The sequence below is a fragment of the Haliotis rufescens genome, unplaced genomic scaffold, assembly GCF_023055435.1.
Source record: "Haliotis rufescens isolate VD_foot unplaced genomic scaffold, xgHalRufe1.0.p SCAF_3, whole genome shotgun sequence".
Taxonomy (NCBI): domain Eukaryota; kingdom Metazoa; phylum Mollusca; class Gastropoda; order Lepetellida; family Haliotidae; genus Haliotis; species Haliotis rufescens.
In genome coordinates this window covers 44,158,903-44,296,000 of record NW_025964001.1, presented here as the reverse complement: position 1 = coordinate 44,296,000, position 137,098 = coordinate 44,158,903, and the positions used below count along the sequence as shown (strand labels likewise).

General features: G+C 39.4%; 1 protein-coding gene across 3 annotated transcripts; it reads right to left on the bottom strand.

The window, feature by feature from the left end:
* Positions 1–51,594: 51,594 nt before the first annotated feature.
* LOC124124098 (muscarinic acetylcholine receptor M1-like) lies at positions 51,595–135,873 on the bottom strand. 3 transcript variants are annotated; one of them, XM_048402992.1, is made up of 4 exons: positions 135,814–135,873; positions 135,336–135,543; positions 67,515–69,797; positions 51,595–53,842 (listed from the first exon to the last, which is right to left on the bottom strand). In XM_048402992.1, exons 3-4 carry the CDS (start codon positions 69,553–69,555, stop codon positions 53,667–53,669), a joined length of 2,217 nt encoding a protein of 738 aa, XP_048258949.1. In that variant the 5' UTR covers positions 69,556–69,797; positions 135,336–135,543; positions 135,814–135,873; the 3' UTR covers positions 51,595–53,666. The 3 variants fall into 3 exon arrangements, with proteins under 3 accessions (XP_048258949.1, XP_048258948.1, XP_046343176.1); XM_048402991.1 differs by having other exon boundaries at positions 135,709–135,822; XM_046487220.2 differs by lacking the exon at positions 135,814–135,873 and having other exon boundaries at positions 135,336–135,695.
* Between the last annotated feature and the right edge of the window lie 1,225 nt (positions 135,874–137,098).

The following is a 137,098-nucleotide window of genomic DNA, read 5'->3' as shown; positions in this document are numbered from 1 at the left end:
TCCTATTGGCCGGTTTCCCATTTCTTATGTGGGTTTTTGCATACCCTATTTGCCGGTTTCCCATTTGTAATGTGGGTCGGTGCATACCCTAATGGGCTGCTTTTAATGTGGAATGCGGGTCGTTGCATACCCTTTGGGTCTGCGTCCCATTTGTTATGTGGGTCGTTGCATACCCTATTGGACTGCGTCCCATTTGGTATGTGGGCCGGTACATACCCTATTGGCCTACTTCCCATTTGGTATGTGGATCGGTGCATACCCTATTGGCCTGAGTCCCATGCCTCTTCTGCCAACTTCTGATGTGCAAGATGTGGTGATGGAAGCTTTTTATGCTGTTGAAATTGAAAGTTCCGCCATTGAACTTTTCAATGAGTGTGTTGTGCAGACATGCGAAGGGAATGATGCCACGTGTCCAAGGACCAATAATGTGGATAGGGAATACCTAATCCGTTATACTTTATTGACTCCTTTGATGTTATTGACAACGATTGTTCTTATAATTACCTTGGATTAGCTATTAATGAGGACCTTGATATGTACAAAGCAGTGAAAGCGTTCTGTACATCTTCAAGGTAGAGCTCTATCTGCACTTTACACTAAGTTTATTCGTATGACATACGATGTTTGTCATACGTTCTGTTATGAACCAGCTGCGGGCTATTTGGGTTTAAATAACTGCAAAGATGTGGAACATCGTGAGCTTAGTCATCGATGTAACAAGGTTTGTGCTACTAACTCGTACAACGCCCATACAACATCCTACTCGGAATGTGTTGTTGGAGAAACTTAAGTATAGGAAGAAGGGAAGTGTGCGTCAAACGTGTGAAGGTTATTTCAGTTTGTACATATGATATATCCGTCTTGTATATTTATTTAAATCGATACATTTCTTCATGTGATAGCTTTAAATATGTCTTTGTGATAACTGCAAAGACCGCCGTGTTTTATTTCTGAAGGCTCACAATGATTACCTGCTATACGGCAGATACTTACAAGTATTTTAGTGTTATTTTTTAGTGTAATCTTAACGTTTTTGGAGGAAGTGGTTGTAAAAATTGATGTGTGTGTGTGCGTGCGAACGTGCGTGCGTGCATGCGTGCATGGGTACTTTATAGTGCTAAGCCCACTGAGATACCATGCTGCAGTTTTATGTGAATACCTCTCTCAAGCACTGTATACTGACTCGCACCGAGCCGAGCGCAGGGCATGGTATAAAAAGTAGTATCTTTCATGATATGTTGATCTTCGATCTCCGGGCAGAAACCCTCTATCCCTGAAACCATGGCGGCGGTCGCCACTGTACAAAGGTACAGTGTTTGGTGTTTGGTAAAGATGTGTAACAAGTATCTCAACCACGTATAAAGCATTCATAAAGTGTTCATAAACGAAACCACGGCCTGGATAAATTATCCTCCTGGCTGTTCTTTGAAAAGAATCTCCCAAGTGAACCAGGGACTTACAATATTGTTGTACACACACCCTCGGGGCGTGATAGTGCACAGCCAGCTAAATCACTGAACCTTAGTTTGGTACTTCATTCAGCGTTTGTTACCACGTGGGTGACAACACACAGCGGCGGAGGGTGTGCCTCCTTCCTGGTACAAACCTGTTAAGTAGTATTCAGGCGTAGTTGCTAAGTCATGTGTGATACCCTGTCCTATTTGGCATTTGAATGTTCTATGTCTGTTGCAGTGTTCAGTGACACATTCAAGCGTACGTAATCGGCAAGGTCGGATCCCGCATTTTTGAAAGGGAGGGGTCCAAAATATCAAAATCCTCAATCAGTCAATTTTACTGTCTTCAACATACTACATTTGGTTTTCCTCTGTGTGCTTTCAACTGCATTCTCAACAGTGGATTTACCCCTCTACGTTGAATTTGATGATAAACTAGAATGTGTATGGGATTCTTGTTTGAAAAAAACCCTCCCCGTTTTTACATACAAAATACCGCTGTTTATATTTGTCAGTGGACCGAGCCTGCAACATTCTATCTGTGACCTATTGAGTGTACCACTGGGCTGATAATCCGCAATTGAAGAATTTCTTTCCAAGTGCCTGTTCGCCAGCATGTACGTTTTACTAAGCCTAATGGAAAGTGTATTTTGAAGATGAAATTGTTGACAAACACTGTTTCAGGTATTTCGTTCAGTTTATAATGTACCCCCTTCGGAGTTTTATTAGGTTTAAATTCGAAATGCTGCACGAAGGGACATGTAAAAATACATGTAATATTTTCCTGACACCCCTCTCCCACTATAATAACTTAGCAGTCCCATGGTAAATATTGTTCATTTTAAAAAACAATATCTGAAGAATTTGAACTGTGTCATTTAGTGTGTGAGTGAGTGAGTGAGTGAGTGAGTGAGTGAGCGAGTGAACGAGTGAGTGAGTGAGTGAGTGAGTGAGTGAGTGAGTGAGTGAGTGAGTGAGTGAGAGTGAGTGTGTCTGTGTGTATGTTTGAACTCTGTTTCTCTGCTTCAACTAGTCCAAACTAATGTCGGTATCATAGTGCTTGTCCATTTAGAAGCCATGCTGCATGTGCAGTTGTACCATGGATACCGAACTCAGATATACTATCATTTCTTGTTTCATCTCTTAATGATGCAGTCATTAACAGAAATGGGATGAATGAGATGATGTGACAGACTGAAACAGGATGTGTTGTCATTTACTTTGTACTCTTTTTTAAACAACCCCATATAAGATCGCGTATCAATCATTATTGATCTAGGCTGAGGCCCTGAGGCCCTACTCTGAGCCGGAATCCCTACTCGATGACATTTTATAAACCTCCAGTGGCGGCATCCCATTATCCTGTGGTTGTCTTTATATCTCATACAATTCCCAACTTGCGCAATCGTATGTGTTTCATACATAAAATCCGGGGTATTTTATCAATACAAAACCCGAATTTAACACACACAATACTTCCTATTTCACTGACAGTGAATCACACAGTGAATCGAACTTGTAACATTCGTATCTGTGGCTACTGATGAACTGCAACACTTTGAAGAATCTTTTTTTCAAGTGTATGTACGCCAGCAAGATATATTTTATGCCCGTTTCCTAAAGTGCACAGAAAGTGTGATAAATGTTGTTGGCCATATGGAGCGACAGTTGTACAGCTACATTACCATCTTATCTTATACCATCGTTATTCACTGCTGGGGGAACATGTATATATCGACCATAGTGTCTTGCCTCAGGAGACTCCACATTGTACATGTCTTGCGGGGCACGGTCATCCGTTCATCTCCGCCACCAACGTTGCTCAACGTCACCTGTTATGTACCGTACACGGAACCACGTGCAATTTTAGTCACCTGGCAATGACGTTCAACAAACTACCATTCTAATTAAACACTTGTATGTGTTGCGGGTCGACGATGTTATTAAATGGGCTGAGACGGTGATGATGGTGTTAAAAAGGATTTATTATCTGTAAAAGATATATGAGTTATCAATGTTAACTGATTTCCGAACGGGGGAGGAAGAACGTCTCTCCTCTAATGTGGTGTGACAGAAAGTCGTAAAAGTCGTAAAATAATAATAATAATAATAATAATAATAATAATAATAACAATAACCAATATTTGGCATGACATATGAATATATTGTCTAAATATTGTAACATTGTTACAATATAATGACTGAATACACAATCGTAACGCTGTTACGTCACATAGATTAGTTTAGCAACGAGTGCTTTTGGTCCCCAAAAATGAGTGTGACGTCATAACATAAAAAAGTAACATTGTTATGCTATTTTATATAATTCTAAAATATATAAATGATATACATGGAACTTAAACACACCTTTCACTCACAATCTTACTGACGGGATGGTGCTTTAACGTTGTGTTTCCATTAGAAGTCTCGTGAAACGTGATGCCTTTTGATAGCATAGAGTATTCACAATAGATTATAATGTATTATTTGATTCTACGATCGCGTTATCTATTCTAATGATTAGATTATCATAAAGAAAGCGGATAGATAAGGGTACATACCTGAACCTGAAACAGTTATAGGAGGCATCAATGTTAAACGATATCCAGACGAGGGAGCAAGAACGTCTCTCCTCTCATGTAGTGTGACATGAAGTGATATGTGACAGTGTCTACGTTACACCCCAGGTATTGCACGAGATATGACGGATAAGAACATGGAGTACGAGTGAGAGAAGAAGCGTACGTAAAAGGAAATAGGGCGACGTCGTGGAAAATTAAATATACTGGTGGTAAATATATCCGCGACACATCCGGCAGATGTTAACAAGGAACCATGCTTCACGTTCCGATACACATATCTCTGATCAGTCCCGACATTAATATTGTAGCAAGTGCTTTGCTTGAAACTGAAACATAAGGGTTATCATTTACCGTTAGAGTGACATAAGGGAAACCATTAACTGTAAGCATGTCATACTAATGGAGTTTGATACACTTCCTAGGACTGCCAGATGAATAGACTTAGCTCACCTTTACCTCAAAACTGGTTGCGATCTTAAGCCAGTAGAAATGTGAAAGCTTTATAGATATCCTTAGGTTTGTGTTGACTCTGTTAGATAGTTTATAAATGCGTATATTTTGTTATCAAAGCGCTTTAAATTTACTGTTTCAATAAAACAAGTGTAGCCTGTGCATCCCAGTGTAACTTAATTACGATCAATCCACAAACGTACTTAAATATATAGAGGTACATATACATGTATACTATATAATTGATCACTACATGCATGCATAGAACACATACATGAACAGAAGTAGTACAAGTTATTACAAGTTGAAGACAATGTACGCAAAACCACTACCCACTAAGATGACTTAACTGAAATATTATTCAAAGCAGTGTCAAACCTCACTTCATTCACACCATCATTCATAATTGTGCCGTCATACGACCCGTGAAGATCCGGGGTTGAATAGGTCTTCAGCAACCCATGCTTGCGGTAAAAGGCGACTATGTAAGAAGCGACTAACTTGGTTGGTGCATATCATCGTATTCCAATTGTGTGGATCGAGGCTCATGATGTCAGTCACTGGATTGTCTGGTCCAGGCTTGAGTATTTACAGACCGCAGTCATATAGCTGGAATATTGCTGAGTTCGGCGTTTAACAAAAAACCGACAGCTCAGTCGTCGTGAGCAGCACCCCTGTGTATCATAAACTGCGAATTAATTTCCGTGTTTGATATTAAACTCTGCATGATCGGATGTGTGATCCTTAGTCCACGTGGCTTGGCCTAGCGCTTACAGGTGATTGTGCTTCACAGTTTGATGGCAATTCCATGTCTGTCGGATGTAGACGTTGTAATTAATGCATGAGCGAAACTGGACATTGTCTCTGTGAAATTAAGGTCATCATTAATATCAAGGCTGATCTGCAGCCCATCTTTGAGATAGCCCATATGATGGACTATTTCTGATCGCGACGTGAAACAACAACCAAGTTAATTTACCTCAGGCATTATTTCTGGTACGAGGGTTGGTCAAATAGTTCTAAGCCTTACAAACAAAATCAACAATTGTGGAAGTGTTTTTCATTTTATTTTTCAACATAATCTCCGTGCTTTTCAATCCACTTCTCATAACAAAAGTAAAGCTTTCAATTCCAGTTAGGAATAAGGTTTCTGAGGCCATCTTGAAAAAACCATGCACGGTAGCGCTTTTTACGAAAGTGTTCCTTCAGTTTATGAAACAGGTGGAAATCACTTGGTGCCAGGTCTGGCGAGTATGGGGGTTAGGGAAGCTCTTCGAACCCCATTGCAAGTCGAAAAGTGTGAGAAGAGGCATTGTAATGATCGTGAAGGCGTAGAACTCCGGCAGTCAGCATTCCTCGCCGCTTTTCTTGGACAGAATCTCTCAGGCGATGCGGAAACTCAGCAAAGTAGGAACCGGTAATCGTCTTTTGACTTTCTACGTAATATCCCAGAATACAGTGGCCATGATATTCTTCACTGATCTTGAAGACTTGAATTTCTTTGGTGCCGGAGAAGTGGAATGGTGCCATCCCATGGTTTGACGTTTTGACTCGGGATTATAGTGGTAGACCCATGTTTCATACCCATTACTAATCCCTTTTTGAATTTGACGAAATCCTCATCAATTTTATTCATCTGGAAATGTTCATGAATGATAATTTAAATGGATATATGGCTTAGACCTGTGACCTAATAGGTCAATCTGACAGTATAAGTTTGTCTGTCTCCTGGATTGAATCTTCATTAATGGAAGTTGACGGATGTCCAGACCCAGGGTCATCATCAAGGCTTGTTCTCCCAGTCTTAAAATAGCTGCCAAGAGTTTAACAGTGGAATGGCTAGGGCACTTATCCCTATACACTTGTTACATGAGGTCATACATTTCTTGGAGAGTACTTTTCTCTAAAGTAAAAAAACTTGATGACTGCTCGGTACACAGTCTTTTCCATTTCTGTGTCCATTTGGACCCCTATCTAACTTCTAACTGGCTGTCACAAAAATACATGCGGCCTCAACAGACCAAATACATTGCAATGAACTACTCAAGGCTCCGGCTTAGAACTCTTTGTCCAACCCTCGTATGTGTTCTTAACCAAGTACATATGTACTTTTCCAGTAACCTATTTATGTCTTACATAAAAGTGTACATAAGTAAAATATTGAAAGTAACGTAAACATATGAACATAAAATAGCTCATTTATGAATGAACAGTGAAAATAGCGAAATTCCTGGACTGGTGTAGGAATGGCTAAAAGAACATAACCATTAAATGTACGCACCACTCATTGTCTGATCAAATATCTTTGGGTAAGTGACCACCGACTTTTGGGGTGACTCAGAAACCTGAAGACCTGAAACCTGAAGACATGTCCTTTTCTCTTTCCAAGGGATCAGGTTAATTTGTTAATAATGACCGCATATGTTATCCGAAGTTTACTCAGAAAGCGTATGTGTCATGGTTGGCGTCCTCGAAGATAACATCATGTGGAATTTGGCTTCAGGTATTATCAATGATCCAACATCATTCAATAATGGTCAAATGACCAATTCCCTTCCACTGATTTACCCACTAGAAATAAAAGAGACCCGTGGAACAAGAGGGATTATTTAAGCTTTCCAGTTATGAACTTTACCTTATTGTCGAGAAATAGTCTTACATTTCAAAGACCGTCATGCGAATCTTGCTTAAAAGTTGCTCGACCAGGATTAAAACATTTTACGCTGGACATACGGAGAACATTTCCAAATTTGACGCATTGGTGATTTTGACTTACACATATGCCCCCATGTCTTTTCAGGTGTATACCTGACTTCGCTTTGCGTGTGTTCGTGGCGAATGTAACCTAAGGATCAGAATACGCTCACCTTTTCGCTAACACCCGGTATCTTCACTATTAATTTTGATAGTTATTTATTCACACATGATTATGATATATTCGGAATCGTACAATTGATTCTGCTTTCAGCAGAGATTTTTTATGATTATGGAAAGAAATTAGTCGCGCAATATCTTTACCTCCGTCGGGAACAATAAACACACGTGCAGGAACCTGAATATTTGGTGCTGCACCATATCCTATAAAACACAAATGAAATGGTTGTTTCTTTGCTTACCCGATCTGCAACAAGTGGTTGTCTTCCCATAAACATGCAAGCCTTCGCCTTTCATCATCTCGTACATCAGGCTCAACTGAATCTTTAATTCATGGGAAAATATCTTCTGTAAAATAGCTGGTCGATAATGACTTAGTGTTGGTGCACGTATGTAAAGCGTGCTGATACAAAGATCGATAGCCATAAACAATCGAATATGCTTTCCAGTGACACAGATCCTATCTTATCTAAAAAACATTCAATTTGTTGCTGCTTGGGCGTTTTAAAGGCTACAAAATCCAGAGTAGGAATAAGATAAGAAATAGCCGCTACTTCCGTCAAATCCACAATTTTTCATGAAGACATACGGAAAGTTGAAAAATTTACAACGTATTAATGACCTGGTGTCCGTGATTTGTGGGTTTTCCGGCACAACTTGTTCGGCGCTAACATTATGGTGTAAAACTGCAATCGTAAATTACGGTCTGCGATTGGCATAAATTCCCCAATTCTCCTAAATTCCGATGTCAGTTTTCGCGAAGCAGCTAGTGGTGTTGAATCGTGTCTGCGCTTCACATGTCACACTGTCAGTGCCGTTACACATTTAAATCAAAAAGTTGGTCTAGGGCATCACGTCTCTACATCTAGTACTCATGGGTCATGACAATGATTTGTAGCCAGCTATTGCCCCCTTCCGTCCGTTTCCGTAAGGTAAAATGACCGATGTCAATGTCCGAGTGCGACTATGAATATACTAATACATAAAATGATGTTCAAGGGTGTACATTCAGGAGTGAATAGAGTTGTACATGTAGATGATAGCATGATTCTGAAACGTACGTTGAACTCGGTAATTCACAAGGAAATTAACGCCTTTCCAAGCACCTATAACACCCTCTATCCACGCCTCATATTTAGAGACCCGTAGACCTGTTGGGACATTTGTAGGGGTATTTCAAAGAGAAACATGCTACATGGTATGTGAGTTTTATAGAGGTCATAGAAGACATAATTGCATTCACTCAAAGAGTAAAAAGTAATATATTTATATATATATATGAAAAAGAAGAAATGTGTCTTGATTTGGTGATCTAATGATGCGGGCATGGAAACTCCGTGAGAAGTGTTCCACAATTGGATGCAAGAGCCAGCTATCTTCTCGAGAAATTGATGTCTGATTTGATGACAAAATTACACCCTGTTGACGACCCTGATTTTCTCGAAGGCGTAACATGCGCGAAATATAGCACCTAGCCAGGAATAAACGAATTCACTCTATAGATTTTTCTTGAAAGTATCAACTAAACGAAGCGTTGATATCCAGTAAAGTCAATGAATGGCTTCCTGTGCTGTTAATGAATTACGTTTTAGCACAATGACTGCGTGAGGAGCGATTTATTTATATCAAATGACAGGTTTCATCCGTTATGGTATCATGCATCCTTAATCATTTTTATGTATTGGTGCCGCATTGATCAAAGGAAATCAATCATGGATTGACTTGCACCAATCAGATCTGTATTATACACTTCTGACTCCACATGCTCTTTCTGGCTATAGGCTTCGTATGATTGCATGGGCGCCATGGGTGATGGCTGAAAGAAGGGGGATCTGGGTACTAGACAGAGGGAGAGACATGATTATTCTTGGTCCCAAGAAATCAAGAGGGACCTAAATGCATCACAGATTCAGGCATGTGAAATTTAATTACTCTTGGTTACTTCAAAAGTGTAATCTGTAAAGCTTATGAAAAGCTCTAACGAAGCATCGATGTCATAACATTGGATGTTGTTGGAAAGAAGGGTCGACGTTTTTACATGCTCTGGATCGGCTTCATATGCCAAATGTAGAGATTGAATAATACTGGTCATGAATGGTCATGTTCGATAGTGTTCACGAAATAGTGATGCAAATATGATATTGCCAACTGAAACGCTCAGTTAAGTATCATATGCTAGCAACGTGGGATTGTTTAGGAGTTAAACATTATGTGTTATCATATCTAAGCTATGTTACTGTAGAAATTGAAAATGAAACTGAATTCGCAGCAGGAAATCAAATGTCAAAATAGCTGTTGGGTATGTTCCAAAGATATGATAGAATTTCTGTAGTATAACATTGAAATGGAAATACATAACGGATATTAAGGCATAAAAGGTTTTACGTCAATGTTACAATGACGACATCAAAATATTGTTGACGTGATATACTTTCTGCTGAAAACGTATCCGGGAAATAAAGTTAAGTGTGTTTTCGGATTGTACATAAATCTTTCTTAAATTGAACGAATTATAATCTAATACAGTTGTTATTAAATCGTAACGCAAATTATTTCCTTCTCTATTTTCAACCTCGCAACTGTATTTTCTTCGGGAGAACAGCTTTAATCGATAGAACAAATTTATAACAACACTTCCCATGACACTATACCGTTATGCAGGTTGGATGGGAAGCCAAGAAACTCTGACGTCAGTAGAAACCCTAACGATCGTATAAATTCTCTTTTTGAAATGTAAGAGCCGTAGTCACTTGATCTTAAGGCCTTACTCTTCATTGACATGACCAGATCACGTGGCCAAGGTTCTCTTTCTATCTTATTTCGTCTGCAAACAACTGTATCCGGTTTCGCTCTTTTCCATGTCAATATTTCTATTTCCGCTGCCTCTTACCGCAATTTTCCGATATATCAGTTCTTTTTCATGCAACATAATCCCTCGCCACCTAGTACCAAAGAGCCGACTTATTTTAGGTTTAACAGCTCCTGATTCCAAGACCAGACTTCAGCTGACCCAGCAGAAACAACACGACACAGGACGAAATAAGAAATCTCAAAGAGCATTTGGACCTAACAAAAACAGTAGTTTGACAGAAAAGAGGACGACTTGGTTGAGATATGAAGCGGACATTTGGCGTAATTAGTTGGAGTCCTGTACACACTGAGTCTTTCATAGGATTGAACAGGTCCAATGTTGGCAAGGGTTCAATATTCAACCAAACCAAATTGTGAATGACTTAGCTCCAATAGCGGCTTATTTCGTTTGATGTGTAATATTTGATATCTGAACTCCACGGGGGCAGAGGTGTGTGTGTGTGTGTGTGTGTGTGTGTGTGTGTGTGTGTGTGTGTGTGTGTGTGTGTGTGTGTGTGTGTGTGTGTGTGTGTGTGTGTGTGTGTGTGTGTGTGTGTGTGTGTGTGTGTGTGTGTGTGTGTGTGTGTGTGTGTGTGTGTGTGTGTGTTTGTTTGTTTGTTTGTTTGTTTGTGTGTGTCCGTGCTGTAAGCTCACGGCAAGATGCTCAACATCTATCTCATCCTCACGTTGGACATTCACAACATCAACATACCCTAATAAAACATAACTACATGTACAGGTAATATAAGTGGGGTTGAACTGGATGCTCATTCACTTCTAAGTCCGCGTTGATGATGTATATAGTTACATATTAATTATACAAAACATGCCTTAAAAAGAATGGATTACGAGTTTCATCAAAACGTTTTGTAATGATAACTCTCATAACTAATTTGTTAACATCGTACATGTAGAACCTGTCTCTTTTATCATTTATTAGCAAAACTACTGTTTTCTATTGTGTGTTTACATCGTGACAGCAAGGGATACAACTCCTGCTAAATTCTCACTAATCCGGATCGCTGTCTGAAATGGAGTAACACAGTCGGTGCGACAAAAGCCCATGTGAGACGGTGACCTGATTATTGTGTCCGCTTCAGAGATATTATTTAACGGGAATTGAGTTGGTCATTTCTTATCATCATTCCAGCCGCTGTGAGGGTGTTAAATGGTGAGTGTGAGTATAGGACGAATATAGGACTACGACAATAGCCAAACCCTTACTTTTAAATTTGCACATTAAATGAGTATAATAAACATTTATAAAAAAAACGCTTAATGTAGAAAGAAGGTAGACATCCGTCAAAAAACCTGATTTAGAGGTTTTGAGGACGCGTTTATCTCATAAAATGTCGGTCAAAACAATTATGATACAACACCAATAATAATAATACTGATACTAATACTTATACTAATACTGATACTGATACTAATACTACTAATAATAAGCATTTTGGGGGTTGTTTCATTTTAGCCACCACCAAACATGGGTGCATACATTTCCCGGCGATATATTTGAAATGAGTCTTTGATCCAAACAGATTGCCTTTGATGAGGTTGGCAGGAAAGGCAGAATAGATGCGTTCATCATTATTAGCAAGAACTTCATCAACCTTTTTCAGCCTGGTCAGCTATACATCAGTACACGATCAAGTTCGGAACTTGTCAGTTATATATCAGTACACTATCAAGTTCGGAACTTGTCAGTTATATATCAGTACGCGATCAAGTCCAGACTTGTCAGTTATATATCAGTACACTATCAGGTCCAGACTTGTCAGTTATATATCAGTACGCGATCAAGTTCGGAACTTGTCAGTTATATATCAGTACGCGATCAAGTCCGGACTTGTCAGTTATATATCAGTACACTATCAAGTCCGGAACTTGTTAGTTATATATCAGTACGCGATCAAGTCCAGACTTGTCAGTTATATATCAGTACACTATCAAGTCCAGACTTGTCAGTTATATATCAGTACACGATCAAGTCCAGACTTGTCAGTTATATATCAGTACACTATCAAGTCCAGACTTGTCAGCTATATATCAGTACACTATCAAGTCCAGACTTGTCAGTTATATATCAGTACGCGATCAAGTTCGGAACTTGTCAGTTATATATCAGTACGCGATCAAGTCCGGACTTGTCAGTTATATATCAGTACACTATCAAGTCCAGACTTGTCAGTTATATATCAGTACACTATCAAGTCCAGACTTGTCAGTTATATATCATTACACGATCAAGTCCAGACTTGTCAGTTATATATCAGTGCACTATCAAGTCCAGACTTGTCAGTTATATATCAGTACGCGATCAAGTTCGGAACTTGTCAGTTATATATCAGTACACTATCAAGTCCGGACTTGTCAGTTATATATCAGTACACTATCAAGTCCAGATTTGTCAGTTATATATCAGTACACGATCAAGTCCGGAACTTGTCAGTTATATATCAGTACACTATCAAGTCCGGAACTTGTCAGTTATATGTCAACAAGCCCTTTTAACAACTTAGTTTCATAACAATTAATGTTGAAATTTTCATAACTTGTCACCTTGTCATTTCAAGATCCACTGTTGGACGACGTTCTACAATACGTCACACTCATGTACACTCACGTAACGCAATTAGTTGCAATCTGAGCCAACAATACAGAGTATTCTCCAGTTATTGTGATTCCCTCATATCGTAATAAATATACATATGCCATCAATGGTGTAACAAAATCTTGACTGATACCATTTTTCTTGAATCAAATTTATGTTTATATCCTTTGGTTTTTGCAGTAGTATCGATGTTTTTCATACAGCTTCAGATTCAACTATCCATATTTGATTGGAGACGTTTACCAACGAGAACGGGTGCAGACAAACCAAGATTGATAATCAGGCGTATCTAAAATTTGAACACGCGCTCGCAGATCCTGGTACGACACATTGACTTAAGACACCGTAAACCAACGGCCCAACCCCATATATACCTGCGAGTGTATTCCAAAAGGTATATCACTGGTTTGGTTATAATTACTAATCATTTCTTTGGAACCATAGTAAAAACATCAAGCTCACTGGTACAGACAGCGACCACGCCAGCCTCGGGTTTTACAAAGATCAACCAACTTTTTGAAGACGGTAAAACTGTTTTCCCTTCACATACATATGTTGCCTGAACGACCAATGGTGACTGAGCGAGTTTAGTTTGACGTCGTTTCAACATAGGTCAGCCATATCAAGGCGTGTCCGTGGGACTAAAGTCCTAAGCGATGATGACTGAAACCAGCGGGCAATGGTATGTTGCTGACAAACCTAGAAATATAGCCAAGGCGGATCTGGGATTCCAAGTCACTATCATAGGTTTCTAGCACACCTGAGGTAAACTATCCGTGCTTCCTGACATGACCAGAAAGTCAGAGCGCTGGAAAGGGAATGTGCGTCTCTTATATACCAAGCCACAGTATAGGCACCGGCATCAATGACGATCATTTATTCCACTGCCATTCTGGTGTTCGTTTTACGGAGTGTAAATGAATTTCTCATACAAATATACTCTACATACATTATCACAAGGAACATGTTATGAATGAATACACGTTAGGAAACAAACATGTTGGATAATTTTTTTAAATCGATCTTTTTCCCTGTCATATGCTTTTTAATTTTGTTCTTAACTGTTTTACAAACGTAATACACTTTATTTCGCATTCTGTCAAAAGAGTTAGTGTAGTATTATTGGTGAAATACATTTGTGTTGTCCTTTCTTACTTCCACTGACGAAAAGATGGTCACTTGTAAAACGTCCGTTGATAAATGTTAGAAATAAATTAGATTTCATTCAATCAATTATCAATTTCTTAACTGGTTTTAACACAGCCAGTCGTGATCTCCACAGAAACACAAAACAGTTGCAACTATTGTACGTGGAGGTACGTTTTATGGTTTCCTGTTTTCTCCCTAATTGAAACATTGTCATTTGTTCAAATAGATATACATGTCTGGCTCTTATAAGATCAGTGACGTTGCACAATGTAGTGTCAAAGCAACATATTGTCGAAAACCATGTTTCATTTTTAAAATGATATAATTTCTACTTTGGAGACATTCATCTCGTGCAAGGTACATGTATACTACGTGAGGTTAGGTGAAAATGAGTTTAACTTTGCATGGTTCAAGATGTGTGTGTGGCTGCTTGTTCTTGTCCGGTTGTATAGTGCTAGTCCATAACCATTCCACGGTTTCACATGAATACCCCACTCTGACACAGTATACTGATTATTAGGCGACCAGTCCTAAAATACTGAGCGTGTCTTTTGATAAAATGAATCTTGGATCTTCTTCTCTCCGGGCCCAATTCCAAATCGATAAGAATATCCGGATCTTATTAGATTAGTGACGTTAGCCGATCTATTATCAGCATAAAAGAGTTCACCACGTCGTCGCAAACCATGTTTTATTGTTGATAGTTACCAGTGTGGGCACATCTGTGGACACAAGGTACATTCGGACCATGTGATGTAATATCTTTCTTGAAACTATAGGGACAGACAATATGAGAATAGATTTGTCAACAATTTCGATTCAGGGAGGTGTCTTACAGATGAAGATGAATATATCCCCTCTTCTCAAGTAAAGGGGATCTCCAGCCTCGCCCATTGCAGATTTAGAGTCATATGATTCGTCACGCTTCCATACTCCGCAGAATCGGAGGTCCTCGCGAGATTTCAATCAGGAAACTTGAACTAATATGTCTCCTAACTGCATTACAGCTGCCGGACAAGCAAGCGTTTGCCAAGGTATCGACTTCCATGTAAATGTAATAATGGGAGAAGAAAAGACACAGTTCGAGGATCCGGCCAGCAAATATTTGTTCAGGATATACCTTTTGTTCGTGTGTATGCCACAAAGTGTCACAAGAAGGCTGGAAACTAGATTAGTATGTTGGAGCTTTTGTCTGGGTTGCCGAGGCCAGTCTACAAACACACCAATAATCAAATAGCGACTTAAGAAAGCTCAGGTCCGTCGAGAGGTGATCATGTCCAACCATTGCAAAGCTAATGGTGGCCGTATCAGATGAAGATCAGCGCTGAAGTTGAATTGCCTGCAAGTAAGAAGCTTTAGGCAACATGTTTCATGTTGTGTCGGCTGTTATGAGCCGGGTCATGGCGTCAGGTCATGTATGATTGATAGATACAGCCTTCATGGTTATGAATCTGTACTTGGACGGAGCAATGATAACAAAACGTGAAAGAACAAAATGATATTTCTCACCTTGAACTTGCATAAACATCAATGTTGTAAATTAGTGATTTGTCACACTCAGTCAAAACTGGGTTTGAAATTAAATGAGAATAGTTAAAATGTGGTTTGCAAATTCGCATCACCGAACCTCAAGCGGCTGTTTGACAGATGTTATTGTGCAACGTGTCTGTCATGTGTCCGTATATATATATGGGTCAGTCGGAACAGAGCAGCCCTTCAGTATCTGTCATCTGGACACTGCCATCTGGAGGCATCCTTCGGAGAGACGCCAGCCGTCAAGCTGATTTACACCAGGACCAGTTCCCATTCTTTAATTGAATCTTTCAACTTACGCGCACAACAACACCTACATCACGAATCACAGTGAAAATTGGGCTGAAACCCGGTTTTCGATAAATGAGAACTAAATGGGATACATTATTTATACCATAGTAGTCCTCTATGTAAGACTCTTAATTAGAAATGTGCTGGCTTATATGGCAACCCTTTCAAATGATGCTTGGAAATTATCTAATTTTATTACGCTCCACTTTAGTCATGCCCAGAACGGGTCATGTCCTGTAAAGATCGTCCTTACATAAAATCCCTAGGACATTATGTCAGACCCTTGGGATTATATACAACATCCTGGAAATGTTATGTTCATCCTATTCTCCGCATCCCCCCGCAGGTTAAGGAAGTCTTGGATAGCGCCCGTACACTCGCCTATGTTGCTCACGTAGTCTATATACACTCGCCTATGTTGCTCACGTAGTCTATATGTACCTCACGTCCAACATGCTATGGTCGTATGCTTTTGCTATTTGGCTTTGTGATTGTGTTACAAGTACTATATCATCCCACCCTGTTATGAATGACTGGGGTGTTCTTCTTCCCTTGGAGAGGGGAATCCTCACCCCTTCCATTCGTCTTGGTGCCTGTCAACTTGCTGTCTGTGCTCCGAAAGAAAGAGCAGCGCTCCGCCAAACTAGATGATCGGCCATACCTCCCCGTCATCGGTTAGGTCTGCTATGGTCCATAAGTGTTGCCTCCCACACATGACGAAGTGAAGGATGGTACTCAGGGAAGTGGCGAATGAGGTGCGGCCGGCAGATGCTTTGGTCACCCACCTGTCTCGACTACAAGGCTCCGAACCTCTTGACAATCTGTCGCACGGACTGTTGATAGTGTAGAAGTGTCCTTCCAGAGCGTATCCCAGGGAGAACTATCTTGTCGGTCCTCTGCCGGGGAAAATGGATCCAGTTCCACAGACTTCAATCCGTTGCTCAACTGTCCTCCGCATCTGATGTATTGCAGACCCCCGAAACAGATTCGCATGATAATGATTGTAGATGGTGTTTGTGACTTCATAGAGAAAGGGGCGGTTGACATCCTGGCCAAAGGGTTCCATCTCTACTCGGCTCCATTGCATAGCCCCTACAGCACAGATCGTCTACAGTTAAGCTGTGAACTTTGCCTGCACAATTAACAATGCACCCTTACATTAATTGTGGACTAGTCCAAAGTATTTTGTATGTTATTATTACCATTTTACTCGCTGTTAAATAATCTGTGAGTTGCTTTGAAACATGTTACTACATTTCCTGTCAGCACCCAGTAGATGAATGGTGATCTAATCCTTTGAAAAATATATTTGTGTTCATTGTCAATCTATTGTTATCTAAACCCCATGAACAGCTAGTGAGCAAGCCAGTTATGGAAAAGATTGAACAAGAAAAAAAGAAACTCCAAAATTAGCATGATGTTCAATTTTTTAGTGAGTATTGTGTTTTGATAAGTAAAGCGTTTCGACAAAGAAAACTAGGGGTGTTCATATTCAAGTTATTGCTATCTAAATCCCAGGAGCAGCTTGTGAGCAAGCCATGGCCAGTTGTGGAAAAAATGGAACGAACAACAAATTTTCAAATGAAAGACAATAAGAGAAACTTACTTAACAATATCAACTATTCCACACCCGTAACAGAATTTATGAATATGGAAAGTAAATGAAAGGTTATGTAGTCTGATGATGGCTAACCCACAGCGTGTCGAGTTCGTTGAGTCACTGCGTGGATTGAGACAGGCCTTTCTTGATAGATTCAGGTATAGGAAGAACAGCAGACGACCTACATGCATTCACTGGAAGATGTTACTGCTGGCTGTCCTGGCAAATGTACCAATGTCGTGAAGATCCTGCTGTTCTCCAGTCATATAAGACCCTGCGCCCTGGCTTGTACATGAGACGAAACAAGAACATCCCAATCCTGCCCGGTTCCCTTGCAGATATTGAGCTTCCCATTTGAAAGTTACTACAAACAAGAGCAACCTCTGTCTCAACTATGGTAGTGATGACCGTGTTTTCAGCTTTGCCTTAAATGACCAACTTCAACTTCTTCAGCAGCTGGATCAGATATACAGTGATGGGACATATTACTCTTGCCCTTTACTCTGGGATCAGCTTTATGTCACTCATAGCCTTGTTGGTTCCAAGATGACACAACTTCTGTTTTGTTTACTTCTTGAAAGCAGACAGCTACATATGTGCGCCTATTCCAGAAACTGAAGGAAGCTGTCATGATCAATAGTGGATTTAATCCCGAAATAATCCAGACAAACTTGGAAGTTGCGGCCACCAATGCTGTCCAAGGGATACTTCTTCCACTATACCCAGGCCACATGGAAGAATGTCCCAGGTCTAGGCATGACAAATACCTACCAGGAGGATCCACAAGTGAACGTTTGGTGAAACGCCAAATCTTCTACCAAGCCATCCCCTCCCGTGATTATGTAGTGCCCAATTGGGTGGATGATGCAGCACGATTCCCCTTTGGCACATGGAATCGCCATGACAACGTCGGACACTAACAACCACCTGGAAGGATGGCATGCTCACCTCAACAGAACTGTCCAAAATGTGCATCCCAAAATATGTGCCTGTGTGTGCACTTGTACATATTAATTGTATGTAGATAGAGCCCTCTTTATACTGTGTTGTAAAGTGGAAATGTTCGCGAGCTATAAATCTGGAAATATCACCCCGAGGATGTTTCCCCAATGCGGTACAAATCTCATGCTAACCTCGAATGTGTTTAATCCTTCACATACTGGCCCCTCGTTGATGAACCGTTTGTGTGGTATATGATGTGCATGACTTACTCTCGTGTCATCAGGATGTTTTATATTTAAATTGTTGTTAGGTTTAAATGGCCGCAAAGCTTTATTTTTACAGATAAAGGAGTCTTTTCACAACTGTGTTTCAGCTGACAAAAGCTTAACATGTAGCTTTACATTACAACTGGGTCTCAATTAATAGAGAAGCCTGCATGTATGATGTGCCACACATGTAGCACGTACATCAGTTTGATTAATGTAGCAGTGGTGACTCCTTGCAATCGCATGCCAATGTACGTGCCAATTGCAAAGTTGAAACTGAAACGGCCAAATTCATTAGTCATTCCACTTAAAACTTGGCCTCAAGTGGTTTTATTTTTAATTTTGTATTTAAACAGTGTACCATCACCACACTAAAGTTAGCAATGTGGAAGGGTTGTCAAGAGTAGACAGAATATGGTTTTGCATTGCTGTATTATGATAAACATTAGCTGTGCAATTATAATACATATAAGCTTACTCAAAATCATTTAGCCTGATTTGGCAATTAAAAGAACATGTTGGATAATCGTTCAGTACGCAATTCACAATTAGGCTCTCGAAGTAATAAATGGACAGCAATGCGTGTTTCCACACCCGTCTATTTATCTATTTTGTAATAGGATTGGACAGCAGGGTCCGTTGTGTACTTAAATCATGCTAATATTGCATCTGAACTAGTAACATTAAGATCTATAACCAGTACCTAAAGCAATTATCACACTACACCCGTGAAGATCCGGATTAGAATAGGTCTTTAGCAACGTATGGTCGCCGTAAAAGGCGTCTATGCTGACTTGGTTGATGCATGTCATCGAATCCCAATTGCGTGGGTCGATGCTCATGATGTCAATCACTGAATTGTCTATGTTCGAGACTCGATTATTTACAGACCGCTGCCAAAAAAACTGGAATGTTGCTAAATGTGGCTTTGAACAACAAACAAACAAAACAAACAAATATTGTCACACTACTGTCAACTATTGTTGGTTTAAGAGTTCAAGATTACTTTTGCAACAACAATTATTAATACGGACACGCCAGCCTACTTACACTATAGCGCTTTCAATTATTGCAGTTACATTGTCAGATATTATCTGCATATACCATACAGCATGTTTCAAAATTTCTTATCGAAATAAACAAATATTGCACTTTCAGTTTTAGCATCTTTATTATCTCAAAGTACTCCAGGTCGATCTGCTCTGGTATTTTCTATTACGGTGTATCTCAGTATAACTGCCCTCATTTGACACAGAAAATCCTTTTTCTCTATTTCCGTACACTACTTTTATAGTTTCAAAGGTCTGATAAAGGGACGCTGGTGGCCCAGGGTGGCACTACAGTATGTTGTGAATGGTTGCGTCAATCAGGCATGACCGGTTGACTGACGCGGGCTCGAGTCCCAGTCATGATCGTCGGTTTTTGCAGAACCCAAGTCGTCATCTCTATTTTCGACAAAGTAAATTTCGAGATTTTGTGTCACTTTGTGTGACATCACTTTTCAAAGCAGCGTTAAATCCGATTCACTCACCCATTAATGTCTCGAAGAACACGTGTGTGTATTTCATTACGTGAGGACGTTGTTTCAACTTGTAGTTACAGTGGCTTAAAGACATTTGCATGTAATCAGATAGGTTCGTTTATCGTCTTGAACAGTCTAACTCTCCTCACCAGTTTTGGTTCAAGGAATACTTGTATCTCACGGCAGATTCCAATTAATACTACCAGTACACATAGTGGCATCAACGACGATCTGACCAGGAGCGACAGTTGCATGCTCGTCAGGCACTCCGGTGACCCAGTCACATGGGACTGTAGTGTTTGCTGGCAAGCGATTACATTAAAAGCTACTTGACGCCCTTCTAGGCTGATTTATTTACAAGTCATTTGAATTACAGTCCAGTGCGAATCGGGTACAGTACCACATGCATATGTTGTTGAGCCAAGCTTTGACTTGGTTTCAGAGCCCCTCTCGCATGTTGAAGAACGCTTTGAGTCAGTCGGACGGTCAAGCTGATCTTAAACTGTCAAACGAGTTTGCATGACGTTTTGAGACGTATGTTCTCACAGTGTGGAAAATAATTGTTAAATGAACAATCATGACTAAACATGTGTCATTTACTACAGTTCCAGTCGAGATAATGTGAGGTTATGTCTCATAGAAGTATATTTCTAACTAAAAGTATATAACTAACATCTAATGAGTGTAGAAGATGAAGTTCACTTTATGGTCATGTGTAACACATATTGTGAATTATATTACATTTCTATTGTCATAGCTATAGAGGGAATAAAGTACATGACGGGGCTGTTAGTGTCCATCGTTTTCCTTCCATGAAGTTCAGGAGTATTTCATGATGTGGAATCACTAAAAAAGATTCACAGTGAGATCTTAGACAAAGGGTGCTTGCCATCATTTCCCGGTTCCTGTGCAAAGCAGAAACCTTAATGCAACATATGGGTTTGCCTGTCCATTTTAACATCTCACGTTCACTCCGTGATTGTGTTGCAGGGTGTGTACTCCACTTTTAATGGGTGTTTACGTAGCCCTACCATTCAAAATTTGTCAAAGTATCTAATATGTATAAAGTCTTTATAATTGCAAAAGTGACTTTGCGGCAATACTTAATATGCTACTAAATTGATATCAGTTACTTCATTCATCTTGTTTATGCCACCATTCGCTATCCTTCTTCCCATGCTTAATAACATTAATAACAATTGATGTTCTCTATGCATGGTTTATCCTACGTTAGATATGCATCTGTATTAATATATTTTGGCAGTCAATGGAAATTATATGTTACCACATACTACTTTGTTCTCTCCCACTAAACAGAGAAGTGATGGTAAATTGGCTCCGTTCGCAAAAGCATGTAGTTGGATAAATCGAAGGAAGAGGGTACTGTCTCCAATATGGGCACAGGATATCATATTAAGTGCGAGACAAAGTACACCTGCACAGCCCAGGCAACCACACCGCATCCACAAACACAAGGAACACGCTTTCCGTGTCATGTCAACGTGTCCTGGCTCAAACAACTTTGTAAGGTCCCATACATGCGTACCCTGACGTATTTCAGATAAACTAGCTGTAGAACATCAAGAGGTACAACAGCTGTGTCACGATGATTTTTGCTGCTATGACAACGTTAACCTAAAGAGCCCTATGTGCAGGGACATAGTCTAAGTCTCAGTCATTTACTGCTTTACATTGGGAATGCATTAAGATATCTGATGCTACTCGTCGTCAGGGTTTCAATTAAGCGTTGATGTTTGCCAAAAATGGATGTTTGACAGCATCTTGTTTTGAAATTACTGGCAGAAGGAAATCTGCATCTTATGACAATTTGCTCAGTATACTCCTTAAGTACAATGAACCATATCAAGGAACTACTACGCAACATGAGCAGATATCAAGTGACAATTACCTTCTCTAGATGAAAGAACAGCATCCAACATGGCAAGCCATTGACAATGGCCTTTGTGTTAACCCTAAAACTTCCACCTTGGTGCAAGCCCTGGTAGTTTATGTTCTTGTGAACATTGTGAAAGGGAAAGGGTCAGAGGCAATAATATAAAGTCCCCTTATCACTTCAGGCATAGACATCCTGTCTAGATTGCAAAAGTTACAAACTCAAACTTTTGCTGTGAATTAACCCTAATGGAGAAATATGCTTTACTATTACCAGATTCAATGACATTCAATGGTACGCGAGACTTAGTAATCTGGATTTTCAAAGGAATTACAATTGCACGACTTAGCTGATCGATTTCCGTGCGAATGTACTATACTCAGCATATTTCAAACGAGGACACAAGGTATATTTTCTTCTCATTGCGCTATTCACATAAGCTAAAATATATAAATTGTTTTGACATCTTCATCTATCTAGTCGCGTAGCATAGTTAGAATTTACCTAGTCGCGTAGCATAGTTAGAATACACACGTGTTCTACGGATTTAAATGAAGATTAACTACACTCAGCATGTGTCTTTGTAAAAGTTCACACAACTATTACTATTTATTTTAGCTAAAATGTATGACTTGTTCTGTCTTGTGTATCTAAACAAGTCAGCCGGTAAAACACAACAAATTCATTTATCAAAAATTATAAGGGGTTATCGTATTCTTCAACATATTCATATTACAAATTTTGTGCACACAATATTTTCTCTGAAACGCAGCACCGTGAGTATTGTTATCGACTCTTTCGCAGATCATTAATCATGCCGACTGAAGCTCAAGATTCAGTCTTGTTTATCCCGTCAGCTGCTATAAAGTTTTGATATATTCATTTATGAAAACTAGTATAGGAAAATGAAAGACAAAGCATGCTTCGTTGAAACGTTACCAGTCATGATAAGAAGATAACACACAAAGGATCAAGTCACATAGATTATGAATTTCATGGAAATATTATTTCCCTTCCCGATGTTGCAATAATATCCAATATCATTTGAGTTTCAGTTTATGTTATACCCAGGGGAATCCTGTGCTTCAGTCATTTGTTATTGCCAATTATAAAACATTTTTTTTCAAATTGCCCGCGTCATATGTTGCGTACTCTGTTGTCCATATGAAACGAAAGGCTTCACAAATGACATTTGCTTGACCGTTTGCAATGCCAGAATAGAACCAAGTTCAATTCTGTCAAACCATCCCACATGAAAAACGTAAGTAATAACTTCATTCCTTTTTGTTTTGCTTTTGTTACAAAACGTGGTGACCATATTTGTTTTATTGTCCCCTCTTTTGTTCTAACCCAAGCCTTGTTTTCATTGGCTTGTTCAAACAAGACAAAACACCACAGGCACAACAGGCAACATTGTTGACTCGGACCGATCTTTGGAAAAATAATTCGATTGTTAAGTTTAGTAATCTATAAAATTGCTAGCTAATATCTATGTATGTACATGTACAATTGTATAATAATATAACTTATGTTTTTTAAGTTATGTGGAATGTTATTTCAGTATCATTAACATGCTTATTTCTGGTATATTGATTGCGTCACCATATTGCTAAGTTATTAATTCAATAAGGCTAAGTAAACACTATAAATGCTTCTCATTATTCTTCAATATATCTATGTATGAATGTTTGAGTAAATGCGTTGATTTTTGTAATTGTGTAAATACTATATTTGTGCGAAATGTCAATCATTGTATGATAGTGTGTAGTTATTTACATTTCCTACAATTCTTCAATTGTATTGTATATCTTATATTTCTCAAAGTTGATCCTGTAAATAGGATTGTGCTGATAGTTCCATGTCTATCACGCAAGGCGGCTGCCTGGAGACGCCAAACACCCCAGTGTCACCCACAGGGTACGGATAATTCACATGTTTGTCGTGTCTCGAAATATATTTTGTAAATAGTGTATCATGCCAAATGTATGATCAGCTAATGAATTAATATAGTAGTTTCAAGAATATGGTAATTATATGTGTTATGTTCATTATATTTTACAACCATGGACCATGTTTATATTGTATCTTAAAAGTAATGTCGGGATCGAGCTATCGCCCTTGATGAATTGTTTGTTTACCTTAAGGTTAAGATAATGATTTTATATATCATTGATTATTAAGTTTATGTTCATGTACAGAATATCGACGTATATTTATATGAAATGAATGGTCGTTTTGTGTTGTATTAATATATATGTGTATGGAACCTGTGTACTACTGTTTTTATAATGTTATTGTTTTGTACCCTACGGGGTGTCATTATCTACGATGGCAATAAAGACTCACACCCGTAGCCTGTGTTGGACTTTGTATTTGCCAGCACAAGGCCCGGTTACATAAACATAAAGGCATACAGTGTATTATTGAACTACTGACAAAAAGTAGCTAATGTTTTGAATGACGCTATGGTTGAGGCATAAATTTACAATACGGTGTGTGGCATCTGCACGCAACATCTAATCGCAATGAAATTTCACATCATGCATGAACAGCACATGGTGCACGTGCACACGTGTGTGGGCACATAGGGTAACTTACACTCAGTAATGCAGTTGAGCTGAGCACACGCTTAAAATGCCTAAGAGACAGTATCTCCATGAACAGACAAAATGGCAGACAGAGGAGGTAGGGACGATAATATTCCAAGTTGCTCGAATGTTTGGAAAATCAAAAGTGTCATTTCTCGTCTGAGGGACAAGTACTGTTAAACGGGTGGGGTTGCAATCAGACCTGGGTGTGGCAGGCCTTAACAGGACACCTATACAATATTGTCTCTTGAATGAATTGCATTTCGCAATAGATTCAAATCCTGTTGGCAATAGAGAATTCCGTGCAATAACAAGAAGTCAAATTTCAACATCTCCCGTACAAACGCGGCTCATGCGAAAGGTGTCACCCAAACAACTTGCAAATTGGGGTGTGTAGGACAACACCAGGGACGGGCTGTGCGCTCGTGACGTGACACCATGTTTACAGACGAATCAAGGCTTTGCCTACGATTCACAGATGGCAGGATACGTTGTTGGCGACGTAGACGCGAGTGGTATGCCAGGGCAACAATCTAGACCATGATGGGTCTGATCGCGGTAGTGTCTTGGAATGGTGCGGTATCACACATGACAGGCAAACATGTTTGGTTATTATGAATGAACATTTGACTGGCCAGAGATATGTTTACGAAAGTTTGCATCCTGTCGTTGTTCCATTCGCTAGAATTATCGCCAGACATTTTAAACTGCACGCATGGCAATGTCATACTACATCGTGCCCAGGTTGTCACCGACGAGGACGCACACGCACATTCGACTGGCCAGCCAAGTCCCCTGCTGACATGTTCCCACTAGAGCAACTGTAGGATGTTTTCTGTCGTAGAGAGTATCCCAGAGACCCAACGTGGCTCTTCAGGCTGAAAGCGGGCAGCACCAAGGTCAGCCACACGAAGTTATTCAAAAGTATAACATCAAAGTGTTGGTGCATGTATTGTCCAACATGGTGGACACACTACATATTGAACTACACGCCAAAAGGTCTTACAGACATTTTTCGTCATTACACCATTTATTAGTTCGACTCGTTTTATGAAAAAGACATTTGTCTGAAGTAAAATAAATGTTAGTCGGCACTTACGCTTGTCTGGTTTCGAGACGCACAGATTGAAACTGACAGATTGAGAACATGATTCATTTAATACAGAAGACGAAATAACTTTTGGAGGGTTTACATGTTTTGAAGGGAAAATAAGTATTGATTTCCGTAGGGATTTAAAGTACAAAATCCTTCACTTCAATCTTAAAGCATTGCGTCAAAATTAAATGTAATCAAGGTTAATTAATTCAGACAGAAATTTTATCCCTTCTTTTGGTAAAAACAATGAAAGCACATTTCAGATAACTCGGTCTGCTGTTCCCTACGTGTGCAAGACAGTTATTACACCTTAATTCTGACTGATGCTTTGGGATGTTCATCGAGAGGACGGGCCTGATGGGCAGGATGATTGAAATAACTTTAATAAAGAAGTATTGCAGTCTTTGTACAAATAATCAATGCCGATTCTTTTCGGACGAGAAATTAAGAGAATTGTAGAATCGATTAAAGAGAAGAACCACCCGGCACAATAGGGAGTCCCGTTGATTAGAAGGAACTGTGTATACGGGTTTTGTTTTTATCAAAGGGATTACAGCTTGGTTTAGTTTCAGTTTAGTTTTTCCAATACCGTGCAGATATATGAAGGTATACCGCATGTTCTTAATGAATGCAGCGAATTTGAAGAAGTACTGGTGTTAAAGAAACGTTTGTGCTTTTAGAATGAAATGGGTTACTGCTGAGGGGTTTACATAGTTTTGTGCGGAGATTGCATATGTCCTTGTTGCACTAACTGGATTAAAGCATTAAACTAAACAATTGACATTGAGATACTTTACAGTCGATACAGTTGCACGCGTTTCCGCACGCACCGATAGCTGATTACGTGCACGGCTATTCAAACACAAGGAAGGGTTATTAATCTCAGCGTGGATTTGCACGGAGCTTTGTATCATCCCGGTAATAACTGAGAATGACTTTATTGAAAACATATCACAAAATGACTGGTAGTGTTTTTATACGTTAACCTATTAAACATTTACATGAATGATTGCCGTAAAAGGCGACTATGCTTGTCGTAAGAGGCGACCAACGGGATCTGGTGGTCAGGCTTGCTGACTTGGTTGAAGCATATCATCGATCCCAATTGTGTTTATCGATGCTCATGATATCAATCACTGGATTTTCTGGTCCAGACTCGATTATTTACAGACCGCCGTCATATAGCTGGAATATTAATATTGTTGAATGCGGTGTTAAACAACAAAACAAACAAACAAAATCACATGTAAAAACTTACAATGAATGAACTCTATCCCCCCCCCCCCCCCCCCCACACACACACAAACACAAACACACACGCGCGCGTAAGGACGCACGCACACACGCACGCACACACACACGCACGCACACACACACGCACACACCACGCACGCACGCACGCACACACACACACACACACACACACACACACACACACACACACCACATCTCTGTATATTCGTATGACAGGTACAGTGAACCGAGGCATGAGTGAATAGGTGAACATTTTTTATCTCAGATTATTAGTTTTATGACAACAGCCTGAAAAATACGTGATGACCCCTTGAAGTAGACTTCAGAGAGAGAGATAACCCATGTCTAAGGTTAAAACATTTCGTATCAAACAAACTATTGCTATATAATTATGTCTCCGGATGTTGACTTTTAGGCATCGATCTTAGCCGACGCTATTTGTCGAACAGAGTTGCTTCCCTTTGCCGTGCCAGAAACCATAGATTGTTATTCCAAATTCGCCCTGGTTAAGCTTGTCAGCACCCGTGCTCGACCTCCATCACTTCGCGCATTCCGCCAATATTTAGCTGAATGAGTGAGTCTGATTTTACGCACCCTTTAGCAATATGCCAGCAATATCACGGATTGGGACACCAGAAATGGGCTTCACACATTGTACCCATGCCGGGAATCGAGCCCGGGTCTTCGGCGTGACGAGCGAACGCTTTAACCACTTAGCTACGCGACCGCCCCATATATTAAGCTGACACACCGTCATATACATATTGTTCAAAGCACACTCCCTCACACATCAAATGAGTGGAATCCCCGGGGACTATTTTACCGTGAATGAGTAAGTAAAGTTTTACTCGTAGTTAGCAACAGTAATGTTAACAAGACGGCGTGCATATATTCATTGATAACACATGTAACGATCCACGTCGTCGGGGTACGATGTCACACAATCAGCCAGCCGCTCTTCAAGTCGGCACGTACGGCAAACCCTGGGTATTAGTGGAATATTCTGTCTCCGGAGCCTTACCCTTTGGGACAATAATACAGAGAATACACCTAAGCTGGAATATATTCTAACGGTTTCACTGTACGGGTGATGCATGTTATAACGAAAGGTTACGATTATGTCCACAAAGTTAACTGTACGTGGACATTTGGCTGATGAAGTTGGCCAGAGCGCCACAATTCTAACAGAGACGTGTCCTTAACATCTTGGATCTGGATCATGGGTTGGAATCAAAGATTCGCAAACATTATGATTCTGGGTTTTTCACCACCATTTTAAACCAGTAGGTTTTGAAATGAATTTGCTAAACACTACGTCTTAGGCCTGCTTCGGCTTAGATCATTTGTCCTAAATTTACAACATGCCGTGAAGTAGCTGAAATACAAGGCGCAACAGTCAGTAAGGAGATTCAGTGGTTTGTTTGGCTCAAATGTACCTGAGGACCATGTATCAATATGTCAGTAGCTCAGTGTACGGGATTGTAAGGGCTGAATTTTTCTTGTGCTCTGTGAGGCCAAAGGTCGAGGTTGTACACTGACGTTGAGCTCGTAACATCACGTACGCATTAAATATGGGAGTGAGTGGGTGAGTATGGTTTTATGCCGCTTTTAGCAATATTCCAGCAATAGCACGGCGGGGGACACCAGAAATAGGCTTCACACATTGTACCCATGTCGGGAATCGAACCTGGGTTTTCGGCGTGACGAGCGAACGGTTTAACCACTAGGCTACCCGACCGCCTCCATTAAATATGGAGCAAATTAGGGACCGACAATTTTATATTCTGTGGGCCTGGAATTTTATCGAAAAAATATTGTCGCAGAAAATAGATGAAAAGAAAAATATGCTTCGGACTGTTGAAAATAAAGGGATTGCCTGGCATTAAGGCACAAAGGCACAAAGGCACACAATTCATTGCTGCAAGATGTTTTTGAAAAAAAAAATTAGACTCATAGTTTGAATAAAGAAATATCTGGTCTTGCAGCTGTAGGGAAAATATCTGGTCTCACTCCACATGGTCGGTGCCTTATCACGGGTTCACAAGTAATGAAGACTTACGTTAGATGTAGACGCTTACGTGACCTTTATATCTACCCTGTGCCCTCCGTCAGAATCTCTTTGCCGTAGCAAAAAACCTTACTTGTGACGTGACACTCAAGTGACGTCACATCAAACATTATGACGTCATGATGACCGAACAGCCTGGCCAGCAGACTTATAAGTGATTTTCACAAGACGTGATTAATTTTGCCACTCAGATATATAGGTAGATTTACGAGTAATAATAATATTGCTTACAATTCAGCGCGAATGATGAGACGTTTGGCGCAGTCATATATTAACGGCTCTACCGGGAATGCACGACTCACACTCCAATCAAGGACAAGCATCCAGTCATGAAGCAGTGGTAGTTTCAATATCAGCTGGACAAGACATCAATACACGCAATCAGCGCTAGCAACACTGAAGTGATGCAGAAGTTGTTGTGGCTAGGTTTTCGGTTTCAGAATGCTGTTTGTTATTTGGAGCGTTGTGAGAGAAACCCAGCTATAAAACAATAGCTGTATTTGTTTTTGTCGTTACCCATTTGTATCACACGAGCTAACAGGTTGTATGAAATAGGAATCTGCCAATTTCTCATATCGCGTAACAAGTATCCTCCCAAGGAAGCAATATTTATCCATGCTGTGTCCATAAAATGTATAAATAACCTGTTAATTCCATTGTTGAGTCAACCGTAAAGAAATAAATGCATACGCGATACCCCGAGATATAAACATATTATCTTGCCATCGACATGTCCTCGCCGCAGACATCGACAATCGTGTCAATATCCTGATGTGAACAGTAAATAACGCTGACTCAGCGCCTAATTCATTTACAGGGATGAATGGGACCATTATAAGATCCACCTCCCTAAACTTATTAAAGGCAATCCCTCCGACCACGGACTAGCTTCATTACCATAGTCCCTGCTATTGATCTGTTATGAGTGATGTCGAATTCATTCTCCTCCCCATAGTTCCTTGTTCCTTTCTTGACCACAGCTCTCTCGCAGGCAACCAGAGTCTTGTGTCACAGGGTTCCTTGCCCCATTGTGTCTGTGTACCGCTGTACAATAGAACTTCGTTAAACTTACTTTCATGTATATAACGCAATTATCAAGGGTACAGGACTTAAATACAACATAGATAAGAAATTACATGATTAAATTCCGATTGTGATGGACTAGAGTGTGCTCAAGCTGGAGTGATACAGTGGTCAGCTGGAACTGCTTCCTTACTGAACTATTGTTAGGTCAGACGTGTTTATTTCTTGGTGGGACAGTGGGATAGTCTTCGCGCCAGACGGCCTTGGTTCGATTCCCCATTGGTATAAGATATGTGAAGCCCATATCTGGTGTTCCCCGTTGTGATATTGCTGTTATATTGCTAAAAGGCGTAAAACCACACTCCCCTCCCTTATTTCGTTGGTGTTGTTTTAAACTTTTAGTGTTCCTATTCCACGTTTCAGTTTTAAGGGTCTGCGGAATCTATAAACCTATTTTAAGTAAAGACTCGCCTCAAGGCTTCAACTCGTAACGTGATAGCCTGGTAACTTTCATGGCATTTCTTTTCATTTTATCAAATTCCACATTTTCTTAATTCTGTTAAAAATGACATGATTAATAACATATTAAATTATATTATTGCATATTTAATATCTTAGGTTTCAGATTTTGAACTTTTATTAGTTATTTAAAATGCATCTAACATATCTGTTGAGATCTTGTTGCATCTGTATTGGAGACGTGTATAGGTAACATTTTACATGTATATACCTCTTGGTATATGTATCCAATAATATATCAGAGATGTAAACCTTACTATATTTGTCGGAAATCCTTTCAGTAAGGCCTCAATTTAAAATTGATGAAACTACAGAAAGTCGTTACAAATACACTATTGCATGGACAAACATTTCTGGAATTTAAAGATTAAGAGCCCTCTTATATAAGTCTTTACACGGATGGATCGAAATATGGCGATAGTTTGTGGGCCGCAGCTGTTACTGCCAACTGTGTTGTTTCTCTGTCAGATTAACTGATGGAGTTCCGTCTGTACTGCTGCAGCAAAGGCTCAATAGCTAGCCCTGAAATATATTGTTGACGAACAATGTTTTCATATTCGCCGATAGCTTGTCCTGTTAACAGCCAATCAATAACGAGAAGCGTGATCATCTTTTTTTAGCTGAAGTTTTAAGTCATCATCTAGAACTATCTGTGGCCGGAAAGAATATTGTTTTTTGTTGGCTTCCCATCAAAGGCAACTGTGATTCAGATTCTGCAGCTACAGCTATACCTGAAAAGTCAATTACAAACACTAAAGTTCCGTTCACTGACCTCGCACAAGCTATTAGCAATACATAAAGGTTCAATGGCGTCACAGCTGGAGTGACCAGATGCTCAATAATTAAGTTTCATATCATTCTACAAACAAAAACATTGTGCATTTTCTGGGCTAGCTCGTCATGACAAAGTTGTCCTGTTATAAGAGGTTCATGTACACATTCATTTTTATTAAATGCATCCCTTGCAATAGCCCAACGCGTTTATTATAATGGTCATACCTCTCTGAACTTGTAAGTACAACCTGATTTTTAGCATATTTGAAGGAATCAAGATATATGATTACATATAAGTCTCAACAGCCAGCTTGTTATCCTTGAATATGCTATTTGGCTGAGATTTTAGCAATCCTTAACATCACTTTTATTGTTATAGCTTACATGGGATAGGAATATAGATTTTCTCGCCGCGAATGATAATATGGTGCGTTTCTCATTCACTCATATAGCTTAACGAAAATAAATACATTTTTTATCGTTTCGTTTTACATATGACTTAGTAATGTTGCCAACACAGCAACTAGACACGAATAGAACAGACTAATTTATTCGTAATATTTCCCTACTGTAGGGTAGATCAAACGATATTCTGCAGCTTTAATCAGAGGAAAACATTTTATGTTATAAAGCGCTGAGTGAAAAGATATCGCATCGACCTAATTCCGCAATGATCCAACCTCGATGGCTGCTGGTATAGTTTTGTCTTCACTGCGCAACTCTGACTGTCGTGAATAAGGAGTGCATTACGTCATTTTCTATAGTCAATATATCGTCGATATGAAGTGTCACTGAGATTCAAAGACTAAAAGTAAAATCGTCACAGATACATTGTACCGATTGATAGTCACTTCAGTGAAACCTGTCGTCATAGCCATGTAAGACGACATTAACGGATGTCGCTGCACGTTAGAAATTAAGGGAAATATGTAAACGCGACCTTTTTTTATTGATTTACGAATAAAATAGCACACTGGCATACTCGTATGATGTTTTCTGTAAGATACACTTTATGTCCATATGCGGTTAATTATTGTTGCAAGTTAAATACAATTGATAGAACTTGTATGCGAAACAAAAAAGAAGGAAAAGAATAAGTAGAAGAAGGAAGAGAAGACGAAGAAGGAGAAGGAGAAAGGGAGAAGGAGAAGAAAGAGAAGAAGAAGAAGACACTCCAGCAGATTGACCAACTAACATCCTTAATATAATCATAAAAACAAAGTTGATCAGGAATCATATACGAATTCTAAGGTGTTTTATAATTTTTCCTGTATGTTAATGGATGTTAAATTTGATAGAAATTCAGTTCAGATACATGTAAGTATTTGAGGTATGTGGTATCTTGTCTAGTTTGGGCCAGTAAGACTTTCTATGACACCAAGTAAGAAGTAATATTATCGTGTAAGAAATGAACGTACATTCTGTTGAATAACTATGTTAAAGACATAATAAATCAAAATCAGTTGCTTATTTAGGCATTGTTAAAAATATTCGATGACATCGCGCGGAGTAACTCGGAACTACAATACAGCAGAATACTTCACAAGTACCTGTAAAAAGCAGCTTGCATCTTCACAAGTTGTAAAATGCCGACTCAATGCAACAAATCGAAGACATAATAGCTTTTGAGACATTTTCTTGTATACGCGGTGCACGAGGACTACAAACACTTAGACTCGTTGATTGACAGCGCAGATAATATAATCGGCTTGTCGATATCAGGTCGATTAGGGTTAATTAACAGCGATAAGTAGTGTTTATTGATTTCGTACCTTTCATCGCTCACACGAGCAAGATAGTAGAACTGGTTGTGTGACTATCTATAGTTTCGAGATCGATCACAGCAAGTTTTTCATCTGAGGTCCTTGGTGAACTTGTGACATAAGATTAGCCGTGTGCCAATGAGTATTTATGAGATTGATGTGGTTTTATGATTTACGAATGAGAGGTGGAAATGGTGAAGTGTTACGTTTACATAAAGAATATTAACACTACGAGTAATTATATGTCGTTTGTTCAGCCAGCAGCTGTGGAAATGGACAAGCAAACCGACAGATGATGACTTTGGGGCAAATATTGACAAGGATGGAGTTGATAGGGACTTTATTGAAAAGGTTATTAAGACGGCACCACAGAGACAGAGTTCAAACTGAAATGTACACAGGCTAGGAGAATCGGTATGCTACATGTCATTTAGACAGGAGGCGAAGCAAAGAGGTCTCAAAATGTAATGAAATATGTTGACATTTCAGAGTTAGATATCTCAGATATGTTTTGTTGCTAGATACACAATTTTTATATAAGCAAATGAGAAAGTCATTTCTTGTTAGAAAATGGGGCAATATAAAACGTCTCCTGATACTTATAACCGCCTAAAACATAACATCTTGTCCTTTCCTGTTTTCTATAGTTATTATGTTATCATAATTTTCTTCCGTCTTCTTGCACATTATGAGTTATTATTTTGCTGTGGCCTAGGCAATAGTTTCCATTTATTGTCATAAATATCAAAGATAAATAAAAGCGACAAAACCCTCATAAGAAATCTCTGCCACAGGCAGAGTCCATGTACGATTTTGACTTCATCCTGAGCATGTGTTTATGAATCTCTATCAACTTCAAATACTGATGACACCCGGTATTGGCGCAATTGGCGTCACAAATACATGCAAAGGCAGGTCAGTTGCACACGTGAGAAATACCGGTGCATACGGTACAAAATAGGCGACTGCATCAGACATCATTTTGGTCACTGATGTGTCAAATTTGGAAATGTCCTCCCCATTTCTTCAATAAAAAAATGTTTGAGCAAGAGTCGCACGACGCTCTGTGAAATCTTTGTGAAAAGAGCGTGTTCGAGTATACCTCAACAGTTGTGAAAAGGAGTCACCAAAAACGGAGCTGCTGGAATATTGCTCGACCAGGCCATTACTGAAGTAACATGCGTTTTCATTTACAGAAGTAAACTAAAATTCAGTTTCTTTTTTGTAACAGACTTCGAGTTTCAACAAAGTGTAATTTTGAAATGACGTTGACATCATTTTGTGATGTCTTGTATGTGTAACGACAAGAATGAAAGGTGCACTACATAATGCATACAAACGTACATTAAGACGGCCAGCTGAAAGTGATGTATGTGTTCCAATTACCCACGGTGACACATTGACCACATGTAAAGATGATGGACATCGGATCGGCATACCTGTTTCTTCAGCATCAGCTGTTACAACATTTATATACGTATTTGGACACACTGTTTCAACTAAGTTTAGATTGATTGCTTTAAACAAACGTCTAATAATAAAATCAAGTTTACTCGTCTTTGCATGATCTGATACCGCCCACTTCAAAGCCAACGATCATTTTCAGAGAACGACCCACGACCCTCTTTTACCACGTGGTGTGATCTCAAAGGTTAAAGGTTAACCTTCTGACTTGTTACACTTTGAACATTTGCAGAGTGAACTATTTCCCGGACCTAGGCACAATATCGTGACCTTCATGCAGAATGGGAGGCGGTACCGGTAGGACGAGCAATGCTGGTCCTCGAACACCTGATGAAATCACTGAAACTGTACTGTGGGTCATGAGCGTAGATTGTCAAAGTTGCTGCTTCCATTGTATTCCTTTTCGCACGAAACTACTTATAATGACTGCAATAGAAATATCACTACCGCTAATATATTGACGTGTCTAATGTGTAGCATTATAGCCTTACGTGTTTGCACTTATTCATTCCAGGAACGCTTTGGTTGTTATTCTTGGTTGTCAGCACCATACACGTCTCACCAAAGTGCTAAACGCTTGAAACTTGCGTTACTGCGAACTTTCCTTCTACATGTTGGCAGGCTGTGACACAACTGAAATACTTTTCAAAGTAAAAGTTAAAGTTTGAGAGTTAAACCAAACTCACTCACTCACTCACTTTTATTTTGACTTCAATTTACCATATGAATTTTATGTATCTGAAGATAAAAATTGACCATTTCAGCTTTAAGCCTTACATATCTTCAAACTCCCTAATGTTAAACCCAAAGGGCCGTGCTAATGTAGCTTACATCTAGACCCATAATCCCTATTCCGTTGCTTCTCATATTTTCTCTGGCTCAGGATAGAATAATAAAGAGATTCCTTGAACGATATCCTGCCCTTTCTCTTCCACGTCGTCTCACAGTGAATGCTCAATGCAATAGTGATCCTTTTGCTGATGCGGATCTGAATCATCGATTATCTATTATGCAATATGCGTACCCCGTATATGTTATTGCTGACGCATCTGTGCGCTGGATTTACGCGTGCTATCCTTGACTTTTAACTGAGCAAGAGTTGAGTATTGCGTCACTGTATCCAGATGCCTTTGATATGCTGTCTTGAACGTAATGCATGATGGGAAAAGATCGGCTGGGGGTCTTGAGGTTCAAAGCTTTGCCGTTGTCGTAGTCAGACGGTTTGAGTAATGGACGTCTAAACGCAGTAATTACGCCTCTTCTGACATCACGCTTGCTTCACGACGGTGAGGGTTACTTTAACACAAGCTTCTAAAACCATTTGAAGACAATAAAGTATACGGGGTTGCACTCTTACACCGTACATGGCTATACGTATCACAGCGCAATTCTGTCATAAGTCACTCGGAGGTTTATCGAGTTGGTGAGCAGCTACATTTTCCAGTGGACCTCTTCCGGCAAGGTAGAACGAAGGAACATGTCAGTATAATTTAACAGCCAAATGTAATCGCTGATCAGATATATACCAGTTTATTATCAATTGAAATGGCTCATATAACTTTCAAAATCAAAATGATTGTCAGATATGGATTCACTAACTTTTTCGAATTTCATCATTTTTTCGGCTTTGTCAGCACACTATGAAATTTACTTCTTGTTGATCCTTGTTTCGAAGGACGCTTTTGATAAAGAGGAAACTTTATTAGAATTTCCACATTTGGGTGAGTAATTGACGTTTTACGCCGAAATATTCTTGAAATATCACACCAGAAATGTGCTTCACAAACTGCACCCATGTCAGGAATAGAATCCGGGTCTTCGGCTCGAACGCTTTAGGCTACCCGACCGCCCCTCCAGATTGGATATCAATCATTGCTGGGTTTGGGTGACATTCTGTATAAGCCAGGCGCGGTTTGGTGGCCCAGAGGTAGGCGCTTTCACTCGTGTTCGTGTTTCAGCCGGGTTCGATACCACAGATGGCTTTCATGTGGGAAGTCTATTTCTGGTGTGGGGTCGTCTAAGGCGCCGCGATTCGCTGTGCAGAGTTGCATCCCTTGGGCACGCCAGAAACCTATGTCGTGGGTTCGAATCCCGGTTCGCCCCGATTATGTTTCTGGGTTTGTCAGCACCATACCCGTGCTCGTGGGATTCACCGAAGTGGTAAACGTCTGAGACCTGCATTACTTCGGCTTTCCTCCCACATTAAGCTGACACGCCGCGATATAACTGGAATACTGTTAAAAGCGGCGTAAAACCCAACTCACTCACTCGCTATTTCTGGTGTTCCACGTAGTGGTATTGCTGGAATATTGCTTAAAACGGCACAAGACTAAACTCCTATATTCGTCATTTCAGAAAGGTGTTATGCTGTAAATGTTCAGTGCGCTGACCGAAAATGATTTATTGATTACCTCAGTGATGAAAGTTGCCATTCTTATTCTTTATTGTCATTAAGGTATTCCTTATGCTTGTCAAGCACCGGGTGGCACGGGTGGCCCAGCCGCACCGCAATTGACCATGTACAGTTACGTCCAGAAACTTAGGATTTTAGGTTAGAATCCGGGTTAGCTCCGATTCTATTTCTATGTTTGTCAGCAACAATCCCGTGCTCGTGGGTTTCACCAAAGTGGTAAACGTCTGAGACCTGCATCACTTGTGGCTTTCCTCTCACATTAAGCTGACATGCCGTGATATAATCGGAACACTGTTAAAATCGGCGTTAAACCCAACTCACACACTCACACACTCACTCACTAGTCAAGGACCTGCCTTCATACTAAACAGTTTTGTTTGTGTGTCGAATAAATTATTCGGATTTTCTCTTTTTAATGGTTATTGAAAATGAAATGTTATAAAATCGCTGCCTGGCGCACCACAATATTGCCTGTAACAAATATGATCCTGGAGGAACAGAAAGTGGGACATTGCTACATTGGTTGTTTATTGTCGCAATATTCCAGATAACTTACAGACGCCTGACCAGACAAACAGGTGATAGCAGGAGCAACGTCCAGCCAACGGTATCGATGACACGACATCAACAAATTCATCGAGCCTTACCACCCGATTCATTTAGTAGCCAAGTACGACTATCCTACATAAAGGTTGCTGGGGATCAAATATAACCCGGATCCTTCCCCTCTCCTACCCACCCCCTCCCCCGGAAATAGTGTGACACTGACACACAAGACAATGTGAATGATCGACTCTGTGCTCGTTGTGCGTGTCTCATTCTTATGATTTAATCATTTTAGTATGTGTAAATAGTTTATCCTTAACCGAATGAATGAACACTCCATGATGGCGTATAGAGCTGCTCAATGAGGCTTTATTTAGAGAAAAGCGATGCGTTATGTTTCATGAACACTGTTATCAAAACGTCATGGTCTTTTGATTCAGACATGATTCGTGTTGACGGAATTCAAAATAAGGAAAAAGTTAAATATTTATTCTTAAGGGTAAAAATTGTAATATTTCACGGTGTAAATGGAAAGTATATTTATATTGGAGAACTAAAATGGTTACTTTACCCGGGGCGACCAATCGATTAAATTACGCTACCACAAGCTTCATCGGTATCGTGAATGTATTCATGCCGAAATGTCGTGGGTGTTGGCGTGGGAGTTGGGGATGTGGGGGTTGGGATGAGGAGGTTGGGATCGGGATGTTAATCCATACAGGTTAGAAGATGCTTTTTGTTCGGCCAAACTACAATTACGGTAGGCGTACTCAACTGATTCCGAATTGTTAGAGACTGAAATGCATGACAGGCAGACAATCACTCCTGGCACAATCATGTGTAATAATATCTATAATGGTTACGTCAATACCTTGACGCAGACTTCAGACATGACAGTGCGGTTATATATATTGTATTTCAAAACGATGTGTTTGTTTGTTGTTTAACGCCGCACTCAGAAATATTCAAGCCAAAAAATCTTAAGTCTGCTTCGGGACAATACAATCGGGTGGTTGATAATATCACAACTTTCCTCGTTGTTGTAGTACAAATCACCGCGTCACCGAGCCTGACCACCCGATCCGCTAAGCCGCCTCAGAGTACATGTTGCTGGGGACAATTCTAACCCTTAATCCCCCGGGGAGTTCCGGATGCACATGCACATGTGGATTTAAGATAACTGTGGTGTCACACTTTCTGGAAATGCATAAGCATGGATGATGATAGATCATGGATTATGAAGTTGACGGATTTTGGCGGCTGAGGGACCGTCCTTTCTGTCTTCTCAGATTCTGCCACGACAACCAATCAAACAACAACACTAATCGACCTCTCCCTGCTGGGTGTATCACTTTATGATCATCGCACAAGTCACGCACTACACAGTCTAGATTTATACAAGTATCGACGATACTGGGGTGACTGCCTCAGCCTGACATAAATGTCATGTACTGTCACACAATGGCAGGGTGTGTCTCTGCTTACAATATAGAAACTAATAAGTAAACCTATTTATATTTTTGTCAAGTCAGTTTGGCTAACATTTTCATAATACTTAACATCTTTTTTGATGTTTTTGGTAATATTTTGTGAATGAGTTCAGAGCAAGAGGGGGCACGGGTGGCCCAGTCGTCTAAGGAGCCGCGATTCGCTGTGCAGAGTTGCGTCCCTTGGGAACGCCAGAAACCTATGATTGTTTGTTCGAATCCCGGTTCGCCCCGATTATGTTTCTAGGTTTGTCAGCACCATACCCGTACTCGTGGGCTTCACCAAAGTGGTAAACGTCTGAGATCTGCATCACTTCGGGCTTTCCTCCCACATTAAGCTGTCACGCCGTGATATAAAATACTGTTAAAAACTCAGAGCAAGCAAATGATTAGACAACATATTTCTATTTATGTATGAAAATTAATTTGGAAACGATTTGTCTATTTTTCTTTAAATAAAAAAATGTGTTTTCAACAATTTAATGTTATCTTAAACGAGGACTGGAACAAAAAAACGAAACCATTGAGCGATACCGGAAGGTTTAGAAAACTAAAGTAGCTCGTGTCTAAATACGTCGCAATGGAATTTCCATTCTGCACAATAAACTGATTTTATAATCATTACTTAACTCAAGTGTGTACAAAAACACAATGACGCTTTAATAGCACGATAATGTAAGTCTTGTTTGTTTGGACGCAACTATGTGAGTGAGTGTCTCTGTTATAACACTTTGACATTTTAAAATGCACGTCTTAAAGTAATCAACGAATCTATGGACCAACGTATGCTTTGAAAAAATTACTGTGCACAGTCATTTTAAAGTTGTTTGACTTTTTGAATGGACATATATTACAATAATCACGATTCTTGTGAGTGAGGGAGAAAAGAAACTCTCCGTTGTTATTGTCATATGTTTGATTATTAATTTAAAATATCTTATGTTCGCGATATTATATCCAAAATACTGAACTGTTCCTGCACTTAGTCAGTACTCAAAGGATACTTCTACACGGTTTTAGTTTTCAAAATATAATTTAATTTAAAACTCAAACCAAAAAAATCAAAAGAATCTTTTCGCATAATACACAACTGCTAATGGGTTTCTCAGACATTATCTTTGAAAATCAATAAATTTGCTTTTTTGGCACACATTTATATCATTTCAAACATGATAGGGATCATGTGGATGCAAATTTATTTCTTACCGCAGCCTCCATTGAACCAATTTAATTTTACACAAAGTCACCTATCCACAGATTACTTTTTACAAACTGTTGCAGGAATGAATGATGGTTAAATAGACAGAAGCAGATTTAAAAACAGTTCTTTCCATTTTCAATGACGTAAAAAAGATACTTTCTTTTGTCCCTCAGTTCATGTCCTTTAAAGAAATTATCAGCAGGAGCAGTATTGAGCATTCAAGAGATTGGTGTCAGAGTAAGAATGTGATTTGACACACTGCACACTGTGTCGATACATTCGGGTATTCTCCGTCAAAGACACAGGAAGAAGTTCCATGATTGTAATTAAAAGGGCAAGAATACCAACAAGTCACGCCGTGAAGCCACCCCCCTTGTTATGTGTCAATATCTTTATTGAATTGTTATTACTCACTGTTACAGCTATTTTCTATGTATTAATGCTTAATTCGAAAGATGTCATTATACTTTGTTACCCATGGGAATTGCGTAGAGCGTCAACGCCGTCTATATTATATATGTGAGGAGAGACAGGAATAAAGCGACTAACGCAGTCATGACTGTTGGACTGTTGGAGTTTGATCAAACCTCTGCAACCTTTTTATCAAATCTATGTACATACTGTATAGTACAGTATTACTTATCTGATACGCTCTCTGATCGTCATTGCCATGAATCATGCTGAACCTCTGATGAAAGAAAGACGTTGGCAATATAACAATATAGTGATTAGTCTTATCCCACACTTAATACTTGATACACATGATGCTAATAAGCATCTTCAATTAGCTTTATATATTCGACTTGATATTGATTGGGCAATGTGGCATTCTCTTCCAGTGTTTGAGCATACGTGATGCGTGCAAACAACATCATTACTTTATATGAGGTAACTAAACAAATTACCAACCGAGGTCACGCAGAAGACCCGGGTTCGAATCCCCACACGGATCATGGTTACAATGTGTGAAGCCCATTTCTGATGTCCATCGCCTTGATGTTGCAGGAATATTGTTAAAAACGGCGTAAATCCATGCTCACTCACCAACTGAGGTTCTTATGCATATTCTATTAGCGTGCACCTGCTCTACTGCTTGTTAGATACAAAAGTTTAGTAATGAAATATGGTATGTGTACAGGCCTTCACCACAATGCTGGAGAAATAGTACAATATAGCTGTGTTCCATATTCCTTTAAGATCATTGTAAACACCTTCGCTCCAAATATGTCAGTAGAATTTCTGAGTTGAGAACCAATATATTTCCCTGTTTATTTATGTGATTGTGATACCGGAAGATTTAATTCCAGGCACATAATCGTTGGTAAAATCATCACACCCCTCTTCACAACAAATGCTCATATCTAAATAACTGACGTTGGCATTACTTTGATCTTGGGATATTGTTAAAAAAACAAGGTTTACTTTGAAATGTTTTTTAAACTCAGACCGGCAAACAAAGCCGAATGCCCATATTTATAGACATGGCCCAAATATCAAACAAACTGCTTCTATGACTTGCACTAAAATCATATTTATGAGTATATAGAGCCGAGGGTCCCATCAATTCTTTTTTACTGAGTGTTTTCTTTTCCCTGGTCGGTCCACAATGTCTGGGTTCTAGGACAGAAAAGCGTTTGAGTGCCCTCAATCAAACTGCGAACCTCAAAGACAGCCTATCGCTACAAGCCATGAGGAGACCCCCTCAGTCCGCCGCAGTAGTCGTCGTGATATAAAGAACGGAGACGTTCACAGCCGAACAGAAGCCTCAAACATACTAGCTTCAGCATCCATCGATTGCAGGCACAGAACGCGTTATGCCATGCGAGTTGTTGAGAAGGGAATGCATAGTTTTATATTTCAGACTGAAAGGCTTTGGTTTATTGAATTCTCCGAAAGGTGTCAATACTGCATCGAGACTGATGTGCTCCAAAGTTATTGGATAAAAGTAGATTGGGAAAGTGTCATTTACAATCCAGAATACGGTTCCACTATCTGTCGCTGTGCGGAGTCTCCAGGCAAGAATCGAACCTGTCTTTAAGGGGTCTGAAGCTTCCCTTTAAAGCTCCGAACGGCGTTTTGGCAGACAGCCAGAGTGATTCCCTCAATACTTGTATGTTGGACTCAAAGGAGTATGTAACGATTAACACAGTCTTTTATTTGTGCTTTTTTTCAAGGAGAGAAAAGTGCCTGAGAGATTTTGTAAAATATTTCCAACTGTGTGTGTTTTAGTAAAACTGTTTTCCATCAAAATCCGACATCCATCTATAGTTTCTACAGCAACGTTTATGGGGGATTTCTTTGTGAATCAGTTATTATTGAAAGACTGTTATCAACCATATTTCCTTATAATGACATTCCTTAATACTATTGCACCGTAACAAATCGAACGACATCTTGCAGAACAAAGAAACCTTCAGAAACTGGAAAATACAGGTGGCCAGCAATCATAAAAGGCAATGCATTGACAAAAGGACCGGAAAGGTGTTAATAAAAGAAATAACCTATCATGCAGTTAGGTAACGTGATTCAAAACGCTTAAGTTCAAGGTTTTATGACAGAAATGTTATGCCTTTACGTTAATGATGAATGTCTTCCTCATTTTGTGGAAATACCTCAAGGCGGATGGCAAGGCTATAGTAATTACGAGTTTGTCTCTGCCTTAAATTTCAATTAATGAGAGTAAGGTTCGATGTGGGTCCTTTCCTGCCACTCAATGTTATCTTAGTGCTGTGTAGGACAAGATCAGACAGGACACTTTGCACTCTTGTCCACACCGTACAAGCATCCGATTGATATTGATCTAAACACTCACACGTGAGAGATTACAGATCCGCTGATTATAAAGAAGAACGGCAGATAATTTTACAGTGTTTTGAAATGCTGATGAAACTGACCTTGGTTGCAACCGATTTCTTGGAAATTTCATTTTAAAAGCCTAGCTGAAATGCATGCTTTTAGCAGGTCGAAGTGACTTGACGCACGCATTGTATCCATTGGCAAAATTCATGTACACTGTACTTCATGAACACCTTCATGGTAATAAAACGACAAGAATTGGTTATTGACAATATCCCAACCGGTCCTTTTCATATCCCGGATGTTATTGATGTTTACAATTCCCATATGTACGATTACCAACCTTGGAACCGTTCTCCACCGTTGCTTAGTTTCGGAAGTGACGTCATCCATCTCCATTCCTATCTTCTCACTGCATTTCCCTCTCTCATCAGTGTAAATTGGTGGACTAGAGTCAGCATCGGTTGTCAGTCGTGGGCCCGACGAGAAGCCATTGCACGGAGAATGGGTCTAGGGTGTTCATAACAGAACGCATATACAATACACTGGATAATCGAGGATACAGTACCAAAGACATTCCTGATAATTCCACTGGCCATACAGGAACACAGCACCGTGGCAGCCGCCTTAGGTGCCACGAACATATTTGTCTTCTTTGGTTAAGCAAATGTTCATTTACATCATTAATTATTATGTGACTTCTTTCGTCCAGGCTGCACAAAGCGTTAGTTTCATTGCTTGTAAAAGGTATACCCTAAACATATACAGTTAAAATATATTCCACAGTAAGAACTGCAAGGATTTCAGAGATTATCATACTTTTGTGCCTACAATAAACAGGATATATCAACGGATATTGTTGTTCGTTTTACACAGTAGGTCCTTGTACAAGTGTACATCTCAAGTTACGATCTCGATTTCACAAATCAGTTACTCACTTCACGGAAGTAGAAATAGTCAAAAGACTGATGATTCTGTGCTATATCATGTCCACACCCTTTCGTGGCTTTTTTATAACTGATCGTTTTTCTCTTTATTCTTGGACTTGTTCTCACTGAAAACATTGGGATCATTATTTTACTATTTGAGTACGTATTTCTTTACTTGAGGGTATTTCAGTAATATCACGGTGTGTGAGCTTAACTTGAGAGGAGAGCCTGAAGGCCGTGCACATTTGGACGTTCACACGTTTTGTGAAACTCACGAACATAGGAAATATGCTGACAAGGATGATAATCAAGGCGACCAGGTGAAATTAAAATCCTGGGGCGACAAAGGAACACAACTGCACAGTAAATTACGGCGCGTCAAGTGTGATGAAAATACAGTGAAACATTATTCAATTGAACTCCCAGGCATGTCAAAGAAAAGACAATTTAAGACGTGCAGTACTTAAGAAATACAGCTCATTTTCTCTAATCTTGGCCCCAACATATTTTATTGTTCAATTCATCGAGCAATATGAGACTTCGTGACTGCTTTGGGAAAATTTGATATATTGTAGCAATCGAACATAAACATACATTGTGCATTTACTATTATACCATTTTAACGGTTTTCCTTTTTTGTCTGATCTACCTTTTTATGGAATGAGTTACTTATGAAATAGTGATTACTTGCTGTTTTAATATATAAACTAGATCATGAAGCAGATTGCTTAATCATCTCATTTCCATCACTCAATACCCATTGCTCTTGTTGTAAGACATTTGATGTGTTGGAGGCGAACACATATAGACCTTCAATGGTTCAAGTCGCCCTGAAACTCAACTACCATACCACATCATAACATACCATACCACACGGCTCGGTATGTGAATATGTAGCACGTCCTACTCACCCATCTTGTTCAACCCTTATTTTCCATCATACGAAGAATACATGCCCTTAAAATATGTCTGTAGAGTCCAAATCGCTGTTATATTGAAGCACTTCATTCACCGAGGAATGTATGAATCAGCAGAAAACACAATTATACGCCAGCTGTAAACTGGACAATGGCGTGTTCATCAACAAACGCCATGCTGACGGGTAACGATGATGATTTCGTCTATATTATGTTATGTTTCGGAATGTAAATCGTTTTCTAACAGACGCATTTCTCATTTTGCTATCTAAACAAGTACACATGACAAGACGGGTCAATATTCCACATGATTCATCATGTAAATATTATACTGATAATTATGGAAAATACAAAATCGATTCATTGTCTGAACGGAAAAAAGCACAGTGCCTGGTAATAGGAGAAAATAGAAGTGTGTCTGTAAAAGGATGCCTTTCAGTATTTGCGAATGGGGTTGACTCGATTTTCAATACAAATATTTCAACGAAGTTAACGACTCAAGAACAGAGAAAAACTCGAAATATTGTTAGTGGAAGTATTCATTGGTTTGCGTCGCATGAGGAAATATTTTTTAGTGATTCATTACAGAACAAGTTCACACAAATACAGCAAAGAGGACATTGGTAATACGCTTGGCCTACTTCACGGCGGGTATCACAATTTGTATAAAACCACGTTTTTCGTTTTAAGTTGATTTTGTCGCATCTCTGTAACGACGTAAAGTGTTTAACTCGAAGGACGGGCCAAAGAAGTTTTGCGTAATAAAAGTAATCGCTTCCTTAACGCAACAAAATTCACGTTTCTAGCAAACGTGATTGGAATAAGTCAAGGGGACTTTTTGAACGCATTGTGATAAACGGTTAACGCGAGTAGGCAATACATGCATTATGTGTCACTTGGCTGGAAGATTTGCTATCCAATTTGATTTAATAGGTTTTGTATATACTTGTTTGAAGGTTGTTTTCGTTAAACTTTAAACTAAGTCAATTTATTTTTAAACAGGAGTATGATCAATGATATAAACAGACAATCAGTGATATCGTATAATATGAAAATATAACCCTCATGGAGCCCACTGCCGTTGATGAGTTAACGTGTAGTATAATACAGGAGATTAACGTCGTGTTTTTAGATTTCCTAGTGTTATTATGCGTTAGGCATAGGTTTCAAATGCTAAAGTGACCTTTCATTACACAATAATACTCTCAAATTAGAAAACACATATAAAGTTTACCGATATTGAAAAATACAAAAGTTATCTGTACTTTCACAAAAAAATCTACCCTGTCGATGACCTACATATCGATGTATATATCAAAGGATGCCGATAACCCATTAGAACTGTATACGTTCGATACCGGCATCTAATCTACAATTAGGCTGCCTCAAATTTCAAAACACAGAAGGTTTATCTCCTGAATGAATGACGTTACATGCTTCCATGACTCCTGAAGCAGCCTGGTTAGCACAATGTGGCGAAAAACAGCAAAATCTAATTTGCTCTGACAAATGTTTATCCAACTTAATTATATAATTAATGACGTTTCAACTTCCCCAAGCCGAATGACACATTTATTTTCAGAATTGGTGATTGAGAAAGAAAAGCTACTTCTTCAGACGACGATTCATACTAAAGTGAAAAGTCAATACAATATTTCTGGGATTCAATCCCATTTAACAACATTCTAAAACCAATCAGATGTGCATCGCACACTACCATTCTATTTACAATGCCAGTTTGACAAACTGATGAACGGAAGCCCCATGAGTAATTAAGTTGGAGGTCGTATACAGGCTATGCTAGTTATAATTATATGGTCAACGCCAGTTTGGTAATTGGACCAGAGCATGTGGTTCTCTTACTGAATCAGTCCATCGGTTGTCCCGCTGAGGTTCTATGTGGTACGAGGTATGGCTGTAAGGTGTGACTGTAAGGCTGTATAACCGTTTGCAAAAGTACGTTATACCCCATACTTACAGGCAGTATTTGAATGCAAAATACACAACCAGCATATTTCTGCAGGCATCACAGTGACTGAACACTCTCTCTTGATGAAAAAGGACATTTGTGGCTTCCGTACAATGTATCTCCAACAGAAATGTCTCCAACTCCGACATTCATCATGGTGTCAACTTCAGGGAAAATGGTACTTTCCGATGCGCACTGTTTAGAAGTGGGCAAACTTTAAACTCTCCAACAATAAGGTTCATGTTGACAAAATACATGATATGATTATGGATCTTGACCATTCACCACACGTCACATAGCCAATATATAGGTATATCTCATAAAAGAGTTTTAACACTCTGAGGAATGAACTGGGCATGACAAAGGTTTCTGCACGCTGGGTTCCAAGGCTTCAGGTTCCTGATCAGAAACGCTCCAGGTTCTCTATCTCTCGTGTGAATTTACGTCATTTTGAAGGAGACCCAGCTGATTTTTAACCATGAAGGAAGCTACTATCAGCCAGAGCCTATCTAAACCGACGGGATTATGTTGAAAACTAATAAGCAGCCAACCTCATCAACCTTGTCCATCAAAGTTAGTCTCAGAACTTTTCAGTCACCTCCCGTACTCCCTACACCACGCAGCATACTTCTGTCAAGCCTTAAAGGAGAACAAGTTCGCATCATAAAATGAGTATCTGCTCTATTTTCTGACTCGTCGTGATATCATGTATCACTTATTCGCAAAGTGTCAAAATCTGTACATCCAAAATAATCATTTATATGTTTACTGGAACAGATTGTGTTTATTTCATCAACGAATATAATACAAACGGTATACAGGGTCACGGCATCATCTGGTAGTTATGGGTTCCAATCCGATTATGAACGATTCGGTAAGTACCATATCTGTGTTCAGGGGTTTAACCCATATCGTAAACCTCATCCAAATGTGTCAATCTAAACATATTCATGAAATGTCTTGCGTGATACTCCATGATTTACCAACCTGAAGTAAAAGAGACCAGTAAAACCGCCTCATCTGTTTCATATTTAGATCATTGCATGAAATTAAGAGTAACATTACGCTATCCACAAGACTTCCTAATAGTCCTCTTTCCTTTGTGTCCAGCAATAGTCCAGCAGCTCCAGCCTGTCGTATCTACATTTCGATTTTGAGTTCAACGCAGAATTTGCTTTCTGCAAAGATTTCAAAGTGTGACATACGACTCTTGTTCAAAACTTGTTTCATCAGGATCTTAGTGAAGCTTTCAAACGTTTTATGGTAGTCATTTCCAAATGTGACGCATTCAGTGACCATAACTAAAGGATGTCCGAGGCAATTTCCTGTTTGTACTTATCCAGTATGTTGCCTTGCTTGATCAGGTGAACACTTGACTTTGTGACGGGTACAACTGGTGGGGCAGGAAACGTCCCGGTATCCTCACTATTTGATTGTGATTCATGTGTTTTTAAGATAAAGTCTGAATAGTAAAATGGACTCTGCAATCAAAAAAAGGCGACGTTTCGGTATAGATCCTTATACCCTTTTCAAGCAAAACTGTAAATGATATATTTTTATATGAATCAATGCCGTTCTGGACCAGCAAAAGACGTTCTTACTTTGATGTCTATTTGACACATATATCAAAACTATAAGAATCCCTACATGCGATTCAGAATGTGTGGCTTCTAGTCTAACATTGAGATACGTGGTTCGGTAATCGGTTCGGAAGTTACTCAATGTCACAGATATGTCATAATTTGTTTGAAATTTCAGTTAGTTTCAAATTCCAATGCACATTGTGTTTACATAACACAACATACGAATAAACCAGCACTCTGACTTGAACCGTGCTATAACAGCTGTCGCAAAGCTCTTTACTGTCGACGACAGACGCCTAGAAACTGAGCCTTAAAATGATTAAGACTTGACAAGGTGAAGAGCTAAACCCTGCATCCTTATTTTGCGGCCTAGCATGTGCGGACCAGATTTCCAATAAGTTTTCTATTTGAAGGAGACATTCAGCGGCGTATTGATCAATATCGGTAGTGTATTTGTGTTCTGGTGATTGTCAGCATATATGTTGTCTTTAGTCATCACCATTATGAAAGATGTTTGATTACATATGTATGCTTGAAATATATCTGGTCTTGGCGATTATTTCAACATATTAAAGGACGGTTGGGGATTTCTAATGGTTAACGCGTTCGTTTGTCACGTAGAAGACCCGCGTTCGATTTCCCACATGGGTACAATGTGTGAAGCCCCTTTCCGGTGTCAAACGCCATGATACCGCTGGAATAATGTTAAGAGCGGCGTAAAACCACACTCACTCAAAATGTTACCATGAAGCACCTGTTTTTAGAGTATATGATAGATCTGATTATTTGAACAAAATTGTCACTTTTCACTTATAAACTTTTCACTTCATATGCATATTCTTTTTTAACATTTTTTTTATCATAATCCCAAATTTCAAACAAAACTTGCAATTCGGCTTTGCCGAAATGGATACGAAATTGATTAAATCTTAAATTTGATTAATACTAATAAGAACAACTTCGATTTTTCCACATGCTGCTAACCATGATTTGTCAGTTATCAAGGAAGTAGGTGACGTTATTCATTGTATCATGGCGTCGTAGCATTGCGGAGTGTCTGTCTCACAACTGGGAGACATCACGTAGGGTGTAGGGAGCCCATGCTGTGAAAGAATACTGTTAACTTGGGTAAGTTTCAATGTCGAACAACATTTCGTGGTCAAGCTGGGGAAGCATGTGCGTGTGCGTGTGTGTGTGTGTGTGTAGGGGGGGGGGGGGGGGGGGGGCGTGTGCGTGTGTGTATGTGTGTGTAGTGGGTGTGTTTGTGGGTGGGTGGTGGGGGGGGGGGGGGGGGGGTGTTATTGAATACTCGATCACAGGAATTTCATTTGGATCCGATGGAGAACACCAGCAAATCTAAAAAAACACCTTAATGTTGATCTTTTAATACGCAATATGTATACTGTACGGAGATGAACTGAAAGTACATTGTTTGTATAGTTCATCGTACTTGGATACCAGTGCCCATATCCACATATATAACTGTGTATGATTGAAAATCTTAACTGTATTTGTGTTATATGTTTACTGTCGGTATTACACCTTGATATACTATTGACGTTTCTTCTTGATTGGGGATGACCAGAAGATGGTGAATTATTACAATCCGCTGACCTCACTGCATATGTTGTGTCACTACGTCTCGAAAGAAACATATTATAGATGAAGGGTTTGATCGAAATTGTCGTGACTATACACATTATAAATGTATATAACATATTCATGCACCTCCCTCCACACACACAAAAACACACTTACACACACATACACACCCACTTAGATAGGATGTAGTGTCACTGCTTCATCAAAGAAACATATAATAGATGAAAGTATTTCACGTGTATTATACATGTATATAACATGTTCATATACTTTCTTGTTTGTCTGGTCCAGGATCAAATATTTATTGGTCGCTGTCATGTAGCTGGAATATCGCTGAGGGCCGCAATAAACGACGCACATTAAAAAAACGTGAATACATTTTATATATCTGTTAATGAAATAAATGCTGGTCTTCTCAAATGAATTGCTATTTTTAGATATAGCAACGTTATGCCCAACTTTGACTTTTAAGCCACACATTCAAGGACTGATACATTCAAAGCAAAGGCTGTAGTAATTGCACATAATGTTTCCTGCACCTGCACTGTCCACCTGCAAACAGATTCTTATTTCACATGATTCAGATGAAGACAATGAACGTTACACCCATCCCCTGTAAACGCCCATAATATTCCAGCATTGTCTGCACTGACATACTAAAGAACAGGCACGTCCAAATTAACTGAAATTAGTCTACACCTTGTAGGAGTTAACCAATGTCCAAATTTGATTACATCCCACGTAAAAGTAGATTAATTGTACCTCACGGCCATCCACGTGGATCAGATGCTTCTGCACATATTGCAAGGATGCGGAGACAAAGTCGTGGCCTATGGATTACTGAGCGTAATAGAATTACAAGAGCACGAGATGAAGGCTGAACAGAGGGCAGATAACTCTTCAAGGCGTCATTAGGAGGCAATTGCCTTTGTAATCACGTTTCGTTATAGTTTATAGACAAGATGTTAATCGACAGTGTGAAGGAGATTTTATGTGAAATTAAAAGAGGTGTGATGCCATTGATGCCACATTATTAACATTTTAGACGATTATTTGAACTCAGCTCAAATTCATGTCTATAAGAACATATGAGTATCCTGAAAAAGGTACCAACAAATTTTCTTTTTTCAAGAAGGAAAGGTGAGTTCGCTTCAAATGTTCACACTCAACTGAACTGACCATATTAGTTTTCATGGTGAATGCGATTTTTTATGTTTAAATGCAGGACGTTTTGCAGCAATAATGACAACATTATGGGCCACAAATATATATATATATATATATATATATACATATATATTCCCACTGATGAGAAATCGGGCACATATTAATTATTATAGTCTGTGTTACCCTGTTATGGAAGCGATTTTATCCTCCACGCGTACCATTGCTTGTTTCATTTATCGTTGAACTGCTTTAGTACTCATGATATTTGACTACCTTTTCTGACAGTAAGCATTTAATTCTTTATACAACAATATATATTGTCAGCGAATCAAAGGACGTGACTCCGGAAAGAAGCAATCGTACGGTAGCGCCACTTCGCTTCATACTGAAAATAATGAAAACAGTAACCAAACATCATTGTAAATGTTTTATTGTTGACCATGAACATGATGCTATATATGCAGTGACGATTCTCGCTGTTCAAAATGACCCACTTCTCATGGTCAAATATTCTCCCATTTATTAATATATATTTATATATGAGTGTATATATATTTTACTAAACACATACTCTCAGCATACTCATAACATTGCAAATGGATAACTGTACATTATGATATTTCAGGCGAATGGAGTGTGTAGCGGGAGGGGGCGGTAAAAATTCAAAGTAATCGTTATTTTTTAACACGGTGGAGACTCTCTTTTTTCCTCGTGGTATTACTATTATTATGATAATGTTATCTTGTCATTATTGAAATTATTTTAAATTAAGTGGTTAAAGCGTTTGCTCGTCACGCCGAAGACCCGGGTTCGAATCCCATGGGTACAATGTGTGAAGCCCATATCTGGTGCCCCCCTCTGTGATATTGCTGGAATATTGCTCAAAGCGGCGTAAAACCAAACTCACTCACTCACTCACTCACTATTTTAAATTATGATTAAACAAAGCTCACCTGGGAAATCAAAATTTACCTTTGAAACATTGCTCCTGATCTTAATACGTTTTATCTGAAATCACATAACAAATAATAACAATCAATATACCAAAAGAGTGACCAAGGTCACACTATGCGATCACTTCTATTGATGGAGTATTCATGAAAGGTTTCATCAAAATGTTTTTCGGGCTATCCGCCCACTTCCAAACACCTTTTAAATATCGCTTGTCTGCAACCAATAAAAAACACATAACTAATGCTTGAGTTTTTTGTTTTCCATTCTGTACTGAGCAGTGTTAATATGGAATTCCGTATACACCCATAATGATGTAAAGAAACTGCAAAATTAGACAAATATGACTATTAATCTGTATTGCAGATAATATGCACAATATCTTACACAGCTTTTGGCAATATTTTGTAATACTTGTACCGGTTCGTCTTTATAGCTCTATATTGCAACTATGAATATGAAGACAAAATATATCAAATACACTGTTATATCTATTTGTTGAAATTGTTTCAAAATACGCCTTTGTCTAGAGAAAATACTCCTTCGTCACAGAAAAGGTGATGACTATGAATCATATTCATTTTCACATGATTGTTTACAATAATGCCTCAAACACAGTATTGAAGAAGCTATGCTGGCCAACAAGTACACTGAATGTGAAGCAATCGATTATTATTACCAAACACAATTTTGAGGTTTTCCTACTTTGTCCAATGTGAAGTATACCCATCAGATATATCAGTGTAGGAATGAAATAGAAATGAGATATTTCCCAGTTTTGAACAAATCATAAAATAAGGGTTATAAGGAAAAAACATTGATAAACCTGTACATGTATTGCATTTTTGGAAACACAAAATATCGATTCAGATACAAAACTGTAGAAAAGCACTACTTTGCCCGACTGAGCTCTGTATATACAACAATGGCAAACTTCATTGTAAGCCATTTCAAATGTGACTTTATTAGCACTTTTGTGGAAAAACTATACGAATTATTGCAACATATTTTGAAAATGAAAACATGGCATAAAATCATATATCATATTTGCACTAACTGTGATTGTGATGACTATATTGTAGGTGGATATGTATACTTATATTCAGCTCAGTCACACATTAAGCTCACGCTGTGCAGTCTCACAAAACATGCATTCCAAGTCCAGCACCAGACAATAAAAATCTGCCGGTGTCTTACAATGTTGTTATATAAAATTGATTGCTTTAAATTTGTGTTGTTACACCGCAACTACAAAAACAACAAATTGCCTTATTTCTTAAAGGGCGTCATCCACAACTGACGTCCCCGGTAAATTACCCAACAACTTTCAGGTGTAGAAAGGTTAAATACCTCCTGAATATAAGAGTTATCACCCTTTCTTCATGGACATGTCAAGAGACCTTCAACTTTCCTGACTGTTTCCTTGACTTCTCGGTGGGAAGACATTGGTCATGTGACCTTCATTGTGCACCATGGCAACCACATAATGAGCCAATGGCAAGACGTTTTAAAACCAGACGACTTCCTGTTCTCTTTCATCTTGGAATGAACTTGGTGGCGTGGATGGGTGCGATCATCATTTGATGAATGGAGCCTCGTTTTGGAACACACCGACACGTAAGGATCTTCCAGAACGCGCGGCGGAAGTTGACGTTACATAGTGCGTAACATAGTGGATTGATGGTGCTGTTGATGTAACACAACCAGTAACCTGTGAAATGAAAGGAAAGAAAACTCATTAAAAATCACCATCATTTAAAAAAATGACGACACGAATTCAGAACATATAATGAAGTAGCGGTGCTTGATAAATTACAAATTACAGGAAGCAAGACTTAAATTGTAATTTTCTTTGTATCTTAAAACCAGAGGCAGTTACGTGTGTTAGAAGTGGAAAAAAATATTTGACCTGTGTCGGTTTGGTTTTTCTTGCCATGTTAAGATGATTTCCCGAAACGTCATACAAGCTGATATACTCGTAGACGGTGGAATCATCTTGTGTTATTACCCGAAACGTCATACATTTTGAAATGCAAGTACCTTATGGATTCATCTTACGATTTTTACAAAACTTTATACATGTTGAAATACACACATTCATGGATTCACCTTCTGCTGTTTCCTGAAACGTCATTTATTTTGAAAAACAAGTAAACTCTTGATTCATTCTCTGCTATATGAAATACTTGGCATACTGATCATGGCGGCGTTATGTCCACCTCATTCACTAACTCCTAAAAGCAAAATGACTATGTATTCAAAACCTATAAATCGTTTGGTAAAATGAACAACTAATCAATTCCAAATCCTTCACAATGGCATAAAACATAAATCATAATTCAGGAACTACGTGCTTTGTTAATAGTACCACCACACATCTCTCCAACAGTTTTACCCCTTTAAAATCTCGATTTCTCTTTTCCTTGAAATATTATTATGATGGCTATTGTATGCTCATTACATTGACCTCGTGTTTCTTACGAGTCTATGTTCATCATAACATACAGATGAATTATACATATATTGACCACACATCAAACCTTTTATTAGTGGCAACGGATATGTGGACATATTGGCAGATTCCGGAGAAATCAACATGGGAAACTCAAGGAGGCCCGTGTACACCGATGGATGTCTCAATTGGTTTCAGAGTTTCTGCTATCGACTGGAGAAGGTAATTACACGGTCATTGGGTTTGAGATTGCGTCCAAACATCCAGAACAGGAGACGATAGTTGAGGGCGCTTCGCTGAATGTGGGGTGATTAGCCTTCATAACGGTGAGGGGTTACACAAAAGAAAGCTTGTATTTGTCAAGTCCAATATTTAACAAGCATCGTGGTATGTTACTGTTATATATTGCAACATTTATCAGGGATGCAAATATTAACGTTCATGCGTTAATATGTTTACGATTTCATGTGGGCCTTCCCTTAGCATGTTTTTTCTGATGTTGTACCGACTGCTGCAGATGATTGTTGACGTTCATCGTACAATACGAGCGCATGAGTGGGTGAATGCTTGTTAACGCCTAAATCAATAAGAAACTTCTGTACAGCCGACGGGGGAAGCCTAACTTGGCATTACATGTGAAACAGCTGTTTCAGACATCTTGGTAAGATTATGTCTGGATTTAACGAAAGGTATACATGTACGTAGAAACAGAGGGTCGTTTTATACAAGCCTTGACGCAAAAGTATTTGATTTGCAAATCATATAAAATCAGATCGTTTGAAGACTAGAATGTTCATTACATTGTACACACTACAACTATTTCGAACCTATTTAGCGCGATAAATATCGTATCACAACAAACAAAATATATCAGCAATATACCATATTGGAAATATATAAATATGTCTCAGAATAGTGACTAAATTAGCATTGGCCTCAGGCGCCCTCATTCGCTTGTAGGGTTGCGCGAGTCCCACGGGCGTGATCGTGGGTTTGATTCCCAGATTCGCCATATTTATGTTTCTTGGTTTGTAAGCACCATAATCATGTTCCTGTATTTCACCAAAGTGGGAAAGTATACTATAGTTTGCATCACTTCGGGCTTCCTCCCATATCAAACGGAAATAATGTTAAAAAAGGGCGCTATGTCAAACTCACTCACTCCTGCTATTCTAACTTTAGCAATCTTCGAGAAATCTAGTTAAATGAACGCTTCCCCCCTGGGTGGCTACAGGGGCTATATAATTCCAAATTTGTATGAAGCAGGTATCCAACTGACACCAATACAGCAACCTAACATTCACACAGGTAGACTGGTACAGGATACTCTCACAGCTCTGATTTATAGCATGATTTTCTGTAAGCAATTAAAACTTCTCGATAGCCTTTTTTACAAGAAACAGTAATAATTTCCAGAGGAAAATATGGTCACTTTGTCATATTTGCAACATCAAAAAGTTAATCTTGTTACTTCCTCAGATATTGAAATAACATCATTTTTCAATCAAGTGACTAGATTTAATACATGATGCTGCACTATCCCAGTTAGTGTATCATCGACTATTTCAGTTCATCATCTTCTTAGACACTCGTGCAATATCCCCAAATTCATATTTCGGCTTAAAGCCATACGTAACTGCTGCCTTTAGTCAATAAACGACATCGAATTGCCGCAACAGACACGCAAAACATCATATTTAATCAACCAGTCCATCTTCATAAAAAGAAAATCTTTAGTGGAACGTGTTCCATCTACCATCTGAAACTGTAACTGCATCTGAAACAGCCATATTATTCTTTTGACTGGCAATTAGATTTCAAGATGCAAGGGACAATTCTCGTGCCCTAGTGCACTCTATAGACTGTTTATGGCTATCATTTGCACTATGAAATCATTTTGCACGTTGCCAGCGTTCACTATCCCAAGTACACCACAATCAATAGCATGCTGCTGTGACTTGTGCAAGGCCTTGCTGGCAAATGATGCTCTCACAACGTCTGTACTTGTTGTCACAACATGGTAAATGGGCGTGGCGTTATTGTCTGTGAAGTAAGTGCGTCCTGACCTTTTTTCGTGCTGCTATTATTAATGAAAATGCACTAGAATCTCGTAATTATTGTATTAATTTTTGATATTATCTTTAATAATGCAATTCTGATGACAAGGGTACCGACGAGAAGATGGTAAAAGAGATTTCAAAAGTCCAAAATTGATAAGTTGTACCTTAACATATATACTTTTTTTACATTAAATATTATGACAAAGGATATCGAGCTATGGTTGTATATGAACATCGATGCCATAGAATGACAGTGGGAAACTGACAGTCATTAGTAGTGCCTATACGGATAGGAATTTTTTTATTGAAGTATATACCTTATGCTATTTCCCGAAATGGCATACATGAAAAACACGGAGTCGATGGATTATCGTCTGTCCCACTACCCCAAACGTCAAGTTGAAATGCACAAGGACGCGGATTCATTTTATACTATTTCCCAAAATGTCATAAATCAAATACATGTAGATTTTGTTCAAAACGTCATTCATGAAATAAAGGTATTGATTGATTTATCTCGAACTGATACCTGTTTACATGAAATTCACTCAGACAATAGATGTTTATTTCATGCTATTTCCCGAAAGGTCTCACATGACAATACACACGACCGATGGCTTCATTTTATGCTATTTCCCGAAAGGTCTCACATGACAATACACACCACCGATGGCTTCATTTTATGCTATTTCACGAAAGGTCTCACATGACAATACACACCACCGATGGCTTCATTTCATGCTATTTCACGAAGACAATACACACCACCGATGGCTTCATTTTATGCTATTTCACGAAGACAATACACACCACCGATGGCTTCATTTCATGCTATTTCACGAAGACAATACACACCACCGATGGCTTCATTTCATGCTATTTCACGAAGACAATACACACCACCGATGGCTTCATTTTATGCTATTTCACGAAGACAATACACACCACCAATGGCTTCATTTTATGCTATTTCACGAAGACAATACACACCACCAATGGCTTCATTTCATGCTATTTCACGAAGACAATACACACCACCGATGGCTTCATTTTATGCTATTTCACGAAGACAATACACACCACCGATGGCTTCATTTCATGCTATTTCACGAAGACAATACACACCACCGATGGCTTCATTTCATGTTATTTCACGAAGACAATACACACCACCGATGGCTTCATTTCCCGAACTGTCAAACATAAGTGAATATGGTTTTACGCCGCTTTTAGCAATATTCCAGCAACATCACGTCTGGGGACACCGGAAAATGGGCTTCACACATTGTACCCATGTGGGGAATCGAACCTGTGTCGTCGGCGTGACGAGCCAACGATTTCATTACTAGGCTACCCCAACGCCCCTCTGTCAAACATGAATTAAATTTGAGACATCATAAGTTTAATCCACCCTTCACGTGTATTTCAATGTGTATGACCTCTCGGAAAAAAGCGTTAGAAGAAAATCCATCGACTTCAGGCATTTCGGGAAATAGCATAAGATAAAAATTCGTTGTCTATGTGTATTTCATGCATGACATTTTGGGAAATAGCATAATCAATATGTGTTATGCAACATTTATGATGTTTCGGGAAATATCATAGGATAAATCCACCATCGACAAGTATGTCATGTATGACGTTTCAGAAAATATATTGAAAATGAATCCATGAATATGGGTATTTCATGTATCACGTTTCGCGAAATAACATAAGACTGTAATTCATTGTCTACGTAGACTATGGATTAAACTTATGCATGTTGAATACACGTTAGATGACTGATTAAACTTATGATATTTCCCAAAACGTCACACATGTTGAAATACACGTAGACGACTGATGAACCTAATGCTATCTCCCCAAACGTCATACATGTTGAATACACGTTAGATGACTGATTAAACCTTTAATTTCCGAAAACGTCATACTTGAAATTAATGTATGCGATGGATTAAACATTATAACGCGACACTTCACACATGAGGGGCGCTCGTCACGCCGAAGACCCGGGTTCGTTTCCCGACATGGGTACAATGTGTGAAGCCCATTTCTGGTGTCCCCCGTCACGATATTACTGGAATATTGCTTAAAGCGGCATAAAATCAAACTCACTCACTAACACATGAAATGCGTGAAGACAGTGTATTGAACTATGAGACCGACAATGTGATATTATAGGAGAGGCCTGGGATTTTGTTTGGCGATGAGACACTTTTCAGCTGGCGCTGCAAAACCAGATTTTTTTTTATAATTATGACTATGAGCCTAAACGTATTTTGAATACATTGCGACAATGTACATTTTATGGGAGACAGGTTTTTATCAAAAGTCTAAAGCATAATTACTTGTTTCAAGGAGGCTCAGGTTTTCGATAACGGTGCTAAACCCAACTAACTCCCTCTGATAATTTTTCCCGAAACGTCTTACATGGTTAAATACTCGTATTTATGGATTCATCTTAATATGCTTTTTCCTCAATTGTCATACATGAATTATACGTAGACAACGGATTTTAATCTTGTGCTACTTCCCAGATAAAATATTACATGAACTACAGGTTGATGATCGATTCATCTTATGATATTTCCCGATATGTCATACAGCTTGAAATGCACGTAGACGCGTACGATGAATTCATCGCATGTTATTTCCCGAAACATCATACATAAGACATACGAATGCATAGATTCACCTTTTCTATTTCCAGCACTGTCATAAATGCTGGAATACACACGCAGAAGATGGATCCGTTTTCAAAAAAGAATCTATCGATGATCTGGCGAGCGATGCTTAAGTGTGTACGATACCCAATCCGGTGCGTCTTTAAAGAAACAACTTAATATTGGTGAATCATGTACATGAAATAGAAGCTACCCTTAAGCAACACATTTGGTGAACCCTATACCATATAAAGCAACAAAGCGACCATGATATTAATACTTTAGGGAATACTTAATCACAAAAACTTGACAAAACTTAAATTTGAAAAAGGGAAACACCGTAAAACGAACGATGAAAAACGACAGCCGAAAACGCCCTACAAACGACATGATCCGCCACTCAGGGGTTTCCCTTTACTGTTTAAACGGGTTCCGGGTGTTTGACGTGCTGCCCACTCTGCATGCTTCCGCCTCAGATTTTTTAATCGGATTTTTTCGTTGCACGGATTACCGTGGCAAATGCGCAGGTTGATTTCAAGTTTATTCCGGGTGTAGTTGAATTCCATAGGAACAATTATCATATATTTGCATTGCAAATTCATTGATGAAATTCCAAATACTAAGAAGGGCGGGTACTTGGTTTTTGACGAATACAAGTTCATGATTAAGACCAGACGTCAAACTTCTCTTCATTGGACATGTTCCCACTGAGGGTGTCCAACCACCATGGACACCAAATATGACTCTGTCACGAAGCACAACAATATGTCACGTCGACGCCAACAAATTATCTGGAGGGGTGGCATCCAAATCTGTACAAATTCATTGAGATACAGCAGGCTGAGCAGGATAATGCTGCGATCACAATCCAGGTAGTTTGAGAGGGAGAAGATACAACCTCTTGTCCACCAGAAAGTGAACAATTATCACAATGCTGTTTCACTTTTAGTTAGAGTAATGAATAAGTAAATTTGAGATGTGAAAGAAGAAACGTATCTATTGAGTAGTTTTGTATCGCAAATCTTTAACTATGTGGTTACCCACCCGAAGTAGCTTTAGGTATAACACAAATGGGGAACCTTGTACCGTACATAGCAACTAGGCTACGCAACTCAAAGTACCCTTAAGTTACACAAATGGTGAACCTTTTATCACATAAAAAACCTACCCATTCCGATTACCTACACGTAACACCCCACGCAAACAATTGTGCATGGTAAGCACAATACGTCAATTATAAGATTTTAAGAATTACAAAATAATTTCATCATTGATATCATGACATACACATAGTCAGAAAAAATAAAGATTGTATTTGTCCAAGGGGCGCGTATAACCATAAGCCTCAACAACCAAAATGCAAGCTGCATAGAAGCTTAATAATCGAAGTGCCGAGACGTGTCCAGCCATGGAAATAGGTAATCCAATATTTGTATTAATAATTAAGCTCAAGCGGCACTTCACACGCACAAGATATATCTATATACGAGCTTAGTTATAACCCAAGACACCGTGCGCCTACTTATAGTCTATCATCACCACATATGTATTATTTACATACAGGTCAATATTATTATTGATCGTACCTGTCACCTGGTAAGACAGAAGCAGACTCCAGACACGGACCAGCAGGTGTTGCTCTAATATTGCTCCCATGTGCCCATGGCACAGCCGGTGATATAGTAAATCGAAAACTTTAAGGGTATATGTTCTACCCTGCTTTTAAACGCAATGCAGCAATATTAGATAGTGGTGCATCAAAATAATACTGATCCCATCAACACATAGAACCTCACCTTAGGAAATACAATAAAACATTCGTCACATAATCCAGTATGGTTTTATGTCGGTTTTAGCAGTATTCTAGCCGTATTATGGTGGGGAGGGGGTGGGGGATACACCAGCAATGGGTTGCCTAGTACCCATGGTTGGAATCAAACCGGGGTCCTCGGTATCATGAACCAACTCTTTAAACACAAATAACAATGACGAATAGTCCTGATACAATAGTCACATATATTTATGTGTGTTGTATCCATTCTTAAGAGTATCCAGCGGTTCATAACGAAGGTGACGTGACAAGTCTATTATTATTATTATTATTATTATTATTATGGCTCTCGGAAAGGTAGATAAGATACTTTCCAATGGTACCCTTGAAATATGTTAACCTACGAACCACAAACTTCGAAATGGTTTTCTTACAAAGGACCAATCCCAAGTGTACCGCTTTGCTTCCTCTAAATTTAGGTCTGACCTTATCTCTTCCTTTCCAAAACATTCAGAATGTCCACTGCGCTTTATTACGTCTCTTTTACTACCACACCTCGGAGACATATCTGGATAAATATCACCCTGGTGTATTACGCAATCTACCCAGAACATCATGGGAATTAGTAGCTGTGTAATTGTCACTGTTCGTCTTGCTGCCTAAGTCGTGACTTTCACATCAAAAGGGGAAAAGGCTTGCCAGGGGATTATACCCAAAATAGGAGTAATCAAACGTTTCCTGAAACTATTTGCCTCAGAAAGTTGGTGGCAGCAAAGTCAACGTTAATCTCCCTGCAAAGGATGAAAGAGTTGCTCTGAGAAGGCACACGCGAATCGTGACAGGTATTTGACTGACAGCAAAATCCTAATTTCACTTCCGTATTTTAATGCCTTTAGGTACATATATGATTTTTGTATTTTTCTTGTCTTGTGTTCATTGACAAACTGTCTGTGCAGCAATATCAAGCGCTGAGGTTCCGTTTATTCTATTTAGGAGGCAAAAATTTCTAGACCTATACATGTCTTGAAGTTCAACCATGTTGACAAAGCAACCCAAAGGTAACAGACAGAAGTGATCCGGTGAGTATGTATATACGTTGTGAACATTTGTTCCAGAAATCGGTACAAACGGCAGCTATGATAAATTTCATTCACATCACGTGAATAATATTTGGTGATCAAAACGCAGCTGATCCAACCCGACACTCTGAATCAAATATCCCCTATCGCTATCTGATAAGATATCTCATCGTTACGAACATAAAACTAAACTTTAAATTATTCTTTATCACATAGGTGTTATAAGTTTTATTCACTGTAGCGATTATTTAATTTATTATTATTTAGGTGTACATGAATGATAACCTTTCTGTTGACAAGATTAACAAAGGAAGGTGGTCTTGGTGATAAAGTAGTCAATTACTTATTGCTTCCACTCGTGACACGCTGCTCTGAAAGTAAGTTCGTGTCTACTCTGGCATGTTTAATTAAAGTCCAAACGATAAGATTGATTAAAGCTATTTTCAACCGGCCCGACCTAAATAGACTCGCGCATGGTAAATGCTTCATGACAAATTACTGTAAAGCCGCATGTTCATCACAGCCTTGAACCTGTGTACAATGTCACTACAGTATATTGTCCATTTTATTCAATAGATTAAACGTGTATCAGTTTCTTTTCATATAATATTAACCATATTGGGTCTGTATTTCTATAAATGACCCTGGTGATTTCTGTATCAATTATCTATGCGTGAGTGTATATGAAAATGGACATACGCCCAAATTCGGTTTAGTCCTAAGAATTCCAGATTCAATTTATGATGTTACACGTTTGTTAGCCATGCTCGTGGGTTTCACCAAAGTGATAACGTCAAAGACCTGTATCACTTCGGGTTATCCTCCCACATCAAGTTGACATGCCGTGACTACTGCAATATTGTTCAAAGCCAAACTTTCACACTCAATGTATTTGCCGAAAAGCTTGCGAGGCTTTATTGTGTATATCTGAAACTCTATTTTAAGAGACTTGTAGCGTTGATACTTCTAGTTATATCCTCATTTTAATATCACCGTAGAAATTATCGTTATTTACAATTGCCCTTAAATAAAAAAGGTAGCATTATCGTTGGTGCTTCTAAAATGCTCACATCCCTTATCTCAAACATTGTTAACCGGTTCGTTCCCCAAGGATACACAAATTATACTGCAATCGTTTGCATAAAACGTTCATATTCTGAAAAATTCAAGGATATTTTATTGCACAGGAGGATCGTTTATCATCTGACATGGCCACACGCTTGGTGAGTCCTACGTTTTACAGCTAAAATGTTTCAAATAATAGTTAAATCACGAAAGCATTTTTAACCAACCAGGAAGCGAAATCAAATTTCACATCATATGACATTGGTTGTTTAAACGTAAGTAAAGTAAGATATATGGTCCATCTTTCTGGGTATCGTTGGACTTTTAAGGGTTGCATAGTTATGATCATGACTGCCAAACCATGCCACAAGCTGAATGTCATGCAAGGAGTTTACAAAACACTAGCTTTTAAATAGGTCTTGTTGATAGAGGGGCTTTGTGTACGTCATTACCTGTTCGATTGGCATACATGATAAAATTTGAGTTGGTAGTTGTATAAATCGATGTTGGAGGACTTTATTCAAACTTGTTAGGGCTGCCAATGTATCTAGCCTTGTTCTCGTTAACGTATGGTGCGCATATTTATGACTTTTCCGAAGAGATCTTGAATGTAAATGTGCCTTTGTGAACTGGCGGTATTTTAAGGTTGACCTGACATTATCACTTTCATGACATAAGCACTATTTGACTCACCAGTAATGCAGGTTGCATAAATATTGCTACTTAAATACGACATTTTAAATGACTGCATATTTGACACTAAAAAGTAAACCCAAATCTATATGATTACATTGGTATGTCAGTGAGAGCATGAAGGCATTGTCATCTTTAGGTTTGTTTGTTTGTTGTTTACTGCCACACTCGGCACGCGGCAATATCCAAGCTACATGACGGCGGTCTGTAAATAATCGAGCCTGGACCAGACAATCCAGTAATTGACATCATGAGCATCGATCTACGCAACTGAGATACGATGACATGCATCAACCAAGTCAGCGAGCCTGACCACCCGATCCCGTTAGTCGCCTCTTACGACAAGCATAGTCACCTTTTACGGCAAGCATGAAGGCTGAAGACCTATTCTACCCCGGGTCTTCACGGGTTACGTCTTTAGGTAAATCAGTGGTCACTGCATGGTAGTTACAGGGGAATATAAAACATCAACTATCTATATGGATAGTATAAGGAATGTGCTTTATCAGATGGTTAGTGTTGGGGAAGTGCTTTATCCAGCTGGGTAATATAGGGAATGGGTTTAATCCAGCTGGGTAATACAGGGAATGCATTTTTTTAGATAGGTAATATATGAGAATGCACCTTATTCAGATAGGTAATATACGGAACGGGTTAATCCAGATGGGTAATATAGAGAATGCATAATTATTATTCAGATAGATAATATACGGAACGGGTTAATCCAGATGGGTAATATAGAGAATGCATATTATTCAGATAGGTACTATAAGGAACGGGTTAATCCAGATGGGTAATATAGAGAATGCATATTATTCAGATAGGTAATATACGGAACGAGTTAATCCAGATGGGTAATATAGAGAATGCATATTATTCAGATGGGTAATAAAGAGAATGTACTTCATTCAGATGGGTTATTTAAGGAATGGGTTTCATCCAGCTGGGTAATATAGGGAATGCGCTCAAGGAAGGTATCATAAGAAATGCACTTTATCCAGTTGGGTAATATATGAAAAGAGCTTTATTCAACTAGATAATACAGGTAATGTGCTTTATCCAGTTGTGGAATGTACTATTACATCACCTACTATATAAGGAATGCACTCCAGCTAGTCGATGTGGTTGCTCTTGAAGCAGAAACATAACACAATGACTATCCCAGGGATGACATAAAGATGATTTTTGCATGGTAGACGTGAAAAGATATTGTTACACATTAGACAAGAAGAAAACACACTTTACACCATCAGTTAGTCTAACCCTAGACAGTGATGCTAAGGTTAAATGTTACCGATGGAATCGTATAACCACTGCAATATCAATGAAGGTAAAATAATAACTGCACTGAGCCAACGACACAACAATGATCCAGGTACCTTTAAACGGGTGAGTGATACAATGTTTTATGTAAGTTCATGAAATGTAAAAGAAAGATTAATTCCAGAGTTTAAGGTCATGTTAGGTTAGAGATAATATCGAAGAACAGCCTACACTAAATTGGACTGGTGAAATAAGAATACCTACTGAGCACTTGGAGTTGCACATTGACGCTACCACTTTAAATGTAATGTCACTCTTTGACCCAGGCTCGGTACTTATTCCTTTTAAAGGGCAGACCACATTTCATCTGAGGGGGTGCAACACAACATTGTTGAGTGAGTGAGTTGAGTCTAACGCCACTTTGAATAGTATTCCAGTTATATCACTGCCTGTTAACTTAAACTGGGAGGAGAGTCCGAAGTGATGCATGTCTCAGACGTTTACCACTTCAGTATGGTCCTGATAAACCTAGAAATAGAATCGGACGAACCGGGATTCGAACCCAGAAACAGATTAATCACAGGCGTAGGTTTTGTGAATGGTAGAGGCAGTGAAGTACCTAACGAACTTGTACTGTCAAAGGACAAAATATAATAATTTCCAAGTGATTTCTATGTAACTCGAAACGATGGCTGAACTTGTTTTTCCTTAGTGTGGTACAGAGAATAGAAGGATAGAAGGATCAACGAATTTGCCAGTGCCGTTTGTATAGTAGTGGATATTAGGGTCGAATAAGGCCACAAAAGTCTTGGTCAGAAAAGCGCATGACTGAAAATACGGTTCTATTGAGCTGACGTCCTTTAATTTGAATGTTCAACAGTTACATACAGAGCATACCTTATGCAATCAATGCTTCTGGACAGAACATGAGTATTTCAGCATACATTTTTTTCTTATCACATGGACATTCGTTGCAACCTTCATGGACCTGGCTTCATAGATTTAGATTTCAGTTTGAAATACGCGTCAAAGATAAGGTAAGTGCAGATCATGACAAAGGATATTGCTCTAAGGAGTATCCATAAAGACAGTGTCAGCAAGATGTAGATTAGGGCCAATTTGGCAGCTTTCATTACATCCTGGAATATCAGCCAAACCCTGTGTTACTATGACCCGAGCACGCATGCCGTGGCTGAATGAAAGGACTACAACTTGACACTGATTCAAACAAGACCGTATCTGCTTCACTGGATAATCAGGAGAGATCTATTGCCATTGTGTTTACGTGTTAGAACCGATATAACCATGTTCATTATGAATGTGTCCTATCCATCTGGTTCAACTCAAATATTAGACCTCAGTATGGATCTGCCAGAAACGAATACCAGTTAACGAATGAGATGGTCATCCATATATGTTGAGATGAATTGTGATTACGAGAGTAAAGGACAGGTGATAATAAAGTTTCACTTTGTAGACATGATGCATGCTTTTGTTATAAAATGTATAAGAAATATCAGATATTTTATGGCTCGTTCTAAAATCATATTTACAGTATTTAGCCATGTATTCTTACTGCAAATTTACACAGTATGGTCTGATACTACATATTTCCTTTGTGATGGCTGCAAATCATATCGACGAGGTGCTTTAGGCTTTTGTTTGTTGTAAGGCTTCTCCTCAAACCCCGTGTTGCTTTGATCATATCTGACGCTCCATATACATGTGCGTCTAGTATAGTTTCTGATTACTCAGCTTAATCAAATATTTAAAAAGGTCAAATGTCAAAGGTATTAATCGACGACTTATAATATTTGCACGGCACTCTTGCAAATATTAAGTGGGACTGAAAATGTAATAGCACACAGGTGGCGCTGTAGAACGGGGGCGCTATAGAAACTTCATTACCAGATAAGATACATAAACATTTCCTTATCACTCATAGTCATAGCTAGATCCTAGAATGTATAACAAATAATGTCAAAGTTTGTAATAACATAATATCAATATGGGTATGTGTGCCATGACGTAACGAAAACAATACCCTTTAGCTGAAAAGGAAAATGTAATACTTTCAGCTTTTAGAGACACAAGGGCCAATATCATAGAATGGATGAATCGAAAACAACTTAGGTATATGTTTCATGATTATACAACATTGAAATGTACTTCGCATTTTGTATTCCAAAAGAACCTTTTGACAAAACCCCATAGATGAATTGAGTAAGCTTAAAAATTATTCTCGAAAACCTTTCATGTTAGAAGTGGCCTTTATGCTTCCAAAACCCAAACCAAAAATTATCTTATGCCAGTGTGAAAAATAAAAGTTAATCTTACCAATGGCATATAGAGTCTCATCTATACATCCATTGCAGAAAACCATGATGACAGCAAAGATGTTATAGGGCGTCCACGTTACTATGAAAGCCAACAAAATGGCGGTCAGCGTTTTAGCCGCTTTTTGATCCTGTCTCCGTTCGTGGCGTTTTGAATGCATTTTGTGTCGTGCTCGTTGCTTCCGAACTTTGTTGGCTACTTTCATTGCCATGCGTTGCTGCATAGCATGTCTAGTTTGATCATTGCTTTGAGCCCGCCTTCCCAAGGCAGGGGTTCCTTTCGGTGGTGGAAGGGGAGGTAATCCCCTGTCTCGGTCAAGGTCGTCGGAGTTGTCCGCTTGGCTGCCGTCACTAGAATCGCTATCAATGTGGCGTGGCACAGAAGGCGTCAACTCACAAATACTATCAGCATCGCTATCGGGTATCATTCGTATAGATGGTTTGTTCTCCGAGTCCGTTGAATCGTCCCGTGGAAGCTTTATCAGGACAGTGTACAATGTCTCCTTTCTGTCGTCTGTTGCACAGTCTTGGTCTGTTTCGTACAGAGGTGGGGCAGACGGCGCTCTGTTTTGGCGGGAAAATGATGTAGTGATGTCATAGGGAGGCGGAGGACCAGGTGAGGGGAATGGGGAAGGAGTCTCCACCGGAAGTAAAGGGATCATTGATCCACTGCAGCTCACACCGTCTGTTTTAGGGGTCCGGTTTAAAGCTAAACTATTGCTAGCACTATTTTGTCGGAACCGTGATGGAAAATTGGCCCGGAGAATACTTTGACCAGCACTGGTGGTTGATGTTGTCACCACGTTAGAATTCCCCGGCGAAGCTGGAGGGTCACTTGTACTTGATTCCTCTATGTAATCCGAGTCTCTATCTATTTTGAGACACGACAACAATTTACTCCTACACGAAGTTCTTTCAGTCCTCCGAGAATACTCCTCTATGTCTTGAAGCTCGGGGGATGAATGACTTCGTTTTTCACTGACACTTGAGTAACCCTCCTCGTCACTGGATATGGTGGACTTTTTGCTGCCGTAATATCTCTTAGCAGCCTGGAGCTTAGGGAGATCCTTCTGTCTTTTCTGGGTTTCAAGAAAAATCCTATAATACAGAATCACCATGATGGACACGGGAATATAAAATGCCAGTGCTGCTGTTATGATCGTGAGGTATTTATTTGTTTTCAAAAACTGAATATAACAGTCATTATACTGAACGGTCCTCTGCCCCTCGATATAGGGCCAAGCAAATATCCATGGAGTCCACATCATTGCTGATATGACCCAAGCACAGAATATCATTGTCAAGGCCTTTCTGGAGGTCCTGTTGGCGCGATAGGTGAGAGGCCTTGTCACGGAAAGATACCTATCAAAACTGATGATGATGAGATTGGCTACGGAGGCATTGCTCATGGTATAGTCCAGAGACAACCATATGTCACACATCTCGGGGCCCAGTGGCCAGTACCCCATCACAAGATAGACAGTATAAAAAGGCATGGAGACGACACCGATGGTAAAGTCTGCCACAGCCAAACTTAAAAGGAAATAATTACTGACAGTTTGTAGTTGTTTTTCCACCTTAAAAGCTATGATGACAAGCAGGTTACCTCCCGCCGTCAACACACACAGCACTGACACCACGATAGAGATCACAACCACCTCTAGGGTGCTAAACAACGGCCCGGTTGCTGTCGAGTTTGATGGATCGGTGAAATTAGTTGAATTATAGTAATCAAACGTGAAGTTGTCGCTTATAGTTGTGGCTGTCGTATTCCATTGTGTAAAAGATTCCGTGAAGTTAAGAAACTCCGACACAGTACTGGTTTCCAGCGGGGCACTTGTGTTAACATATGCATCCAAACTTTGAAAAACTTTTGTCGTATTGAAAAACTCCGTACTGAGAGAAATCTCGCTGACCGGCACCTCAGTGTTGACAGATAAATCCGTCGTATAGCTGCTGTCCGTTGTTCCGTTGTCGGTATTGCCAGCATTCCTACCTGGCATGGATGACACATCGTAGGTAGTCCTGTTAGAGTGTTCCATTGTCCGCACATAGCTATCACTCGATGCCGGACAGCGAAGAGCGAGGCACTAGTTCCGAGGAGCTGATACCCTCCGAGTAGAGCATGAACGCTGGAACATCGAGCTGTTGGTTGGTCGGTCCGACAGTCTTGCGGGCACAGCCGATAATCTCGCTACTCGGTCGACAGAGCAAGTCCCTTACTGCACTGGGCGATGGGCTCTCATTTACTGCTGACTGCCGGCGTCCGGATGACATACGGAATCTGCAATCCAGAAATTAATCAAAATCGATTATTCATTATTACATCATATTTCCGTGTCTAATTTTCCACTAAAGCTGTCATGTTTTAATATAGTGTGATCTGTATATCAGAAATGTCACAAGCAATAATGATAAATTGATTTTTTATCCCTTTCGATTATGTTTTTACTTTTCCCTGTGATGAAAAAAGTTCATTTTATTGTTTATGCGCATTAATAAATCTTACAGAACTCATAAAAATGTTGAAGATATATATAGAGTGTTCAGTTTCTCTGAAGTAACAAACAAGTTCTCCTGTCCTATCACAGTTAACTCACAAGATTGTTCCAACAGTTCTCATATTCATCCTCTAGCCCTACTTCACCGTATTGCATATACAGAACACTTGTCTATGCTGCCCTAGAGTTACACCGCTATGTTCCAATGAATATGTCAATCAGTTACTAGCACGCTTTGAACAACTGGTTCATTTGGGTAAACTGCTGTTATACCGATGTTATACTGTTGACCGATGGACCTGGCCTCACATAACGAATACCAAAATCAAATTACATCAAGTCTCTGTCAGTATACCTGCATTTTCATTGACTGTAAAGCCTAATGAGTTCAAATGGCAATTGTTGTTTACTACACACAGGACCGGCTTCACCTTTATTAGCTACTTTTCATCCAGTTGCCTAATGCATATGCTTACAAACGATTTGGCGCATGACATGTCCAGATGAAAATATCAAACCCTTACGTCTTGCAAGATCCTACTTTGAGTATAATCTACAAAGATTCCTGTAAAGCAAGGGTAGTCATTTCCATTTAGGCTTCCGCACCATTTCATTCATCTTGTCAATGTTACGATAGAATATACAGTAACTGACTTTCAGAACGAACTACTTTCAATCACCGCCTGAGTAGCCAAAACGTACATTATGTAGAATAATGACATATCATGCCACGAGATATCGATTTATATTAATCAAAACAGCTCTAATCATGTTGACATGTGACCTGTAAATCGAACGTTCAGCTAAACCTTATCTATCCCTGATCTTTCAGAAATAAGGTAGGTTTTGCAAAACAAACCTCATTCAAGCGCTTCATGCATGATCAGAATTCAGTGGCTGAGTGGGTTATTTACACATAAGTAGCTAGTACCTTGAACATATAGATTCCTTTGATGTGACTAACGAACATGCGCTCCCGGCACTTCTTTGTACAGTTTCTAAGACTTGTCAAAGACATAATGTAATGAAATTACATGACGCGGAGGATACTTAACGCTTGCATAATGTCTATAGTAGACGAAGCATAGATCGATATTGCGTGTCAAATGCATGACGCGTTTCATAAAAGTGAGTGACTGAATTGCTTTTAACTCCGCTTGGTACAGTATTCCAGTTGTGGCACGTCGAGTCAGCTTACGGTCAAAAGAAAGCCAGAAGGGATGTGGGTCTCAGCCGTTTCACCATTTCCGAAGACAATGACATCTATATTAATACACACATACTATAATCAAGACACACATGTATAATACAATGTGATTTGTTCTTTTATTATTCCTCCATTTCAATTCTTTAAGCTGCATTTGTAGTCGCTAAGTTGTAGCGATTATATCAAATTTCACATACCGGATGAGCATTTGTTTATAAATTGATAATTACATATACTAAGTATAAGGATTTTCAATAACATCGTATTAACAAAAGTCCAAACAATAACTAAATGCGTGTGGTATTTAATAACATGTCGGCTGACCTTATCCGGTTTAACCGTGAGTGCTCTCAAGTAGGATCTCGCTAATACCTCGCGGCCTCACTAAATGATAACACTTTAGAAGCGTTGTTAATATTACTAGTTGCTTACTGCCATTATCTGCGGGTTGAAAACAAACTGTGAGCGAGATAATACCGAACATATGTTAACACCATGTTACGTATCCGAGCGTTTGACACATGGAAGGGGATCATATGGTCCTGTGATACCGGCGCCCTGTCTGTCTTGACATTACAATGAATTTGTACTGCTTGCCTTTCTCATTTGAGGTATCACGGGCAATCTCATAAAAATTCAGATCTTAGATCTCGCTACCGCTAAACAAAGATCTCAGAACATCCCATAACGGACATGTCAGACAGACCTTTCGCGAACTTTGACCGACCAATGGAATAACTGACAATGCAAGAAGTCGACATTAGCCAACCAAAAGGCAGCTTGCTCGTGTTTCACGGCACTAGTTTCAAACTGGCGACTACGCTTCGAAACATATTTTGAAAAATTCGCGATTAAAAATTTAAAACCTGAACAAAAGAACATACTGAAATCGTTAATAGGTGGCCTAGGTTGTATGGATTCAGTCATAAAGCCTGTAACTGTCGTTGGGAATATTTCCTGTTAAGTTGTTCGAGGTTGCATGATTAGAAAACAAATTCCGACTGTCACTTTCATGATCTGGTAAGAGACGCTCTGATTGGTCGGATGAAAGGTCGTTCTGACCTGACCCGTAATGGGATGTCCTCAGGTCTTTGCTTAGATATAGCGATAACTAAGATCTGATTGTAATAAGATTGGAGTCAAAGGTAGCCAAGTCGTCGAAGCTAGTCGCTTCATTTATAGTGGTACTTCTGTTGGATAACAGAAGATTGTTGGACCATACGTTAAAGGCGACGCAAATCAAAGCAAAGTTGTCACTTAGGAGTGCCAAACACCTATGATAGTGCGTTAGAATCCCGGTTCGGACTCATTATGTTGCTAGGTTTGTCAGCACCATCCCCGCGCTTGTTCATCAAATTGGTAAACGTCTTTTATCACTTCTGGCTTTCCTCCCACATCAAGCTGAAACGGCACGACACAACCGAAAGTTTAACCATGAATATAAAGTCACATGTACAATGCTTATATTACGAATGGCGTATTCATGCATAGTCACCCAGACCATGGATAATATATTACAAAACAAATCCAACTTAAGTCTAGAATGTTTTGCCATGTCTAGATTGCCTCAGTACTAAAATAAAGCATATTTATAAGCGTTTTATAATTTTAGATGAAGATAACTTTGTTTCTGGGACTAAGGTGTTCGTCTCATTCAGGTAATGCCTGGGCATTTCGTAGTATAACGATTTCCCAAAGAGATCATACTCCAATGTTTAGTGCTCATATATATTCTGTAGTCTTATCGTTGTAATTAGTGCACTGAGTAAAACTGTGACAATGAATGTAAGTCATCATATAATATGATTTACCAAACAAACACACTGGCTTTTCAATGAGTTTAAGGACGCTTGTTAGGACTGACAATCGACCCGAGTATACGTCCTATTAATTTTGTAGTTAAAGTAAATCTAAGTAAAAAAAAACGTACATGTTGACAGTGAGTGAGTGAGTGTGTTTGATTCACCACTTCTTTGAACCGTATTCCAGTATATCACGGCGTGTCAGCTTAATGTGGGAGGAAAGCCCGAAGTACATTTACCACCTCAGTGAAACCCACAAGCACGGGTGACAAACGGTGATTGATATGATGAGCAACGTCCTACGTCACTGTAGGCTGACACGCAATCAATCAAGTCACCGAGCCTGACCGTCCCATCCATTCAGTCGCGTTTTACGACAAACAGATTCTGTGGGACCAATTTTAACCCAGAATCCCAACACGGTATGTCTGTTTTACAAAATTTCAGTATCAGTGATGCCAATCTGGCCGCTGGGAAGTCAATAAGAGACGCTCATATATACCTGTGACTGTGAGAGATTAATAACCTCTCAGGCCACCTGGAGCCAATTATGAGTGTAATTAAGGTTGTCTAGCTCACTGACGTACATTATTTGGCACCAAGTTGGGGTTAACGTTGCTCCAGTTTTTTCAGGGAGGAGATAGGTTGGACAAGGACTCTCTTTCACGATGGACACATGTTCTGTGGCACGCTCGGTTCATGCTCATGGATTAAATCAAGTAATATTTCCCACATTAGGAACTAGAAGCTGTACCATGTGGCTGAAAATATGTTCCTATAATTCTGGCGTTATCTTATAGATCAATATATATTATCATCAAGTGCCTCTTAATTATTAGTCAATTTTCTGTTAGCGCGAACTGATGTGCTTGGCCTACATTCGACACAATGGGGGATTCAAAATAGACTTTAAAACCAGTGTCATCTTATGTTTGAACATGGACGATCCAACAGGGACAGTCTATGAACTGGTAATTAATATCTGAGAAATCTCGGAAAGAAAGTCGAAATTGCGGACCGCGTATTTTGAATTAAGGTTTTTATAAAGCACGTTGGAATTTAACTGACAACATTGAAACACTGATCATGCAAAATCGATCACATTAAAGAATAAAGCAATTTTACAATCTCTCTTTTATGTCGCGTTAGGTGTGCCTCAGTTTGCAATATGAGTATTGACTTGACTGATGAAAGCATTTGAAATTTGTGCACACACGACTATACAAAAACAGTGCTTGGCAAGATGAAGGATCCTACCCAGCATGGAAGCTCATTCTTAGCGACCCACTCGGTGATTCTGATTTAAAAAGGCAATATAGCTGTCTCAAAGTGGGTCTCGCACCTAGTCCCCCCTCAGCCAGCTAGCCGAGGTCTTATCCCCCCATGGGTCATTTCCACCATAGGTCATTCTCACACCACCAAAAGGATCCACACAGATAAGGTAAACAGTTTCATATTTTAATATTTCATACTCTAATACGACAACAATTGATACTTAATCAGTGATACCTGATTTCATATTTTAATACGACAGGTGGTGGGTAATTGACCTCAAGAAATCTAAAATGTGCATATCCTCAAGATTGTCTACAACACGGACATGTCTGTAGACTTGAGTCCAGGGAGGGGCAGTCAGACCCGAAGCCACCTCTTTGGGTGACCAGTAAATTAATAGTCCAATCCAAGCCTATAATTGATTGGTATTTTAAGTAAACCATGATATCTGATTTCAATATTGAGAGGGGGTTGGCTGTGGGGATTTAACCTGCCAACCAGCTGGATTAGGTCGGGGTAGTTACAAACAAGGTATCTAGCTTTCCGTTTTTGCACTCTTCATAATCAGCCCTATGGACTACCATTATATACTCCTTTATATACGACGAACACATTGCTGAATGCAGCCGTGAAAATTAACACACAAACAATCTCAGTTGAACGTCATTGGTTGTAGAATTGTACAAATTCTTCTTGAATAGCAAAAAAATCAACTGCAAAAATGTAATCTTTGATTATATATGATATATTTTCTCCCTTATTTCGGAACATATTTGGGAGTGTCTCGTTGGGCTTCAAGATGTTTTCAACAGGAACCGTTTTGATCATGATCACCACTTCTTATGTGGCGCGACTTCAATTCCTGAGTAGAAACTGATGATTGTCTTGAAACAGATAAAATACAACACGCACGTTTAATCTAAGATGTTGTGTTGTTTGGAGTAAAAAAAACTTTTGTATCTAACAATAATTAGTGAACACGACCAAAGAGCATTTATGAGAAAACAATCATAGGATAAAAGAGGTAAAGTTGAGCCATTTTACTCGATGCTACCTTCATCAGTCGTGATGACGTTTTGCATGAAAACAGAGACATTAATGAATCATGATTTTATCAAAACAACATAACTTCCATTATTCTCATCGGGGTATTTAAGAGAAGCAGATTTTCATGCTTTGGTGAAAATAATTACCGAAGTAAACTTTAAAGTGGGAAAAGGACCCGAGTAATTATTATTATGCCTTGTTCGAACATATCGCTCAGTAAAAAGAGATATCTTAACAAGGCTATGATCTAAAAATAGATTCATGAGAATAGATCTCCTCCCCACATCCTGTAAATAAAACAACGCAAATTCAGCAAGGAGCACGTCTACACGATCAGTGCTTTATAGCATTTCGGAAACGTGATTAGTTGTAATGAACCTGGCGGGAATTGCGGTGTTAGATCTGTTAAAAAGTTGTGTATAAAAACATCTTCATCTACACAACAAACGAACACGCATAGGTGATAATATAAAAATGCAATAAGATCTTGGATGGAGATAAGACAATAAGTGTCGTGTTATACTAAGGGTTTGTAATCATTGTTAATGCTCAAGGTAACAACGAATAAAATAATAAGAATGAGCTTTACATGTAACAGCATACGAAATGAGCATTATGGGCTTAAACTGTTTGTTTATAACCTTAGCATTTCTTATGATTGTGTGCATTGCACCACGATTGCTTTGTTTCAGTCATCTTTTTCACAATGTTGAGACTCATTTTCAAGCTTCAATTAATGCATCACATCTCTTGAAAAAATCACCATATCCGTATTGGTACCTCTCTTTGAAAGGCAGCAATCATTTCATCATTTATATATTCCAGCCCGTACACATAACAACTAATCAGAACAACAGTCGTCCCTCATTTAAGCCAGTTAAGAAAACGTCAGTATCTCTATAAGATAAAACAATTAAGGTATGGTGTCATAACAAACTTTAATGTGCAATTTCTAATATGTGAAATATATGATATTAATGTCAAATTATCCAACAAATACGATATTCATAACAACAAACTGCACATTTATTTGATTAATCAAAAACATCAGCACCATTACCATCATATCGGCAAAATCAAGAACCCAATACCCCTAACACTCCATTCACGATATATCTTTACAATTTGACCATACAAGGTTGAAATGGACACTTAACTAGAAATTGAGGATCTTGGGTGTACTTTCGAGGCTCTGCAAGCCAGTCCATAATCGAATATAAATATGACCAAGCGGTCTTGCTAGTTAATTCGATCTGAGCCCCGTCCAGCTATCAGCCACTGATTTCTACATAGGAATTGGAAATTGGCAGTTTCTTTTGCTCCTGTGGGGCCGACTTCGATTTTCAGACAATGCATATTGTTTTAACTAACGTCATACAGTGGACAGATTGTGTTATATCCCCTGGACAAATATTGTCATAGTATAGGGTAAAGACACAAACAGTCTTGCTGATGTGGGTATTGACTCAATGTACTGTTGTGGCAGTTCATGGTCACTGGCCTATATAAAGTATTTGTGTAAATAGTCCTATCCAATTGAAGTGCTAACTGATAAAGCAAAGGAATGACCCAGATCGACAGTGTCCGGCACAGTTACTAGAACGGAGCCAGGGCCAGGTGTTTCAAACGAATGCTATATAGATTATTAAATTGTATGCATATGATACCAATTATGGTCATTATCGATTCAGAATTAATACAACATATTGATTTTGTATACTGAAACTACATTTTAACACAAAGAAAAATATATTTCTCTATCAATATGTATAACATATATCTTATCCGACGTTGCCACAGTTGTGCTATGTATTGTATGACAATAGCTCTATAAATACGGCCTTGTGGACACTTATTTTATGAATAGCCATCCAGACCAGAAACCGTAACAAATGATGCCTATAAAATGTAAATATCATGCAATCATCGCCGATTGTATTCTGTCTCATTGTTTATGTAAATAATTCAGAAATAGAAAGCTGTTTAAAGTAGTCGTGGGTCCAGGAATAGTCAGCATACGTCGTCCTGTCAATAAAGGCCCTGCAAGCCAAACCTTGTTAATTCAAAGACCACAGGAAGCCTATTCAGAACTGCAGGTTTGCCAATATAATCTTCTCAGATAAATTCATCCTTGTTATTATGGTCCTTGTCGTGACACTAGCATGTGGCCTGTGGCCTTGTCTACAGACATGCTTGGGAGCAAGTATCTCTGGCATAATTCTTGACAAGCTCTATTGCGTGAATGATGTATTGGAAACACCGAACCTTATCAGCCAGGAAACTATTTTGAAAAGCTCTACAGGACACGTTAGTCTTTTAACCAAATCCCAGGGACGTATATACAGAATAAATTACACAGATTGAATGTTTAGTCACTGAGATGTATGCCCAATACAACATATGAAGATGCTTGGCGTCGATAGCAAACATAGCTGATTTTCAAAGGCCCTTAAAACCGCTGAATGGCCGATAAAAGTAATTTGATAGAATAGCCACTTCATTTTGATGCCAATAACGAACGCATAAAACATTTGGAATGTTTTGCGGTTTTCAAAATTGTATGAGGAGCTGGCTTGTGCGGTATTAAGCGGCATTCTCACTTGACTGGGCATGCATCAACAACGATAAGACACACATTGCTAAAACATACAAACGGAAAGTTCGTATGATGTTCTTGTGTCTGTGGCATTAGAATATCAAACAATAGCAACAACTGTTCGCAAAATGCAATATATTTGGTGTGAGTTTTGAAGCAACATCAATGCATTATTGTAGGATATAAAAGATATTAACAATGAAAAAACAAACCCCATCTAATAGGATTGTTCTTCATTGGGATTCAAAGCAGGCCAGTGGTCATGCAGAGAGCAAGCGGTTCTTCTGTGGGCACAAACAGGGCAGTGTTTCAGGGTGACAAGCACGATCCTTCTATACGATGTTTTCTTTGTTCCTGACTTCCCTTGGACCCTCAATTAAATCCTATGAAATAAGCTTCGTTAGCAGATCCCACGAAATTGACTAAGTGAGTATTTGCAAATCCTACCCCCTTTGATTTGACGGATTATCTGATTTGGCAGAGTACACGGAAAAATCATTAATTAACTAGGATCATTCAAAGCTCTCGCCGCCAGTCACAGCAAGAATCAAATGTGCATTCACCTAGACTCGGAGGCCCGAGGGAGGGGGAGGGGGTTGCAGAACTGACGGCCAGTGACAGATGAGGTAGGGGAGAGGATCGACCGGGGCAAGGAGTCAGATCCCGGTGTAACTCCATTGTTGACAAACACACACGGACCTCTGGGTAAGTCTTGTCAAGATGCAATTAGAAAGATTCCGTCTGTAGAAAGTCCGGCTAGGAGGACTTGAGTGTTTGCTTTCTCGCTAGGTATTGAAGACGTATGCCAAGAAAGCGTATATTGCAGCCGACTTTAAAGTAGTTCCTTTATTCTCTCTGCGGCATTATATTGAATTATTCCTGTCGATTTGAAAGCAATTTCCCATCAAATGGGATTCGGAGATATAACGTATATCACATTATTATCAGAAAATATCATTTACTGCAACTTAATCTGATGAGGTTACCGTTTAAGAAGCAGAGGGTTATGATACAAACATAACATACATTAAAAACCCATTAGGGTGTAATAGGTCTCTTTGGTGACAACAACGAGCATGGATACGATGTTGAATTTATATATCCGACTAGTAGCTCCTGGCACGGCCAGGGTACGCAACTCTGCACAATGAATTATAGAGATATTAGAACTATAAGCCACTCGTGTCCCAACCTGGAGAGTTCGAAGTTGTGATATAGCTGAAATAGTTTACTGCAGTACCCAGAGAACCAGTGCTGATTCTCGCTCTATGACCACTGGTTTTCTTGCTCAATTCTCGAATCCAAAATTCGCGCAAATTATTGACGGTTCTCTGATAGTAACCTTCCTCCTATCACATTTCACTCGCGAAATTTTATTCTCAGAAAAACTGCTGTCTTAAGCTTGAGTCACTTAGTGGTATACAGAGGCTGGAAGATTTAGAAGTAACTTCCAGTTAAGGACTCATGTGTCGGAAAACTGACGAGATAATGTACATGAAAGCCACAAAACCCGTTCCATACGAAATCTCAGCCACAAACAGTCGATTATACGATTCCGACAATGTCATGAGCATGTGTTTACGAATCACCATCAAATAGTGGGCATACCAGGTGTTCGCGGATAGGTGAGCGTATCCTGCCCCACCTGTGGCACCCGTCACAAACACATACAAAGGCATGTCAACACTTCACCCGAATAAAACACGGGACCATGTGGTACATATGTGACTGATGCGCCAAATTTGGAACGTCCTCCACATGTCTACCACAAAGCCTCGTAATTGGATTAAGTATAAGCAGCTCTTGGAAAGAGTGCTCGATGACTGCCTTTACCACTTCTTCACCCATTCGCAGACTCGGGCAGCTGCCAGTCGACACATCACCAACAGGTGGCACCATCACAGATAATGTGTTTTTCCATACTAAAATCCTATAATGTACTTGTCGACACCTCTTGTAACATCTTTCGATTATTTAATCGGCAATGCGTTTAGCACTGTCTGAAAATGTCAAGTGATGAAGTGTTAACCGTTGACACCAATACATATATAGACAATCAACTGATATTCGTATATGCTTTAAAATAAAGATATTTCGTCAGTCAGGAACTGTTTACTTATATGCCTCTGCATAATTTCCCTTTCTTGTGCAAACGGTAATTACGTGGCAAGCAGGCAAATTATTTGATGTTTTAGAAAAAAATATGAAATTTTGTACGAATCAATACTTCCCGAACTTTATATTGATTTACATGGCCATTTTCATTATAAACATGAAGAAAGTTCCAACATAATTATACACTGCTGACATCCTAACCCGGAAATGGGTATTTGCATCACTTTATTTAATAAACCGTTCACATGGCCGTGACCTTTGACCAAGTCTGCTTTCCTTCAATTAAATTCAGAGACGATGTAACAACAGGAGTCGACCATTCCCAAGCCCATTCTCGTAGTCACACCGGGTATTGTTCCTGGTACCAGAAGGGCTGACCACAGAGAATCCCCTTGCCATGATTGTTTTGTCCCGAGCATCGATCACGCCAAACCGTGGACTGATATTCCACTGGCCTGGGGTCGCGGTCTTCCATAAGGAAGTTCATTGATTCGCATCGTCAATATTGGCCACTACCTTATGCTAGTACTACTGTTATGAGGAACAGGTTTTTGAGAAATGCTGACTATCCTCTGGCTAGGAACCGAGAATTACAGGCTTGAGATTCTTTTTTATGGTATGCAAAAAATGCGGGGAAAGCATTATCGGTACCGTGAGAAAATTGATAGATTATTTTTTCGATTATAAAATGCATTAAATATTTTCGATTTTAAGTCCGGGATTTTTCCATCTTTTTATGCTCTTGCATCTCTATCAAACAGTCCTAGACGAAGCAAGGCAACGTGTGTTTGATCTTGCGCAATAACAGCCCATTATTGATAAGAAAAACCTAATCAAATCTTTCATACTTCTGCATCGTTGCTTAACTTTGGAACTCCATATTCCTGTCATCCAAGTAGAACTGTGAATGTTTTAGATTTTTTCAGTATTTTTAGGGATAATTATATTTCAAAGAGGACCCATTACAACCTGACACGTGTTTTAAAAGGTTATGACAGATGTCTTATTAAGACTGCTTCAAAATCTCAACCGTATTAGTTCGTTTCTTTTAAAAACAGCACGTCATAATTTCTGTGTGGCTTCAACATTTGTATCTTTAAAATTTGGATTTCAAAAGATGGCATTTTTAGATATGCCGTTAATGATAAGAATGCTTGGCTGAGGACAAAGCATGCACAATCAACCCTATCGGGCGTCTACAAGTATTATCAGACTTATTGCGAATTGTGTACTGGAATATGTACATGAACCAGATGGGATTAGCAAAAAACGTTGATCTAGTCAATATCATTTAAAAACGTTGATCTAGTGAATGTCATTTAAAAACGTTGATCTAGTCAATGTCATTTAAAAACGTTGATCTAGTCAATATCATTTAACCCTCAAAGGTTAGAGATCAGTGTGTAGGGAATGGAACCGGCGGAAAAAGTCAACGGAAGCACCACTTTTCTTTGATTCCTTCCACAAAGATTAAATCATATTTCCGACTTACAGGTATGTAATAGACAATCCATGTAACTCCGTGAAGATCCGGGTTAGAATTGGTCTTCAGCAACCCATGTCCCGTCAGTATGTACACATGGCCCCCAATGGGTTACGGGGAAGCAACTCGCCAAGGGTTTTGCCAACTGGGTTTCTCATGGGTCCAAACAGATATTACCGACAATGTACATATGTTAACATGCGAGTGTGTTTTCGGATGGGAAGTATCATGTATTATGAATGTTTGTTTGATGTTGTTTATTAGCCCAATGTATTATGAATAAACATTTTGAGCCTAGATGAGCTGAATACTTGTACATATATTGTGTTTATTCCTAATACAGGATATTTGTCATCCCAAAACTCACAAGCGTTATAGTCACTGTTTCATATGATGTTATTCTTAAATTCTATGGTCACAATCGGTTCCTAAACATTGCAAGATTTCCTGGGATATATATATATATATATATATATATATATATATATATATATATATATATAGCGTGTATCGTTCATTTGTCAGTTTGTTTGGTAAGTGTGTGCGCGCGCGTACGTGAGTGCGTGCGTGCGAATTGTGTACGTCTACATCGTCAGACAATTGGTATACCCGTGTTCCCTCGCCCAACTCACTGCAATGAAAAAGGGTCCAATGCAGTTAGTTATATTATATATATCGTGTAATAATTGCGCAAATATGATCCAGCAACATGTAACAATGATTAAGACCATATCTAATACAACGCCCCCAAAGTCACTAAAGAGCCGCATTTTATGACACAGGGTTATGACAACAGCAAAGTTCATGAAAATAGTGAGTGAATGAGTATGATGTTACGCCGCTTTTAGCAATATTCCCGCAACATCACGGCCGGGGACACCAACCATGGGCTTCACACATTGTACCCATGTCGGGAATCGAACCCGGGTCTTCGGCGTGACGAGCGAACGCTTTAACCACTAGGCTACCCGACCGCCCCAAAATGCTTCAATAATTCATTTACAGAAATAGTGAAGCTTTGTTATCTCACTATTGTTCCACGCCGATATGTAAGTGATTAAATACAATGTAACGTGTAGGTTGTAACAGTTTACATATTAATCAGTGTAGGCAGTTGGCAGCTACCTGCACTGTTCGTTATCAAATCATGCCTCTTCTTAAGTACAGACAAAATCTGTGTGTACTAAATGTTTGCACATTGCAATCAGGATCTATACCCAAATTAGGTTTAGGTGCACCTTCGAACCTAATCAATATATAAACCGTACAATTACACAGTTAACAAATTACCCATTGTCAGCCTTTCCATCAAATCTGAAATTCAGTGCAGATGGACAAACGAATGCCAAACATCAATTACCAAGCTAACACTCTGGTGGTTACCTAATTTGTGTCGATGAGCTTACGGGAACCGTCCACACAACGTTAGTTGTAAACTGAAGCGAGATAAAGCAAAGTGCCACCACCCTGTTGTTTATCTTGCCAGCTATCTGAGCTACCTGTAACGGAATACATCTCAAGTGTGTATACATGTGCTTCTTCACTTCCGGCCATGTGCGTCCAGATTACTCCGCATGCTGAGCATAAGTACCACGAAGTGAGGGTTCCGCTGATGAAGAAAGATTCGGAAGAAAGTTCATTTACGGAATTAAGAAACTGTTTTACATGTAGTTTCAATTGCGTGCATTTAACAACCTCTGGTTTGAAAACGTGATGAACGTTGGCGTGTAATAATTTCATTTAAAGTCTCATGGATTTCATTTATAGATAATCTAAAACCAAGAATAATGTGTGTCAGACATGGCCTACCTTTCAGAAGTTCCACAGCGTAATATTATATTGTACAGTAATATGGTACTCTCCACTGAGAAATCGCCCGTGTCAATCCGTCTCATAAACAGCAAGTAATAAATAAAATACTAAACTCGCTCCCGTATAAAACCAATTAAAGAAACTCGTGAATAGTTCACGAGTTTCATAAATTTGGTATTAGATGGGAGTATTACAATAGTATTTTATATTAATAAACATACAATATATGTCGTTTGTTATGATACATATACCCATTTTTTTTAAATGGACTCGTCTAACACTCATTAATATGTATTGCATGTGCACCAACTGAATTGCACGTGCACCAACCGGTGGGCGGGCGCGCGCTGTCACAAACCAAGTACTCGGTGAACTTTCCTCCATCACACTGTATTACAATACTAAACATGATACATGTGATTGCAGGTCGATTCGCGTCAAGAAATGTTCATGTAAAATAAATCTGTAATTTTATATATTGAAAATCAACATTAGATGCGAATTAAAGATGCAGTTCAAAAGTTAAACAAGAACGCAGGTGGTATTTATAATTCAAAGTAAAACCTTTGGTCTTTCTTGAAAGAAGTTCAACCTCAAAGCAGGTATTACTTGAAAGTAAACCTCCCTGGCTATATTCGATGTCGGACTCGGCGTTCAACCTGATTGAGAACAAGTATATGCTGACAGGAGAAGTCCATATACTACATAATATATGTTTTATACATAACTGAGACATAACAGCAAATATACTGAACAGCATTGAAAACGCACCAGCAATAAATATTGAAATATTACAAAAACAACTTGAGCAATGACCGATTTTAATTAGAACAGACATAGACGGATTATTAAGAAAGACGACAAAGAAACAGGAATACCACACAGAAAAGTCAATATCTGGTATGTCCGCCATTGGCAGCAACACAGGTCATGCAACGTCTTCGCATTGATCGAATAGGTCTGCGAATAGTGTTCAGGGGCATTCCACTCTTGGCGTAGTGTATCTTCAAGTTCTCTCAGGTTCTGTACTTGCGGACGACGTGAGGGGCGTTGACCCAGGTAATCCCTTAGATGTTCAATTGGCGATAGATCGGGTGACGGGGCTGGCCACGGAAGCAGAGGCACATTATTGTTCGCTAGGTACTGCGTTGAAACACGTGCTGTGTGTGCGCTCTTGCATTATCTTGCTGGAAGGTGTGCATATCCTGGTGCTGATGAAAGAATGGGATGACATGATTTGCCAATATGTTATTCCTGTAGTAAAGGGCATTAACTCTTCCATGACAAACATGGAGCTCTGTTCGATGGTTATGACTGATGCCGCCCTACACCAAGACCCCCCCCCCCCCCCCCCCCCCCCCTCGATCTGCCTGTACAACGCAGTCATTGTGGTAACGTTCTCCACGTCGACGGCACACTCGCAGTCGACCATCAGCAATCCGTAAATGAAAACGGGACTCATCAGAGAACAGCACACCATGCCACTGCCGCAATCTCCAATGACGATGCCTTTTGGCCCAACGCAGACGTTCATTTCGATGTCGATCAGTGAGTGTGGGTCCAACATATGGACGTCGAGCACGTAGCCCTGCTGAGCGGAGACGTCGACGTACGGTGTCAGCGCTGATCAAACCCCGTCGGAATTGTACGGTTGCTGCAGTCCTGGTAGCCGGCAGTCCTGGTAGAACAGTATGGCGATCCTGACGTGGTGTAGTTACACGACATTGACCCGGACGTGGTCGATCTCTGGTGGTTCTTGTCTGCTGGTACATGCTCAGTAGCCTGAGGACTGTTGAATGATGGCATTGAAACCGTTGTGCAATGATTCTACTTGACGTACCAACTTGAAGCATGCCCAAGGCACGTTCACGTTCCTCTGCTGTTAATCTTGGCATTTCTTGTGTCAGTACCCGTTACGTCTGCAGCAACAAGTGATGTGGCTTTTAAAAGTCTGTCTTTCATAGCCCTATTCTGCATGCTTCCCGTGAAACAAAACACGTTTTCCATGATGTGCACGCAATTTGTTGCGTTTTGGCGATGTCGCTCACAAAAAAATTAGGAATGTGTTTTGACGAGCTGTTCTTCTTCATGCTTCGTCCAGAACGTCGTATATCACTCATTCACTTATGTATTTTCATATGACTTAAGCCCGGATAAAAATACATCCATTTTCATGGTGGTGCGTTTTCAATGCTGTTCAGTATATTAGAAGACCCTGTTAAAAACTTAACTTCAACGATCTCTGCCAGTACAAGATACAATAATACAACACTCGCAATGTTTTATTTTTTTATTTTTCTTAAGGAAAAGCGACTTAAAGTCCTTTACATGATTCGGCTGGCCCAGTCGTATTATAAGTCTATATCCGGAACCAAAGTACATATATTACCTTATGTGAATAAATGATGAATTGTTTGATTACTGCCCACTCGCCAGGCGTAAATAACCTGTCCGTCAATTATCTCCACACACATTCTTCATTATTGATGTTGCTAGTCTGATGGAACAGTAAACTCAATAATTACTTTGTTTATACGTCATGTTAGGGGATTGTTACAGTTAATGATATTGATGTAACGACCAATTTTCTTTTGATAAATTGTATCGTCATATTGTGTATCAAATACCGTATAGATTGTGACTTGACAAATGCTTTCTGAGATCACAAGTGTTAGATTAATAAGATAGTACTGATAACCATTCTTATTTATATTGTTTTTGTTTTATGTTCATATGTACATACATTCACAACTGTATTCTGTGATACCTTGTTAATCGAAAAATAAATTATGGTAATTATTATCTATATTGACTAAATGACCAAATTGAATTGTTATGAAATAAACGTGTACTATCATCGAATAAATTACCTGATCCAAGTCAATATCGCACAGGGAATAAGAGATTACCGGAATACATGCCGACCTTGTGAGGAGATAACACGCTGAAATGGACTTGTTTCATATACAAAGACCAGGCTATCATCAGCCTCTTCTGCAAACGACCCTATTCATCAGTCAGAAGTTAATACTAATCTGCGGAAGATTTTGCACGTTCATGTCACAACATAGTTATGTAAATGCAACTATTGATCCCGTAATATATATGATGATATAACATGAACGTGCTTGGGAGGATTAAAAAGTCATTTCTTAACAAAACAGAATGATAAAGCAAAACACGTACGTCTAGCAAAACCCGTACGTCTATTCCTCGGTATTGTTGTCAATTTTGTTTCATACTGAATTGTGTTTCTGTGGATATTGTTTCCGGGGACGCCTATTCAGTTGCTCGTTTTGTTTCTGATTGGGAAGAACTATATCTTATTTCTCCTGTTCAAACAGACCCCTGATGCCTGATGACTGTAAAACGGTTTCTGTCTAGCCACAATCTAGATTGAATTTCAATGTTTCTATTGTCCCAAGCCAAAAAGTAAGCAGTGTTTCAGGGAAATAGAGGAGTCTTGGTACCGAGCCCTTAAGTTCACCCTGCAATCAATGGTTAATTTATCCTCTGTATTGAACAGTATGGAGATGTGACGAATCCTTCGATTTTTACACCGTAAGCCAGAAATCTGAAACCAAGCACGGGGCTTTGGGGTCGATTCGGCACTTTGTTGACATTACAATGTCTTTTAGCCATTTTGATCCTTGTCGATCTGACCCAGGGGATCCCCAAACAGGCGGCAGAACGCTTGTAGATTGATGACAAAGTTTGGAAGACTGAAGCAAGTGTATGAAAGTGGTTCGTGTCTCGCGGGCGAGTTCATCACTATGGTGGTAATAATTGAAATACCTCCTTAGAGGGACATTTCTGTTGTTTTTTTGTCTAAACTGTGAAGGCACAAAGACGATGTGTTTTTGAAGCAGCGAGAAAACGGCCGAATGAAGCAAACATCGTTCCAGGTCTGACAGTCGAATGCTCCACTGTTGTTATGTAAATGAATCTTTAATAAGGATATCTATCTCAAATAAATCAGCAATTCGGCGTTCTTAAAATTTAAACTAAGTAGTTCTAAAACGAAGGTCTTGCACAAATGTGTTCTTCTATGTTTTGTATTTTGTATTATACAAATAATGGTACTACATTTTTCACAATATGAGCTAATTGTTGTCCCATAGACAATTTTCTGGCAATAAAGAAGAAATAAGAGGCAGTTAAAACTTCCAGTTTTGTACTCGTGGTCTTGTGTACAGTGCATACGTCCCATATATGGCGAAGTTGAGCAAGGTTAGTCGCGGGTGAGTTCCGCAAGCTGGACTTTCTAGGGTCCTGCCCCACACTAAAACACTGATTTAATTCTAGTGTCTCCTTAGGCAAGTGCCTTTGTTTAAATAAGTCTAATTACTCAGCAGTGGATGGGTACCATGTGGGATGAGAAGCTTTTTAGCAACTTAGTAGGCAGCTTGGTTTGCATACTCTCTGGGATGAAATTAGAATTGACGGTCTGATGGTAATGTAGCGCCGTGAACTGTCATTTGATTAATCGAAAGACGCATTAAAAATTGACTTCATCATCATCATCATCATCATCACCATCCTCCTCCTCCTCCTCCTCCTCCTCCTCATCATCATCATCATCATCAATGCATCTCTCTCCGTGGGGATTCCGGGTTGTCAGGCTCGGTGACTTGGTTGGATGCATGTCATCGTACCCCGACGGCGTGTGTCGTTTCTCACAATATCGATCACTGGAGTCTCTGATCGGGACTTGTTTATTTACAAGCCGCCATCGTATTGCTGAATTATTGCTGAGTGCGGTGTTAAACAACAAACAAACAATCACTGCGTCTCACTTTCCTTCCACGTTAAACCACTGTTTAAAGCGGCGTTAAACCCAACTCACTCACTCACTCACTGTTTAAAGCGGCGTTAAGCAGGAATATCTCACTCACTCCAAGTACATGTACCAGTTCACCTGGACCTGACGATCACAAACTTTCTCCTAGTTAGATTTGCTTGTTTATCCTGGTGCCCGTAGTGTGTGGGTTATAAGTAGAAACTAACACAAGGCCAGGTGGTGAAAGTCTGACCGCCCCGACCCAGAGATTCACAGGGGGCAAATGATTCTGATCCGAAACACGTGTGTATAATTCCACTGCAACAGTGGTACCAGCTTCCAGCTGAGGATCACAGACAGTGCTCATATTCACGAGGAAGATGCCGTAAAGGAAAACATAGGATCTAAATATCAGATGCAGTATGAAGATAATGTATAAAGACAGCTAATGATGCCAATATATAGTTTTGTGTCTTATGACCAAATATAATGTAGACCCTCAGGTAGTAGGACTGTATCATAATTATTAATACAACAGAAGTACGCGTAGTTCTGATTGCTGGTGTGAAAGCTGTCAGACGTTTCCTTTCACAAGATGTGCTTCTAATATAGATAACAAAATGCAGGCGTAAATATATTCTTTCTTCAGTTACGACCTTAAAATTTTGTACAGTGCCCGCCAATGCATGCCACGTCAAACTATAAATGCTTCACAGTGATTAACAAAAGAGGACACTTACTCCATTCTTGTGCAGGTTCCTTGACAAATTGCATGAAATGAATCCTTCTCATAGATTCATTCCAGTGTATTGTCCATGAAGAACAAACATACGCCGGGTCGTTGTCTTCCTTATAAAACATAGCTCTGCCCGAGATCAAATAGCGGCATCTGCATCAAAGGAGGAATGGCATGGCAGGTATTTTTTCCCACCTCATATAACCTCATAACAGCATTGACATTCCATCTCAAGCTTTCCCCGGTATGGTGAACTTGGATTACATTGATATCTTATCTGACAATAATTTGTGACGATTTAATGAATTTTTCAGTAATGTATTACTGTTATAGAGATACATGAAATAATTGTTTCGTACTTATATATGATATATTTTACAACGCCATATCGTACTGATAATGATGTACTTAATGACGAAAGGTGGAATTCAGCACAATAGCACATGCTGAAGAGAGGTTATCACGAAAGTGTTTTGGGGTGGTAAATATTCAGTTTAAGGAATGAACAATGTTTTCAGAGAGTCTTGGCGAGCTAAACATTTAGTCTTGTTTCCTAATACAGCACATTTACCATCCCAAAACACACAAGTGTGGTGACCTCTTTATCATATTATGCCATTCTTAATTTCCATCATCAGAATGCGTATTTCCAGGAATGTGCCAGGTAACATATTACGTCAGAGTGTCAGTAATCAGTCAGTAGGACAGTGGAACAGTCAATGTAGTTCCAACTGAAACTTTTCGTTCAGGTAGTGGCGTAACTACCATATAGGCAAAAGGAGAATTGCCTATAGATAATTGTTCAACAAAGTCAGTGACCTCCTTCCGCGGCAATCCATCGGTCCGCTCGCTAGAGTAACTGCCCTTTCTCAAGAGGAAGCTACTCAAGTCTATGACACGTCACGTCTGGTTTGAGTCTGCCTTGTTTGTCAAAATGTTCCGTAACGCGATCACGAAATGCATTCAGATATTTAACATAACGACAAAATAAAACAAGGCAACATTTCGAACATATTTCAGCCAAAACCAACTGTTAATAACTCACGAAAAGACCGCTAAGCCGCAGAGATCCTCAAACACAGGTATGGGAACTGATCCAACCGTCCTCGCTAAATGTCTTCGCAATTTATATCTCCAAAGTTGCCTTCACTTGTGGAAGGCCATAACTACGCCCCTTTCAAACACCAATTTTCGGTATCTTAGACCAATATTTTTTGATAGTGTTAACACTTATCCTTCTAATTTGTCCCGGTCTCCGATTGTCAATTAGAAGTCGAACCCCGATAGACAGTACGTACCTCACCGTTAATATTTGCATATATATTCGTATAAGACCCCAACGGATATCTCTGGTTCCGTGGGCTTTATCCTGCAGGGAAACCTATCCGATATATACGAGAAATACGCGAACCATAGAAACATATAGAGAAGCATGTAAGTTAAGAAGAGATATTTCCAATGTGTACCAATTACTGCCAAAACTAACAATAAGTCAAGTGTTACCACAGAGTGCCTTTATTCTTATCACAATATGCTGCACGTGATTTCTAAACTCTACACGATAATCCTGCACGAGACAAATGGTGCATCTCTGACGTCATTTGTGCTGCGTGCATGAGCGTTGGTTCATACAACATACCTGTATGTTCTTTTGTGCATCGAACCAGTCTAATATCTCTTGAATTCGCGTTTCTTCTGGTCGTGAGTACAATAGAACAGCATTCAATTCAGCTGAAAGCGGAATCAGATACAGTGTTATCTTGCAGCGACTCGTGAAGTGTTTGTTGTCTGTCTCGAGTGTGTTTCATATAAGATAGTATAAAGGAGCCTTTACAGAGGTTCATTTTCAATTCAATATCGCGAGACATCAGTAATGAATATTCGTTGAGATAAATAATCAAATGACAATGGTTTCTACGAAATATTAATATATTGTTGTTTAGTTAAGATATGAAGGTCAGTGCAGGATGCGCGTAAATCCTGGTATTTGAATATGGTTATACCGTCGAAGCATATGCCAAAACATTGGCCAAAGGAGAAGATGAACCTGTTGAATGTCTTTTAGAGGGGGTTAGGTCTGTGTGTGACGTTGTCATTGGTGGAATTCATAAACTGAAAGAGTGGAAACAGAATTTGAATAAACCAGATTTGAGTACATATTATGATATTAATATATCATATTAATACATATTATGATTATGAAAATGCTTTTGTCTCATGTTAGTCATTTCAAATTAATACACGAGAGAGAGAGAGAGAGAGAGAGAGAGAGAGAGAGAGAGAGGCACCCTTTGAAAGGTAGCACATGCATGTATTGAGATGCTCAGATACACGTGGTATACATGCACATCCTTTTACACCCTAGTTACGCGAAATACATATATTTAGGTCGCATTGGTTTTGTTAATAATATTATGTTTTTTTTAGAAATACATCCCCTACGACTGCTTACGTTGCTTGCATTTCGCACACTGTTCATTAGAAATAAGGACGACTATATACGACATATAAAGAATCCTGTTGTATCATTACAGATACAACTTGCGATTAAAATTTATGTTCTCTTCAATTCATATGCAGTTTAATACTAGTTTTTTTTGTCTTATCTCATTAAAAAGCAGAGCAAAATGATCCAGTATATAAAAATTAATTACATTTGTGAATAACATGTTGCAGGACAGCACATCAACATGTAATGATATTAATTTGATGTTGGTATTTTATGACATCTTTCGGATGTTCAAAATCTTTTATTAACGAAAAGCACCGAATATTAACTTTCATTGTAACAAGTACATTTCAATACCTTGGCTCTGTGTTTGTACGTCTATATTATGGGTGTTCGTTGGCAACTAATATGAGGCCGTATGTCTGTCAAAGGTCATAGACAGTTAATCCGTACGGTATGTCTACTTCCTGTGGGCAGACTGTATCCGTCGTTATTAAAATAGATGACTTCAATTAAATGAAATCATTTTTCAGTAGTCAGCTTATGGGATTAGCCTACATCGTCCTCATTCATTCCCTATATAGTAAAATGTAGGAAAACAAATATACCAGCGAACATTGAGCAGTCTTGGGTTATTGCCTTTTTAAAATGAAGTACATGACCAAACGTAAAACTAATATTTCAGACAAAGCATTCACCTAACAAGAATTTGTTTCATGTCTGATTTTCTTTCATAAAAGAATGATAGTGATTATTGATAATACTTCATATACATTGCATGTCATTTGCCAATTCTTTACTCGCAAGACACACATATACCATCACATGATATCGACAAAAACTGCATTAGTGACATACAACTTTTCTTAACCATTTTGAAAGTTTAATCGGAGGGTTGTGTCTTCAGAGGCGATGCTATCTTTCATGTCCTTCGAAAGCAAGGAGATAGTGACATTTAAAACGTAAATCTCCTCCGATTTTGATTGTGGCTGTCAATCTCCCGTCAATAAATGTTGATAGCATGTCGGTATCCAGAGACGGTCGAACGTAATCGGAAATCACTGGAACAGATGCATTAAAATTGAAAGCGTTCGAAACGAGGTTGGGATGAGCGTGACAAGGCAGTTACTAAAGAATGCCTGGACAGAGAAAGTTCGTCCTATGTTCTACCACATCAGGGAATGCTACCATTTCCATATGTAATAGAAGGAAAAGTAGATGTTTCCAATGTTAAACAATTTGTATTAATTTCGGTTACTCTGGGTTGTAAGCATATATTGATACAGGACAGAATTACTTTCTTTCCTTTTATATCGTGGTTTAGGTTTTATGCTATCTGTGGAACTTTGGAACTTTAGAACCGTTGTGGGGATCATATATAAACATTTTATACAGGGTAAGACCATACATATCGTTGTGGTCAAGACATATTTCTTCCCATGGTCATTAGCAATTGGCAAGTGGTTACAACTAAACCTATATGTGTTCATCGAAGTGCCACGTACCAGCACGCATATATTTCCGATGTACGAGTACGATACATTCACAATTATTATAGTGTAAATAACATGGAAAGTAGCTACGTGCCTTAACTACATAATATATCATGTAAGGTCACACGTGCATCCTACCAGGCATCTAAATGGAACCGCAGGTAAGGCTTGGTCACACGCATGCCATAGTACCCTGCCAGTGCATAGCATGGTCAGTGGTATGTCTCGACCAGACATTGCTGAGTGCACCGTTAAACAACAAACAAAGAAACATGTCCATCCAGGCTACCCCATATGGCGATGCACCCACTGACAACAGTTCATCAGCCCCAAACACCAAAACCTTCAGAAGAAACATTAAACACGTGAACAATCGATCGGGAATCGTTCGTAACTGTCACTCAAACATAATTCGGCTTAGCCTAAATCTTTTGAACCATCCTCGTGTATTTTGAATAAACAATGTCCTGGCAAGGAGCCTTGACTACAAACAAGAGACGTCCGAGACGACAGGGTAAATCTTACCAGAGCAGATTACTGGTAGTAAGTAAAATCTTCTTCACGATCCATCACGTAATTAATTCACTCAGTAAGGCGCACATTGGACGTAAAGGGTCTGTGAAAGAGCGAAATATAATGCAGCTCACCCACCACCTTTGTGAGACTTTATCTAGCTAATTTCTTTGACTTGACAATCTCCATATCGCCTTGTCTGAGACCTACATCAATCAATAACACCATCAATGGCGGGATATAGCAATATGTCACTTGTACGTTTCGCTCCATTAGATAATGAATTAAATGTCTTCTTGTGTTCAGAAGATAATAAACTAGATTCAATAAACCATGGTTAACGTTTATTGCCCTACTTGGGGATACTGTTTCAAGATGAAATCTTAAACGAATAAGGCGCTTTGATAGTAATCTTAGGAGTTCTGCTCGTGTTTGCTTCTTGTCAGTACTAAATCCACTTAAGGGCCCCGCGTTTACTGTACAAACTAGATAAATTCTTTTGATGTTCCATTTTCCTAAAATTGCACTGAAAAGGGTGAATAAATGTTACTGGGCTTGCCTTATAAACATTTACAGGTTCTGTCTTATAGCTATCCAGGGAGACAGTCGATGTAAGCAAGGGCATGGTGTTACAACCAAGGTGCTACACGAGTCCCAAGATCAGTTTAATTTCATGTTTCTTTGTCCCAGGGTCAAGGAATACACGTGCAAGGCTTCAAAATATATAGAAATATAGAAATTCACAAAATGCTAACACAACACAGAGAACAATCCGTAATTATTGTGTATATTTCTTAACATGTGCTACTGTACACCAGTGCATCTCACCATATATATATATATATCTTATCTTATCGCTATGATAACTAAACTCCTTTTTGTAAGTTGAAGCAAATGTAACTGTTTCATTTATTCACATATTGTTTCTGTATCGTACCCATATCGACCGAATAGTTCATACATTCATCCAGGGTGAGATATGCAGTCATGCTTCCATTTGTAGTGTAAGTGGTAATACGCTTCCAAGTGGTAATATACAGACTCATCAGAGAAAGGCTGGAAACGGTGTCCTTTACGTGTCAGAATTCCGACGCCTTAGTTATATTCTCCTGTAACACGAGACCATGTATTGGGCACAGGGTAATGGAAATACCCTACAAAGGTACATCCGAGCTTTATGCAATACAGGTTAAGTTCTACACATGATGAATGTTTATACATCTTATACAAAAGAAATTGCCCTCTTGAGCTGTGCACTTCCAGGAGGTGATCACACTATCTTTCATTTTGTAAATACGTTTTTAGTCAACCACGCATCTTAGGTACTACAAATGCAATATGTTATATGTCTTAATTACGTTTCTTAGATTCTTTAATGACGTTATGCGACGTAAATCAAGACAAACATTAAAATAGACATTATAACGGCGATTAATTATTTGCTAATGATGTGTTCTATGCTGAAAACGATATCATCATATTTCCCTCTTAACTGAGTACGTCTTTGACGGATATGATCATTCCATACTCCTTATGGAACGTCAAACGTCTGCGTAATGATAGAGTGTCCAAAACTAGTATTAGTCAATCGCGTATACAATTATGGTCGGTATCGTTTGACGATGCTATGATACGTTATCCAAGAATGCAACGTTGTTATTACGATCACACTGATGGCGAATAATCAAGAGATAGCTTTTGTGGTTTGGTATATCCACGATAATCGACTACATGCAATCGTCATCCTTTCATCTTATCTTAAAACCATGTCATGTAACAGAGGATGCAGATCAAGCATAAACTTCTCCTTAAACATATATTATTTAAGATAAGTATCAAGAGCCAAATCATCACATGTTATTTGATCAGCTCATGGTATCTTTCTTTGACAGCCTCAGATGCAATTAGATGTAGCTTACTTGTTTTTTTATAACATAAACGAGAATGATATGTTTCGTGACAAGATATCTTCGCCTTGTGTCAAGGCCGGGTACTGAGTTATGGTTGTACGGCTCTTTGAGCAATATACAAGCAATATCACGGAGGAGGACACCGGGAACGAGCTTCACACCTCGTACCCATGGAGGGAATCGAACGCAGACCTGCGACGGCCGCACGAACGCTCTCCCACCGCCCCCTATTACTGAAAAGTAGTTTTTAATCAACATTTACGCTAAACGGCTGCGTACAGATAAAGAGCTTAACATTTGGGTCCTTGGGTGTGTATGTGTACATGTGACATACATATGCATAAACAATATGCTACAATAAGTCTCTCTAACGGATCAATTACCTGTTATGAACGCGAACTGATCCCGTTGATAATCCGCTAATGCCTGCGTTACGAACCACTCTAGATATGCGTTTAATGAATTTCGAACGCGATAAATGCGCGAGATTACGCAATACCAACGCATCTTTAACGAGTTAAATTCGGTAGTGAATTATGACAATGCATAATGACGCATAACGACACCCTGTGAACTCTATCTTAACGCTTTTCTATTCGTACGTTTTTTTTTCGCGTATATAATGTATTCAGAATACAAAATGGAAATGAACAAGTGAAAAGGGCATGCACACATAACTAAAATGACGGGAACGTTACTTTTGCACAGAAGTGTACTTCTACACATGTACAAATATGTTGTGTACAATAAGTGTTTCCATTCGATGAAATATATCACTATAATATCCTTTTAAATATTACGTGACTTGATTAGTAACTATGGATTATTGCATTCAGACAACTTTTTTTCTGTTTTATCCCACTAACTGTCGCCTCAAGCAAACCTTTGCCCAAGAAACCAATGACAGTCCAACAACGACGTGATGCAAAAATCGATATCGTAATGACAAAAATATGAAAAAAATCATACATTAAGTATATACTCCCAAGAAAATACCTTCCTCTGTAAAGATGTGGACTAATGACCCCCCTCCATTACAAATCGTATTTCCTATGAGTTTTAATTCCATCACGATTGATGCTTCCCAAAGGGTCCCCTCGTGCCAATAATGACATGCCCAGGATCTCCTTACTATAGGACGCCCCTATAGTAGATCGCTTCAATCACGCCGATATGCTAGGATTCAAGAGCCCTACACTCTGTACAGCCAACAAAATCAAAGCCTACTTCACAATGTAATGAAAGGAATCGCGTGTTGGTTTTCACGCCCACCGTGTGAATGAAGGGTTCATTCGCTTATGTGTGCATATCTACACGGGGACGTTCGATCCTGTTCTTGGAACTTGATTAAATGAGTTTTAAAAACAACGTTGGTAACGGATATAAACGGGAAACTCCTATCTGACCGATTTGTAGTATTTACTTTACATCTTTTGAGTTTTTTACATGCATAAATGTATTTGAATTCATGTCAATTAATATGAAACGTTAGGTTTGCTGCGTGTGAATACATGGCCATGTGCAGTTTTGTCCAGTCTTTTCTCGACTTCATGCATTTGCATCTGCAGCTTCATGCATTTGAAACCATCTGTTTGGTATACAAATCTATCCACGTTTTTATTTGATTGTTTCTTAATATAAAACTGAGATCCGATTCTCTGATGTACCGTTACTGTAATTGGGCTGATTGCATCTTGATGTAATTGAAATTGGTTCCCTATTAAGTATTCTCAACGATGTACTGTATAGATTGAATTTCAGTCAGATTGCGTCACCACTTCAGTAACCTAATACACTACAAATGGGCTAGGCTTCTCGCATCTCGTCAACTAAGTGAAAGATGTTTTTATTCGTTATTATATGCAACAAAAACCTTCCCCATCTAAATAAATAAGTTTTATTTTGTCCATTTCCAATAATGAGTTTTTTATACGTTATTAACCACAGTATTTATTAATTCAAAACAAACACGTTTTTAAACATTAATTAGTATTTACAAAAATACGTATTCTTCTTTGCAAAATATATAAAAATGCAGCCTTTGTAACATCTCCTGCACTTCTCAAATTTATCCTCCTCATTTTCCTTGTAAGATGTCAGAGACACCAAGAGGACGCTGGTTCCTAAGTGTACTCTTTATACTTTAGCTATCAAGAGAAGACGTCCTATTTGGTTCGATTTTAGTTGCGAACAGCTGTACCTTGGAGAGATCCAGAGACCATACGTTTTTAGAAAGAAAAGAATACCACATGCCGTATTGCCCTCACGTGACCGTCGATTCCCTGACTAATAATACGGACAATAGAAATATCTTAAATAAATTCACGAGTGTCACTCAGTTGATGTCGTGACGTTTGGCTGCTTTCAGAGCATCGTGGTGCTACTTACAGCTTATTCCAGACGAAGACATCCAAACCTAATGCATTGCCTGCAATTATGACCATCCCTTTGTGCCACTGCAAGACATGGCTGAAACGATCACTCCTCTGTACTGATGACACCACCTAGAGATACATAAACTGCCCACTCCTCTGTACTGTTGACACAACCTAGAGATGCTCCTCTGCATTGTTGACACCATCTAGAGATACATAAACTGCCCACTCCTCTGAACTGTTGACACAACCTAGAGATGCACCTCTGCATTGTTGACACCACCTAGAGATACATAAACTGCCCACTCCTCTGTACTGTTGACACCACCTAAGGAAAAACAAACTGCCGACTCCTCTGCATTGTTGACACCACCTAGAGATACATAAACTGCCGTCTCCTCTGCACTGTTGACACCACCAAGAGATACATAAACTGCCCACTTCTATGCACTTTTGACCCCACCTAGATATACATAAACTGCCCACTCCTCTGCACTGTTGACACCACCAAGAGTTACATAAATTGTCTACACCTATGTACTGTTGACCCCACCTAGAGGTATATAAACTGCCCAATCCTCTGCATTGTTGACCCCTCCTAGAGATACATCAACTGCCCACTCCTCTGCACTGTTGTCCCCACCTAGAGATACATAAACTGCCCTCTCCTCTGCACTGTTGACACCACGACGAGATACATAAACTACCTACACCTATGCACTTTTGACCCCACGTAGAGATACAAAAACTGCCTACACCTATGCACTGTTGACCACACCTAGAGATACATAAACTGCCCACTCCTCTGTACTGTTGACACCACCTAGAGATACATAAACTGCCCACTCCTCTGTACTGTTGACACCACCTAGAGATACATAAACTGCCCACTCCTATGCACTTTTGACCCCACCTAGAGATACATAAACTACCTACACCTATGCACTGTTGACCCCACCAAGGGATGCATAAACTTCCCACTCCTCTGTACTGTTGACACCACTAAGAGATTAATAAACTGACCCACTCCTCTGCACTGTTGACCCCACCTAGAGATACATAAACTGCCCTCTCCTCTGCACTGTTGACACCACGACGAGATACATAAACTACCTACACCTATGCACTTTTGACCCCACCTAGAGATACATAAACTGCCTACACCTATGCACTGTTGACCCCACCTAGAGATACATAAACTGTCCACTCCTCTGTACTGTTGACACCACCTAGAGATACTTAAACTGCCCACTCCTCTGCACTGTTGACACCACCTAGAGATACATGAACTGCCCACTCCTCTGCACTTTTGACCCCACCTAGAGATACATTAACTTCCCACTCCTCTGCACTGTTGAGCCCACCAAGGGATGCATCAACTGCCCACTCCTCTGCACTGTTGACCCCACCTAGAGATACATAAACTGCCTACACCTATGCACTGTTGACCCCACCTAGAAATACATAAACTGCCTACACCTATGCACTGTTGACCCCACCTAGAAATACATAAACTGCCTACACCTATGCACTGTTGACCCCACCTAGAGATACATAAACTGCCTACACCTATGCACTGTTGACCCCACCTAGAGATACATAAACTGCCTACACCTATGCACTGTTGACCCCACCTAGAGATACATAAACTGCCTACACCTATGCACTGTTGACCCCACCTAGAAATACATAAACTGCCTACACCTATGCACTGTTGACCCCACCTAGAAATACATAAACTGCCTACACCTATGCACTGTTGACCCCACCTAGAGATACATAAACTGCCTACACCTATGCACTGTTGACCCCACCTAGAGATACATAAACTGCCTACACCTATGCACTGTTGACCCCACCTAGAAATGCATAAACTTCCCACTCCTCTGCACTGTTGACCCCACCTAGAGATACATAAACTTCCCACTCCTCTGTACTGTTGACCCCAACTAGATGTAGATAAATAACACTGAGCACTTCCCTGTATTATTCACCCTCACCTACAGATACTTAACATAAAATGACCACTCCTCTGGACCGTTTACACCACATTCCTGACCTTTAAGTTTAGATGCCAACATAAATGTAATTATGTAACAGGGAGCGGCAGCGATATAAGCCAGTTAGGCCTGTTTACCATTCCCTTTCAAGTTAAGTTGAACAAAGATGTTTTAACCAACTTAACCTCATCTCGGATTTACTGTCCTTGCTGCAGAGACCATAAGCAGACAATGGCTAGACCTGCTACAGTTACCGTGTATGAATTGACCATTCCTATATACTGCTGTATATGCTAGAGACACCATACACTGATCACTACGATGTTCTGGTGTCCCTGCAAGAGATACTCAAACTGACCACAGACCACTCCTTTGTTCACTGTAGACATCGTCCAGAAATACAATCGAGAAAGAAACCATCACCTAAATTCTTATACCTTCAGCTCAGAAACCCACGCTGATAACTTCTCCGCTCTGGAGTCTCTACTTGAAAAACCCTGAACTGACCACTCTTCCGCTCTGGTGTCTGCTAGAAAAATAGAGATACAGGGTGATGACCACTCCTCTATACATTGTTGACTCCTGATAGAAATACAATTTCCCAAGTACGAAACCATCACTTAACGTCTTATTATACCTACAGCTGCTGCCAATAGAAACAGTGACGATACTTTAGGCTCCATACGTGGTTGAATCAAGTTATTCCTAAACGCAGTAATCATTCGAGAAGGTTGCATGCGTCAGAGATCCGGCATTAATTAATAAAACGCACCCATCTCAGGCACTCCAGTCTTAAATCGCCATGCATGGATCATCTAGATTTAGACCTGTAGTTCCTTTATTGATCTTAATGGCTCACGCATTGTCTAGGTCATCCACGTATTGATATTGAAAAAAACTGAAAATTATTTGAACTCATAAAAACACCACTGTAAACGGTTTGGTGTATAAGCACATCCAGATATTACATGATCCTTGAGAGTATCGCGAATCGGAAAACACGATAACATGCCTGCGTGATTTCTCGTGATTTCTTTGGTTAAAAACTGGGCATAAGTCATGAATGGCATGGTTGGGTATTTTAAAGCAGTATTTTTGCAAACGGTTTTATAATCAGCCATGTTTAAAAATCGTTTGCATAATATTAATCTCCATATCATGCAAAACCAATGTGTAATTGAGATTTGATGTTGATAAGTCATCGAATTTATATATCGGGAACAATGTATATAATGCTCTATGAAGTGTTGCTATTAAATTACATAAACGAATGTTAGTCATCCAAAGAGAAATGCAGTTGTCAGCACAAATAGTCTTTGTATCAAAAACAAAATATTTACGCAATTTATAAGCACTTATCAGTCAAAATTGTCTCGCTTTCTATCAGCCTTAAAATGATCATAGCGAACTGCCCAATATCATAAACAACTCCCGCCTGTCTTCCTAAAAAACAATTCCATACAAGGGGCGTATAAGCCAGCGAGTGATCGTGAAGCCAATGTCCAAACCTGGTAGTTTCTTCTCCATGTTATTACCGGCGTCATAATACAAGCAGCTTCGCATAACAACCTTTTGTTGGCAATCTGGGCCAATTTGTAGCAAACAAACACGAAACATAAGCATCTGCCCCCTGGGGAAAGGTCGAAACAAAGAAGCCTTTTCAACACCAGAAGGCTCAGAATACATCTCACAAGCGTCAAGAATGAATCCAGAAGAAATGACATGGCAACATTGCCGTGTAAACTGGCGGCAGACTCGGCTGTTTCGCCGCGTGACGTAGAGAGACGGGGTCTTAATCGCTTCATTGCCACACACCTTGCATTACAGTCCAGGCCCTGATAGTCGGGCAGGATATCCGAACTAATTAACTGGCTCGGAAATAGACATTGGGGAAATTAAGGCGCTTAAGCCAGTGGTAAACGTGTGTGTGTGTTTTGATTAAATGCAAAAGTAACGTGTTGAAAGGTGTGTTCAGCCACTGTACATTGAACGAAGATCTGGTTAACACAAACATATTCAAAATTTGAATTGGTTTAGATTTAGAGTTTTAAAGAATTCCGGAAATAATCGTTTTAATGTAAAATATATCACGTCTACAAAACGCTACATGAAGTATTATTCTCGGTTACATAATCAAAAAAATAATAATGTGTGTACTTATATTGCGATTGCCTCCATACACTCTGTGCATGCTCAAAGCGCTACATTTTTACCCCGGTCAATGGATCAGGTGCACTCGATTGCCATTCACAGCAACCTGCGGAGTATACAACCCAAACTGCCTTGTAAGGCGCAAGAAGCTTAACAGTCACATTATATCTCATCCTACCGGGTACCCATTTTTACTGTTGAAAAGATGTATACTTCTAACAAGGAGACATCACAACATCGTTGTACATACTGATTTATTCCAATTGAAAAAACGGCTGCTTTAGACCATAGGAATGACTGTTACTGAAACTAGCAACGACGGAAGTAGGAGAACGCCATTTCTCGTTGTCTTGTGCAATAGGACAGGAACGTCACGCAGAGTTGATACGAACAATAAATATATATTCGTGGTGTTATTAGTTATTAGACTATAGATTTGCTTGGATGAAATGTACGTCATCTATATCTTGTCAATTGCTTTTTTTTGAGACTGGTAGTATTCTTTTGCTCTACCGACACGGTGAGGTGAGGTGCTATTGGGTTTAACGTCGCGTCCAAGATTATTGCATTTATATAGCGACGTGCATGCAGGTGTGTGTGTGGCTGCTTGTACTAGTCCGGACTGATGCCGACTTATAGTGCTAGCTCACTGAGATACAATACGGCAGTTTAACATGAATACCTCAATCAGACACAGTATACTGAGCCGAGCCGACCAGTCCTTGTTTTAGCCCCTTAATGCCGAGCGCCAGACAGGGTAACAACAAGTACCATCTTTTAACGCCTTTTGGTATGACGCGGCCGGGGATCAAACCCCGGACCTTCCGCTCTCCGGGCGGAAGCTCTACCACTAGACCACGGAGGCGGTCCTCTACCGACACGGAAGCAACGATTGAAACATGATCATATGTGTTTGGTCCCTTCATACCAACAAGGTAGTTATATTTATCGTGTATCTGTTTCCATGTTACGTACTTCCACACCATCCTGAAAAGTCATAAAACCATAAACATTGCGTTTTTTACCTGTACCGGTTCCTGTACCATCAAAATGACTATTCATTAATTTAAATTACAACGCACAAACTGCAAATTGACATTCTTTTTTAATCAAGTATATTTATATTAAATTTGAACACATTGTGTTTAAGTATGAACTTTCATCCATTTCATGAAAGACATAAACATTATATAAGTAAGTACAATCGATGGGTCTGACATTAGCAGCCCAATATAGAAGTGTATTCTCGTTTTGATACAGGCAGCAAGTCTAAATCAGGCCTTTTTGACGTCACAAGAGAAACTGTTAGTAAACAGGTTCCGCATGGTAATGGATCCATGGTTAGTAAACATATTTAATAATAGAAACGGTTATATGTGGATATTGGTAATATTGTATCAGCAATCAATATTTGTTACATCGTGACATTTATCTCGAAGATTATATTGTTATTCTTAAATGTATGTATAGTAAGGGGCACGGGTGGTCTAGTCGTCAAATGCGCCACAATTCGCTGTGCAGAGTTGCGTCCCTTAGATGTGACCTCAGGTGTGCCAGAAACCTATGATCGTGGGTTCGAATCACGGTTCGCCCTGAACATGTTTGTTTGTGTGTTTGCACTGGTGTTATAGTGTTTCACAAAGTGGTGAATGTCACAGAACTGCATAACCTCCACTATCCTCCCACATCAAGCATACACATCTGGATATAGCTGACATACAGTTCAAAGCGGCATTAGACGAAAACCAAACACTATCGTTTTGACTCAGCCTATCATTCACTCGGGCTTTAAAGATAATCAGAGTGTCAGAATGCGACAAGAAATCTACACGAAACGACCAATTTAAGAACAACATGTGCACGTGTGTTGCTTCATAAAAACAATAAGACATGAAATAGATCACCATAACAAATGCAAGTGTGTAAACCGTAATACCGTCAATAATCGTACAACGCATAACTGTGAAAGCGAGTGAACTATTTTGCGCCGCAGTAAGCAATAATACGGTTATATCCTGCTCTGCCCGGTTACATATTTTAACAATTCGATCCCAATCCGTTAAGATACGGTTTAGAATGATCTTCAGCAACCCATGCTGGTGGTGAGAGGCGACCGACGGGATCGGGTGGTCGGACTCGGGTGACATCGTATCTCAATTACGTGGATCGATGCTCATGTTGTCAATCACTGGATTTTCTGGTCCAGACTCGATTATTTACAGACCACCGTGGGATATTGCTGAGTGCGGCTTTAAACAACAAACAAAGAAACAATTCGATCTCATTCAGACGCTTTTACCAGCATTTGGGCGATTGGATGTGGTTAAAGCGTTCGCTCATCACGCCAAAAGGCACGGATTTGATTCACACACGCATAGACATTAGCCCAGTTCTATCGCCGTTATTTTGATGGAATATTGCTAAATGTGCTCGGGAACTCTACCAGCATTGGATAACAGAGTCCTATTCTTCTCCAGAATCCCCACAAGGCAGTTAGGCCATCAATGTTTGAATGCACATTCAGTACAAACACGTCCAATCATTAACGGGTATGTATTAAACTGGGAAAAAAAGAATTAAAAAACACGATACCCGAAATAGGGACTCATTTGACTTGCTGTTATGTGCTCAAATAAATACCATCCTTTTTGGTGTCCCCCGCCATGATATTGCTGGACTATTGCTAAGAGCGGCGTAAAACCATACTCACCGTCGGGGCAATGACTCTCAAGTGATGCAGCCAGAAACCCACATCGCCTGATTGTCTTAAGACTAAAGTGTACGTATACTTGCCCACCGTGCCACGTGGTGTCATGTGTATATAAAGAAGCTACATGTTATCTTGATGTGTTCCAATAAAATACTTTTTTGGATCTGCCACATCAGATGGGTTATTTTATCAATGGTACCAAAAACTCAGGAGCCCCAGAGCTTCACAGCTAGGCAGAATGGCAATAATAGACATTAATTTTTTTTTTTAACTGAGGCATGCTCTGATCCAGATATTGGGACACTGCTAATAAAGCTGCTCTTGTCACGAATTATCAGGATTTGTGTAAACCAGTGGTGAATAATCTTTAAGAGAGGAACAGAACGTACAACGTCATCTTACATAATGAACGCGTGGTCAAATGGATCAGGCTTGAAGTTTCAATAGTCGCAATATAATCCCACGTACGGTGAGATGAATGACTTCAATGGTTTAAAGTTAATTATTCCACTTATTCGGCATGAATATTACTGGAATGTGACTTATGTATAAGTAAAATGTGCGGTTAGTTTTCTGAAGGTCGAGGTATAAAAAAAATCAAAAATCATTTACAATTTTTTTAAACTTCTACATTCACAAACATATTGTGAACTGCCAATTATGCGTCCACATATAACGTGACAGAAAATCTTTATCAATTCTAAACGTACAGGAAGACTCATATGTTGGTTCTCATTTCGAAAATTGTCTGGGGAAATATACAGAAATTCACATATGTGAATCAAGAAAAACGTCTTCGTGTCATATTCACTTGAGGTATTTTCTTCTGCACAATAAAACCATGTCGTCAGGATATTGGTACAGAAATAGGTCACAGATGCTGATGAAGTTCCACGCGTTCCTTTCCAAAACTCGCGTCCTCAGAAAATGATAAATTGTTTACAGAATCTGTTAATTCCAATGTTGAAGATGGCAAGGCGCAGAAGCCCGCAGTGCATGAAACACGATATTTCTTAAATTGATTTTCATTATTGATGCAATGGAAAACACATAATGATGGTAACATCCGCTAAGAACTGCATTATTGACTTGAAGGCATATTTCTTGCCTCGGAGGCAATTTTCTTGCTATCATTATCAAGGCATAGTTCTCGTTTGCGAGTGTTATCGGGGTAATATTGATGAATATTGTTATTCGGAAATGAACATTGGAATCAAAGTTTAGTAAAACAGACGCACACTCTGATTTTGACTCACATTTTTTCACTCATTTGGAAAGAATGTTAAACGTTTTCAGCAAGTGCCTATGATCATATTTTAGTTTAAGCATACCCCATTGTGCATTTGTTGCAAAAAAACACCAAATATATATTTGCACGTAATTATAAGCATTTTTCAACAATACTATGACAAAATTTAGAGCATCTCAATACGACGTGGCATCTCAACGCAGAAGACAGCCTCCGTGGTCTAGTGGCAGAACATCATCAAGGAGACCGGAAGGTCCGGGTTCGATCCCCGGTCGCGTCATACCAAACGTTGTTAAAAACTGCCTGGCACTCGGCATTAAGAGGCTAAAACAAGGGTTGGTCGGCTTGGCTTCAGCATACTGTGTCTGGGTCGGGAATTCGTGTTAAACTGCGGAATGATATCTCTAATAGCACTATAAAATCGACATTAGTCCGGGCTAGTACAAGCAGTCACACACACGCGCCTACACACGTGTATGTACGTCGCTATATAAGTGCAATAATCTTGAAAGCTACGTTGAACCCAATTTCACCTTACCACCTCAACGCGGAACCATGTAAAAAAGTAGTAGTATTCAATATTTGAAAAACGTCTAAAACGTCAAGGCCAGAGAATAACCAGTCTCGGTTATCCGGCGAAACCGATTTCATTTGGCGTAACAGGCAAAATAGCTGTGAAAGGCATAAGAGTGGATCGATGAAAATAAGTGATGACACCAGGTGTCGAAAAGAGTAAGCATATCATGCCCTAAAAACAGATAACATGCCCATAAACAGAGTTTGTTGTCTGACGCCGCACAGCAGTACTTCCGCAATGAGACCATAGCTTGTAAACAAACCAAACAGTAGTCAAGTGATCGATGGACCAGAAAATCCCTCGAGACATGTCACGTCTTCTGATTCGCCTTTATTGTTTCCAGGTCAAAGTGTCAAATGTCCACGACCAACCTCACTGCAGCCTTTCCTCCTACATCAAGTTACTACGCCAAAATGATGTTGACAGCGGCGTTAAACCGAACTCACTTACTACTTGTAAAGATAAAGCTGTAGATGATATGTCGTAAGTTGAGTCAAATCTAGTTAACTGAACGGGGATAGCTGGAGTTATTCAATATTCCTTAATATTCCTTAATGTCCGGCGGTGGAACTATTGCCACATGTAAGTGTCTCAGAATACATGTGGCTTGGGTCTGATAAGTAGTGAATTCGTTAGCGTTCGTCTTTAGCAGTAAAACGGGATTGTTCACGCCTTTAGGTGTACACTAGTTAAACCCAGGTCTGTTGGAGGCATCTGACCAATGACTGATGAAGATGGCATCGATCCAGGGACAGAGAGTACAGATGGACATCACAGAAGCCTGACAATGTTGCTGGTCACCATATATGTGAGATGGCTTGATCGCATCATCTCAATTAACATACATACAAATCCCCACTGGGAGTAATTATACATGTATAGAAATGTGGAGAAATGAGAATAGCTGCATATAAATTTTCAAAATCGTAAAATTATATATGTCGTAGGCCACGCATCCACCCCTCAAATAATTCTGTGTATAGCCAATTAAAAGTTTTCTCTAGTTCGACTTTTAGAGAGACCAGGAACTAATCACCCAATCAACATTCAGGCAATTGTAGCTCCCATTCTAAGGAATGCACTACAGGAACGCAACCTATGTTAAATTGGACTATTCATAGAGTTCATTTTGACCTGGAAAGTAGGAAATATCCAATCAACTTGCTGATGTCAAAATGATCTTTCGTTTTCAACAAAATGTGTAGATCCGATCCCAAAAGCCCAATCAGGTATGGATGTTAGGGCATGTGTCGCTAATATAAAATCCATAAGATTTTCCTGGAAGCATTAAAGACTGAGAATCTATGTACAATGTTAACGATAAGGAGAAAAGAGTCATTTAAGCCTCGGACATATTGGCTCTGCATAGATTATTGAAAATTGAATCAATTTCCACATCTCTTGACTCGACGTTGCAGCGATTATAGCACATAAATGAGGGCATGTGGTATAAATTAGAAGGCCGTACAATGTGAAATTTGACCACCAGGGATTAAACAGGTTGCAACTTGACCCATTCTCAGAACACCCCCACCCACCCCAATTCCTCCCTCTCTTCTCTCTCTCTCTTCTCTCTCTCTCTCTCTCTCCCTCTCTCTCTAGGTCTCTCTCTTCGTCACTTAATCATCAAAGAATGTGTTCTTAAACTACAAAAGTATGGTTATTAAAAGAGTTCATACTTAATAAATGATGTATTCGTAGAGTATACGACCAGTTCCAATCGAGGTTTGATAGTGTTCTAACAATTAAGCCCCACTGTAAAATGTAACCTGTTCTCCCACCGCACTCTATCGCCATGTACTTCCAATAATGAGCAATGTTTAAAGATGCGCTCACTGACGTGTACGTGCGAAGGGAAGAAAGAGAACCCGTTGTAATTGAGTTACACGCCTTTTCACAGGACATATTGAAAAAACAAGATCAGAATTAAAGTAGACAGATTCATTATTCGCTCTAAACAAGAAAATATTGGCTCTGTACGGCAATTTTCATCATATGCTCGTTTCGCTGAATATTTCCGCCTTTCTAGGCTTTTCTTTGCCAAAATATTAACTTATACCACACACAAATGTAATATGAAATAATTATTTGACATCAAAGACCGTATTCATCAGAAGTAGGGTTGATTGAAGTTGGCCTTAAGTCATATGAAAGATACATGGGTTGTATGCGCCCTTCCCTTGGAAGAGAACAATTTTAGAATTTAATAAAAACTCCAGCATATCAGTATAGAAAATCCAAAGATTTCTCCAATGTAAGAGTTCAGTAGCCTGGTTCTAGACAAGTCCTTATTGAGATGACATGATTTTTATCTTGTCTTTCGAGACTAGAGTAATTATGTTCCGTATTTGCTTTGATAGGCATATTTGTGGAATGTCTTTTACGAGAATGATACATATTTTGTGTAGTTGTATAGTGATTTGGAATGTTTCAAAATAATGATCCAGATGCTCGGAGGCTTCCTGTGGTGATTTCCTGAAGACAACACACTGCCGTTGTATCATGCCAGAGCCAATATCTGTATTTGTGGTTCGGAATAGCAAGTTTGCAGTTTGAACGTTGCATACCTGGTACCCGTTGTACCATCGACAACCTATAGAGTTCACCGCACTTGGAAGACAAGCAGGATGATGATGTTTGACATAAAATAATGGTGAAGGACGTGAACGAACACCTCAAGGATATTGTCTTCAAATGGACTATCTATGGAACCAACCTCCTGGCAAAACTCCTTCCCCCAAATGCATTTCCACCTTATCACCCACTCCAGCGTTTATTTTGTCCCGGTTTAAGCGATGTTTTCCCGGTTGAGGACACATTTTATACAAAACACATTGCTTTAGTTGAATTCCTCATATGCACAATACGGGAAAAAATAACCTTTGAAATGATGATTTAACTCAAATCCATAGACCCTTATCAAACCTACGTTAATGTACTCGTGTTGTCTTTTCATGCACTCTATGTCAACTTACCTGAATAGAAACCTGTCCCAGCGAGATGAGTGTTCCCGCTATCTTAATTTGAGCATCATAAACAACATTTGTCCTCAAAGCTAAAATCTAACATCTTAGATCAAACATGGTACCTGTAATTATTTTTCTGTGACCAGAATGACGAACCCATGCAACACTGGACAAGTAAAAATGAAAGATGATTATGGATTCTTTGATTGTCATGCTTAAAAAATGCTTTGTGCAGATGAAAAAGTACATCCTGAATTGTCATTAATTCTGCAACCACGCTCCTTTGACTGTTAATGCCATCTGTACATGCAGATGTTTGATAGTGCCGTATGTACGTCCTTTAAGAAGACATCAATTACTTTCTCTGAGAGATTTCATGAAATGATGAAATTACATTTCCCAAAAAACACAGCAATGCTTCAGAAGAAATGGATTTATAAGACAGTAATTAGTTGTGTAAGCGTCCTTTTGATAACTCGGTTGTGTGATATGTGTATCAAAAGTGTTTCTGACACAGAAACTTGTTCAAATTAGCGTCTCTGTATGTTAACAAAGAAATACGCTTTACCCGTCCTTACCCTGCCATGTTATGTCTTGAAGCCTGTGAGATCAAACTGACAAATATAAATTAAAGTTTGTACAAACAGCAGTTACAGTATATAATGTTTCTATATTAAGCATTTGAAATATGTTTTTTTTTTATCTCCATGCATCACCAAGCCAAACAGGCACACACAGCGCACTTTGAATGCATAAGGTATGCTGATCATATGCCATGAAAGAATTTAAATCAGAGTACGGAGCACATAAATGTACTTCATGCTTGTGGACAGAGCCGGCTAAAATTGGGATCAGGTTGACAGTCTCTGAAGAGTGATTTACGCGTCATCGTCACCTTATGATCGATGATCGTTGCTCGTGCAACAGTCCGTAGTGATATAACTGGAATATTGCTGATTGTGGCAAATGTGTATTTATCCGGCCATTCCGGCATGTACACATTATGTACATGCCTGTTTGTGTATTGTGACAAACCAGAGATTGAGAATAAAAACAACTCATGCGTCTGAGTACCATGCACGCAATCACCAAAGACAGGGAGATTAACCAGGCATCTCCACGGGGCTATATGCTGTACTGATAATATCCATACTCAGCGTCATTACTGAGGGGGCAGGAAGATTATAAGAGATAAAACATCGCTTTTACGACTTCCAAGAGTGCAGTTCAGTTGCATCTGGAATAAACCGTTTTACACCAGCATTGACTGTTAACTTATCATGTATAACACCTGCTTGGGTTAATCCCATGGTTTAGGCGTGTGTTCTGGGTAGCTATTTCAATCACCTTAAATATTGCCCTTTGAATTGTCTTTTAGAGTCGTTGTTCATATTTCCAGTCCAATAAAAGCATCCGCTTCGTGAGACATAGGCCAAAACAACACGTGTTTCAATTGTTACTCATATATAAACGCTCAGACCTCTTGAAGCTTGTTTGTTCATCTTTGACACCCTATTTGTACATTCCTACGTGATCCTTCAATAATAACGCTGAGTATATTATGACTGACTTCATAACGACCTTGTCATGTTATCCCGTCGGAACTCATAAGGTGTCCGCTGATTGTGTGATAGTGTAGTGAATACACCAGCTAACAAGCAATGAACCCTGTATCTTGTTTTGTTGAATCGTGATTACTGACATTCTCCTGGTATGTTTGGTGTGGTGAGGGAGCCTGGTGGACGATGGTTCCCCCTTTTTATAATGACTGTGCTATTCAGATCCGATTTTGACTCATAGGCTCTTATGGTGCATGCATGTATTTAATATGTTATTTCGTTGTGTGCGATCGTTTTACATGTGTGACACTGCCTGGGAAATTGTGCGGTTAATGGATACCACGCACTGTCTGAACGGCTACCTAAGTCTTCATGCCACGTGTGTTGTCTGTAGAAACAAACATGCAAATTGTTTAACGAAAAGAAAATATTCTATATATTTATTGACACCCGTCCTCCTAACCAGTAGAACCACTCATGGTTACATATTGCATAAACAGAAATAATAAAAACACGTGCGTTTTCTCTTCATTCAAAGTGTTTTCTTAAAGCGTGTTAGCCGTGAGGGATCGCGTTTAGGGACATACGATAACGATATGGAGGCACGTAGTATGTTGTACCTAAATCGCTCTTATTGTCAAGGAGTTCACAGATGTAATCTTGTTATCAAGGAAGTAAACTCTGTTTCATGGTGGTGTAGCACGAATTATAATTAATCCACCAGCTACCATTCACGTTGCACTCGTCGTTTTATAAAAACACGAGGAGAATTTTTAAACCATTGCTCCGACTTGCCCCAGCTGTGGCAAAACACTTGTGCGATCTTCAGTTAAGGAGTCCCAAGTGTTGAGAGGGTCTCTTCAAACGGAGACGGGAAACTGTTAACCTGATCACGTGATCTAGACCAAACTAGTTCTACTTTCGATCCCACACTTGGAAGAATCAAATTATTCCGAAGAATAGTGAGGGTTACTTAATTAAAGATAAAGGCGAAAAATTCCTTATTTGTTGAGTGAGGTTTGCGACATCTCCGAATGAATGGACCCGAGGATCAATGGCGGTCAATTTCTACACCCTACTAAGCTCCTTGCATGTCGTCCCTTGCACATTCCCACTGATGGCTACCGAGTCTGTAATGGATTAATCAAGGTGCATCGATCGTGAACAGACGCTTGTGTTCACCCACAGATAATGAACTGATTAAACATACGATTGAGGAACACTGAAACCATCACTGACCTTGTAAGGAGACCACTGATGGCTTGCCACCTCTTTGAGTGAGAACGGACATTTTGACTACGGTTCTCTGCTTGAACAACATATGGAGAGTGTACACAATGCGTGTTCAATGTCAATCATACATTATATACTCAGACATGTATACGTTTATGTAAGGTAGCTATATCATCGCTATGGTCGCTTTTAATCTTTCGCCCTCGTTCTTGACTTTCCTATTTTTCCTAACTAAATTGACGTGATTACCATAGTTCTGTATGTTGAGCATTGTGCTTTTATACGTCTTTACCCTTGATCTTTTGCAGGGAGTTCCTTTCATTCCATTCACGATGCACTCACAAAGCTAACTTCTAATTGAATTATCACATTCTACTCTGGTCTGACCTTTTAATTCTTTTAAACACTGTAGGCCCTGACTCTGTTGCGACTCTTTATATATCACAATCGGATATGGCGAATAATTAGGAGCCGACGTTTCACCTCCAGGAGGGTAATGTCTCGTCAATGCTATGATTATACTTCATATATCAAAAACCTAAACGTCATGTCCTTTGGAGTTGGACATTAAGCTTGTTTGACTGTGAAGATGGACAAATAATTATATCCAGTCTTGGTATTGCGGTGCGACCCGGTTCTCATCGTCTCAACACACTCCCATGCGGTACACCCTTGTGTCCGTAGTTACCTATTGTCCGTAGTTTACCGTAAATATTTTTCTTTTTCACATGTTATCGTCTAAGCGTGGGGCACATGACTTTCGCTGCGCGTCTTCAGACTCTTAACAAAAACACTTCGTTGCTACTTCGTAGTTGGTTATAATTACGACAGTGTCATCGAATACTCAAATACCATCCTACATGGGTTTTGCATTTACTCTGTGATAACCACCGCGTGAAATTTCTTAAGAATCGCAGACTGTTTCTATTGATAAAGAGGCGGCGAGGAAGTCTAGTGGTTAGAACGTTCGCTCATTACCCCAGTAGCCCGTCTCGATCCTGCACATGATTATAATGTGAGAACCCCATTTCTGGTGTCCCGTTTCTTGTTGGGATATTGTTAAAAGCGGCGTAAAAGATCATTCACACACTCAGACATTTTGACAAAGGTCACCAACCCAAAAGCAACGTTCTTCTATAGAGCCTTCAGAAGATACATCTCCAGCAGCAGGGCCTATTCTTAACGACTGTTCATCAATCAACGCCTAGACAAATAAATATTATAAATTCCACACGCATTGATAGTCCAGGCGATATACAGCAGATTGGACATTCCGGGCGAGGATATTTCCAGCCGCACTATAAGTAGTATAAACGTCAAGTTTAGTATTTCCGATAAACATTTTCCTGTATCTGACAGTGTGCACATGGGACTCTGCAGGCATAAAGAGCACTATAAAGATTCACTAAATACTATCAGATAGTATCCTTTAGAAAGCAGGACTTACTTAGAGGAACAACAATTACACCGAGGGTGATCCTCTTGTAATCACTTCAGATATATAATTTAAGTTCGCTTGCTTACATACACATATACGTGAGGAAGGATAGTTGTCATAAATAACATTCTACATTGATACGATGATGATAGGCGTAGTTACGTGGAGCACATATACATGTTAGCACAACAATCGCTGACGAAGTTATCTATAATCCTCAGTACTTATGTGTGAATAGTGAAGTTATATCTATTAACTGATGCACTTATATGTTGGGGGAATACTGACGTGATACCTTCCAGCTGATGTACTTATGTGTTAGGGAGTAAATACGTGAATTTCTATAGGCTAATATACTTATGTGTTGGGGAGTAATGGAGTGATATCTACAGGCTGATGTTATTATGTGTTAGGGGGTAAATACGTGAATTTCTATAGGCTAATATACTTATGTGTTGGGGAGTAATGGAGTGATATCTACAGGCTGATGTTCTTATGTGTTAGGGGGTAAATACGTGAATTTCTATAGGCTAATATACTTATGTGTTGGGGAGTAATGGAGTGATATCTACAGGCTGATGTTCTTATGTGTTAGGGGGTAAATACGTGAATTTCTATAGGCTAATATACTTATGTGTTGGGGAGTAATGGAGTGATATCTACAGGCTGATGTTCTTATGTGTTAGGGGGTAAATACGTGAATTTCTATAGGCTAATATACTTATGTGTTGGGGAGTAATGGAGTGATATCTACAGGCTGATGTTCTTATGTGTTAGGGAGTAAATACGTGAATTTCTATAGGCTAATATACTTATGTGTTGGGGAGTAATGGAGTGATATCTACAGGCTGATGTATTGATGTGTTAGGGAGTAAATACGTGAATTTCTATAGGCTAATATACTTATGTGTTGGGGAGTAATGGAGTGATATCTACAGGCTGATGTTGTAATGTGTTAGGGAGTAAATACGTGAATTTCTATAGGCTAATATACTTATGTGTTAGGAAGTAATGGAGTGTCATTTTGCGTGTTGGGTGCCGCTATCCTGATTTTCTTGCCACATGTTTTGTCACATCATCAAGACTGGTTATTCTCTGCCGTTGGCGTTTTATATATCTACAGGTTGATGAATTTGTGTGGATGGGTAACAATGTGATGTTTTGGGTTCACTGAAGGTAAGACTATGGGGATAATAAAGTGAGGCTCATGACAAGATGTATTACGGCTGTTGAACTTATATGTTGGAGGGCAATACAGTCTTTGGGGGCTGTGTACGAGTTGATGCGTGTAAGTAATGTAGACGATGAAATACACGTCCTGCTATGATGTCCCTTCTATCAAGAATTAAGATTCAAATGACATCACGTAAAGCCTTATTGAGGTTCCTTCTCAGTCCTGCATCTGCTTCTATCAAATATTTCTCAGCTATTATACATATTCCAAATGAGTTTATATTATATAATAACATTAAGATCTCATGATATTCTCTCTGGGTAGTGGGGTAGCCTAGGGGTCAAAGCGTTCGCTCGTCACGCCGAAGACCCGGGTTCGATTCCCCAATGGGTACAATGTGTAAGACCCATTTCTGGTGTCCCCCGCTGTGATATTGCTGGAATATTGCTAAAAGTGGCGTAAAGTCATGCTCGCTCACTATGATATACTTTCAAATAGATTCAGTGATATGATCATCTTATTCCGAAAGCTTCAATTTATCTTATTGTCAGTCAACCGGTTACTTTGTACACGGTTACTTTGTCCCTGTACGACTTTCCGGCTCATCTTTCACATTCAGACTTATGCACAAAGATTCAGAATGAAAAAAATCTATCAACAGGATTGTGTAACAAGAGGGCTGGCTTCAGCTTTCCAGTAGTCTACTTTCCCTTATGTCAAGCAATATTCCAGGAGCTCCAGCCTTAAGTTAGTTTGGGGTCTACTTTTCCACTTTTGAGGTACAACAGGGCATGTTCTTTGGCGAAGATTTCAAAGAGCGTCATACCACATTAGCTCGAAACTTGATTGATCAGGTTAACAACATTCAAGACCTGAATAAAACTTTCAAAACGCTTTATAGAAGACATGTGGAGGACATTTCCAAAATTGACACAGTGACCAGAATGATGTCCGATGCAAATCCTATTTGGACTTGTGCCATATGGTCCCTTGTTTTTGTCCAGATGCCTTTGTATGTGTTTGTGACGGCTGTCACCATTGGGGCAGAATACGCTCACCTATCCGCGAACACCTGGTATCATCACTTTTTGACAGTGAATAATAAACACATGCGAATGATATAGTCGGAATCGTACTATAGACTCTGTTTTAGTAGAGATTTGTTATGCTCATAGGAATTACTTTTGTGGATTTTATATATGAAGTGGTATCTATTTGCTGATTAAATGATGTGTGTCAAGATGGTGCATAATGCCATGGGGACGATACCGTGGGCGGTGTGGTTTGGGGTGTGTGTGTGTGTGTGGGGGGGGGGGGGGGGGGGGGTCTGTGTCGTTGATCATAATCATGATTTAACGATAGTGACATTATTATATCTGAAATAGCTACGTATGCTTTATTGTCCACAGACGTCTTCCATCGTGTGTTTGGCACCCAGTCAGTGATGTTATGGCATGTCAGTACTATAGCCTTATCTCAGAAACCTGACTATCCAGAATGACGGCACGTAATGTTGGTTCAAAGAAGGGATAATCAGCTAATCTGCGTTGGGCGGTTTTATTTTGTAGATGCCTATCTTATATGACGCAGTTGGTTTGCGTTAGACGTACTTCATCGCATATAGTACCTGCAATAAAGCATGTTTGCACACTGACCGTCACACCTAATATCTAAGAGGGATGCATCTGAAGACTAGTCTTGCATCGTCTGCTTCAAGTCTGAGCCTTTTGCAGACATCTTATTAATTTCAGTTCAATACATCAAAGAAACACCTATTATGTTGAAGCAGCTTGTGCGATAGCTCAGACATGGCAATAACACATAATACCATTGTCCCGGATAGTGACGTGGTTATACACTTTGTCATGAGGTAAAGTGGCAAATTAATGAATTCACTTGTAAATCTCTTCAACGCTGTCAGTCGGATTTAACGTACATGCTGATGAGAGACGCGATTGCGCGCTTATTTGCACCAGTGTTAATATGTCAATTTCGTGGCCATACATGATTACGTGATATTTAATTCATATTTCAGTATGTTTTGGCGTATATTAGAACATTATTTCTCATATTTATACATAGTTTTTAACTAGAATCAAGCGTGTTTTGCACATAGACCATCCCAACAAAAGTGGCTTTTTCACTTGGATGTTTAGACTAATAGAACCAATCTCAATCTACTACAGCTCCTAATAATCCAATCGTCGCGTGTTCTGATCATTGTTTTGATTGACAGATATTGAGTTGCACATCATTAGTGGAGAAAAACGTCATTAATAAACGATGGCACTTCGTGTTTACTTGAGCGGAAGAAAAACCGTCAAACCAGTGATACATATTTAAAATGATACGAAGAAGAACTAACGAAAAGCAATCGTTGGGAAAATACAGAATTGATTTATTCTTACTATAAATCCTTACTCTCTGACAGATCGTGAAATCTATCTGAATGGTGAAATTAAATTTCCTTTTTCAAATTGGTTACTCCTTGCGTGCAATAAGCAATACATACCGCTGACGCCAATTGATAACTCTTCAAGCTTATTTGACATTACCTTCTGTCTCAGCAGATCTGTGTTTGTCTGAAGTCTGAGTGATTTACGAGCATGGAGGCATTGAAATGTCGATATTTGTTATAACAGGGTATTTAACTGCAAAATCATTATCTTGAGAAATTCTGGTTTACTTTTTGAATATAGGATACCACTTCATCATTGTATCGTTCTATGGACGTTATTTTGCTTTGATTTATATTCTCAGTCATCAACTATAATACCATAAACAAAAATATGAGAAAAGAAGAATCGCTGAAGTGTAAACGCGTAACTTAAAGAATGCTCTTTAAAGCAATAAATCAATTCCCAAATCATTTTTTGTACACAATTTCAAGAGATTCTATAAGAAGACTCCAGTGGCACATGAATGAAAGAACACATCTACAACATAGGCTGATTTGGTCTGATCATAAAATCCAGAATGCATGAAGCGGAAACATTTGTTCAGTTGTTGAAGGGAAAATAGCGAACAAAATTAAATACAATATTGACCTGTTTTTTTCAATTTTCGAGAGGGTTAATGTCACGACAGTTTATCAACATGAGAAAATCGCCTCTGTATAAATTTGCGGTTTTGTGATGTTAGGAATTGTAGCCAATAGGTCCTCTGCTCAGTGATCTCTCAAGCATTAAATTGTACCAAGTCCTCCTGATTCCCTAATGACTTCCTTTTGTTTCATTAGACATATGCTACATTCCTATCACATGCTGATCATGAAGACAAGCGACTAGGGAGCCCCAGGAGACACGCGCGAATAACAGCTGCTCTTTAAAGTAATCCGGCCAAGTCCTTTCTGACAATCTACACTATAAGAAATATGTTGAATCGTACCATCGTCGAAAGTAGAGCTTCTCGAGAGTTGTACGGATATCTTCACGGCTCATACAGTCTCAAAGATTTATTCGGGAAAAAATGAAGCATTGTTCGACCAAATGTGTTAGGACAGTGAGTGCGTTGTATTTTTATTCTGAACATTATTTCAGGGTTTTTTTAACAGCGTGGTAGTTTGATGTAGGCAGAAGGTCAGAAGTTATACATGTTCGCTTTGGTGAAACCCACAAGCACGGGCATGACGCTGAAAGAATGGTCATCATCGAAGCGAATTTGGTGCTCGAACCCACGATCATAGGATCATGGATGGACTACGTGGTCAAAGTAGTCTATCCGAATTGCGCGCCTTAGACTGCTGTGCTAGCCCAGCGTCAGAATAAAATGATTTGATGTTTATTCTGACATACAGCAGAAGTTTATTATAGTTCACTTTTCCCCAAAACAATATAATTTCCAGCGTGTTAAAAAGTGCCAAGTAAGCTTTTCTTCTTTCCAGCAATTGCAATTTTTAGACTTAAAATACGATCAAGTGTAGAAATAAATGAATGATGTAACCAGATTTTATGACTACTGAAGAAATTTTTTTTTCAAGTTCATTTTAAGTCCGTGATCTTAGATGATAGTTTTACTTATATGTTTGAACTATCCTCACCTTCATCACCTCAGATAATCAACAGGGTTTTTGGTCATGTTCAGAAGTTAGAAAAACGCATCATGAAAGTCTCTTACATCAGCCTTTTGGAAACATTTTACATTAATCTCTGCATTTGATGATGAAGCTATAGGTCCAGAACATGCAAGTGCAACAGTTGATAAGAAACAAATTACATTTCCGAGTCATGTGAACACTTCTTAAAACTTGATAACTTACCTATTTTTTTAATAGTTTGAACTTCAAGTAGACCAAAAATGATTCAGGTCATATCTCGTCCTTTTAACGTGTATTTGTGCATGTCATACTCGGGTACAGAAAAGAAATGGCATATTGGTTCTTTAGGTGTTGGTATATACAAAGCTCAGTCAGATAAACAATTTGGTGATCTTATGAAACTGTTTACACAGATATGACTATTTGCTTTTGAAAACCGCATCATCAGAAACTGTACGTGGAGGCATACACATGACCTACCAGAAGAGGCTAGTGCATATATTTATCAATCATTATCATACTTGCGTTCACGCAAACCTGATACCCATGAGCTACTTTACAATCTTGTCATGTTCAGTTACGCCTTGCTGTTTGTTACTTGACGTAATGTGAATTACAAGTAACGCTGGGGTTGTACAGAGGCGTAGCGCCGTGACGCAAGTCTAAATATCGCATACGCCAGCGCTTCTCCAAGCCTTTCACCTTTCTCAAATCCCCCAACCACAATCCCCCCAACCCCTAACCCACCACCACGCCCTAAAACCTTAGAATCGTACCCAAACTACATGGAATTAACTCCTGAATATAATTACTCAAACTTCTTATCATGTAGATTTGAGTCTACTCATTTTGCATACATTATGACGGTAGTTAAGATGAGGCACTACAGATGACAGAAGGCAGAATTGTTCCATGTTAACGTACTAAATGAAATCGATTTGTTTAACAGGTCCACTAATACAATGTAGGCACAAAGAAGACAATAAACTATATTCGTTGTTTTAAAATTAAGTACGAAGAATGTTCCGATGAACCTGATGTTTGTTTGAAAGTGAGCTTTGAGCAGTACTTCAGTCATGTCACGGCATACCAGGTTAATGGGTGGAATTCTTAACGAGACGAACGTCGTGCCGCTTTACTGGAAGATGCTGACAGAATGCAAGGACCAAGGGACCTAAATGAGAGTTGGACTTACTTACAATAAGTAAATGAAGCACATGCATATGCATGTATATACAATTTATGACGTCAAAATCAAGAACTACCATGCGCGCATCATGTTTCATACCCATTAATGTATGGTAAACCTGTAGTAGTTGCATACATACTCACAGACAATACTTTCTAATCAGTGTCGTAAATACCTTGTGTAATATATGCGAATGTATTTTCGGTAAGTATTTACACTTGCTTCGGTAAAAATGAAATGTTTACCCATGGTTCTTGATGTGTATTTCGCCGCCGCCGTCGTCGTAATAGTATGACATATGTTGTGAGAGATGTACTCACATTAAACCTCTTCGACCTCCGCTGAGCATGGCCATTCATTATTTCCACGTGCTAAATTGCATGTGTTGTAAAGTCCATCAATCGATCTTACACGCACCCTTTTCTTAACAAATCTCTGTTTTGCATGGCATACAAACGGACGCCTTGCCATTCTTGCTCACCTTGTTATGCATGACTCTGTTGCATGTATTCAGTAGGAGAACTTACAAGTACAACTGGGGTGACAAATGCATTTTTTAATCCGTGCAGGAATTTCCATTTGACACGATTCTGAAAGCGATTGATAACACAGTGCGAAAGACATGACGGTTGTCTGAAGGCATGTACTTGCTTACTGACGAGTAAAATCTTATATTGTCCCAACTTGTCTGAGGTGTATGTGGGGTGATCAATTGAGAGCCTTACGTTTAGTACCAATTCATATTTATCGAAATACGCCGATGTTCTTCGTTTTCTTTTTATTGAAAATATATAAAAATATCTACCCTTTTATGAACTGCTGAACTATCCTGAACTTGGCTATGTTTTCTCTTCCAGATATGACAGTGTTTAACGTGTGGTCTGCACCTTCCCGAGGATGTTCTGTTATTGTACAAGGGGAGCTTTGGCATTGCCAACACATGCTATGGAAAATTAAATTAGCATTTCACGAGAGCTTATGCTATGTTCATTCTGTAAGTGAACTAACTACCTTTCAACGTCACCTGCAGCACACACAATAGATTGAATGATCTTTTAATAACAACCCGGAACATGTGTATATTCTTTTTACAGCAGATCATTGCTAGAAACATCGATTAACATAGGATCTGTTACAACTCGCAACATGATAATTTGTATTCTACAGCAAAGATTGCTGGAGACTTCGATCAACATAGGCTCTGTTACAACCCGCAACATGATAATTTTCACTCGACAACGGACAAGATAACTTGAAGCAACGACATATGCTTTCTAACATCCCTGAAAATGTTACATTTATCTTCAACACACACGGGAGCAAAAGCCTTCGTTCTGCACAATAGTTTTTTTGCACATGAATGTACTGCGCAAAGTACAATCTAACTACTTGTCACACCAGAAACATCAGATACTATAAATATCATACAAATTAGCATGAAACAGTTACACTAAGTCCCTGTCTCATCGATGTCACAGCAGTATGTGTCACTCAATGTCCATTATCTAATATTGACGCTGGAGGTACTACTGATCTAGAAAATGGTTTAATTCAAATTCTGGTCTTGACATGATACCCATTGTGAAAGCAAGTGCGCCGGCGAGGCCATCGGAAGCACAGTCTCCCCTATCCTAATTGCCAGGCTAATTATACTACATCGATCCCCTCTCTCTGACGGAAACCCCTTCATTAGGCACCAGCCAATATCATGATTACCTACAAGAAAACGTTAGACAGTTCAATAATTTACACATTCATGCGGAGAGAAAGAAATCTAAAATCGGACAGATGAGCGTTGCATTATGTTACCCTAGACATGTACGGGAAGCACTGAAGACAAATTATCTTAACGGTCAGATCGATGTATTTGTTTTAACCTTGTTTCATGTATTATGTGTCAAATATAACTTGGATAATCTCAGTTAAACTACATCATAATGAACTGGTACTTTTGAAAGATGAAACAAATGTTTCCTATATCATTAGTGAGCATCAAACCAAATAGAGAGACATTGGGGTTGGACGTGGTTCCCAAGGCGGGTACGTTATAGTTTTTCTGTGTCACCAGTAATTATATATTTCATTCCTGATCATTGGGTGAGTGAGTCATGTTTTACGCAGCTCTGAATTATGCATTCTAGTCAGATCATGTTGTGTCAGCATAATGTGGAAGGAAAGCCCGGAATGGCGGAGGTACTACTTGTCAACGGGTGAAACTCACGAACACGGATTTGGTGTAGCACTTCCGAGGGTTGTGTCACCCGTGGCCCCTGAGAGAATGGTCAGGTGAGGTGAAATGGGGTTTGTCGTCGCGTCCAAGATTATTGCACTTATATAGCGGCGCGCGCGCGCGCGCGCGCGCGTGTGTGTGTGTGTGTGTGTGTGTGTGTGTGTGTGGCTGCTTGTACTAGTCCGGACCGATGCCGATTTATAGTGCTAGCTCACTGAGATACCATGCCGCAGTTTAACATGAATACCCTACTCAGACACAGTATACTAACTCCGAGCCGACCAGTGCTTGTTTAAGCCCCTTAATGCCGAGCGCCAGACAGGGTAACAACAAGTACCATCTTTTAACGTCTTTTGGTATGACGCGGCCGGGGATCGAACCCCAGACCTTCCGCTCTCCGGGCGGATGCTCTACCACTGGATGGAGTCGAAGTGTGACATCTGTGCCTTCTCATCATGACTTAGAAATAGGTGAAGCTAACACTAACTGAATGTTGTTTTGCCCCACATATATCCGTATTACATAGTATGTGCCTGTGCCATGCATTGGCGTCGCCCTTTGTTATTTTTGTTTGTGTGTGTTTTGTTGTTTAACGCCGCACTCAGCAATTTTCCAGCTAGATGACGGCGGTTTGTAAATAATCGAGCATGGATCAGACAATCCAGTGATTGACATCATAAGCATCGATCCATGCAATTGGGATACGATGACATGCATCAACCAAGTCAACGAGCCTTACCACCCGATCCCGTTAGTCGCCTATTACGACAAGCATAGTCGCGTTTTACGGCAAGAATTACGGCTAAAGACCTATTCTTACCCGGATCTTCACGGGTCGCGTCCCCCTTTACAACTCTCTGTCTTGGCTATGGATTTACAACGGGCTAATTGAGCAAACCTAACCCTTTCAATAAACTAAACAGATATGGGTTCATCATGACATTATCTTCACAAGGTGGGAGTTTTTCGGGCATAAATGTATTTGTTTGTTGTTTAACGCCGCACTCGATAAAGGATATATCCTGACAGCTATCTATCTCGCAAAAAATATATTCTCGAATACATGCTTGGTGGTAGTGTTATATTGTTTCGCTATTATTAGTTAGTTAATATGGTGCAAATACGTTTTCCAATACCCCCGATCACATATATAAGATCCGTGTATGCTGTGATATATTTCGCTCCATGTTTATGTTTTGTTTTGTTTGTATGTTTGTTTGTTGTTTAACGCCGCACTCAGCAATATTCCAGCTAGATGACGGCGGTCCGTACATAATTGAGTCTGGACCAGACAGTCCAGTTATTAACATCATGACCATCGATCTACGCAATTGGGATACGATGACATGCATGAACCAAGTCAGAGAGTCTGACCACCCGATCCCGTTAGTCAATGATACGATTACAGTCCAGCATTGTCGTCTCTTGCGACAAGCATAGGTTGCTGAAGATCAGTTCTAACCCGGATTTCTCGGGGTGCATCATCATATATTTTTTATGAAGACCTAATAGAAAAAAATATGTCTGATATTAAGAGCAAAATTTGACGGTGGTTTGAAAATAATCGTAGTGATTGAAATAATGAGCGTCGATCTATGCAATTGGGATACGATGTCTGACCACCCGATCAATTTAGTCGCCTCTTACGACAATATACGCAAGTTGGTTGAAGGGAATCGTCAGGGATTCTTAAGACTTTGTGAATATAAGACTAGTATATGCACATATTGTAGCTGAGTTGGATCGGGGATTATTGAGACCAAGCATACAATAAATATGGTTTTTCTGTCGCAAATCTAATTTTATCACACACTGTGAAAAAGAACAATTAGGAAGTCGTCTCATTGCTCCTCGTGGTAATGTCACGTGCTCTACTCCGCATGAACAAACAACAAAGTATGTCTTATGTAAGATGAAATTCTCCTTCTTATTGGCGACCGCCTCCGTGGTCTTGTGGTAGAGCGTCCGCCCGGAGAGCGGAAGGTCCAGGGTTCGATCCCGGGCCGCGTCATACAAAAAGACGTTAAAAGATGGTACTTGTTGTTACCCTGTCTGGCGCTCGGCATTAAGGGGCTAAAACAAGGACTGGTCGGCTCGGAGTCAGTATACTGTGTCTGAGTGGGGTATTCATGTTAAACTGCGGCATGGTATCTCAGTGAGCTAGCACTATAAATCGGCATCAGTCCGGACTAGTACAAGCAGCCACACACACACATACACGTGCATGCACGTCGCTATATAAGTGCAATAATCTTGGACGCGACGTTAAACCCAATTTCACCTCACCTCACCTTCTTATTGGCTTATCCTAAAATATCATGTTAATTAAACCCATCCATTATCTGCTTGTCCTGACAAACATGCTCCAGTCAGCTTGTTTACATGCGTAGCTGTCTGGATTCAAAGAATAGTTTACATTTCTCTATTAATATGCATTACTTGCTAGAAATAGACAATGATCAATATTTTTCTTTTTTTCAGCAGAAGCATTTGTCTCATTGTTTCTATCTCAAATACAAAAGTAGGACACACGAGCTCAATCGAGGCAGGTCGATAAATGTATATATGTTCTAGTCAATGTGTAAAATGACTGAAAGTTTTACTTAGACAATTTACAAAACGCCAAAACGTTTCACTGATTTGCAATTATTTTTCCATCTATTATATCATGATGACGATTTCCAAACATTTTTATGCTCTATTTCACTCACCACTGACTGAAAATATTAGGATTAAAAGAAAACGAAAGTCAAAGGATATTGTTTTATAACTTTTTTAGCTTCTAATCCTAGTATTAGTCGTGTATTGTGGTGTTTTTATTCCCTTTTTAACTTCTTAATAGCCGTCAGTCAATCTGACGGAAAAAGACTGAAATATGTTGGCATTTTTTAAATTACCTAAGTTCAAATTTCAGTCATTGTACACATTGACTGATTTTACATACTGACTGTCACATATACACCTTGAAATAGGTTAAGGGCCGCCCCTTCTTTCATCTCATACCTCCCGGACGTCTATGTATCTTTGGATCATACCTACACACAATGCATGGCACTGATTTGCTGTTTCTCGCCGCACTGAGATATCTTCCAGCTACATAATGGCGATCTGCATATAACCGAGTCTGGACCAGACAATCCAGTGATTGGCAACACGAGCATCGATCTACGCAATTATGATACGATTAAATTCATCATTAAAGTCACCGAGCCGGACCACCCGAACCCTCTTACAACAAGTGACCCGTGATGATCCGGGGTAGGTCTTCAGCAACCCATGCCTGCCGTAAAAGGCGACTATGTTTGTGGTAAGAGGCGACTAACGAGATCGGGTGGTCAGACTTGGTTGACGCTTGTCATCCCAATGGCGTGGATCGATGCTCATGATGTCCATCACTGGATAGTCTGTTGCAGACTCGATTATTTACAGACCGCCGTCATGTAGCTGCAATACTGCTGATTGCGGCGTTAAACAACAAACAAACAAACAAAACTTATGACAAGCATGGGTTTCTGTAGACCAATTCTTACCCAGATCTTCACGGGGTGATTTCACATTAATAAATGCCCAATACACCACCTATACCGAGTAGTTATAACAATACGAGTGCTAGCACATGGTCACATTATATATCATGCAACAAATCAGGGAAGGCAACTAAAAGAGAAGTAAAATTGTCAAGAAAGAGTAGTCATTATAAAACATGTTATCACATAATCGATTTGGTTTATGTATATATATTCAATATGGGTATATTCTAAATGTTTTCGGTCAGGAAGTTAATACATGGCCTCATTTCAGAAACTGTCAATTTGATGGAACTAAAAAGCATGCGGTGCCAAGCCTTTTTTCCAAGTGTATAAATATTCTGCATATTTACCATTCTTGTCTGCCCAGACTAAACAAGAAAAACTATATTTTACTTGGTTGTCAGCTTCCCCCATACTGGTGTGTGAGTCACGTCTTGGCCTTCCTAAGAAGCCGGCATAATGACTCGAGTGTCCACTGACAGGTTATAATCAGAATCATTGTAGTCGCATTTCAGCCTCCTGAAGACGACTTAAAGTTTTAAATCAAAAGCCACGCAGCATGGCTTACACCCCGGGGATATATTGAAATACCAGAGTTCGCATGCTTGTAGTTCCATGAACAGTTATAAAATGAAAGCACGTTTCTAGACTATGTGTTGTTGTTTTTAATCCGGGAACCTTCCAAGTCGGACATATACGAATATACAGCAGGACATACGTAGGCGAGCCATGGGTTCTATAATCTATGAGATACATGTCAGCAAAATGACAATAGGTTCTAAATGATTCACAATCTGTGCTTTGAACAGTATTTCAGCTATATCATAGCATGTGACCTTACTGTGGAAGCCAAGGTGATGCAAGTCTTAGACGTTTTCCACGTAACCTTGGATCTCCGTGGCCCAGTGGTAGAGCGTCTGCCCGGAGAGAAGAAGATCCGGGGTTCGGTCCCGGCCAGGTCATACCAAAATACGTAAAAAGATGGTACTTGTTATTACCCTACCTGGCGCTCGGCATTATGCAGCTAAAACAAGGACAAGTCAGCTCGGAGTCAGTACACTGTGTCTGAGAGGCGTTACATGTTAAACTGCGGCATGGTATTTAGTTGGCTATCCCTATAAAATCGGCATTAGTCCGGACTAGTACATGCACGCACACATGCACACACACGCACACGTACACACACACACACAGAGACGTGCATGCACGTTGCTATATAAGTTCAATAATCCTGGGCGCGACATTGAATCACAATATAAAATAAAGTAATCATGTAAAGTTCTTTGAGAAACGACGTGTATAATATATAGTTAACAATAGGTTGTCTCACCTTCTATATTCATATAAAAGTACATCAGTACAGAGTTGACTTCACGAGGAGACACCTTTTTGTTACGTTCATCTCAATGATTTTTTCATAAACATAGCATTTTGAATTTCTCCTTTTCAAACTCAATTTCAAAGGGTTTTTTTTATTCCAAAAAATGAGGTGTTGCTGAGCTGAAGGAATTTGCGTATAACAAGGTTTTATATTTGATTAAAAAAACACAATTAAGAGGTCATTGATGAAGCGTTAAAAAATGCTGTTTTCCGTTATTAATATCTCTGTTGTCAAGGAGATCATGCAACCAGGATGAAGGACACATGGAAAAAGAAACAAATTTCCGGAAAGTAGACGAGTATGTTTAAGGCGTTTCTTGAGCATGTGAAAAGTGAGTGTTCTTGAATACTGTGTGTTGGTGACGTTAAGAGGTTGAGTTTGAGGTACTCGGCGTTGCGCAATATTTCAAGTGTTGAATCAGAAAGCCACGTTTTCATTACTGAATAAAGTTAAATCAAACTCCCGACATGGCGCCCGTGCAAAACATAATTATAATATGAAGAATATATGTCCAGGAGACAGAAGTTTATGTTCTACATGACCTTCCCCGCATTAACATTACACAGAACAGTACCCCGCTCCTCACAGCTAAATTAGCGTTATGATTATTTCAGATTAACCTGAGTCTGATCGCTGAAACGCTCAATTTGCTTTGTGGTAGGGTGTAGGGTATATGTGACGCCTATCAATGTAGTTACCATCATACGTTCACTTAGGTTTACGACATTGTAACGCTAAGTTAACTTTAAAGAGAGGAAATCGCCTCATCTGTTTTCAATACTTTTCCTTAATGACGGGCAATATTCCTTGAGCTCCAGCCTTTGGAGTCCATATTTCACATCTTGTTAGATAGAATTGAGTATGCTCTTTCTATGAAGGTTTCAAAGAACGTCATAAAACTCTTGCTCACAAGTTGTTTGAACAGGGTTACAACATTCAATGCCTGCTTAAAGCTTTCAAACCGTTTTGTGGAAGACACGTGGAGGACACTTTCAAGATTAGACGCACACGTGACCAAAGTGATGTCAGATGCAATTCCCTATTTTGACTTGCACAATTTGTTCCATTTTTGTTCAGGTAAACACTTGACTTGCCTTTGCATGTCTTTGTGACGGTTGCGCCGATGGCGCAGGATACGCTCACCTTTCCGCGAACACCTGGTATCATCACTATTTGATATGGTTGACTCGAAGCGCACCCCGTGAAGATTCTGTATAAAAATAGGTCCCCAACGACCTATGCGTGTCGTATGATGAGACTCAATAGATTGGGTGGTAAGGCTCTGGGACTTGGTTGATTGCATGTCATAACCCCACAGCGTTGGGCGTTGCCCAGTCGTCTAAGGCGCCGCAATTCGCTATGCAGATTTGCGTTCCTTAGGCAATCTAAAAACCTATGATTGTGGTTTGGAATCCCGGTTCGCCTCGATTATGTTTCTAGGTTTGTCTGAGACCTGCATCACTTCGGGCTTCCCTTCCACATTAAGCTGACACGCTGTGATATGAATAGAATATTGTTAAAAGCGGCGTTTAACCCAATTCACTCACTCACTCACACAATTCGCCGTGGACCTTAGATCGCCTGGTGGTATCAAGTTTTGGCCACTGGTCCTGCTCCACGAAAACAATCCGAGCGTAATTCACTGTCATGTATTTATTCACATGAATGGTTAATTACGGCTGCAAGTCTGTCTGTAAATGTCCTCACGTGTTAGTGATGTTCCATAAGTGATGCAGGTCACTTACCTGTCTACCCTTTGGGGATTCCAGGTTAGACTGTAATGGTATTACAGGTCGAAAACGAAAGGTTGGTCAGGATCGGTGACTTGGTCGACTGCATGGCTTTTTGCCCAGACGGAGTTGATCTTTGTTCATATTAACAATCACTGCCATGTCTGGTCCAGTAAAGGTGACGATATCTTTGTCAGATCACTAATTTCGAAGCAATACAAGACAGTTTAACTTGTTTAAGAAAGCATTTCATGGCGTGTTGGGATTTCGGAGCAACACTGCTTCGGTGTTTTAATGGTTTAATGCGCGTCGAGTGTGCGTGAAACTTGTGTTTCACTCTTTGCAAATATTTTGCAAATTACTGACTTGAATATGTTTAATCAATATTATACACACGTAGTACACATCACTTACCAATTAAGGCAAGGTGTTATTTAGGTAGCGGAATAAGTCAAGTGGACCGTAGTACACTCGTACTATAAGTATTATAAGAAAAGAACCAGGTGATCTGGATACAGGGAGGCATGTCCTATCGGTAATATATCCGTCATGGGTGAACGGGAAGGTAACAGTACATTTAGCTCAGGAAACAGTTCTCTCTCAAGCAATATGAGGATGACGACATTGACATTATGAACGAGGGAAAAGCTATACTGGAGAGTCAAAAGCGTTTGAAACCAATCACGTTTACCTGAAGGCACTTGAAATGTTGTTAAACTCATAATTCAAACAATTTTATCAACGTCTGGATAATTCAAATCAAATGTTTATTTCATCAGTGCATGATTCCAGGTCTGATATAACAGTATGGTTGTAGATACCTTTTCCAATTTCACGCAATACAAGTCTCTCTGTCCTATCATCCTGCTTCTTGTGGATTGTGGATTTGGCGGGATGCTTATCTACTACTTGCGTTAATGCACGAGAACAAATTGTAAGGGATGGAATGGATTTTGAAATCATTGGAAATAATAAGTAAATATTAGCCTCAATTGTGACTGTATGCAGAGATTCTGAAAAGGTATTCAGATGCCAGACAGTGTAAAATGTTCGAAACAAGTAAACATTGATTGCGTAAAAACAGTAAGCTAAATGTATATCCTGTTTCAAATATGCATATTTATATAAATGATTTGAAGAACATGTCTTCCACGATTAATCCAGTTCCAACCATAAAATGGTTGCACCCTAAACGTTACAGTGACGCCAATATGAAACGATATTGACATTTCTGTTGACTTGACACAGGTTTAGTGACTCAGTGAATGCATTATTCAAAACATCCACTTTGCACATGACCCGCTCTGTGAATATAATCCATACAACATGTGCACATGTATCCATATATTGTTGACTTACGACTCAAGTATTGATTTTGTTGATTGCTACTATACATTTAACATTTCAAGCATCTTCTGGGTCTCTTTCTTGAATTATATACTGGTGTAGTTGTCATATTAAATATATTTTGAGAGCAATAATGGCCAAATATAGGCTACAAGCATTCAACTTTTCTGGGACCTTTCTAAACAGAAAATGTCCAACAAAGATACAGAAATAACCTTAAAGTGGCATCACAAATATAATTGTGGAATCGATGAAGTTTGAGAAGTGATGTCGCAAGGTGCACACCTGAAGATTAGTATACTCAACAACAGCTAACTGAACAATGCCAAATTGGTCCGTGTAAATACCGACATCCATAGGATGATGATAATAAATATGTTTCAACCAGAAGGTGTTTTTCCTTACTGTTTAATCGGTGAATCTGTCAAAAAGCAATGTAAGACGAGCTCTTACGAAAGTTTTTTCTCCAAAATACTCGGTTTGTCTTGATATTTCAATACTTCAACTAAACGTACATATCTAAACTACTAGATAAGTAATCGATTTATTTAACCTTTATTCAGAATAAAATACGTAAAATATACGTTCAGTAGAATAGAATGAAACTGTAGGTGTTGCTTCGGAAGCCAGTAAATATAACACTGTGTACTCTGCGGTGGTCAAACAAGTTCTTTCTAGATGCATGCGTCCAATTGACTCATCTCCATTTTTTATATTGGATCTTATTTATAGTCCCAAGCGTACACCAACTCGAATTTAGACTGAATTTCAGCATCCCTACGGCTTTTAATAGTATAATCAGATTAAGGATTTGTTTGCATAATCATATTATCATAATCCGGAGTCCGCTGCATGGTCGTGTCCATAATGGATCAGATGTACACGTTCATTTCAATAAGAACTAGATTATTGCCATTTCAAAATTGGGATTTGAAACGTCACAAGATGTAAACGTATCGGCTAAATGGCTAAAATATGGCAATACGAACGATTTGCGAGATTTTTCAGGAACAAGAGCATGTATTTGTTACGATTTTCTTACGAGATGAATATGACGAAATTACAGATACAGAGAAAATATCAACTAGCATCCGGGTATTCGAACAAATCCACAAATAGTTATACAGCTGAGGAGACACTACAGCTGTTTTGTATAACAAGTTGTTCAGTGTTGTGCGGGACCGAAGCACCAATGAATGAGTGAATGTTGGTTTACGCAAACACGAGTGAATGCGTTTGGTGTAAAGCCGCTGTGACTAGTATACCAGTTCCCTTACTTGATGTGGGAGGAAAGTTCCTGGTGGGGCAAGTCACAGACGTTTACCACTTTGGAGAAACCCACAAACACGGGTATAGTAATGACAAAGGAAGGATTGTAACCATGGCTACTATTAGATTCGAACCCAATAACGTTAAGTGCCGCAACTCTCCAGAGCTAAGTGTTAGCCAGCTCTAGCCACCCGTGCTTCTTGACGCAACAGACACAAGTTCATGTATTACCCCTGTGGCCTGACCCGTGAAGACTCAGGTTAGAATAGGTCTTCAGCAACCCATGCTTGCCGTAAAGGGCTGCTAACGGGATCGGGTGGTCAGACTCGCTGACTTGGTTGATGCATGTCATCGCATCCCAATTATCGATGCTCATGATGTCAATGAATGGTTTGTCTGGTCCAGAATCGATTATTTACAGACCGCCGTCATCTAGCTGGAATATTGCTGAGTGCGGCGTTAAACAACAATCAAACAAAACCCCGTTGCCCTGATAATCGAATATATGCAACAGGCAAACTGGTGGTTGATATCATGACTAAAGGTGTCGTATGCACACAATTAGCTATTACATATTGTAAGCATTCGATTTACCAGTTATCATGACAAGTATGGGATACTGGGGATATATCCATCAAGTTCGAACCTCCAAACAAAGTCAGCGTCAGAGAAGCACAGTAACACATGTGTACATGTACTCCATGTGCCTTACTCGCAAATGAAATAAGCGTGAAATAATGACATTTCGCATTGCAATGCATGCATTTGTTCTATACTCCGCCTCACCTCCATCAAAAATGACCTACATGTACGAAATACATGATGCAGCAATGTATAAAATCCCAACTATGTACCTCCATATATTCCTGAACACTGTGCCTTGATGTTTATAAGAAAAAACATTTTTTATACTAATCAGATCCATCTGCGTGGTAAGATTAACATGAATTTGTTTACGTCTACTACACATGGCAGACTAACTTCCCACACTTTATATTCTGTGTAACATCTTTTATTGTTTCCATCTTGTACTGCGGCGAGTGTTTGAACAGCACGAGTATAATAGGGACATACTCTGGATGCACCCATAGCTTATTTAATCATAGGCCGTGTTTGTAATAAAAGCAGTAAATCCCTCAGACGCACGGTGAGGGTGTTTTACGTACGCAGGTGGATGCTTCACCATGTTTACTTCTGATGCTTGTTCTTCGGATTGCTTCGGTTTTTGTTACGAATGTCAAATTTATGGATAAGACCGAAAAAGACTAGGCCAAGGCTGTTGCCAAATCGCATGCTCTGTTGTAGATCAATACACACATGATAGCATTGAAGCAAACTTACAGAGCCAAATGACCTCATGAAGACTCGCATGTATGGATTCGAAATATTTTATTCATTGACTTTGATGTATACTGTTTTCCAGAGAATATTACAAAGCATTCTTCACTGCCTTCTCGGAAACTGTTGTTTCTATCATTTTATTGCCTTTTGGAAAAATAAGAACAGACACATATATGCAGTAACTTTCCTCACTGTATCGGGAATACAGACAGTCAACATGGTCTATGCTGATGCTGCAATGCTGATGCTGATGCTGCAATGCTGATGCTGCTAAGCTACTGCCAGACGTTTTATAACTAAATGGTAAGAAAATACGTCATCACGTCAATCACGTAGAGTGCTTTGTCTTCAGAAGTAAAGAAAGAACATACTTAAAATATGTTAATCTTATATAGAGCTTTGCCTTTCAGAATTGTATTTAAAGTAAGGAAAAACTGACAACATGTCAATGATATACTTAGATATATTCTTAATATAGTAGAGATTTCGTCTTTCATAATGTGTGTAAAGTTGGGAAACACTGAATAAATCATTTGTGTCAATCATATGGAGCTTTGTCTTTCAAGATGTGTGTAAAGTGGGGAAACACTGAATATATAATTTATGTCAATGATATAGAGTCAATGATTGTCCATAAACTCTGTTTTATAGTACCAAGACACGACACACGAGATCAACTATTTCAATATTATCGGCTACTACTGCTTAGAGGGAACACACACACACACACACACACACACACACACACACACACACACACACACACACACACACACACACGCACACAAACAAACAAACAACGTATATTCATATGAGGAGATATCATTACTATGTCATTCTGTGTGAACAGCATCAATGACAGTTAGGCAGAGGGGGTAATTAAACTTAGAAAACTTAAAGTAGGTCGGTTCCCGGGATCCCTTTACTTCATACTAGTTTTAATGTGTTACTGTATCTAACACATCTGATGACCCAATAGTACATCCGGGCATTTGCATTGTTTCATCTAGCAGCATGACATACTGGTCAACATCAACAACTATATTGTCATAAGTTTCGTCTGACGTTTGGTGGTGCCGCCAAATTTACATCAGAATATATTCTCATCGCACTTTCCTAAGTTGATTTACATATTTGTACATGCCAAGACTTAACGACCCTCCTTTTCGCTTCATTTGTCTGTAACTTGTAGTCTATAGTGAATCCATTACTGGCGTCAGTGAGAGAAAGGCCCACCACATGCAACCGTGTGCAACCGTTTCATTGATCATTAAATCCTTTATATTAGTCACTGGCATTCCTAACTTGTGATTTTTTTACTCGTCGTCAATGCTGTTTAATTCTAGTTCAACTTGTTTCATACCGTTCAAATGAATGAAATACGATGTGTATAGAAGACTGCCTACAGTTTCCATTGTACCTTGTGGATGATGCGCTATATTCAATTAAGAGATATCATCATCATTATCACATGTGGACATGATATGAGCAATATGTTTGTAAAGTTTGTAGAATGATGTGAATAGGAACAAGTGAGTGGATACGCCACTTTTAGCAATATTATTGCATTATCAATGTTTGTGTGGGGCGGGGCATCTCCAATAGTGTACCACGTGGAGAATTGAACCCGGGCCTTCAGGGTGTCCAGTGTTCTTTGTAACCACTAGACTACCCCATCGCGCCGGCATATGTATTCTTACAATAATCATAAGACTCTAACACGGTGACTTTAGGTTGTAGGATACAGTACCGATACAGATACACTAGTCACAACAGAAACATCAATCTAGTTGGTTGCACATGTTGTCTGATGTTTACAAACTAATAAATATTATATTAAACAGTCATGCAGTTACCATATGCATGATGATTTGTCAATCCTGATGGTAGCGTTTCCACTGATATCGCCTGAAGTTACAACTTTCTGGAGTTATGTCACTTTGAATGCCTGGCAACATTGAAATCAGTAATCGTTTCATAGTTGCAGTTTTAACAGAATCCGAACTGACGAAACTTGACAATTTAACCTCGACACAACAAATGTATGCGGTAGTTTCGATGTGCGATCCTGCCGCGCTAGCGGCAATACACATACACAATAATCACTGTATGTGATGTATGGCATTAATGAAGACTTAGAAAAACTGTGTGAGGAACAGTTTCATTGATGCCGTCGAACGAATCAGTGCCAACGAAGAACATGAAATTGAAACTGAACTGTACGTGTTGCTTTTTATTCAGATCTACGAAGAACAAACAATACACTGGAATTCTTATATAAAAAAAATAAAACTTCAAAGTGTAAGAATATTCCATGGCCACTATATTTTCTTTCAGGTAAGATAAGAAAACACGAATAGTTTCGATATCATATATATTTCCCTTAACAAATGCTACTTCATCGCGTCGTGATGTCCTATGTGTTCCTATCGAGTATATTAACCATCTATTCCAAGCAGTTGTCCTAGAAACTGTTTGAACAACCTTGGAGAAAGTGATAAATTGTTATTGACTATAAGGAAAGAGGCAACCCAATCCTGTAGAGTTTGGGAAAACTAATTTATGTCTTAATTACAATCGAAATCGACAAGAAGTCAGATGAAATGCATACCACTTACCACTGAAGAGACGACAGGTCTTCACCGCGCCAATCACAACAGCCTCTGTCGCCAATCAATGCAATACATCCAAGTTGTCCCTCATAAAATCCATATGCTTAGTTTTGTCATTTGATGCAATAGACATTGTCTGGAAGGCAGTAACTCACTCCGCTGCAGGTAACACCACGATGGACAAAAAGACACATCAATCGATGAATCTGGATCTCTGAAAGATAAATAAAAGTGATGTGAATACGAGGCGTCTGGACGGAGACGTCTCAATATGACATCGATGACTTTCCCGAAAGTCTTCAAACAAATCAATTTCACATGCACTTCACGATGCTATGTGTCAATATTCTTTACAACTTATGCAATTCTTTGGTAGTACCACAAGGAAGGTTTTCCCTTTCTGGCGGTTGTTCAGGGAATTGCTTTAGCGGCCGAGAAATTCCGATCGTTATCGCTCCGATTGGCTGCCCACAGCAATGAATACCTGACAGAGACGTGGCCTCCGCTTGACTACCAGTGTAGCCCAAGTGATGCAGGTGTGTTGGATAAGCTTGGAGGCGTCGGATTGCAAACTGGTCGCACGCGTAATAAGGAGCATGTGTTAAAAAATACCACGTGACCAGCTCGATCTCTTCCGTATCAATGGACTTGAAAATGATGGAAAACTGGCTAACGGCTGGAATGACTGATGTGATAAAAAGAAAATATCATTGATGGATAGCCAACTCATGGATATGTATGGATAAATGGAACTTTGTTAGTCTGAGGTCTATGATATAGAAACCTGTACTTGTCTTACGAGCTGAGAAGGTGGATTGGGTGGTCATTTGGCTGATTAAGTTTCATTGTACCCTAGTAAGAAGCGACTAACGGGATCGGTGGGTCCGCTCGCTGACTTGGTTGATGCATGTCCTCGATCCCAGTTGCTCATGATATTAATCACTTGATTGTCTAGCCCAGACTCGGTTATTTTCAGACCGCCGTCATATGGCTGGAATATTGCTGAGTGCGGCGTTGAACAACAAACCAACCAACCATTGTTTTCTAACGGCGTTGTACGTTGACAATGCTCATAATGTCAGTCACAGGTTCGCCTAGCCTCGACTACATATATTTAGCTGGACTATTGCTGAGTGCGGCTTTAAACAACAAACGAAAGCAAACAGAATATATGTTTATGCTTTCATTAAAGAATTGAGTTCAAGCACTGCGAAGGAACATATCTATCATTTTTCAATGATTTTGTTTGATGTTAATGCGCTAGGGAGAAAGTATACGAGGGGTGATTGAAAAGTTCTAAGCCTAATTACAAAGGATGTATAGTACACTCTTAACAGTTTTCATGCATTTAGTACAGTACTTTCCATGGTTGCAGGATGCATTTGAACAACACACACAACCAGGCAGCATATTTCTGCAGGCATCAAAGTGGCTAGCTAATCTCGTTTAAAAAAGAAAGAAATCGGCTCTCGCGCCGTCATCCAACTGAAACCTCTAACAGCCATTCATGCAAACATGTTGTTAACTTTTGGGGATGTGCTCCTTCTTCCTTTGACACTGTTAAGAGGTGGCTAGCGGAGGTTACATTGCCAGTTTGACCAACTGATGGACGGAAGCCCCATGAGTAATTAAGTGGGAGGTCGTGTATGGGCTATACTAGGTACAAGTACATGTACATGGTCAAGGCCGGTTCTGTAATTGGACTGGAGAATATACTTCTCTTACTGATCCTTGGACGGACCCGCTGAGAATTTTAAATGGTACACGGG

What these genes read in the sequence shown, in the direction of transcription:
- LOC124124098 (XM_048402992.1), bottom strand. Translation starts at nt 69,555, where the DNA reads ATGGAACACTCTAACAGGACTACCTACGATGTGTCATCCATGCCAGGT. An exon ending in TGAGACTCTATATGCCATTG is followed by an intron (nt 53,843 to 67,514) that starts GTAAGATTAACT and finishes TTCATTTCACAG; the next exon opens with GTTACTGGTTGTGTTACATC.